The sequence below is a fragment of the Lissotriton helveticus genome, chromosome 10, assembly GCF_964261635.1.
Source record: "Lissotriton helveticus chromosome 10, aLisHel1.1, whole genome shotgun sequence".
NCBI classification, from domain to species: domain Eukaryota; kingdom Metazoa; phylum Chordata; class Amphibia; order Caudata; family Salamandridae; genus Lissotriton; species Lissotriton helveticus.
The window spans coordinates 460337371-460481549 of record NC_136071.1 but is presented as its reverse complement, the minus strand read 5'-3'; positions in this window follow the sequence as shown (position 1 = coordinate 460481549).

The window sequence follows — 144179 nt, the reverse complement described above, 5'->3', positions numbered from 1 at the left end:
TTTGCCAAGTTTCGTGCAAATCCATTCAGCCGTTCGGGCTAAAAGTGAGGCCAACCGCCCTATGGAAAACTCAATGTTAAAAACACGTTTTGGGACCCCCCTTTTTTCTCGGCCCCCCCTTGACGAACCCCCCCCAAATTTTCAAGGGCTGCTTAGAAACAAAATGTGCCATTTTCCTGAAATTTTCAGCCAATTCCGTCCACAAACGCCAAAGTTATTAGACATAGAATTTTCAAAAAACCCATAGAGAAAAAATCCTAACTATATATACCTACTGGCGACCGCCAGTAGGTAATATATATATATATTTTAACAATAGAATATTCATATTAAATTACCAAATACTTATAAATAGACCCCAAAAAAATAAAACTCACTACCATAATTATCAAAATTTGGTTATTTTGGAACACAAATCTGTAAAACTCATATATCACATCCAGCAATTAACTAAATATTATGTTCTCAGGTTAAAAAGAATAAAACTACAAGACAAGAAAGCCCTTCTAACCTTATTTTAGAAGTGTAGCAGAAGTTGCAAAAAAAATGACTAGCTGGTAACAAGTGAAGAACCCAATTTAGAGGATCAGATGGGCCTCTAAGACATTTGGGCACCTACAGATCTTTTTCAACCGCTATTCCTACACAATTACATATTATCCAAACTGTGTGTATAAGTTAAGCCATCTTGATCACTATCACTTCTCTAGTGTCAGATTTCAGGAACCTTAAAGATAGCTAGAGAGACCTAAGGCCCAAGAGTGGACACACAGGTAGGATCCATTTTTTGCGGGGTTCTCTAAGAGCAGGGCACAAGAAAACAAAGTGGAGTGTAGGGTCAAGACCAGACATACATATTGGCCAGTGATTTCTAAGGTTGCCAGAATTCCGCTGTCTCCCTTTAAATTAGTTCCATAGAGAAACGTCAGGCAAAGCTGTCTAGGAGGGAAACGTCCATTACACCGCAGGCATTACATCACAAAGCGTTTACAACGCAACTTTTACAACACAAGTGCCTTTACATCGCATGCCTTTACAACGCATGTCATTACAACACATGTCATTACGACGCATGCAATTATAAGGTTAGTAATGTAGATTTTTTTAGTTTTAGGGTGGGCATAGGTTTTGGGGTAGTTGGGAATAGTAATTTTTACCCCACTCTACCCAACACTTTCCCTTCTTTTGCACTCACTGGAGTGGGAATAGTAATTTTTACCCCTACCCTATCCAACACTTTCCCTACTGTTGCACTAACCGGAAGGGGAATAGTACATTTTACCCCTACACTATCCAACACTTAACCTACTGTTTATAAGTTGTAATGGTGTGCATTGTAATGGTATACAGTGTAACGGAATGCAACATAATGGTAGTTTTAAAAATATGCATTGTAATAGTATGCGTTGTAAAATCATCCAATGTAATGGTAGTTGCGTTGTAAAAACTGATGTAAAAGCAGGTGTTGTAATTGTTTGCCTTGTAACATCATACATTCGTCTAGGTAAGGAGCCTTGTACAGCATCTAGTGAAGGTTTGTAGCATGGAATAATCTTATAGTCCAAAAAAAAACAGATTTCCTGAGAATCACTTCCAGATCTGCTCACTCCAGAGGTAGTCTCTACTATGATCTTAAATTAGCTGCCTTAACGTCTTGGCTTCTTCTTCTGATTTAGCCCACATGACTTTCAGGGCAAGAGCTTTAAACTTTCTTTCTAGGTATGAGCACCAAGGTATTCTCAAGTGCCCAGGATTATTTGGGAGTTCTCTAAGGGAAAGTCTATAGGACTCCAGTTCAGGTGTTGACCATATCCTGTATCAAAACAATAGGGGTCATAGCTGGATTGTAAATGCTATTGAGTACAAGCCCATGTCCTGGAGTACAGGGAGTGTTGATATACCTAGGGGGAGAATGGGAAGTTGCCTGAAAAAACAGATTCTCTGCCACTCATAACCCACAGTTCTGGACCATATAGGGTTGTGCTTTTTGCTTAAACTTTATAGAGTTTGGGTGCAGGCGCTTGGTTCCTAGATTGACCTCAATTCTTGTATATAGGGGCCTCCTAAAATTCATTATCATGTATTTTGTTTTCAATATATTTACCTCGAAATCTTGGTCAACACAGAACAGCAAAAAGTGATTTAAAATTGTTTGTACCCCACTCAGGGTTTTGGAAATAAGCAGAGTAACGTATGCAAAAAAGCAGAGTTGGGGATTCTTGCGTGTCCAAGTTTAGGGGCATCATTATTTTCAAAATTTAGGGCCTCAGCTAAATTTTAACATGCTGGGGGATATGTACTAGGAAGTGGCAGAGCGTGTCGTTAGCCTCCTTGGCTTAACGACACGCTCCCCCACTTCTGAAGCACAAGACTGCACCATATTTACAAGAATGTGATACAGCCTTGTGTTTCCCCCGGCGATGGCACTAAGTTTAGCCACTTAGCGCCAATGCAGACACCCTTGCACCAGAGTGCAAGGGTGTCTGCGTGCAGGGGAGGATTGTTTCTGTGTAGGAAGGTGTCCCTTCGTGCTCATAAACAATCCTAAAATGCCATTCTGTCACTTGCATGCGTGCTGCTTCATGCAGCACATGTGAAAGTGACAAAATGGCATTTTTTGTAAAGGTTTGTTTATGTACAGGAAGGGACACCTTCCTGTACATAAACAAATCATGGCATTTTGCTTTCTCCATGTGTGCTGCACAGGGCAGCACACATGGAAAAAGCATAAACGAGGGAAAAAATGTATTTCTCCTCGTTTTGCCAACGAAAGACCAGGGTTTTCCTGGTCTTAATTTTGGCACTGCCTCCAATGTATGCCACCCTTTGACTCCCAGTACTATCAGCAAGTGAGGGGGACGTCGATGGGTGCTATTTTTGCCCGACCCTGGAGATCCTCTATACGGATTGGCTAGAGTGCAACACCATAATTCTCCCTAGTAACCCCTTCAATATAGGCATTTCAAAGTGGAAACGCTATATTGATGATATTTTTCTCATTTGGGAAGGCCCTGTGGAGAACCTCAACCCCTTTTTACATTGGTTGAATAACAATTGCAGCGGCCTCACCTTTACCATTTTCACAGTAAAATCAGTATACCATTTCTTGACCTTTGCATTCAACATAAAGATGGTCTCTTGTATACCTCTCTTTTCCGTAAACCGACCGAGAGAAATACTTTACTCAGCTACCAAAGCTGTCACCCTAGGGCGCTTAGAGACAGCCTTCCGTATTCACAATTTCTTAGACTTAGAAGGAATTGTTTTCAGAAAAACGATTACTTCGGAGAAGCAAATACTTTGTCAGACAAATTGCAACAAAGGGGCTACCCTCGCCGGTTGGTGAAAAATGCAACGAAGAGGGCTTGGTACTGCCCCCGTGAAACACTGTTAGAACCCAAACCCAAAAAATCTACGGAAAAACTTGTCTGTGTCACCACCTTCTCCAGAATCTCTAATAAAGTACGTAAATCAATTGAAAAGATTTGGCACATTCTGAATTCTGGCCCATTAAATATAGAAACACCCATGTTTGCGTTCAAGAAAAATAAAAGCCTGAGGGACCAACTTGTCAGGGCAGCCTTGCCCATAACTGCAACCCCGAATACCACTCTGAATGACCATTGGTCTCTTCCACCTGTTAAGGGTCACCATAGATGTGTTTCATGTATCGTGTGTGCATCATGCATTGAGGGTAAAGAATTTGTCTTTGAGAATGTAAAGAATGAGCGTAAAACCTTCACTAATTGTAATAGCTGCAATGTGATCTATGCTATTTTGTGCCCCTGTAATAAGATCTATGTGGGGCGGACAACACAGAAGATAAAGCTACGAATTTCACAGCATCATAGATGGATCCGTTGTAAAACAGCAAATGCCCCACTCGTTGAACATTTTACTGAGAAAGGGCACAATGAGAACGATGTCCGCTGGACAGTGATCACCCAGGTCGCCCTTCCACCGAGAGGAGGTGATCTCACAAGACTGCTCAATAAAGACGAGCTTAAATGGATCCTGAGAATGGACAGCTTAAGCACTGGACTTAACCTTCAGGAAGACTGGACAAATCTGGTCTAACCGATGCGTCTACAGAACTGTTTTAATTTCCAAACTTTAGAATATTCATGACTGTGTTGCACCAGTAAGAAAATATATTGATGAGAAACTATATGGATGCTTTATTCGTTGATGTGTTCCTATAAATATCCCTCTTTTCACAGTATTTTAAATACCACAATTCACTTCACGGGCACCACTTTTAACCCCCCCTACCTTGTTTTATTCTAACTCCTCGGCACTTTCCCCATTCCAATACGCCCGCCAAATTCCCTATCTATCCACTCTATCCTTGAGCTCTCCTCTATTTCCATTACGTCCTTCTGGACCAATAATAGCTCGCCCTGCCAATGCCCCAGCACCAGCAAACTGCAGATCGTATTATCGAGCGGGAAGCGATACCGACCGACCCGGTAAGCCACTTCCCACCCATGAGACTCTTTAGTTTCTCTCCCCCGTGCCCTCATGCCCTAATCCCCAACATCTTCTCCTGAACCCACTCCAGGTACCCCTGCAACCTGCATGTGATCGGAACCCCGACTCTGCCTGGCCGGTCCTGATTCGGGTAAGATTCTCCCCACTCCTATCCTTGCCTTCATGCGGTTCATACGCATTTCTCCGCCCCTTCCTCATTGTTTTCCAACCTTAATTTTTATAGGTGACCGTATCCCTCCTGAACACCCAGCCCCGAAAATTCATGGTGAGCCTTCTTTCTCCACTGCGCCGTTTTTATCTCACTGCGCCGTAACTTCACGAATCATTCGCTCGTCGTTTTGCACAGTCTTGAGCCGTTGACCAGCATGCGGCATGATCACCGTGGAAATTGCCCTCATGGCTGCCGCAACTTACAATATCACTACTACTACTTGGGGAGAGGAGTTGGCCTAACGGCTAAGGCGCTCAACCTCGGACCTGGGGATCTGGGTTCGAGTCTCGGTAACGACGCCAAAACCTCCTGTGATTCTGGGCAAATCACTTAATCTCCCCATGCCTAAAAAAAAAAAAAAAAACATAAAAAAGTGTGTGTCCTCATGTAAAAACGTAACTTGTGCAATGTAAAGCGCTCTGATAACTGATTCGGTTCAGTTCTAGTTCGCGCTATATAAAAAAAAAAAAAAAAAAAAAACTACGGGCAGCCCCCTGACTCTGCTATAGTTACAATCACGTTAGTTCCTCGATCATGTGGAATTGGCTACTTTTAATCAACCTCCACCGCAACCATAACACGTGATTCCCACCCACGGGAACCAGTGTTAGTCACTGTAGTCAAATGCCGAGTCACTTTTGACCTTATCACTGTCTCTCGCAACTCGAGCCAATCACTACAGTCTGGCTGCTGATAATTTACACCATTTACCACTTATCACCACGACTTGTATCCTATTCACAGTTGCCCTGATTATAATGTCTTGAAATTCTCCTTTTCCATTTTCCTTTTTAGGTTTTAGAGGCTTACAATTAATAGGCATATATCTAATGTCCTGATGATGATCCCTTTGATCTAAAAAGTGGGATCGAAACGCCGTCGACCAATTGATGTGCCTTATACAGTGTGTATATAGTGTACTAATGTTGATGTAAAGGCGCAATTGAAAATATTTGTTCATATTGTGATTTGTAGAACAACTTGAGCTTTATTGCCTAAAAGCCCTTTCTCCCCTTCTTTTCACTGTGACTGTACTAAAGTGTTTGTGTTTAAATGAGGTACAGGCTTGTGCCCCACAACGTTAGACTGTCGAAGGATATTCTCCCTTTATTTGTTGTTATAAGTAAATACATTCTGACCTCTGTCCGGCTGGTCAAGTCAGCCAAATACAGAATCCATTGTGTCTGTATTCATTTGTGTGCCTTATCCTATATTGCATGGGACCACTGTTGTTTCTATAATAATTGCTCCCTGAGGTCCTGTGCTGACTAAACTTGGGGTCCCTTGTTGTTTTTTTTAAATATACCCTTGTACATAGGGGCAGCGTCAAATACAATGGGTGTTCTGGTGGAACGTCAACACAACACCACTGCACGCCCCTTTCATGCTAACTATAGCATGAAAGAGGACCTTATGTACAAGGCAGATTTAAGCCACGTTAAGTGCCTTAAAGCTGCCTTGTGCATAAGGTGTAGCCCTACAGCCACCACAACGTCCGTAAAAGTTCTGGTGGCCATATGGGCTTTTACATATGCCCACCAATGCAAAGAGTGTCAGAACTAACATCTCCTCTCCATCCCAAACACATTCAGAAACTTCCCAGTTGTCCCATATCTAACTCTTGCCGTGTTATTCACATGTATTCTTACAAGAATACCTAGAATATTAGCAGAGTTTAAATCTATGATAATTACAAAGAGATTACTTGTTCACAGCAGAACTGTTTTCTAATATATAGTCAGAAAATTTTAAAACTTTGTCGAGGGGGCTTGTTTTTGGCCTAAAGCCCACTTGGAGATCATTGAGGATGCCATTTGACTGGACCTCTCTATCACTTTTCCTGGGATTTGCCAGCAAAAGATCTTCTGGAGCCCATCCAAAAGGCTAATGGGCCTGTAGTTCCCTGACTCATCTCACAACTCTTTTTTGCATATTTGCACTAGGATTTAGGTGTGGGACCCCCTTTTAGTGCAACCTTCTTCAGAAGATTTAGGTAAACTCAATACAAGACAACATCAGTAAATTAAATATGTATAATCACTACCTTTATACCACAATTGTGCGTGTTTGTGTGTGTGTATATACATATACGCAAACACGTCCTGTCCGCCATTGCAAGGCGGGACCAAACATGCACGGACCTCTCAAAACTCCTTCAGCAAATTACGGACTCCCACACCTCCGTATTGGGTAAGCAGTGCAGATTTTTATTTCGGCATACAAATGTATGGACCAGTGTCCTCCATGTATATGTATAGATACATATATGTCCTCCTCCATGCGCTCCTTTTTGCTGACTCTCCTGGCGCTCTTCAGTGGTGCGTAACCCTGCAGCTGAGCCTGGCTGTCCAATATTTCAAACACTCCTCTCCAACCGGAAAAAAGAGTGAGTCACACTCCCCGGACGGTTCAATAAAAAGTTTTTACTTTCAAATGAAAACAATTAATAACATAGTAACATCAGAAACCAGCGCATTTTGGTCTCGCCGAGACCTTGATTACGGTAACGCCCGCTTGTGCATTACAACCAATATCTACAATCTCATGCATTACATCATTTCCTGTTGAACACTGCTCAGTGTTATGGGAGTTTCAAAAATAAGTGAGAAAATTAGTGCTAATTAAGGTGAAGTTAAATCATATTCATATCAATGGGAAAATTCATTCATTTAAAACCCAATCTCTAATCAAACTTTTGTTCTTGACACTAAGTGACAAATTTGTAACCATTCATCTCTTTGTACATCCTGAGACAATAAAGACAAAAAAAAACACAATTTTGTACTTATACAAAGATGGCCACTCAAACCCTCTAGTGGGTTCATTTCCAATTCATCCCTGTATTAAATCATGATGTTCCTCCAGACAGAGAATCAGTGTTCCGTGAAACACATAAGATGGACTCCCTCAGTGTGAGCGACAGCCAAGTTATGCTTTTCACAGACTACACCGCTCTCGCGCAGAGTCGTAGGAGCACCTCCACAGCTGTGAAGCGTCAACTCCGGTCCCTGGAGCTACCATATTCGCTGCTGTTCCCGGCCCGACTACGAGTGGTCATGAAAGATGGGACCTGCGTCTTTGACTCTCCTGAGGAGGTATGGGACTGGCTAGAGGAGTCGGGATTGTGGATGGGTGTGCGGCCCTCGGGCCAAGAGGGCAACAGCACATCGAGCAGGAGAACAAGACGACGACGGAGACGGGGACACCTGAAGGCCGGAAACCCAGGGGCTGCTGCTCCAACCCCTGAAAACATGAGAAATTAAAGGCAAGACGAACTGGAAGCAGTCACGACCCTTGGATATTCACACCTCCATAAACGGTCCAACTGTTCCACGCAGGATATGTTGGTGATCAGTGACTCTTCGTCACCATCCACAGAAATCTCGAAAGATCTTGGCCTGCAAGTGATCACCCCGCAAACTGATGATGGCATTATATGGTGGAGCAATGACATGATGTACTGAAACATAAGCAGCTTATGCAAGTAGAAACCTGTTTACTGTAATCTATAGTATTGATGGCTGGGACATGGGGGGTGAAGAACCCTTGGGTTATACATCACACGACCCTCAATCTGAGACGATATCTTAATAGGGTGCCCCTTACCGGGCCAAACAGGGATATACTAGAGGTTACATACACGCCTGTTTGGGTTGCCAAACCCACATACTGTTAGCCCCACGGGACGCTTCCGGAGCTTAGACAGATGGCACACCAAGCACACTGGCAATAAAGGGGAAGGCTATAATATAACATTACTAGCATGCACCCCCCATAGGCAATACACTGTCCTAGTTCAGAATTGTCAGTGTTACAGAAGTTTGGACGGCCATTGCGAAATGACTGCCCCAGATGTTATGATGTTCATAGTTTGTTTTATGTAGTTGTAGCCGATGCAGCATTCCGACACACCCATACAGGGCCCTGGCCTCCAAGCCCTGCGACACGCCTCGTCCCTGGAATCCCTGTCGATCACCACAATCAGAAATTACATGAGCTGACATAATCACATTGAACATACGTGGCATGTACACGCCTGCATGCCATTACTCCATCTTTGCATATCTCCAGAGACACTCAACCGCAATTGCCTTGTTGCAGGAAACACACATGACCCAGCCGGAGCTCGACAGGCTGCGTAGGTGCTGGAGGGGACATATATATGGCACAACATACTTAGCTCATGCGAGGGGCACACTAATCTGGTTGAGAGCGGGCACCCCATTCATTTGTGAGGACATAGTGACAGACCCTGATGGCAGATACACTTTAGTGAAGGGGACACTTAATGGCGAACAGATACTATTAGGCTCCATATATGCCCCAAACACGGATCAATCCTCGTTCCTGGCGTGATTGTCTTTAATGCTGTCTCCTTACGTTGGGCTTCCTTGGGTGCTGGGAGGGGATTTCAATTCGGTACTCGATGTGCACATAGAAAGGTCATTCCCGCCACTCCGAACAATCATTGCAGCTTCAAATGCGTAGGCGCTCGCAGACTGTTGTCACACTGGGCAGTACTGGATATATGGCGTGTCCTGCACCCCACAGACCGAATTTACTCCTATTACTCTGCAGCTCATGACTTACATGTACGGTTGGATCGGGTGGTGGGCTCACATTCATTGGTCACCCTGGTTGAAGTGGCGGAATACCTGGGAAGGACACATTCTGATCATAACCCATGGTTATGGTTAAAACTGAATTGGGAACCTGGCCACCCTCCCATACCCACCTGGCGCCTCCAGCCTTCTGCACTGGAAGACCCAGAATTCCGTGCATCCCTGAGGTCGGCTGTCCTGGAATATTTCGAGCATAACAAGGGGACAGGGAGCTCTGCACTAGTGGAGTGGGAAGCCCACAAAATAACTATTAGGGGGCACTGTCTTGGGGCCACGTGGAATTTGCGCAAACAACTGACTTTGGCGCCTACTTGCCTAGAATCGCAATTACTCCAGTGCGAACGAGCGGGGGGGAAAGTGGGGGTGGACAGTCTGGCCAACCAAAGAACCTACGGCACAGCATGCGGACCTCCTGGAGAGACTGTGTTGCCATAACTACGCTACCCACACAGCTCGCACATACGCCAAAGCAGACAGAGCGGGCCGACTCTTGGCCTGGCTGTCGGAACAAGAAAGTAAACACACACCAATCAGAGCCATACACACACCAGAGGGCTCTCTAGTATACACACAAAGAGAGATACACAAAGTGATGGCAGACCATTATGCACAACTGTATCAATCAAGGGGGCGTTGTTCCGATCCCGACCTAGAGAGATTTCTGTTCAGTTACAAACAGCCTCAAGAGCACATCAAGAGGCACTCAATGGTCCCCTTACTCTAGAGGATATCGGGGATGCAATTGGGTCCATGGCATCCGGTAAAACACCAGGACCGGATGGCCTGCCTGCTGAATATTATAAGGCTTACCGGGAATCTCTGATGCAGCACCTACATACTCTTTACTCCACAGCCCTGACAGACCACACAATACCCCCATCGATGCGAAAGGCCTACCTGGTGTCCTTCCTCAAACCAGACAGAGACCCCGAAAACTTAGGGTCATACAGACCTTTGGCACTCCTGACGCAGATTACAAAATATTTGCTAAGTTATTAGCAGAACGCCTGGCGACGGTGGTCCCCGAATCGGTCCACAATGACCAAAATGGATTTGTACCCAAGCGCAGTACATCATTGAACCTGCGGAGGTTCTTTCGGGTGGCGACAGACAGTGGGAGGGAATGGCCTAGGGCAGGGTTCCTGGTGTTAGACCTCAAGAAGGCTTTCGACTGCTTAGAGTGGATTTATCACACAGCGGTGCTGCTGCGTTATGAGCTGGGTTAGGAGTTTCTCCAAATGGTTGACCTGTTATACAAAAATCCCACAGTCTGGGTGCAGCTAGGGCCATACATCTCCGATGCCAATCCAATACGCTGGGGAACCAGGCAGGGATGCCCACAGTGTCGCCCCTCCTGTTTGCGCTGGCAATCGAACCCCTGGCAGCAGCTCTGCGAGCAACGCTGGGAGATGGGATACCCCTAGGGGATGCAACGCACCAGGTCTCGCTTTACACGGACAACCTTCTAGTCTTTATGAGAGATGTAGGAGCTATTCCAGCTCAGCTAGAGCACATCTTGTGTGACTTTGCTGCCCTCTCTGGACTTCGGGTGAACGGCAATAAATCCTGTCTTTGCTCGTTTCAGGGGGACACTTAAGACCCGGGCTATGTTCTGGCCGGTACCAGGGTGCAGTGGAAGGCTGATACGTTCCGCTAACTTGGAATCCAGATATATCATCAACCGGCTGATCTCTTCGATGGCAACCTGGGACATGTGGTGACAGCCATCAAGTCACAAATGAATTTTTGAAAGACGCTTCCGCTAACAGTCGCAGGAAGCGGCGTTATCTAAGATGGTGATTCTTCCTCGTCTCCTGTATCACTTTGCTAACCTACCACTGAATGTCCCAGCGGCATTCTTTAACAAACTTACTACACTTCTCAGAGACTTCCTCTGGGATAATGTGTGTCATAGGATAGCGCTGGCCAAGTTATACTTGCCTGCAGACCAGGGGGGACTAGCTGCACCCTGTTTTAAACACAACTATTTGGCTGTACAATTGCAGTGGACGGCCCGATGGCTCGCGGACAGAGGTCGAGATGATACGGCGACCACAGCTCCCCCCTCTAGACTGTATCACTAGGTTTTTTTCACCCTGCTGCTAAGATGCCAACACCAGCTCCACTCCTAGTAGAAAAGGCTAATAAATGCTACCGCTGCTGTCTATACATTACCAGAGGACTAGTCCCCTACGCACCGGCCATACCACTAGTGGGCTCCCCCAGCGGCCTTGGGGTGCTTACATCCCTGGAGCTTATGGAGTGGCATGAAGCCGGCATATAGTCCCCGGGAGACCTGTATCGAGAGGGTGCGCTCATACCATATGAATCCCTAACCAAAGAGCTGGGGCTCCCACCGGGATAATTTTTAAGACTAGCTTCTAGGTGAGGAGACATGAAAGAAGAGCCGAGTCAACATCTCACCATACAGTACCTTCACGTTATGGGTCGCGGCTGACACTTAATCCGATGATTTGCGGCATCCCTTCGCACTCATGCAGCGATAAAACTAGACTCACTTCGCTGCAGGTGGGAGGAAGACTTGGAGCAGCAGCTGGAAGACAGGGAGTGGGAAAAGATATTGAAGAGCCCCAAACGCATTCCCAGAAACATGCGGTTTCACCAAATACAATTATTCATAGTTCACAGGGCATACCTCACACCTGAGAAGATCAATAGGTACTTTCACCGGGTGGATGCGACCTGTCCCCTCTGTGCGGAGGTAGGAGCTGGACTGGTGCACATTCTATGGGGCTGCCACACACTACGTACCTATTGGCGAGCTGTCGGTGAGGCGTTGTATGCATGCCCGGGCCGCAACATACGCTTTGAATGGCCTACTTGCTTGTCACATCAATTTCACAGGACCCCGGCCACAAAAGTCGCTTCCTGTTTCCTTCACCTGGGGTTGGTGGTTGCCAATCGACTCTTAACGAAGAGATGGAAAGCACAAAACTCACCACACATAAGGGCATGGAGGTACTCACGACTAGTGTGGGCCAAAGCAGAGGGAATTGCCATAATTCGGGAGGAAACGCTGGGTCTGCGTAAGACACCTATGTCAGGGCAACGGGAAGGATTGCTTCAAGTCCTAATACACACAAAGGGGGACAGCCTCGAGCAGTGACCAGATGACGAGAGGGACACTCCCCAAAAATGAGACGGGCGATCTGTCAAGTGCACCCTTATCACACCACGCAGGCACACAGATGCGAACTAACACTTAGGAAGGACGCCGATGTGTGTGGAGGATGCCGTTGCAGCTCCATGGAGAGCTATGGTACAGGACATAAGGGACGGGGAGACGGGAGGAAGTATTAGGGGAAGGCCAAGGGGGCTAAATGAGGAGCGTACAATCAGAAGTCAGACTCAGCTGCTGTTGTTGGTTTTTGAGTTATTTTTTGTTTTCTCTATAACATCTGTGCGCTCACCCGAGATGAATGGCCTGTTACATTTTGTATACGGTACCCTCAGAATCACATTATGAATGCATAGTGGACTTTATCTTCGTTGACATGACCCACCTGTTGTGGTTCACTAAGGAACTGAGGCAACAATGCCACCAATAAGTACGGTAGAGCAGTCCCAACTCATCTGTGAGGTCTCAGCGATACTGTTAGAAGGTTCTAAATGTTTCCGTAATAATGTAATGGATGTTATCTTTCATGCCTATGTAAACTCCTTGAAAATTATAAAAACAGATTTAAACAAAAAAAAAAAATTAATCTTGATGTTACTCCTTCAGTGGAAATGCCATCATTGCAAATCTCCCAATCTGGCCTCCATGTATTTATTATTATTATTGTATGGCATTCCTATTTTAGACGGATTATTCTGATCTATTTGTGAGCTTGACATATTTAAATATTATCTAAGTGAAAAACATAACCCTATAAACAGGTGAAAAAAGGGCGGAAAAACAGAAACAAAAATAAATAGATTAAAAATGATTTTTGAATTTTAAGTAAGAGGAAGCAAAACCGAGTAATTATTGAATGTGCTGTTCATAAGTGTGCATAAAATTCTTCACTTTGATTCAGACCATGTGGAGCGAAAGATCTTAACTCAAGGATGTGGCAGGATTCTTTCTTTCTTAATCTCCTTTCTCGATCTCCGCCTCTTTCTAGGCGACTGATAGTTTCAATAGTGAAGAATTTGAATTGCTTCCAGTCACCTCCATGGTGTAATTCCATGTGTTTGGCCACCACATTGCTGCTGTCTTTGTCTATTATTGCTCTAACGTGTTCCAAAATAAGTTTTTTTAGTTTGCATATCATGCTCCCAACATATTTCAACGGGCATGGGCATTCAATTATATAAATTACGAACTGGCTCTTACACAAAATCAATTCCTGTAGTTTTCAAATTTTTCCATTAGCCAATTTTATTTCTTGGGTGTTTTTGGCAATTTGGCACACTTTGCAACTACGATATTTCACAAATCCCTTTGTGTTCAGCCATTGAGTTAGTTTGTTTTTCTTTTTGTGGAAGTGACTGTAAATTAATTGATCTTTTAAATTAGTTGCTCTTCTGAATGTTATATTAGGAAGTGCTTCTATGATTTTAGCAGCCATTGGATCAAGTTGGAGTTTTTTAAACATTTGCTTCACTATTTCTTTTATTTATTTTGATTCTTTGGAATGCGTGGTAATGAACTGAATTGTTTCTGGATTTTCATTTTGACCCACACTTATTGCTTTTAGCATTTTCTCTCTTTTTTTTGGTCAGATTTTTTCCAACCTTTTTAAATCAAATTTGCTGGATAGGCTCTTCATTTGAATTTTTGTGCTGTCACTTTACTGTGTTTTTGCCATTCAGAATTTTCAGAACAAATTCTTTGAATCCTTAAGCATTCACCATATGGAATGTTTTGGTATAAATATTGCTGATGAAAACTTTCTACTAGTACCTCTAGATATTTCTTAAGGGTGATGACTTCCCACCATTTCTTTATTTCTTTTTTCAATAATCTCTCCCATAGTTTTAATTTGCTTTCGATATCCAATTTTTTTTTTTGTCCTCATCTTTCACCCTTGGTGATCAACTAGTAGCATGTGGAAATGACCTTACTGTCTCAGATAAACTGGAAGGCGCTCTGAGAGAGGCCGCCCTAATTGCCCCACAGTAATTGGTGTCATAATCCAATTAAGCCACCTTGGAACACCCGTCTGGGACACATGCTGCGTTCATATACCCATTCCTATATCGCTTTCAACTTTATTGGGTATAGTCAAATAAAAGAGAAGATGCCAAGCAGCGTAATCATTGGACCTTGGGGGAAAAAAAAACCCAAGATCAAACCAAGACCCGTTACCAGTTTAGTAGCCTCCAAAAGTTTCTCTTGCTTTGGTTTCCTGATCTTAAGAGGTCTAGCTTTGATGTTTGTAGCACTGACGTTCGCCAGTCAAGCAAGGTAGGAGGTAAAGGGTCTTTCCATTTCTTACATATTTCTCTCCTTGCCAACAAAATACAAAAGAAAAGTAGATCTTTTGCTGGGCCAAGAAACTCTGGAGAAATACCAAAAATAACAAGAGCAGGACATAAAGTTAGTTGGGATCCCAAGGAGGTGGATATTGAAATAGAAACAGAGTTCCAAAATGGTGATAAGAGTGGGCAGTCCAAAAACATGTGTAAGTCCGAAGCCTCTGCCAAGCCACATTTAGCGCATAAGACCGGCGAATTGTCCGAGAACTTCGACAAACGTTGGGGCGAGTAGTAGGCCCTATGTAATGTAAACAAGTGGTTACGGCGTAACCAAGATGGTTTTACAATGTTCCACATGGTCTTAAGAGATTCGTACCACATATTCTCCACACTGATATCAATAATATGTGTGTACCACAACTGATCTGGTAACTGGAACTCACCCTCTGCTTCATTTAGTAAAAGATTATACCAGAATGAAACCTCTTTCTTGAATGGAGGCCTATCTGTTAGGAGAGACACCAATGTGCTGTCCCCTCCCAGCTTAACAGAGGTCCGTGAATGTGCCCAGCTTTGTATTTGAAGGTATTTGAACCTGGAGAACTGAAACCCCACTTTTAATCTTAATACCTCCCACGGCAGTAGGCTTCCCTCAACAAAGATATCCCCCCAGACTACCAATCCTGACTCTCGCAATGGTATTGCAAGACTATCCAGAAGCCAGCTCGGGGAGCCAGGAGAGTTCCATAGTGGGGTCTTACCAGAATAGTAGTCGATTCTAATGATACACATAAGTTTAGCCCATGTTCTACATGAATCTCTAAGCACCTTCAGTTTTATTTTCTTAAAAAACTTAGGGTCCCCAAACTTAAACAAAAATAAACGATCAGCCACCTTTTCTCCTCTGAGTAATGCAGCAAACATATGTCCACAACCCAGATTTATCGGGGATTTTAACAACATCCTAACATGGGACATCTGAAAGGCCCACCCGTAAAACTGTAAATCGGGAGCCGCCAAACCTCCCTCCTCTCTACGTCGCCTGATCTTCTTCCAGGCGATTTCTCAGGTTATGGTTGTTCCAAATAAAAGAGCGAATATCGCTTTGGAGCTTAGCTATCATCACGGGATTAAAAAAAGGGGAATAGTATTAAATAAGAATGTAACCTTAGGTAGGATCGTCATTTTGACTAAGTTAGATCTACCCAATAAAGATAGTGGAAGTGTAGACCATGATTTCATTAGTCTACGACATTCTTTAGCAATAAGCGAGAAATTTGCTGGAACTATCTCGTCTATGTCTTTATATATATTCAGACCTAGATAACGGAGGACTGAACTTATCTGGGCCCCTGCCACGGGCTCGGGGTCATTCCAGACCATTATGTCTGTCTTGGCAGCATTAACTCTTTAGCCTATGTAATTACTACCGGGAACGCCAATCGTAGCTCTGATGTAAAGATGAGAACATCGTCCGCATATAAAGCTACCTTCCTCTCCCATCCCTCAAACACAAAAGACTTGATGTTACTATTGTCTCGGATCTTTTGAGCGAAAGGCTCTATATAGAGATCAAATAAGAGGGGGGAGAGGGGGCAGCCTTGGCGGGTACCCCGAGTGATGTTAAATGGGTCTGATAATTCTCCGTTGACAAGTATAGATGCTGACGGATTCTTATACAAGAGTTTGACTGCACGCCTACATTTTTTGCCAAAATTAAATTTTCCCAAGACCTCCGATAGGTAAACCCAATTAACTCTATCGAAGGCCTTGGTGGCATCCAAGGTCATTACAGCTAGAGGAGGTGATGTCTCCGTCGCCATATCGATAGCACCTATAAGGTCATAGGTCAACTCATACAACTGCCGCCCCCTTACGAACCCCTTTTGGTCTGTATGCAAGATGTTTGTTGCTACTGCCCCCAACCTATTTGCAAGTACAGAAGTAAAGATTTTATAATCTGTATTTAAAATGGAAATTGGTCTGTCAGACCTGCAATTTAAAGCTGATTTTCCTGGTTTTAGGATCAATGTAATTGATGCATTATCCCACTATTTAGTAGGGGGCATCCCTTCGAGGAGGATCTTGTTGAACAGCTCAGTCAAAAAGGGAATATTAGTTGAAATCAAAGCTTTATAGATTTCAGATGGCAATCCGTCAGGGCCTGATGCCCTACCTTCTTTACTGCTAGCTACAGCTAACCTGACTTCCTCTAGTGAGATCGGATCTTCCAGTTTATTGCTTTGTTCTAATGTCAGAACAGGAAGAGAGACGCCCGCCAGCCAATCTTCAGCCTGCTTTGGCTCTACGTTATTATCCTCACAGTAGATATCACTGAAGAAGTCACGTAGTGTTCTCCTGATATCAACATCGGTTGAGAATGTAATTCCGCCAGTCGTAATTGAGTTAATATTGTTACGCACTAGCTCGGTTTTCGTTTTCCATGCCAGCAATTTACTGGCACCTTCGCCATACTCAAAATGTGCCAGTTTACTGGCTTCCCATCTCTCTAGGACCCTAGCATTTAAATACCGAGCTTAGCTCTCCTTTCAAGATGGTCACTCTATTCTGCTTCTCCTGAACTATGGATGCGCAGGCGTCAGGGTACCTAGCAATGTCTGCTTGAAGATTAGCCAACTCCGATTCTAATGAGGTTACTGCTTCTCTGTAAATTTTATTCTTATATGAAGCTTTGTTATTTATCTGACCCCTTAAGAATGCCTTAAGTGTATCCCATATAACACCTGGAGACCTGGACCTCTACCTTAAGGGCATCAATGATATTGGTTGATGACAATAGTGATCGATCAAATGACCAATTACTTGATCGATTTTTTGGAAACCCTTCCAAGTCTAAAAGAATTGCCGCATGGTCTGAAAGATGAAATGGTAAGTGAGATACCGATTTAACCAGATGGACTAGGGATTGACTAATCAGAATAAAATCAATTCGAGACTGATGATGAAATCTATAGTTTTGAAAAGTAATCTCTCTTTGTAATCCATGCATTGTTCTCCAGTTGTCAATATATCCTAGCTGCTTCATGTTATCCTGCAGGTATGCCATAGTTTTGGACAAAACTTTGGCCCTGTTAGAAGGTGATTTATCCACTAAGGGATCTAGAACTATGTTAAAATCACCTGCTAAGATAACTGGATCAGGAAACGAATATAGATGTGAAAAAAGAACCTTCAATGCCGATGGATCGTCCTGATTAGGGCCATAGTATCCCACTATAGTTATAGGGGCCCCATGTATTATGGCTGACACTATTGCCCAACGTCCTCCTGGGTCTACAAGGTTAGAAACCAGTCTCGCTTTAATGGATTTTCTGAATAGAATTGCCACACCTCTAGTGTGTGTTGCTTGTGACATCGTTAAACAAGCATCAATCCATCTGTTCCTCTTAACCAATATCTGTATTTCTGGCTCGGTCAAATGCGTCTCCTGGAGACAGAGATAAAAAGCTCTATACACAATATGCCCATATAAAAAAAGATTTTAACTGAGACATATCTTAACAATGACCACTTCACGCAAAAAAACAAACTAACGCGAAAAAGAGGACTCCTTTTTAGTTTTTTCTCCTGCAACCCCCCCCCCCCCAGTGCCCCTGTCTAACCCACCTTCCCCCCTGGAAAACCCTTGTTTTATCTATCTGGAAAAACCAGAGGATAGCACTCTGTTGTGAACTCCCTTCCTATTTACGGCCGGAAGATAAGGACAAAAAGGATAAGACGAGAAAAAAAGAAACGTCAGGAAATGTAAGTGGGAAGAGGTAAAACTAGCCTACATGACCCATACCCATTACCTAAGCCCTATTATATTAAAGGTGCACTGCTTTTGTTGTACGTTCACTACCTAGCCTCAACCCTTTTTCTTATTTCTTTCCTTCAATTATACTATACCTATAGGTCCCCTTTTTTATATATTTTATTTATTTATTTATTTATTTTTATCTTTTTTTTTTCTTTTTTCCCCCTTCCCCCCTTGTATACTTATATGCCTTCTCTTTTCCTTCTTCTCACCGTTACTTCTTCTAGCTTAACTATCCTAGAACAACTTCATTTAGTTACCTGCTCCTTTTTCTCTGCCTATTGTGAGCAGTAGTTCATCCGCTGCCTGCACTGTTCTTATATTATGCATGGTGTTTTTCTTTTTTTCCCCTTCCCCCCTTGTATACTTATATGCCTTCTCTTTTCCTTCTTCTCACCGTTACTTCTTCTAGCTTAACTATCCTAGAACAACTTCATTTAGTTACCTGCTCCTTTTTCTCTGCCTATTGTGAGCAGTAGTTCATCCGCTGCCTGCACTGTTCTTATATTATGCATGGTGTTATTGTACATAATTCTCAATGCGGCTTTAAAAACCAATTGAGCCACTGCGCCATAGCTTCTGAAAGCCTCAAGCCTTTTCCCAAATTCTCATTGTTTGTCCAGTGTAACCCTGGACAAATCTGATCGAACTTAAAAGTTGAATCCCTTCGCACTGACAGTTTTCTGCTTTAAAGCCAGGTTTAGAATGGTTTCCTTAAGGGAGTATGTGAGAAAGTTGACCAAAACCTTTCTGGGCTTGGTTCTTTGAGGATTCTTCCTAAAAGGCTCTCTGTTGATGCGCTGGATGTCTAGAGCTAATTCTTCCTCAGACTGATCTAATCTCAGCGCCTCTTTCAACAGCGAGATAACGTACTGCTTGATATCTGAGCCTTCCTTATCCTCAGGAATATTCATTATACGAAGATTATTCCTTCGGGCGTTGTTCTCAAGCGTCTCCATCCGTTCTGATAAGATTTGATCTTCCTTCCTAAGTGTGATGATATTTGACTTGGCTTCATCTAGGTGCAGGGACAAACCTGTTACCCTACCCTCAAGCGCCTCTGTTCTCATTGTTAGGTCGCTTAGTTTTTTGTCTAAGATTTCACAAAAACGAATATAGATGTGAAAAAAGAACCTTCAATGCCGATGGATCGTCCTGATTAGGGCCATAGTATCCCACTATAGTTATAGGGGCCCCATGTATTATGGCTGACACTATTGCCCAACGTCCTCCTGGGTCTACAAGGTTAGAAACCAGTCTCGGTTTAATGGATTTTCTGAATAGAATTGCCACACCTCTAGTGTGTGTTGCTTGTGACATCGTTAAACAAGCATCAATCCATCTGTTCCTCTTAACCAATATCTGTATTTCTGGCTCGGTCAAATGCGTCTCCTGGAGACAGAGATAAAAAGCTCTATACACAATATGCCCATATAAAAAAAGATTTTAACTGAGACATATCTTAACAATGACCACTTCACGCAAAAAAACAAACTAACGCGAAAAAGAGGACTCCTTTTTAGTTTTTTCTCCTGCAACCCCCCCCCCCCCAGTGCCTCTGTCTAACCCACCTTCCCCCCTGGAAAACCCTTGTTTTATCTATCTGGAAAAACCAGAGGATAGCACTCTGTTGTGAACTCCCTTCCTATTTACGGCCGGAAGATAAGGACAAAAAGGATAAGACGAGAAAAAAAGAAACGTCAGGAAATGTAAGTGGGAAGAGGTAAAACTAGCCTACATGACCCATACCCATTACCTAAGCCCTATTATATTAAAGGTGCACTGCTTTTGTTGTACGTTCACTACCTAGCCTCAACCCTTTTTCTTATTTCTTTCCTTCAATTATACTATACCTATAGGTCCCCTTTTTTATATATTTTATTTATTTATTTATTTATTTTTATCTTTTTTTTTTCTTTTTTCCCCCTTCCCCCCTTGTATACTTATATGCCTTCTCTTTTCCTTCTTCTCACCGTTACTTCTTCTAGCTTAACTATCCTAGAACAACTTCATTTAGTTACCTGCTCCTTTTTCTCTGCCTATTGTGAGCAGTAGTTCATCCGCTGCCTGCACTGTTCTTATATTATGCATGGTGTTATTGTACATAATTCTCAATGCGGCTTTAAAAACCAATTGAGCCACTGCGCCATAGCTTCTGAAAGCCTCAAGCCTTTTCCCAAATTCCCATTGTTTGTCCAGTGTAACCCTGGACAAATCTGATCGAACTTAAAAGTTGAATCCCTTCGCACTGACAGTTTTCTGCTTTAAAGCCAGGTTTAGAATGGTTTCCTTAAGGGAGTATGTGAGAAAGTTGACCAAAACCTTTCTGGGCTTGGTTCTTTGAGGATTCTTCCTAAAAGGCTCTCTGTTGATGCGCTGGATGTCTAGAGCTAATTCTTCCTCAGACTGATCTAATCTCAGCGCCTCTTTCAACAGCGAGATAACGTACTGCTTGATATCTGAGCCTTCCTTATCCTCAGGAATATTCATTATACGAAGATTATTCCTTCGGGCGTTGTTCTCAAGCGTCTCCATCCGTTCTGATAAGATTTGATCTTCCTTCCTAAGTGTGATGATATTTGACTTGTCTTCATCTAGGTGCAGGGACAAACCTGTTACCCTACCCTCAAGCGCCTCTGTTCTCATTGTTAGGTCGCTTAGTTTTTTGTCTAAGATTTCACAAAAACACCTAATATCCGCTTGATTAGCTGCAGAGGTTTCAAATCCCTTTTTGATATCCGCCGATAAAGAGGAAAACATTCCCTGAAAGGACGCCTGCAAGGTAGTGATCAGGCCTGTATTTGTGTTGATAGGTTTAATAGCACTAGGCAGGGGAGCTGAAGTGTCTGATGTATTTGCTGTAGCTCCTTGCGTAGACCCCTGTAAGCCTAAGCCAGCTGTTATGGCTAATGGAGCCAGCATGAGAGGTGGAACCAATGGGGGTGCTAAAACCAAGGCAAGAGGTGAGAGGTGTCCTGATTCACCAGCCATTGGATTGCTAATCCCTCTCTCTATGTCCCCAAATTGACCATTGCCTACTTCCACACCTGCTCCCAGGTTCGCAGAGCTTTCTGCGCCCCCCGTCACCATCTCTAACGGGGTGTCAGCTTTATCGAGCAGATCCTCGGAGCTCATCGCTCCCTGAAATCCAGTATCCTCTGCTAATGTCTTTTCGAGCCTGTCCGGTAATAATACTACTTGAGGGATCACCTTAAAAAAAGACCTCAGTGATGGGGTTATTTTTGACACTGAGGCAGCGTTTTTACCTTTAGACCCTTTGGCTGATTTGCAAGTATAAGCACGCTTTGCTTTGACCTGGCCGGTCAGACAAGAGGAGGGCTTCTTTTTGCTACTACAGAGGCAATCTGAGGCAGGATTACCACCCCCCTCAAGCACCACAGTTTTTATTACAGTTTCGACCTTACTTACGCAGTCTGCCGTGGGTAAACTTGGGCCGGCATCTAGGCGCAGCCTAATATCTCGGGGCAAAGTTTTATTATTCTTGTCATTACTGGGTTCCATCTTACGAACCTTGTATTTATTGCCTCTCAAATTGTAAGCTGCCTCTTGCCCATTACCGCCGTGATCACAGCCTCCACCTTCTCTTTGCTCACGAACCAGTATCGGCTCTCCCACCTTCGACGTCCTCTCATCAGCAATCCCAATCGCCTCCACCTCCGAAACGGCAACAATTCCTCGGCGTCCAGGAAGAAAGCCTCGGGTGGGGCACCCTCGTCGGAGCTCCATGGCGGCCAGGCACCACAACAAACCACCAGCCAACACCAGGGTACCCCCCCGGCGCACGAGATCCACCTCTTGCCGGCAGCCGAGCTCAGCAGCAGGAACCCTCTCCACCACAGCGGCGTTCGCGGGTAGACACGCCCTCTCCATACCCATCGAGCAACAGCGAGTGAGGAGCAGGTAAAAATAAACGCTGATTATACATACAATTATTTTAATCGTCAAGCATCTGGGCACAGAGTTTTCATCTAACTAGCAGTTTTATTAAGAAACCGCATTACAAACCGACCTAGTTGCGATATATTCACTCCAAACGGGAGCACAGAAGCAGAGCGCCGCAGCAGCTCAAACGGCCGCCGCCAATTTTCACTTATCATTTTGTTTCAGCTCAGAAAGTTTTGAGGTGATCCATCAAGCTGCAAATAGTTCAGTATTCGATATCCAATTTTTTGAATATGGTTTTATGTTCACTACCACTCACTTCAGTTATATCTTGTTCAAAAATTCAAGTAGATGCCATTAATTAGTTCCATTTTGCTTCCTGTTTCTCCATTTCTGTGTTACACAATTCAAATCAAACTTAGGTTTTTTTTAATCCTTTTTTATTTGTGAAAAACCACCCAGTCGGTATTTCAAAAATCCATTGCCACACATTTTGCCCGGGGTCTCTATTAGAACCAGTCCTATTTGGCTATTTGAGGGATTGATAGTCAATACTCCGGGCCAACCAGCGTGTAGCTTGGTCACTCATTTTCAAAATATCAAGTTTTCCCCTCTTACCTCATCCGTGGTGTCATGGTCTCTTCCAACCTCCGGTTTGGAAACTGCATCCGCGTTGGGTAGAGTTCAGCGGTTTCTTCACTCGATTAGGCCGGCAGTTGCCACAGTCAGCATATTTACTCTTCCTCCATGCGGCTCCGTTTTGCTGACTCTGATGGCACTCTTGAGCAGTGCGGAACCCCGTGGCCGAGCCTGACCGTCCAATATTTCGAACACTCCTCTCCAACATGAAAGAAGTATGGGTCACACTCTCGGAACGGTTCAGTTAAAGTTTTTACTTTCAATTCGAACCAATCAATAACATAGGCACATCAAAAACCAACGTATTTTGTTCTTGCTTTCTTTAGGAAGGGGGGCTGCATGGCCTCCTTTTCTGTGCCATTTTGGGCCCTGGGGACCTCACCCCCTTGGCCTGCCCCTTTTTTGTATGTTTTTATTTTAAAAAGGGCCCGGATTTTGTCAATTTTGTTTAATAGTAAAAGGGAAGGGGCCTGCCCCTTTTTTGAATTTACATTCTTTTTAAAAAAGGGAGGGAGGTGAGTGGCCCTCCTCCCGAGGCCGATATTGGCCCCGTAGACCTCATCCCCTGAGACTAGGTCTTTATACTTTTTTTAAAGGGGAGGAAGCCGCGCTGCTCCCATCCCCAGGCCAATTTAGGCCCATGGACCCCATCCCTGTGCCAGGCTTTCACATTTTTTTTTACTTTTATTTAATGGGGAGGGGTTCCGCAAGGCCCTACTCCCACGGCCAACTTTGGCCCTGGGTCCCTATTTCCTGGCGTCTGGCATGCACCCTGGAACATTGCTGTTAATAAATTATTTCTTCCGGATGGGAGGAGAGTTTTGCGTTCCAGCTTATTCCGGCATTTCCTACCCGCCCGGATTGACTTGCCTTCACTACTGGGATACGGCGGCCGCAGCCGCATCCACTGACGCCCGGTTCCTCAAGGCATTCTCTTCGTCTTCTTGCCCTCAGCAGCCGGATCTTGTGGAATCACGGTTCCTTGTTGCGTGCACTCTGTCTTTTTGTCCTCCACAACCACTTCACCTTTGTTGTGGGCCTTGGCTAATCCCTTTCAAACACCAGAATATCGAGCACTATAACCATTGCGGTAATGCGCTTGCGTGTTTGGAAAACGTCTGTATGTATGTGTAGCTTGCATATTCTCCTCTGAGATTAACTTTTGGTTACATTGAGCATCCGCATTTCCTTGAAGGGACATTTTTATGATTGGCAATATACATGGTGGTCAGAAGTGTGTACACTTGATGTAAAGAGGCGCATTACGTCTGATTCTTTCTATCATTAGAGTAGCCGCGTTGTCAGCAGCATTAACTCCTTAACCCCTTCAGTGCTGATGACAAAGCCAGCTCGTCATGGGCGTTACCTGCGCTACGCGCATGATGAGCTGGCTTTGTCACGTAACGCGGGTTTTTTAAATTTTCAGCGCACAGTGGAAAAACCGCTAGCACGCATGCGGTTAAGTAAGGAGTTCTATTATTCTCAATTCTAAACTGCCAGTTTCCTCCCACAGCATCCTACCTCACAAACTCCTGTGCATTTAAATACTGAGATAGATTTTAGCCCACACCTTTTTGGCATAATTTGAATACCTTATCCAGACTGACTCAATTGAATCAGTCTTAGGGCGCAAAATCCGCTCCGCTCGCGAAATTTGCGAATTCGCGAGCGGGCGGATTTTTTTTTTGGCCCACAGGAAGCACAGTTAAGGCAGGTGCTCGAGTTGAAGCTAACTTTGTTACCATTTTAGAATGGCGCCGGCAAGCTGCCAGAGTGCTTGCTGGCGCCATTCTAAAATGGTTACAAAGTTAGCTTCAACTCGGGCACCTGCCTTAACTCTGTGAGTGCTTCCTGTGGGCCAAAAATTAAACCTCAACAGGAAGCACTTACAGATATAAATAAAGCAGGTGCCTCAGTTGAAGCTCAAATTCAGTAACGTTTTAATCAGACCAAAACATTAGTGAGCACGGTTGAGGCTGGGCAAGTGTGCTTTAACCCCATATCTGCCGTCGAAAATTATCTGTAATACCCGAGGGAGGTCTTTGCACCCCTGAGTTTTTCGAGCGCAATCCCTGTGTAGTTCCTGTGACCAGGAGGCTGCTTTCTCCTTACCTGCTGCCCTGCTCGCTCTCTGACCCTTTATACACAAGAGGCATGTTGACAAGCATAGAAGCCCCGCACCACACACTAGCGGTATCAAACGTCTTCCCGCCCTTTCCCAACTATGATGGACAGCTCACTCAAGGCACCTCGGCGCCTTTTGGCGCGGTGGCAAAGTTACAGGCACACATGGTCAGTGGAGACAAATCTTCTGGCCCTACGCAGCTGCAGTGCAGGAAAAGCACTATCATTTACCCAACAAGGTAGCACTTAATGATTAGCCAATATTAAGTACTCCTGTTGAGTAGAGGTATTGCACAAAACAGTGGCATCTTCATGGATAACTATGCAGGGCAGGATTCATTCTGGCACGAGGCTCCTGTCCCAAAAATTAAACCTCAACAGGAAGCACTTACAGATATAAATAAAGCAGGTGCCCGAGTTGTAGCTCAAATTCAGTAACGTTTTAATCAGCCCAAAACTTTAGTGAGTACGGTCGAGGCTGGGCAAGTGTGCTTTAACCCCATATCTGCCGTCGAAAATGATCTGTAATACCCGAGGGAGGTCTTTGCATCCCTGAGTTTCTCGAGCACAATCCCCGTTCCTGTGACCAGGAAGCTGCTTTCTCCTCACCTGCTGCCCTGCTCGCTCTCTGACCCTTTATACACGAGGCATGTTGACACGCATAGAAGGCCCGCACCTCACACTAGTGGTATCAAACGTCTTCCCGCCCTTTCCCAACAATTATGGACAGCTCACTCAAGGTACCTCGCGCCTTTTGGCGCGGTGACAAAGTTACAGGCACACATGGTCAGTGGAAACAAATCTTTTGGCCCTACGCAGCTGCAGTTTAGGAAAATCACTATCATTTACCCAACGAGGTAGCACTTACTGGATTAGCCAGTAGAAAGTACTTCAGTTGAGTAGAGGTATTGCACAAAACGGTGGCATCTTCGTGGATAACTATGCAGGGCAGGATTCATTCTGGCACGAGGCTCCTGTCACAAAAATTAAACCTCAACAGGAAGCACTTACAGATATAAATAAAGCAGGTGGCCGAGTTGAAGCTCAAATTCAGTAACGTTTTAATCAGCCCAAAACATTAGTGAGCACGGTCGAGGCTGGGCAAGTGTGCTTTATTCCCATATCTGCCGTCGAAAATGAACTGTAATACCGAGGAAAGTCTTTGCATCCTTGAGTTTCTCAAGCGCAATCCACGTTCCTGTGACCAGGAAGTGGCTTTCTCCTCACCTGCTGCTCTGCTCGCTCTCTGACCCTTTATACACAAGAGGCATGTGAACACGCATAGAAGCCCCGCACCACACACTAGCGGTATCAAACGTCTTCCCGCCCTTTCCCAACTATGATGGACAGCTCACTCAAGGGAACTCGGCGCCTTTTGGCGCGGTGGCAAAGTTACAGGCACACATGGCAGTGGAGACAAATCTTCTGGCCCTACGCAGTTTCAGTGTAGGAAAAGCACTATCGTTTACCCAACGAGGTAGCACTTACTGGATTAGCCAGTAGAAAGTACTCCAGTTGAGTAGAGGTATTGCACAAAACGGTAGCATCTTCGTGGATAACTATGCAGAGCAGGATTCCTTCTGGCACGAGGCTCCTGTCACAAAAATTAAACCTCAACAGGAAGCACTTACATATATAAATAAAGCAGGTGCCCGAGTTGTAGCTCAAATTCAGTAACGTTTTAATCAGCCCAAAACATTAGTGAGCACGGTCGAGGGTGGGCAAGTGTGCTTTAACCCCATATCTGCAGTCGAAAATTATCTGTAATACCCGAGGGAGGTCTTTGCATCCCTGAGTTTCTCGAGCGCAATCCCCGTGTAGTTCCTGTGACCAGGAGGCTGCTTTCTCCTCACCTGCTGCCCTGTTCGCTCTCTGACCCTTTATACACAAGAGGCATGTTGACACGCATAGAAGCACCGCACCACACACTAGCGGTATCAAACGTCTTCCCGCCCTTTCCCAATTATGATGGACAGCTCACTCAAGGGACCTCGGCGCCTTTTGGCGCTGTGGCAAAGTTACAGGCACACATTGTAAATGGAGACAAATCTTCTGGCCCTACGCAGCTGCAGTGTAGGAAAAGCACTATCATTTACCCAACGAGGTAGCACTTACTGGATTAGCCAGTAGAAAGTACTCCAGTTGAGTAGAGGTATTGCACAAAACGGTGGCATCTTCGTGGATAACTATGCAGGACAGGATTCATTCTGGCACAAGGTTCCTGTCACAAAAATTAAACCTCAACAGGAAGCACTTACAGATATAACTAAAGCAGGTGCCCGAATTGAAGCTCAAATTCAGTAACGTTTTAATCAGCCCAAAACATTAGTGAGGACGGTCGAGGCTGGGCAAGTGTGCTTTAACCCCATATCTGCCGTTGTTGACGGAAGATTCATACTTTTAGTGGGGACACTATGTGGCATGAAAATGATATTGGTGAATGTATATGGCCCTAATGATGATAATCCTGATTTCTACTGTGATCTCTGGCACAAGATTCAGTCACGAGGCCCGGCTGCGATTATGTGGGGGGGGGGGATTACAATGTAGTGCTGTCGGACACCTTGGATAGACAGGGGTCGGCCAGGGAACATCACCCTAGGGCAGCGGAGGCGCTATGCGATATCATTACTGATGCACACTTGGTAGATTCGTGGAGGGTACTACACCCTGGGGCCCGAGAGGGTACCTGCTTAACGCTGCACAGGGCTGCATGGTCCAGATTGGACTATTGGCTCGTATCCAGAAACATCCATGCCTTAACGCTGGAGGTTGCGCACCTGCCAAGATCACTTTCTGATCACGCCCCGGTCTGTCTGACGCTGTCTACCCCATCGCAGTATATTCAGCCATTCAGCTGGAGATTTCCTTCCCGGGCGCTTCGTGATCAGGTTTTTAAGCACGACTTAAGAGAAAAGCTGGAAGAATACTTTGAACACAACGAGGGCTCTGTAGACTCCCCGGGCACACTATGGGAGGCTGAACACCGAGTCACTCCAGAGGGAGCGGTCTAGCGCTCCTCACGCCCTTGGGGAGTCCTATTTAAAGCTCCCACTCTACGCGCAGTGGTCGCGCCTTCCCTGCGCCTGAGTCGTGCCAGAGTCCTGCCCGTCTGCGCTCGTCAGCGTCTCGGAGGCGTACGTGGCGGGACTCTGGTCGATATTACAGGTATAGCAGATTTAACTGTTGGTGCGGGGGATGTGTCGACCTCCACTATCTGGGGTGCTGTCGTACAGCGCAGCTGTCTTGACTTCTTTGCGCACTCATCCATTGGGATGTAAATGTCTTTTCCCCGGAGGGCGTCTTCTGGGGAAAGGCTGTCCCACATGTGGCTGGCGCCCTTTGGCGATGCCTGCTCTTGCTCGTCCTCCTCTTATCCACAATTACCATTGTGCTCTCTTGAACACAAGGTCGCTGGCGTGCCATGCAACGGATATTTGGGGCTTGCTTGCTAACTCTGGTATGTCATGTCTTTTTTTAACGGAGACATGGCTGGGGCCAGGCTCCGAACCAGATGTTGTTTGTGCTCTGCCGCCTAATTATACCATCTGGAGGAAGGACAGAGTAGGGGGTCGTGGAGGTGGAGTGGCCCTGATAGTGGACAAGTCCTTGGGTTGTTCCACCTTCCCTGTGGAGAGCATTGCAGGTTGTGAAGCTTTAGGCTTCACTCTTAACCTCTCGTCCTCCCAGACGTGTACCGGGATTCTGGTATACAGACCTCCTGGCCCGATAGGTTCGTTTTTAGAAGACCTGCAGGCAGCTCTTTCTGTACCCTGTTTGCGCTCTGCGCACTGCATGCTGGTGGGGGATCTAAACCTACATTTGGATTCACCATCGGATGCTAATGCATCAAAATTATTGGAAATAACTGCAGCCTTGGGACTTGAAGCTTTTATAGATAGCCCTACTCATGTCAAAGGACATACGTTGGATGTACTGTTTTCTACGGCGCCGATAGCAGTTTCTCCGCCGCTTCCAGTCCTTTGGTCTGATCATTTTTTATTAAAATTTGTTATGTCTTATGAGACGAGGTCCAGACAAAGATCACAGAAGGAGGGGTTTCGCCAATCCAGAGCCTTCCACTTAGTGACAGCGGATATGTTATCCGATGCTCTTTGTCAATATCCTTGTAAGCTGACGGGGTTTTTAGAAACGGATCTAACCCTGGTTCAGGAATGGCTGCGATTGAGATTTATGGAGCTAGCTCCTGTGAAGCCCGCGAGAATTGTTCCTCGCCACGACTCTGCTCCCTGGTTTACGGCTACACTACACTCCATGCGTCAAGACTGTAAAAAGGCGGAACGTCTTTGGCGCCGTAAATATGATCTACTGGAGAAATCTAAATATCGTGTGGCCATTAAAGGATACCATAAAAAGATTGCGGAAGCCAAAAAGGAATACCTTGAGCGGAGGATCGATCGTGCGGACAATACTAGCAGGGAACTCTTTAGAATTGTTAAGGAGTTTTCAGATCCTGCTGCAGGAGCTTCTCCTCAATCTCACACCGAAGGGTGGATTCGACAGCTTGCGGACTTTTTTGTCACTAAGATTCAAACCATTCAGGACTCCTTTCCCCCTGGGGATGTATCTGGGGTAGCTGATGCTTTTGTCCAGAATGGACTGGTACCAGCCTCAGAGGCCGAAAGTCAACCCACACTATCGGTCTTTCCGCAAATGACCTGCACAACCTCCCTGGAGCTACTGACACGGCTGCAATCGGGCTCACCGCTGGATGTGTGTCCAGCGCGTTGTCTAGGCAGGGTGGCTCCGGCACTTAACAACTTGCTGAACCCCCTGCTTAATCTATCTTTGAGCTCCGGAGCGGTGCCGCGGGAGTGGAAACATGCACTCATTCTGCCGCTTATCAAAAAGCCTCAGTTAGATCCGCTGCAATGGACTAACTATAGACCGATTTCCCTCCTCCCTGCTCTGGCGAAGGTAGTTGAGAAGCATGTACAACTCACTCTTACCACCTTTATTGAGAAGAATAATATTCTGCATGATTCTCAATCTGGTTTCCGTGCGAATTACAGCACGGAGACGGCCCTCGTGGAGGTAACCGACGCCATCAGGGAGACGCTCGATCGGGGAGGGAAGGCTATGTTAGTCCTGTTGGACTTGTCGGCGGCCTTTGACACCGTCCCTCATGCGGGTCTCCTTTTAAGACTCAGGGAGATCGGCTTGCGGGGGACGGTGTTGGACTGGTTTAGGTCTTTCCTATCGGGCCGCCGGCAGGTGATCTGGGCTCCTCCGTTCTCCGCGGAAATGCAAGCGCTAGAGGTTGGGGTTCCTCAAGGTTCCATTCTGAGCCCCACCATATTTAACATCTATATGGCTCCTCTGGCGCTTGTAGCGGAGACTTATGGGGCCCGGGTCATCTCATATGCTGATGACACCCAGCTGTTGTTCACTTGCAGCAAAGGTGAGGCTTTTGATGGCGACAGGATAAAGCGCTGTTTGAGTGCAGTATTCGCGTGGTTTCTGAGGCACAGCCTGAAGTGCAACTCAGATAAGTCTGAGTTGCTTTTCTTCGGCTGTGCTCCTGATCCGGACTGGAAGTCCTGGTGGCCCCAGGACATGTTTCCCCCTGAGCAATCATCTTCCCAAGCAAAAAATCTGGGAGTGCTGCTTGATGATGCGCTCTCGTTTAGTCCCCATGTTATGGGGCTATCGGGGAAATGTTTTGGCATCCTCAAGATGTTGAGGAAATTTCTTCCTCTGTTGTCCGTACAATATCGGAAGACAGTAGTGCAGGCGTTGGTGGGATCTAGACTAGATTACGCCAATGCACTCTTTGCAGGTCTGCCCAAGTATCTTCTGGCCAGACTGCAAGTTGTGCAAAATTCGGCGGCCAGAGCTATCTTCGGCCTGCCAAGGAGAACAAGCGCACAACTGTTTTTGAATAGGCTGCATTGGCTGCCTATTTCGAAAAGAATTAGATTTAAAATTCTGACGCTGGCCTTCAAAGCCCTTCACTCCATCGGTCCTAATTATATTAGGAAGCGGATTGCTTTCTATGTGCCTCGGAGGGTGTTACGATCTGCCGATCTGGCCAAATTGGAGGTGCCTCTGGCTAAGCGTGTTCGGATGGGAGAACGAGCCTTTCAATTTGTGGCAGCCCGATGTTGGAATGAGCTCCCTCTCCCTCTACGCAAAGCTACGAACCTCCTGGCGTTTAGGAAAGAGTTGAAGACTCTCCTCTTTTCTGCGTAATTCTTTTTACAACTGTGCTGCTCCTTTATGTGTCTGTAGATCTCAGGCCTCTTTGCAAAAGCGCCGGGACGCCCCCTTGGGCAGCCGTGCGCTCAAAAAAAATAGGCCTTTAACATAACATAACATGCAAGGTGGTGACGAGAGGGTATTGTATGTCGCTGAAAACTGGGGTACTTAGGTCCATAAGAGACACTTTAAATAAATTAGAAGCTGACCTGGTGGCGCTTGAGGCCCTACTGATTGAGGCGCCATCGGATAGGGTTCGGGCTGACTTTCGAACAAAACTTACTCAATATCAGGAGGAGGCGGAACGTGAGGTGGCTTTTCTGGCCAAGGATAGTCAAGCTAGGCGATATGGAGAGGGTGACCGGGCTGGGCGGACATTAGCGAACATGCTTCGAGCACCGAGAGGGATGGACTATGTATTGGAACTCAAAGTTGAGGGGGGTGATGTTGTCAGGGATCCCCACGACATACTTAAAGTTATGACTGACCACTACAGGGAACTGTACGCCTCCAAGGTGACGCCAGACGACCAGGCACTTACGGACTAATTAGACACGATAGCCTTAGCATGGTTCAACAATGGGGCCAGACAGTACATGGACCTGCCGTTTACACAAGACGACATCAGAGCGATCATAGCCAGCCTGCCTCCGGGCAAAGCGCCAGGCCCTGACGGGCTAACGGCGGACTTCTATAAGGAATATACTGACATCTTAGTGCCTACACGGTACAGAGTCTTTGAGGAAGCGGTAGAATCTGGTATGCTTCCACAGTCAATGCGTGAGGCTTTGATAATCACATTGCTCAAACCCGACAAGGACCCCACTAACCCGGACTCCTATCGCCCACTTTCGCTAATAAATATCGATGCTAAAATCTATGCGAAGCTGCTTGCGGACCGCCTCAAATACATGCTGCCGCAAATCGCACTTTCTGACCAATCAGGCCTTGTCTTGGATAGGTCCACTTCGCACAATTTGAGGGTGCTGTTTGGGCTACTGCACTATCTAGATCCCAAGGTGCAGGCTGCAGCCGCGCTATTGGACGCGCCAAAAGCGTTCGATTCGCTCGAATGGAAGTTTCTGCTTACCCTCTTTACCCGTATGGGTTTTAGCCCATTGTTCGCCAAACGCATAAGCATATTATACAACAACCCGACAGCTAGAGTTCGGGTAAATGGACAGGTCTCGGTTCCTATTCCTATTAGAAGAGGGACTAGACAAGGGTGTCCACTGTCGCCATTGTTGTTCGCTATCGCAACTGAACCACTTGCGGCACGCCTGCGTCAACATCATACTCAGAGAAGTATTGGCTTCACGTCGCGCGGCCTGCTAATATCCATGTATGCTGACGATATAACGATATACATGATGAATCCGGCAGAGAATTTTGACCCGCTCATGAGAGAGGTGATACGGTACAGTGGACTAACTGGTATTAACGTAAACTGGTCAAAATCGACCATGCTATCACTAATGAACACCGAATTCCCGATAGATTGGGTAGTAGATGAAGTCAAATACCTAGGAATCAAGGTTAGCCGCTCTATCCAGGATATTTGGCTCTCGAATTTCGGGGTGGCGATGGATTAGCTTGAGGGAAAAGTTAAGAAGTGGAAGGCTCTCCCGCTCTCACTGACGGGCCGCATAGCTATCGCCAAGATGGTGGTGGTGCCCAAATTTCTTTACCTGTTTATCAACATACCCTTACCCTTGACTATGGCTTTTTTCAGCCGTCTTAGGTCTACCATACTTGAATTGGTCTGGGCGTGCAGGCAACCCAGAGTGGCCTGGAATCTTCTCATGCTTCCATTCAACCAGGGAGGTCTGGCAGCTCCAGATTTTGAGTTATATGCATACAGTGCGCAGGCCCAATACCTGCATTACTGGCATCACCCGATCCCATATCAACCACACGTGGCAATAGAGACGGACGTGGCGGCCCCATGCCCCCTTAAGGCAGCGGTGTAGGAGAAATACAAACGGCCCCAAGAGGACATAGACACTGTAGAAGTGGTGAGATGGGCGTGGACGGGTATTGCAAAAAGAGCAGGTGTCAGCGACCTATATGCCCCGAGCATGCCACTGGAAGGTAACCCTTTGCTGGGTCCGCTTACGGACATGGCAGTAGTACGCAGAGCGTCCGAACGTGGTTTAAAAGTAGCAGGCGACCTATACCCAGATGACACTTTCATAGCACTACAAGACATGACTGAGTCGACTGAACCGACGGCCTCAGAACTACTCCTGTACTACCAACTACGGGCTGCGTGCAAACACAGATACCCGGGATTCCCTGGGGCCCCACCAACGCTAGCGGCCCTGGAGGACGTACTCTTGAATGCTTCCTCACATAAGTTGATAACACGCATACATAGGGCCACACAGAACGCAACGGCTGTTCCGCACGTCGACTCACGGGTGTTATGGGAAATGGAGGCAGGCATCAGTATTACGGAAAAGCAATGGATATTTTGTTGCACACAACTTGAACACCTCTCGCCCAACTATAGATTGCGGCTCATACACTTCAACTATCTACATAGAACGTACCGCACGGCCAAGCAATTGGTTAGAATGGGCCTGCAGGCGGATGCCTCTTGCTGGAGGTGTGGTGCGAAGGAGGCTACTTTCTATCATCTAACATGGGAATGTGGGCCGATCCACAGTTTTTGGGAGACAGTTTTCCGTAGCATAGTGCAGATAGTGGGAACACCCATAGATCCAGATCCGCTGGTGGCGCTCCTGGGGTTTGTTTTGCCCATACCGAGTCCGTCACGTAGGCTGGTAGCCCTACTGTTACTACTGGCCAAGCGGCAAATAGCGATTCACTGGAAGCAGAGGGTTCCGCCGAAGATATCATGTTGGGTAAAATCTGCAATGTACTGTAAAGACCAGCTAGCAGCTTATTGGGAACTGATGCCATTGAGATCTAGACCGGCGGACATTTGGCAGCCGTTCGTGGACTGGCTGGCTAGGGAGGGAGGTGATGACAGTGACTGATAGGTGCGGGAGGGGTTGGAATGTGGTGGGTGCAAGTGGGGTTCGAGATAAATGTCCAGCCATCTTGTTTAGCGGATGAATGGGTGTGTGTCAGGATCTGTTCCTTCGGTGCGCTGTTCGCTGAATTGCAATGCTCGCTTACGTCTGTTTTGTTGTTTAACGAGTTCTGAAAATGTTTTGAACCCTTGCATAAGTGTACGTAATATATAAATATGTAAGTATAATGCAATGCGATTAAGCTGCCTGCCTCCGGGTTGTTGGCTGAATAGCGGTGTATACATTGATGATACCAATAAAGGTTTTTGAAAACTTAAAAAAAAAAAAAAAAATCTGCCGCCGAAAATGCTCTGTAATACCCGAGGCAGGTCTTTGCATCCCTGAGTTTCTCGAGCGCAATCCCCGTGCAGATCCTGTGACCAGGAGGCTGCTTTCTCCTCACCTGCTGCCCTGCTCGCTCTCTGACCGTTCATACACAAGAGGCATGTAAACACGCATAGAAGCCCCGCACCACACACTAGCGGTTTCAAACGTCTTCCCGCCCTTTCCCAAATATGATGGACAGCTCACTCAAGGGACATCGGCGCCTTTTGACGCGGTGGCAAAGTTACAGGCACACATGGCAGTGGAGACAATACTTCTGGCCCTACACAGCTTCAGTGTAGGAAAAGCACTATCATTTACCCAACGAGGTAGCATTTACTGGATTAGCCAGTAGAAAGTACTCCAGTTGAGTAGAGGTATTGCACATAACAGTGGCATCTTCGTGGAAAACTATGCAGAGCAGGATTCATTCTGGCACGGAGGATCCTGTCACAAAAATTAAACCCCAACAGGAAGCACTTACATATATAAATAAAGCAGGTGCCCGATTTGAAGCTCAAATTCAGTAACGTTTTAATCAGCCCAAAACATTAGTGAGCACAGTCGAGGCTGGGCAAGTGTGCTTTAACCCCATATCTGCCGTCGAAAATTATCTGTAATACCCGAGAGAGGTCTTTGCATCCATGAGTTTCTCGAGCGCAATCCCCGTGCAGATCCTTTGACCAGGAGGCTGCTTTTTCTTCACCTGCTTCTCTGCTCGCTCTCTGATCCTTTATACACAAGAGGCATGTTGACACGCATAGAAGCTCCGCACCACACACTAGCGGTATCAAATGTCTTCCCGCCCTTTCCCAACAATGATGGACAGCTCACTCAAGATACCTCGCGCCTTTTGGCGCGGTGACAAAGTTACAGGCACACATGGTCAGTGGAGACACATCTTCTGGCCCTACGTAGCTGCAGTGTAGGAAAATCACTATCATTTAACCAACGAGGTAGTACTTACTGATTAGCCAGTATTAAATACTCCAGTTGAGTAGAGGTATTGCACAAAACGGGCTCCTGTCCCAAAAATGAAACCTTAACAGGAAGCACTTACAGATATAAATAAAGCAGGTGCCTGAGTTGAAGCTCAAATTCAGTAACGTTTTAATCAGCCCAAAACATTAGTGAGCACGGTCGAGGCTGGGCAAGTGTGCTTTAACCCCATATCTGCCGTCGAAAATTAGCTGTAATACCCGAGGGAGGTCTTTGCATCCCTGAGTTTCTCGAGCGCAATCCCCGTTCCTGTGACCAGGAGGCTGCTTTCTCCTCACCTGCTGCCCTGCTCGCTCTCTGACCCTTTATACACAAGAGGCATGTGAACACACAGAGAAGGCCCGCACCACACACTAGTGGTATCAAACGTCTTCCCGCCCTTTCCCAACTATGATGGACAGCTCACTCAAGGGACCTCGGCGCCTTTTGGCGCTGTGGCAAAGTTACAGGCACACATGGTCAGTGGAGACAAATCTTCTGGCCCTTTACGCAGCTGCAGTGTAGGAAAAGCACTATACATTTATCCAACGAAGTAGCACTTACTGATTAGCCAGTAGAAAGTACTCCAGTTAAGTAGATGGAAATCGCAAAACAAATGTTGCTTTTGCTGGAAAATCCACTAATTCGCTGTCTTTTGTGCGATTTGTGAGTGGCTTTGTGAGTAATTGTATGGGTGAGTTAGTGACTGTGTGAGAGATGGTATGGGTGAGTGAGTAGGTGTTTGGTTAACTGATTTACTGTGTCAGTAACTGTATGGGAGAATGAATAGGTATATAAGTGTGTCTATGTCTCTGTAGTTGAATCTGTGACTGACTGTATAGGTAAGGGAGTAGGTGCATGAGTGGCTGTATATGTAAGTTAGTGGTTCCATTAGTGGCTCTTTGGGTGAGTTAATGTGCTTATTGCAGTATGAATGAATGACAAGCTGTATGAGTGTTTGCATTGGTTCTGTGATTGAGTTTGTTTGTGACTGTGTGGGTGTGGAGGTATGACATATTTTATGGGGATATAAGTGGGTATATCAGTGTTTCTCAGGATGATATAATCAGTTATGGTATTTCAGATGTCATCAGTGATGTCATCAGTGATGTCATTTGAGATTTTATCAGTAAAGTCACTGACCATGCTATGAGGGCTATAATATGTGAGGTCATAAGCAGTGCATTGCGAGGGTATGATTTATAATTATCTCAGGTAACTATAACTGCTGAACTTCTCTGGTTTTGCATAACTGAAATGACAGCCTAACCATAGTACATCTGTAACCTCTGGGGTTTTTCAGTGAATATAACCTACTGTCTGTCACCAGTAGGTGGTTACAGTTAGGATCTAGTTTTCATAGGAAAATAGTTTTTTTGATTTGCCAATATCTTTGACGCCGTTTGACGAATATTTGCAACATTTTCAAAACCAATGGGGCGCTTAGGTCAGCTCCTGACTTGAAAGTTTTGGGGTGATTCAACAAGTAGGTGCTGAGACAAAAGGGGTCCCAAAACATGTTTTCTCCATTTTCATTTCAATTGGAAACTTTATACAAGGCTACAGCACGAACTGCTGAAAAGGATTACACCAAATTTGGCAAAAAGGTATAGCTCTTTGTTCAGAAAGTGTTCTTTTTGTTAAACGGTATACATATATTCAGTAGTTTTTGAGTAATTTAAATATTTACAGATGTTAATATATGGACATGAAGGATCCACAAATCCTCCCGATCTCGAGCCTGAATTCTGATTGACTGCCAAGACTTCAAACCAGTAAGTGTTGGCAGCCATCTTGTGACTAGGTTGAACCGAGTCACAAGAAAAAAGGTTAAAAAAAGAAAAGGTGAAAGGGTAGAAATAACCTGACCCCCTATACCTGCTTAATGGGTTTTACCCAAAAAAGCATTTTTTGTCATTTTCAGCAGTATTTGCATAAGGTGTTTTGTCTCTATTAAGACCCCAGGGACCATCACCTCCCCGGGGCTTTGATTTATAAATGAAGTGCGGGGAGGTTCCTACCCCCCCACACTACCCCGGGAACCACCATCTCCCCAGAACTATATGCCTTAAATGTGGGGGTCCATGTGGCCCCCCCACAGCCCCGGGGTCTGCCACCGACATGTGGCTTAATTTAAAAATTAAGTGTGGGGGTGCTTAAGACCCCCTACATTTGCTGCAGGGATGACCACCTCCCTGGGGCACTAATTATTTAAATGCGGGGGTCCGTTGCGGTCCCCCGGGGAACACAACCTACCCATGTCTTTAAACATGACGGGAGAGAGCTGTGCCGCTCCCTCCAGGAGTCCTTAATGGGCCTGGGAACCACCATGCCCCAGGGCATGCAGCAATGTCCTGGGGTGCCCACCCCAGGACATTGCTGTTTGCTATGGCATGGCATGAGTGCTGCTCCAGGCATGCAATAGCAAACATCTGCTTCACTTCATGGAAGTGAGAGCAGGAAAACTGCTCTCTCTTCCATGAAGGGAAGCAGAATTGCTTTTGGGCAAAGGGAGCTGCATGTTTGCAGCTCCCTTTTTCCAAAAGCAATGCCAGCTCACGCAGGAGGCGAGGAGCCTGCAGTGCCCAAGGCAGCCTTGGGGCTCCCCCCTGCAGTCCCCAAAGTGAGGCAAAGCCATGGGGGAGGAGGTCTCCAGGGCCCAAAATGGCCTGGGTCAGAGGGCCATGCAGGCCCCCTTACCCATTTATGTTTAAATAAATAAAGGATGGATTGACCATGCCCCTGGGGATGGGGTTCCCTGGGCTATATTAGCCAAAGGAGGTGAGTCGTGCGCCCCCCTCTTGAATTATTATTTTTGTTAAATAGAGGGCAGGTCGTGAGGAGGGGGTTCCTGGGGCCAAAACGGGTCCAGGAAAGAGGGGCCCCACCCCTCTTCCTTAATTTTTTTTTTTAAAGAGGCAGGGCCCTGGGGTTGTGTCCCTGGGCTGAAATCATCCTGGGGAAGGGAGCCACTCGGTACCCCTCCCCTTTAAAACTAAAAATTAAACAAAGGCCTGCCCCGGGGATGGGTCCCCGGGGAGGTTTCGATTCGATTCAAAATCTTTATTCGGATTACACAAAAATCCATAAAAGTACAATCATAAAATACAGTTCAGCATATTCAGAATTACAGTACCTTAAGTGCAATAGATGTTTATACAGTGCATATGAGAACAAGTAACAAATCATATATTTCATATATTTCCAACTATTAAAAAAAAAAAAGAGATCAATGATCATAAAGAGTACAAAAATAAATTAAGGGCATTCCATACTTCTACGAACATTGAAAATAACTTTTAAGAAACTACTTGTGCGGAATATAAGTTCATCATTTTCTAATTTTAGGAGCATAAGATAGGACTGATTCAGTGAGAGAGGTCTATATTTTTTAAAATATGGGGTTAAAAACCATTTAATATATTTCATATAAAACTTACACATAAAAAAGAAATGTAAATCACTCTGTTTACTTATTCCATCACAAGGACACGGAATATATCCATGTGAGCTGTGTCCCAAAGGAAAGCAGAGGGCAAACTTTATCGTTCCTGCTCTCATTCTAAAAAGTAGCGATCTTTCCCAATTGCACATAGGTAATATCAAATACAATGGTAGTTGATGAGTTGGTAAGTCATTATTAATATAGGACACAACAGTTTGTTTTCGCATCTCTTCTGACAGTCTATTTCCATTATAAATGGCATATAGTTCAAGTTGAACTTCCTTTTTATCAGACCTCTTAATATGGGATGGATTGTCAAAGAGGTCTCCTCTATCTATGCTAGACAAACCTTCTTGTATACCTCGGAGCCATGGGATCTTATTCCATTTGTCACAAGCTAAACACTCACTTAAAATGTCCTGTGTTAGGCTAGCATAATCATTTGCCCAGATAGCCAGCCAAAATAGTGCGGGCCTGGCAGCAATAAAGTCACTAATATAAGGAATGTTCAGCTCTGAGTGGCAAATAAATCCTGATGAAGAAATGGGAACCCCCAATAATTTCCTACATAGCCAATTCTCTTCTTTTTGTATGGCGGGGGTTTTTAAAGAACCCCATATTTCGGCGCCGTAGGTTGCCACTGGTATACATTGGAGCCTATATATCTTTAAAATGGCTTTAGTTGCTCCAATCTTCCTTGGTTTGGGGAGGGATAAAATTGAATTTATAGCCTTTGAGAACTTGCCTGTGGCGTGGGCGATATGCCCACCCCACAGGCCGCTCGCAGCAAAGACTATACCTAAGTAAGGAACATTTTTGGTTGAGAGCAGCTTATCAGCTCCTATCGTAATTGAGTTTAGCTGCCTAGCACCCGGCCCACAGGACATGATGAATGATTTTTTTAAATTTACTTTAAGATCCAAATTCCCCATATAAAATGAAAAGTCCCTAACTAGTGCACGTAGGGCATTTGGAGTCAATCCCATGAGCACAGCGTCGTCCGCATACAGAAGACAAGGTAATAGGCCTCCTTTGATTTTGGGGACATCTGAGGTAACCATCTTAAGAGAATTGCTCAGGCCATTTATATAGATAATGAATAACAGGGGTGCTAAAACGCACCCCTGTCTCACACCTCTTTGTACACTAATTGGCCCAGAAACTGTGCCCTCCATATCAATCCGAACCTGTGCCTTTGTATCTTTATGCAGGTGAGCAAGAAAATGTACCAAAGGGGGGTCCAGGCCGTACGACAAGAGGATCGACCACAATTTTGACCTATTTACTAGGTCAAATGCGGACGATAAGTCCATGAATGTGAGGTAAATGGGAGATGCCTTAGCTATGTTATATTTACTAATTAAAAGATTTAAATTTAGGCATTGTTCAAGGGTCCCAACCCTGCATCTAAAACCCATTTGACAGCGGTCTAGTATCCCCATTTCCTCAGCCCAGTCATTGACTCTATTATACAGTACCCTGCCCATGATCTTCAGTGTATTATCTAAGAGTGAAATAGGCCTATAATTTACAGGATCAGATCGTTCTCCCTTTTTGTGAATCGGCACTATTATACTTGTAGACCAAGATGCGGGTATTGAGACATAAGATAAACTATTAAAAAGGTTCACAAGAATATCCCCCCAAAGTTCTGGTTTATACTTAATTATATCTATTGGGAGGCCATCAGGCCCGGGTGCCTTGTTACCAAGGCTCTGATTAATGGCCGTAATGACTTCCCCCACGGTGATTTCTAGGGGTTCTAGCGTTCCTTGGGCATACTCTTCTGTATCGGCTCCAGGTGTTGTATAGCTCCTATATATCCTTATATCGTGTTAAGTTAGCATAGGTACATTTGAGATTTAAACGCCATTTTTCCTTTCTTGCAACTTCTGCACACGACCCTTAATTGTTGACTTAGCTTTCAACCTAGTGGTTTGCCGTGGTGTATGTGAGAATAATATGTTATTGCTCTGATATCAGTTTTGTTTAATAAACCATGTCTGCACGGAGAGTGCTGAAGTTTCAGGAGCAACACGATATGGAATTGTTATGAGGTCTGATCTCCACGCCTTCATAGTCATAACACAAGTGCAGCCTTTGCCAACTTGGGCTTGAGGCGGGATTGATATTGCTTTGCACGAGAATAGTTAACACACTTGATGCGGTGCACATGGAGAGAGAGCTGGTGTATGCTGATGTGATTCCTTCATGCTAGGACACTAAGGTATGGGCCCGCCCTAAAACAACCCAAAGAGACCTTCTTAGCTAATAATATAATATATGTGTTAGGGAGGGTGAGATATAAGTGTTGTTAACTCTTATTCATTACAGCATGTTAACATGCTGTCACCATTCGCTTTTTATGTCTTAGTAACTATGCTGATAATTTTGCTACTGATAATAAGTATACTTGTATTATCTAAGATACTGCGCCTGAGAAGACGGCATTAGTAAATAAACATTTCAAATGCACATGTGTCTTCTTTACTCCATGTTCTGGTTTGTAATGATAATATAACGAAAGAGTGTTCATGAGTCCCACGTACCCTGAGGTACTGTAAGTTCATGTTCTGGTTTGTCTAAACATTGGGAGTTTTGATATGTCCAATGAGACACTGTAGCTAGCTCGGTAAGGGGTGAGTTGGTTGCTAAGGTAAGTTTTGGGACACCCTAATTTGCCGAGGTTCCACTCCTCTGTGCACAGTTCTGTGTGAGTACAGAAACCCTGCAACATGGCGCCCAACGGTTTCGGTGGTCTTATATCATGACACTCGAGTAGTTTATCGTTCATGCCTTAACCCCTTCACATCCGTTTCCGGAAAACGGGGTGTCGGTGAAACCTACCTATTTTTTGAAATAGGTCTTTATTCAAGCTTGATTCTTTCTCAAACGGTTTCTTTGAATTACTACCCAGTTGTGCTACAAAGTATTCTTTGTGTGTTCTTGTTTCCAGTGTTGACATGGCGGCGGTGGCTATTGCGCAGCATAGTCGCGTAGCGGTACGCAATCATCTTCAGACGTACCAAGTCCCAGTAGATGGGATGGCTGTGATTTTCGTGGTATGTGCAGATCCGGCGTTTCCTTACGAGTTGTTTTACTCTTGGGTTACGTTTCCGGCTGTGGACGCTAATTCTGGTTTGTTCCACTCCTACACCGCCTCGGATGTCCCGGCTGAATATACGCCGTACAGGGCATTGGAAATACCTATTGATCATTGGCAGCATCGAGTTTGGTTTGATGGCGCCCTCCCCCACTCTTTGTCAGCTGCGAGGTTAGGTCCACTCTCAATTCCAGGTACAAATTGGCCTGCGTTGGGTGGCTTTACCCCGCACCCGAATCACGGGGCTTGTACCCTGGCAGAAATTCGCAGGCTACATGTTGTTTCCATTTCCGTGATTCGTGCTTTAGTGCAATACATCGGTCGACATCTTCCTGGTGGTCCCCAGGGGGGTGCGGCCGCTCCCATGGAACGAGGCGGAATGCGTCTCAATCCAGTGATGGTTAATTCGGTTTTTGGTGCGCGTCCTGTTGACAACGATGACTTCCCATTCTGGCTAGCAGAGAAGTTTGATCAACTGGAGGCGGTTTTTCCGAATTCTACTCCTGCTGATAAACATAGAATGTTAACGATTACTCTACCGAAGGATATAACTCCTGAACTTGCTGACTGTGAAAGCTGGGGAAAAACGTTTGCGGCAGTTTATACGAGGTGCTTCGGCACCCCGTCTATGAATGCTCTGCCTGAAATCATTAGACGTGTTCAGAATGATCACGGTCCAGAGGCAGCGGTTGAATTGGGTATGCGCCTGTGTGGTTCTTTTGAGATTGTAAGTGATCTCATTCTCTCCAATGTTAAAGGAGATGCAGTTAACTTTCAGGTGTCGAATGCTTTGGCTGCTCTGCCCGATGCCGACAAACCCCGCCAGTTAGCAAAGATTGTGGTGGCCGCTTATAAGACAATTGGCCGCACAAGTAGAGGTCTGAAATATTTTCCAGTGAAGGATAAAAAACAACCTCAGGGACAATCTGCAGTGACAGATGTCCAGCCCAAGTCCAAAAAACAGAATTGGCCTAAAAAACAGACACAGGGGAAGCAGACTAGGCAAACTCAGGATTCTGTTCCTGCAATACAAGCTCCTGCGCCGGCAGACAGAGTTTATGATTTGCGCGATCGCGCGATGATTAAATCACCTGATCGTTTTCAGGGTTCTGATCAACGCTCTCCTCGTTCCTTTCAGGAAACATCGGCCCAGAAGACCGGTGGTGGAGGAGGGGTTGGACGTGGACGTGGTGGCCAGCAAGGACGTGGTCAGTCCCGCCAGACAGACGGCGCAGTGAAGCAGGAGGATTCTACGCCTAAGCGTCCGCAGTTTGCGAAGAAGAAAGTCGCGGCCTTAACAGCGCATAGATATGCCACAGATAGTGAGAACGCGGCTTCGGAATCTGACGTGGGCTCTGACCTTGCTGGACAGCGCGGCGGAGATTACCATAGTCAGAGAGGCGCTCCGTCCACTACTGAGGGTGACAGCGACTGAAGTTTTTGTTGTAATAGAAACAGCCGATACGAGATTAGCTCCCCCTGAAAGACTTTTTGAAATTGTCCTGTTAATTGAAGGTGACATACAGCGTACTGTCAGAGGGGTATTTTGGGAGAACCTTTCGTCTACGTACGACATTTTGCTTTCCGAGGCTGACTGGCCCCCACCTTTTGTGCTCGCAGCGCCGCGAGGGGAGGAGGTAATCCTTCCCAGTTTCGCGCACACTGTCTCGACTGAGCATGCGCAGCTTTTTGCAGAAGAGTGGGCTCGGGCTCTTGCACCGGCTCTCTACCGCAACCAATGTAGTTGGGACAAATTGTCCCCATGCCACGAAATTCCTTTGCGGTCTGAGCCGCAGCCTCAGCCTCAATATCCCATACGGCGTGAAGCTAAAGCGGCCGTCGCAGAAATCCTTGAACAATTGGAATATCAGGGAGTTATTGAAACGTGTGTGTCACCAATGAATAATCCCCTTTTTACTGTGACCAAACCTGACGGATCATATCGTTTGGTATTGGATTACCGGCATTTGAACTCGCATTGCCGTAACTGTGCAGTACAGAATACTCACGGCTCTGCCCTAGTGGATAGTCTAGTGCGTAAGCGTTTCAAGACAACGCTTGACATTTCCAATGGTTTTTATGCCCACAGACTGGATGGCTTTAGCTCCCAATGGACAAGTTTTACGTCCGCTGGTGTGCAAAAATGCTTCCGGCGACTCCCAATGGGCTACAAAAATAGTCCTGGGGTCTTCACCTCCAGAATAGTCACACTATTGGAGGGAATCGATCCGGATGCATGTTCTTATGTGGATGATATTTATCTCACAGACGACGAAATTTGGATGCATCTGTGTCGAGTGAATTCCATAATTTGTACCTTTGCAGACATGGGTTACAAATTTAATTTTGCAAAATCGCACATTGCAGAACACACAGTGTTGTTTTTGGGCTATGAGCTCAACAATGAAGGTAGAGGTTTGGCTCCTCACTTCTTAGAGAAGTGCGCACAATTGCGCGCTCCAACAACACTGAAAAAATTACAATCTTTACTGGGCTTTTTGAATTTCGGCAGAACTTACATTCCGGAATATGCCCAGCGTATCAAGCCTTTGTATGCTTTGATACAACCAACTTTCTCAAAATCATGCTGGCTGCCTGAGCATTCAGCCATTTTGCAATCCTTGCAGGCTGATCTGCTCGCTTCTAAATATTTACTGACTCGTGATAACCACACCAACCTGGTAATAAGAATAATTCCTGGGACGGTGGGTTTCACATACCTCACTTTTAATGAAGGTGACACAGTACCTATTGCTTACAAGTCACACTTGTACACTTCGGCTGAGATGCGGTTTCCCACAGTGGAAAAGGTTTTAACTGCTGTACAGATGGCTATTCTAAAGGAACGAGCATTGTCTCAGGGGAAACGCATGCTAGTGGTAACACCCTGTCCTCACTTGGAGGCAGTCACAAAAGCCAGTGTACCGAATTCAAAGGCTTTGCACCCTCGGTGGATTCAGTGGGCTGCGTCATTGTCATCCACGGATGTCATGTTTATTTTTGACGCTTCCTTACGGTCGCAGGAGTACTTGCAGTATGAATTCGTTCATCCTGCTCCTCTGGCTATGCGACCTTTGGAGGACTTCCATTGCATCATTTACACTGATGGGTCGGCGCAGGTTGTGCATGGCTCTAAACATGCCTACGTTTCCGCATGCGCCATTGTGGTCGGTGCTATGTTGAATGATGAGTTCGTTTCCAGGGAAGTACACACGTTGCCCCTGGGCGATTGCACCGCACAATTGGCGGAGCTTCGTGCTCTCTTACTAGCTTTGGAGTACGCAGATCCAAGTGTTACTACTCTAATTGTAAGTGATTCTTACTACTGTGTCCAGTCTTACAATGAAAACTTGTTCTTTTGGATTCAAAATGATTTTCATGATTCCAAGGGTAGCACAATAAAACATAAAATGATCTGGGTTCGAGTGGCAGAGCTTAAGGCTATGTTGCCACTCGTTTATGTGATTCATACTCTCGGTCATCAGCGCGTAGGAGTTCACGTTGTTGGCAACTCGCTTGCTGATGAAGCGGCGAAATCTGCAGTATCTACATACTTAGTTGCAGCAGTTACTAGGTCTAAAACCAAGATTGATAGCGACATCTTGGCAGCGATTGCTGCCTCTGAGAAGGGAAGTAAACATCCTGCGGGATTCCCTTCGAAGTATAAATACCACTTAAGTCCCGAAAAGGTTCCTTTTGTAACAATTCCTGAGGTTGGGGAACGGCTGATTCCCAACTCGGATCGCAGAGCAGACTTGATTACAGCGGCTCATGAAGGTGTGGCGTCTGCGCATGCGGGCGTCTCGGCCACTGTAACTCAATTACAACTACGTTTCTGGTGGCGGGGACTGTACAAACAGACGCGTGATTATGTCCTTCTTTGTGACATATGCCAGCAGATTAAACCTTCAACTGCTACGCGTCCGCCACAGACTCAGTTGTACATTTCTAATAAACCACTAGGCTGTGTTTATTTAGATCACTGCGGTCCTTTTTCATCTGATACTGCGTATAAGTACATCTTAGTAGCAGTTGACTCATGCACACGCTTTGTGTGGGTATGGCCACATCGCAGCGCTGATTCACGGACTGTCATTAGAGATTTGCGTATCTTTATAGGGATTTTTGCCTGTGGTACCTTCCATTCGGATCAGGGTCCGGCTTTCGCCTCTAAGGCGTATAAGGATGCCATGACTTCGATGGGGGTCCAAGTCAAATTTTCGTCACCCTACAGACCTGAGGGTAATAGTGTAGTTGAACGAATGAACCGTGATTTAAAGCAATCTTTGACAGCCCGAGTTATAGGCACTGGCAGAAACTGGCTGGCTCACCTCTATGGCGTGCAGCGTGCTCTTAATAATCTCCCTAGAAGGTCTCTGGGTGGGCGGACCCCATACGAAATGCTCTTTGGCATCAAGATGTACGTCCCTGACCTTGACGGTCTAGACTCTGTGGTTCGCGCCACTTCCTTTGACGCAGATGAACATTGCAATGTTTTACAGAATCTACAAAAGACCAGAGACAGTCTTGCAAAGGAACATTTGCCCTCCACATCGGATGATGCGTTGCAGATCCCGGTAGTTGGCTGGCTACCCCAAGTTGGAGAACTGGTTCGAGAGAAGATCGACAACAAGAAAGAGTTTGGTCCCTCCTTTCGAGCTCCGGTCCCAGTGCTTGGAGTGAAGGGCACGAGAACAGTCATTTTACCACCACTTCCAGGTCGTAAGGAAAACAGGTTTATTTCTATTGACAATGTCAAGATACACAGAGTGGCCGATTCTTCTTAGCATGACACCAGCTGTTTCCTGTCCTTCCATTGTGAGAAATTCAATTATGCCCACTGCTTCTAATAATGAACCTGAGGTGGCCATCGAATTACCTGCTGTTTCCAGTCCATTATTAAATAATTTACCCGGAACTAACATTGATGAGACAGACTATACATACCCCACTGATTTGTCCATGCCTGACCTGCAAGCTCGTTTAGCCACGGAATCCAGATTTTCATTTGACTCTGCTTCCCTTGCCTCGAAAAAACCCTCTCAAATTGCGGTATATGCTAGCCTGTTTAAAAAACATTTTTTGATTCCTCCTTGGATATACATTTGGCTGGTCCTTTTTTCGGTTTACCTTTTTATGTCAATTGGTTTTGTGTTTTATTTTTTTCGGATTATGAATGGACACTATGTCGAGGAGAGAACTTACATTACTCATTTAAATGGAACATTGGCCCCACTTTCCTCTTCACATTCTACACACAGATTAAAAAGAGACTTGACTTTGGTTAACATCACAGCATGGCCTGTTCTGGATGGAATCGCGTGGGATGCAGTTCGTTTTCAGATTCATGGCCCAACGGAAGTCGTTAATGTTCCTAATGTACTAAGAGTTAATATGGGGGATGTGGTGAAACAAAACATTCGTTCTGATGATTGGGATGTTAATGCTGTGGAAAGTTTGTTTTCTGATTTGAAATACTATGCTGCTTTTGATGCTGAGGATTTATATTTAGAATCTGCTAATTATGGTGAATTGTTCTGTTACCAACATTATGGCAATCACTTCTTACACAAAACATCTTCCCGAAGGGATGCTGTTAATTTTACTCAGTGGGAACATTGCCCAGCTCCTACACAAGGGAGTTCAGAAACGTTTCTTAAAAAGTATACTTATTTCACTGACTTTAACCAGTCCAATCCCGAGTCCTTTTATTTTAAATTTCACAAACAGCCACTGTCCAAGGTTAGACTTACCGATACAAAATTGTTGTATTCGAAGGCCTTCCTAGATCAATTAGTTACTGGGGGCTATGAGTTATGGAAGGAAACAATAGACCTTAAATCGGTTTGGGGTTCAAGGACCTGGCAGGTACGAGGCACTGAGGCTTTGCACCGTGCATGTCTCATCCCGAATCATATGTTGTTTTTAAATGAAACAATTTCCCAGACCACATGCTTTGGATTGGCTACATCTAAAAGGTTAAACACCCCGTCTTTCCCGGAGTTGGAGGAATATGAGGATTGGAGTAATTTTACTCGATTGTCCATTAAAGATATACAGGCTCTGCTTCTTAATTCCTCCTTTAACATTTCCAGTATGAATCCCAAGGGTTGGCTGCTTTGGCACCGTAGTGCTGATTCTTGCCAAAAAAGATTTTTAAATATAACTGACGGTTTTAAGACTGTTAGATCTGATCCCCGGTTTGATTTGAGTCATACTGTCACCTCTTACTCTGTGGGCAAGTTGTGTCAAGCTTGGCTGAAACATTCAACTTTACCTGCGGTTAAGTATCACCTTTCCAAACTGAATGCAGACGTGGATTTGAATGATTTCATTAAGGGCCCAGCTAGTGGCAGGTCGAAACGGTGGTTATATGGGGTTTACAATGAAATTTGGAAGCTCTCACAGATTGAGGCTGCTTCACGCCTTAGGGCTATTGATCAGGCGAATCTTGAGAAAGTGCTTGCAGTTGTTGACAATAGCATTAACGTGCTTTCCTCTAGAATTTACACATTAGATAATATTGTGTCGTCTGTTGTTGATATTGTGCATGATGAAGTGTCAGTATTATACCATGGTCAAAATCAATTGCGGTCAATCATGCAGTTTGCATGGACACTTCAGACTCTGAAAATGGGTAAAGTTCCCTGGGGATACATGAACGTTTCCTCTTTATTTTCACCGTTTAATTTGACAGATAAACAACGCTTGCTTTCAATGCGTGATGCTTCCTTTTCTATGCTCCATATTGAAAGGTTGGAATCTTTACCTTTTTCTGTGGCAGAAGCCACTACTGCTACGTGGCTTATCCACGGTTTAATAACACTGCCTTTTGCTTTATATAAGTTTTCGAATTGTATGAAATATGTGCCAATAGGTCGTTTTGAACCCTTAGGTAGCGGTTTTCTTCATGAGGTCTGGTCGCTCCCATACACATACAGATGTTTCAAGGATGAACAAGAAGTTTATCTAACGGGGGATGAGTGTACTGAGACGCCAGATCATTCTTTAATGTGCAGACACATACAGTTACACGGTTCATGTAACAAGGACCGACCGAATATGGCTTGCGTTTTACAGGGCACGCCAGTTCCTGCTATCATCCCCACGTTTAAATTGTTAGAGAATGGTAGTTATTTGATGCTCAATAATGAAAACTGTTGTGGTTTAATTAAAGGTATAGCTTTCATAGTAACAGTTAGTGAGCGAGTTATTTGCTGCAGAAATGTTCTTTATCCTCCCACACGTGAACATAGGGAGTCTTCCATTTGGCCACAGATACCGACCTTGGGAGCAGAATTCAGCGGCATGGCTAGAATAAGAGCTCTATTGTCCCAGAAAGAGGTGGCCTTGAGCTCGGCCCGTGAAACTTTCGTGCTTCACATTGCTAACACCCGTACGGAGGTTCAGGCTCTTTTAAACACTGATTTGCCTTTGCATTTCGGAGCCATGGTCCGTTCTATCTTTAACGCATCCTCCACAACGGGCCTAGCGCATTTTTTTAAAGTTGTTAGCGGTGGTCTCGTGACTTCCTTTGAGAAGATTTTTGGAGTCATCCCTGCCTTCTTCCATTCTATTTTTTCATCCTTATTTGGAGGGTTCCCGTTTTTACTTGCATTAGCGGCTGGCGCATTGGTGGTTTTCTGCCTTTTTAAATATGGATGCCCTTCCTGTGGAAGACCACGCTCAGCTGCTACTGACGCGGTTTCGCAACCGCATGCTTGATTATTATGGCACACTGCCGTTGGCGACTCTAAGCACGGCGTTTGGATTATCTTTTCGGTTCTCCTATTTCACCTGTGTCCAGCCTGTATTTCGCTGCCTGACCTGTGATTTCCTTTGGGCCATTGATTTGTGTCTCTGCGGACCAATATCTTCTGACGTCGATTTTGATCAACTGATGAGTCCTATCATTGCTCACGAGTTGGTTTGTTCTGACGAAAGGATTATGGCCTTGGCGGTGGCACATGGACTAATGGGTCCCTGGGATGTGTTGTCGGCAGCGCAAAATTTCTTGGAACAAAGTTTTCTTGAACTCCCACCGAGCTGTCCTCTGATGGTTATAGAGGATCCGGTGCTGGAAGATCACGTATGTTCCTTTCATCTTTTAAATTGGATGGCTGAACTGTTTTCGGATGAGGACAGTGACTTCCTCCTGGAGGCTGTTGCAGCTTACTTTTCATATACAGTCTTATCATAGACACTGCCTCAAATGGACATGCTGATTGATAGCATTTTCTTGATTTTATTGACTTTTGGTCAAAAATTTTTATTTTTGCTTGCCTATTGGCTTGAGCCACATTATACTTGTGGGCTATTTTTTAGCATTAATTTTTATAATTGAATTTTTATTCATGCTCGTTTATTGTTGGATTCTGCTCTCATGTGATGGCACTTCTGTTATCTTATTTAGTCCGTTCTCGGATCATGGGGGGGTGTTGTATAGCTCCTATATATCCTTATATCGTGTTAAGTTAGCATAGGTACATTTGAGATTTAAACGCCATTTTTCCTTTCTTGCAACTTCTGCACACGACCCTTAATTGTTGACTTAGCTTTCAACCTAGTGGTTTGCCGTGGTGTATGTGAGAATAATATGTTATTGCTCTGATATCAGTTTTGTTTAATAAACCATGTCTGCACGGAGAGTGCTGAAGTTTCAGGAGCAACACGATATGGAATTGTTATGAGGTCTGATCTCCACGCCTTCATAGTCATAACACAAGTGCAGCCTTTGCCAACTTGGGCTTGAGGCGGGATTGATATTGCTTTGCACGAGAATAGTTAACACACTTGATGCGGTGCACATGGAGAGAGAGCTGGTGTATGCTGATGTGATTCCTTCATGCTAGGACACTAAGGTATGGGCCCGCCCTAAAACAACCCAAAGAGACCTTCTTAGCTAATAATATAATATATGTGTTAGGGAGGGTGAGATATAAGTGTTGTTAACTCTTATTCATTACAGCATGTTAACATGCTGTCACCATTCGCTTTTTATGTCTTAGTAACTATGCTGATAATTTTGCTACTGATAATAAGTATACTTGTATTATCTAAGATACTGCGCCTGAGAAGACGGCATTAGTAAATAAACATTTCAAATGCACATGTGTCTTCTTTACTCCATGTTCTGGTTTGTAATGATAATATAACGAAAGAGTGTTCATGAGTCCCACGTACCCTGAGGTACTGTAAGTTCATGTTCTGGTTTGTCTAAACATTGGGAGTTTTGATATGTCCAATGAGACACTGTAGCTAGCTCGGTAAGGGGTGAGTTGGTTGCTAAGGTAAGTTTTGGGACACCCTAATTTGCCGAGGTTCCACTCCTCTGTGCACAGTTCTGTGTGAGTACAGAAACCCTGCAACACAGGACTAGCATATATTTTGGAAAAATGCAATTCCCATTGTTCACTCGCTATAACACAGCTAGTTGGCATTAATTGCTTGCCCATTTCACGCATCTTTTTAACAGCAGGCCAGAAGGTCGTGCTGCTCCCTAGTGCAGCAGCAGTTGTTAATGCCTCCCATTGCTCAACTAACAGACCAGCCTTCCTTGAACCTATGGCTATTTTATAGTTTTGTCTAGCGGCCCTCACATCCCTTATGCTTCTGGGTTTGCAATTTAAAGCTCTGCGAAGAGCTTTATTAGCTGCCGAGCAATGGCGGTCAAACCACCGTGGCTCAGGGGTAGTCAATTTAATAGGCACGCTTAAAAGGGATTTTATAATATTACATAATTTGATGAAATCTTTTGCTATTCTTTGGTGGTTCTCATCATTCAGGGAGCAAGATTCAATTAACAGACCATGGGTACTTATAATTGTATTTGTTACTTGGCCACTATCTATTCCTCGCCATTTTAATCTTAAATTATTAGTTGAGGCCACAATGTCCCTTGCTCCCAGGAAGCGAGCGAAGGCACTGGGGGGACCTAAGCCAATATTAACCTCCAGGGCAATGTGGTCCCCAAAGGCAGTTTCAAGGACGCCAGCCTTCTTAACTCTATCTATTAGGTCGGATGACATAAAGATATAGTCCACTGTACTAGAGAATTCTTGTCCTCTGAAGGTTGGAATATAGGTAGACGGCTCATTTTTATTAACATCCATTATGTCTGTTAGGATGTGTTCATTAAGAAAGTGTTCTAATTCTTTACCCCGTTTATAAGCCCTATCTGTTTGTGCATTATCCCTTTCGGATGTTTTAAACTTTGCATTAAAATCTCCTGCTAAAATTGTCCTAGTGCTCACCTGGTTATTAGATTTTTCCGCTATTTTTGATAATTCCCCAAAAAGATCTATATAATTCTTATTCGGGGTTGAGCTAAAATCATGGTTATAGAAATTAATTATATAGTATGGAAGACTATCAGTATACTCGATTATCTGAATATTTGGGTTTTTACAGGGGATCAATTTTATGGTCCCCCCTATATTTATCTTGAACCCTATTAATAATCCTCCCATCGGGCGGCCAAAAATAGGCGTTTTGGCCTTAATACAATAACAGTGGAATCCTTCTATGTGTACTGTTGACAGCGCCCAGGTTTCCTGCAATAATATGATATCTTTATCTAAGATAACCTTTAACCATTCTGAATCAGTGACCCTATGCTTGAGTCCTGCGACATTCCAGCTTATAATCTTAAGTTCCTTATTTTGCACCCTTAAATTTCCCCTGCCACTCTTTAACCTAGCATCCCCGGGGAGGTAATCGTCCTCAGGAAGGGGCCGTGTAGCCCTTCATTTTCAGTTTATTCTTAAAAAAATGCCTAAGGCCCCAGGAGATCGGGTCCCTGGGGCCCAAAAGTGTTAAGGGAAGGGGGGCCACATAGCCCCCTTCCAAAAAAAAACTCTCTGGAGGCCCGGCCCACACCCTGCACGACTCTGCAAACACAACTCCTGGCATGCCAGGAATTCCTGGCAGCCCAGGGAATGTAGTCCCCTTCACTAGTGAGCGTCCTTAGGGGCCAAGCAGCCCACCAAGTACCTCCAGTAAGCCCCACACAGTGGGATTGCTGAAAGGTGGTCCGAGCCATGACCCTTTTTACAACACTCTGCAAACACACCTCTTGGCGCACTGCTGGCGGGGAGATGAGTTCCCCTTGTGCCCTGAGGACTTTAGGAATAAAGTGGACTTCATCCCCCAAGCAGCAGTGCACCAGGAGGTGCATTTGCAGAGTGGTGTACAAAGGGGGCGTGTCTTCTGAAAATCTCTCAGCAATCAAGCTGTGTGGGGCTTACTGGAGGTACCATGAGGGCTAGTTGGCCCCTAGGGACCCCCAGCAGTGAATGGGACTTTATTTCCTAACCAAGAGTGCCAGGAAGCACGTTTGTGGAGTGGTGTGCAAATTGGGTGTAGCCTGCTATCAGAATTTAGCAGTCCTGCTTTGTGAAACTTACTGGAGGTAATAGGATGGGTAGTTGGCCCCCAAGGATTTCCTTGGGGACCAACTACCCCATCTGTTACCTTCAGTAAGTACCACATAGTGGGATTTCTAAGAGGTCTTCAGAGGCCATGCCTCCCTTTGTCCACCACTCTGCAAAAGCACCTACTAGTACACTACTGGTAGGGGGATGATGTCCACTTCACTCCTGATGGACTTTGGGGGCCAAGAAGCCCTCCTGATGCCTCCTGTAAGTCCTACACAGTGAAATTCCTGAGCACTTGTCACAGGCCCAGCCCCTTTATCCACCACTCTGCAAACTGGACTACTAGTTAAAGAATAATTTGCAATGCAATAGGTCCTGCATTTGTGAGAGTTGGAGCGATTGGCATTGTAAATATGTTTTGGTTTGTGGAGTGGATGTACATTGTGTGTAGTGGAATTATGTGGTATGTTGTGCAGAGAAATTATGTGGATAGAAAGTATGTGGAATTTAGGGGCTCATTAGGATGGCGGACGGACTTGCGTCCGTCCGCCACCCTAGAGGAGGAGGGACTGTCCGCAGGGGCTGCGGCGGTCCCTCCAGTGCAAATAGGATGTGACCGCCAGGGTGGCGGTCACATCCTTTATCTTTAACATTGCGGCGGGTGCAGCTTCAAGCTGCACCCGCCGCAATGTTAAAAGTGCATGCACTGCATTTGCGTGCACACAGCGGCAGGCACCGCACGGTGCCTGCTGCTTTGTTCACGCAGATGCAGGGGGTTACCATAGGTACCCCCCATGTGCACCCCCCAAGTGCACCCCACAACCCCCCTTCACCCAGGGGGCCCGCAACGGGCCCCCGAAGTGAAGGTCTGTATGCTTTTCCACGGCGGAAAAGCCGCCGCGGAAAAGCATACATTTTACGCCATCCTAATATGGCTGGCGGTGTCTGATAGACACCGCCAGCCATGTTACAGCTTTTCCGCCGCGGTTGTAAGCCAACCGCGGCGGAAAAGCGGCGGACGGAAACCAGGACCCACCAGCCATCCTAATGTGGCGGTGGGTCTTTGGTGGGTCCGCAGAGGATTTTCCGCATCCTCCGGGCCGGCGGTGGCTTCCGCCGGCCCGGAGGATGCGGAAAATCCTCCATAATAATGAGCCCCTTAGTGTATAGGAATTATGTAGAGTTGGATTATGTGTTATGGAGAGTAATTATTTCATATGGTAGTCTTTGTTGTAGAGTGGTAAGCTTAGGTTTAGTCTTCTTCGTTTCAATAGAAGCTAACCTATAACTATAAACTCAATGATACCCAGATAAAGAAGGAACCACCGAGGAGCACTTCTGGACGTAGTCAGAGGTATGAGCAGGACCACTGGAATTATGTGACGGTTCGGCTGCAATGATTTTTGATTTCGCATAATTATACATTTTCAACATTTGCCACAGAATCCATCATCTGATGCAGAATCTGCACTCCTCTTCCCTCTTTCTGCACCTCTCATGCCTCTTTCTGTACCTCTTGCCTATTTCTGCACCATTCTTCCTCTTTCAGTGCTTTTCTTCCTATTTTTGTACCCCTCTTTCCCCTTTCTGTACCTCAATTGCCTCTTTCTGCACTTCTCTTGCTTATTTCTGACCTTCTCTTAATTCTTTCTGTGCCTTTCTCACTCTTTCTGCACCTTTCTTCCTCTTTCTGCACTTCTCTTCCTTCTTTTTGCACTTCTCTTGCCTCTTTCAGCACCTCTCGTGCCTCTTTCAGCACTTCTCTTGCTTTTTTCCGTGCCTTTCTTCCTCTTTTTGAAACCTCCATTGCTTCTTTCTGTACCTCTCTAACCTCAATCTGTACCTTTCTTCCTCTTTCTGCTGTTTTCTTGCTTCTTTTTTGTACCGCTCTTGCCTCTTTCTGTACCTCTCTTACTTCTTTCTACCTTTCTCTTCCCTATTTCTGCACCCCTCTTGCCTTTCCGTACCTCTGTTGGTTATTTTTGCACTTCTCTTGCTTTTTCTGTATCTCTTTAGCTTTTTTCTGCGCCCCTCTGGCCTTCTTCTGCACTTCTCTTGCTTCTTTTTGCACCTCTCTTGCCTCTGTCTGTACTTCTCTTGCCTCTGTCTGTACTTCTCTTGCCTCTCTCTGCAACTCTGGGCGTGAGGTTTTGGCATTAGGACTACTGGACTAACCCAAGGGCTATCTGAAGGTTTAATCAGTCTCTTCTGACTATCAAGGGGATAATCTTACCTGGCAACGCTGATTACGCCAAAACCTATAACTCTCTGCCCGAGTATTGGTCTCCCTCTCGCCGCCGCTGTAGTCCATCTCGCGGCCGCCGAGTGGAGGGAGACTACACCTCCCAGCCTGCCCTGCGACCCGGAAGCCATCACCGGGGTCACCGCGCCCGGAGGCCCTTCAAATTGACGGCGCCCTCCGCGTCGCGGGACGCGAGCGGGACGCCCGGACTAAGCCCGGACAAAGGGCGGACAGTCTAAGACAGTCCAAGACTGGCCATGACTGGACTGGACCAAGACCATTGACATATTTAACTGTGAGGTACTTACTTGTGGCTGAAGTCCTTAAGGCTTAATTACTGTTTGCTTGCTGTGAAGGCAGATTAACTTTGTGATTGCAAGTGGGTCATTAGACTTGTATACATTTTGCATGCTGTACGTAGCTCTTCGATTATGTCTAAGCAAAAGCCACTTATCGCTCCTTCTAACACCCTGGACAACTATCTAGTCCAGGTAGTGGCAAAAATAAATAATGAGCGAAGGTCCTCCCTGGGTCTTAGTGCTTCACCAATATTGACCCAATTGGAGTCCACAATGGGGGATTTGGTGGATATGGATCCAACAAATGCTATTGTAACATCGTCCCATACAAATACGGATAGCCCTCTGCTAAATGTTTCAATAAATTCCAATATAGACATAATAGTAGAGGATAATTTAGTTGACTCACATCAAGACTTAGTTTTAGTAGAGGAAGATTCTCCCCAACCAGTACCTGTCCCCGCGCCGAGAGCAGTAAAAGGGGCCACTAGGCTCCAATCCAAACGAGGGGGACTGCGCTCAAGCAAGAAAAGGCCAGCATCCCCCCCGAGTAAAAGTACCACAGAAGATAAAGGGGGTGATGAAAATGGCAGTACGGGGTGGGATGAGGCCAATATTTAAAAACTTATGGGTATGTTGGACTCAAAACTAAGTCGCATAATCAAACCACTGCTATCTAAGATTGATCATCTCACAGACAAAGTCAATAAATTGGAGAGCCTATTGGAAAGTACTTATGACAATGTGGGGGATATACCCAACCAGGTGGCAAACAAGATTGAGCAAAAACAAATTTTGGGAAAAACATCAGGGGAAGGAGGAGAGATAACGGCCCGACCCATCTACTCCCACCACAAGTAGAAGCAGTTGTAAACATTCCTTTAGCTGATGATCCCAGGGCAGTGCCACCACTGACTGCTGAACCAGCTTGGGGTTTAGAAGCAGGACCAGTGGAATTAATTGTGGAAGCTTCCCCTCTAATACTGGTTTTAGCTAATGTCCCAACCTTGAAAGAAGGCCAGATTGAATCTCCCCAATCTCTATCACATAAAGCACTGCTTTGGTTGAGTAACAACACGCACATTTCTCCCTGGGGTAAACAAAAGTTGTCAGAAGACCTGTCAACAGCAAGAAGAGTAAAGTGGATAGGAAGTAGTCCTAAAAAATTTGAGGGCGACTGTGTGATATTGAATTTCAAATCTCCTGAAGTCTTACCTGAATTACTACCTAACCTATTCCCCCCGCAACGTAGAACAGCAGAAATAATCCCTCTTACGCTGGACTTCTTTTACAGTAGAAGAGGATTGGTAGCAAAATCAAGTGTGCTAAGGACCAAGTGGTCAGTGGTGGGTAGTAGAAAGATAAGGGGGGCCAAACATGTGATTGGGGGCTAACCACGGAAAATAGATATTCTGCCCTTTCCAATTTAAATGAGTGTGATTGACTCATAGGGCCAACGAATGAGCCAGGAAACTCACAGGAGATGTCAACATTTTTATCTACTTTAAATATGGTCTGTAAACTGACTAATACCCAGGCAGGAAGATGTAGGGAATCCATAGATTCTAATGTAAGGAGGGTGGAAAATGTAAAACAGGATAGAAATAACATCCTTAAGCATGAAAGGATCGGTGGCCGAGTGTCTAAACAGGAGTTATCTGCCCCTCCAGATATTCCTGCGGCAACCCCAAAAGCTAGTCTACCCCTAACATCTGAACAAATAGTAAATGGCAGGGGCCCGCGTCTGACAGGACTAAACCAGGATAAATTTACCCTGACTTTTATGTCATGGAACGTCGCGGGTGTAGCAAATAAAATGGCAACCCCAGAATGGTGCGAGTTCATCAATCCTTTTGACATCATTATGTTACAAGAAACGTGGTCACTGAATCCAGTATTCCGACAGGGGTATATAACATTTTGTATCCCTGCAATAAAAAAAACGAATTGGCCCACCTTCGGGAGGCCTATTAATATGGATACGTCAGTCGTTGAACTGCACAATAAAACAAAGATCTCTACCAACTAATGATATCTTAGGACTTGACATTAGATGGGACAATGGTCAGGAGCTTGCCCTTTTCAATATATATGCCAGGGGGGTTGGTCGTGGGAAATCTTCTGATGTGGTGTCTGCCTTAGAACGGGAACTAGAGCTGTTACCCCTGAAACCACATATTATAGTAGGCGGAGACATTAACTCTACCTTTGAGCTCTTGGGGGAGGAGGATAGGGAATTATGTCAAGAAGAAGATAGCAAATGGGAAATTCCCCAGCTAGAGGTGCCTACAATTAAAAGTTGGAGTACTGTAGCCATCCAAGTGAAGAGCCTTTGCCTGACAAGAGGTCTAAGAGCGGCTAATGGGCGTACGCCCTCTGATCGAAATGGGAATAACACATTTGATAATGGTTGGGCAGCTAGTAGAATAGACTACTTTTTATTAGACATAAGGGAATGGAGTAAATTGATAGATATGGTCGTGGAACCAAGAATGGAAAGCGATCACAATCCTTTGTGGATGACTCTCCACACATACCAGGGGAGTACGGTGCAAAGTAGCAGGGATAAACTGGTGACCAAGGATTTAGTATGCTCAAATAACCAGTGAAACCTGAAATGGGGAAGGCTCTTAGAAGATGTAGGGAAGCTGGATGACCTGAAGAGAACAGTGGTTAGTGAAATAAATAGCATCAAACCCCACACTGGGAACCCTGACTTCCAGGCCTACATGGTAGAGGCCCATAAAAACTTTTTCAGCAAATTGCAAGGCTTCTTTTTAAAAACGGTAGATCGAAGCATGAGTAAAAAACATCCATTAAAACAGGGCTGGTATGATAAGAGTTGCAGATTGGCAAGACAAAATTTGAGTAGCGAATTAAGAAAGGGAAAGGCTGATGCAGTTAGGAAAGCGAGGGACCTATATAGACTATCCCAAAAACAAGCTAAGAGACGATGGGACGAAGAACACTGGCGTGAGTTGAAGCATGCCTGCGCAGCTAAAGATTCTAAGTTGTTTTGGTCCACGGTAAAATGGGATAGGGGAGGGGCAGCTCCTCAACCCCAAAATCATGTAGAAAAAAACAAATGGATTGAGTTTTTCGAGCCACAGTATGCCCGCAGCAAAACAGAAGTCATTGAGACTCCCCCCCAACTGTTTATTATACACAAAAAGTATTTAACGAAAATGATGTTAGTATTGCCTTGGATTGTATAACGGGGGGAAGAGCACCGGGAATGGACGGTATTCCGGCAGATGTTTTTTTAACAGATAGGAAATCATGGTGTTTGTATTTTTCATGGTTGGCGAATGCAGTGGCTATGGGAGGAGAAGTCCCTCCCATCTGGAAGGGAGCTGAAATTATCCCCGTCTTTAAAAAAGGCGACAAATCCCTTCCAAAAAATTATAGACCCATCAGCTTGATAGATACAGCACAGAAGCTGATGGGCCGACTAGTGCAGAATAAACTCCAGTCATGGATTGAGGAAAATACCATCTTGTCGCCATACCAAGCGGGGTTTCACCCCCTGACTAGTTCAATAGACCAGGTATTCTACTTCATCGCTATCTACTGGAGAAATGTAACCCTGAAAAACATCACTTTATACGCCGTATTCGTGGACTTAAAAGCAGCCTTTGACCTAGTGCCACGAGAAAAGCTGTGGAAAACTTTGGCTGAAGCAGGTTTAAGTCCGGAACTGCTCACTCTTCTTGTGCGCCTGCATGAAAATAATTACGCCAAAATCCGGTGGGGAGCACAGGGAGAAGTGACTGAGTCATTTCCAGTAGAACGAGGGGTGCGGCAAGGGTGCGTCCTGGCCCCTACATTATTTTCCATTTATATTAATGGTATTGTGGAATACTTGAAAAAATCGCCTAGCGATGCCCCAATCATAGCTGGCTCACATGTCCCCGTCCTTATGTTTGCGGATGATACGCTTATACTTTCCCGCACACCGAGTGGCCTCCAAAAGGCTGTTAACGCATTTGGTGATTACTGTGATAGTCGGGGCCTTGAGCTGAACACAACTAAGACAAAATGTATGTGTTTGAACCGACAGTCTACATTTAAAGGCGTAATCAAGTATAAGGGTACTCCCCTTGAGGAAGTGGAAGCTTTTTCCTATCTAGGAATAATACTTCAGAACAATATGAAATGAAAATCGCACATTAATACCGCAATACTAAAGTTTAGCCAGTTATCAGGTGCGGTGGCCATGAAACACAAAGCCTCCTTGACAAAGCCCATAAATTGCGCTCTTGAAATTTATAATATGAAGGTCTTGAGCGCATGTTTGTACGGCTCTGAACTTTGGGGCTTATCAAACCTGGTGGACTTGGTTGTAGCGGAAAATAAGTTTTTGCGAGGGTTAATAATGGTACCGCAAAGTACACCTATAATTCCATTGAAGTTGGACCTGGGTAGGAAAAGCATTGATGATATTGCCCGATTACGGCCATTGTTGTATTGGGGGCGACTGATGGTGACCCCTGAGCTGGCTCACTACGCCGATGCATTGTTAGATGTTGTTAAGTTTGATCGGTTCCACTGTATTGTTTGGCTGAAAGATCTGCGGGGCCTACTGGTAAAACTAAATTTGGACCACCTTTGGGGCAACAGGGATGTGGGTTGTTTTCCGACAAAAGAAAAATTGAAAGAAATATACTGGGAGATGGTGTATTCCACAATTTATTGCACTGGGAAAATAGCTAAACTGTCAGCTCGGTTTCTGGATATTAAAATGGTACCAGCATGTGAAACCTATTGGGACATAATTGAAAGCCCACGTGACAGGAAGCTATATTTTCAATTCCGAGCAGGAACATTGCCAGTAAATGCTTTTAAGAAACATTGGATCCCACCGCGGGACGGGCACTGCTACTTCTGTAAAGATCAAACAGAGCATATTTCCCACTTGTTGTTTTGTTGCCCCTTATATGCCAACCCACGCCGGAAATGGCTACGCCCAGTTTGTCTAAACATTGGCACTCACAGCCAATCGACTGCACATAGAATACTAGAATCAGACTGTTCCCCGCTCTTTGCAACTGCTGTAGCAAAATTTCTTGGTTGGGCATGGGTAATTCGCACTCGCACTTTGGTAGCTAATGAGATAAACTGAAATTGTTTTAACAGAATTTTATGAAACAAGCAAGTTTTTTATCTGTATAGTGTCTTCGACTGTCAAATGTTTAATAATGTATTTTAATATAACTTTTTAGATGTAGTATTTATTTGTATAGTGATTAGGGAGGAAATGCTTTTATGACAAATGTCGAATAAAGCTTTGAAATTGTATTGAACAATCCCAATTCCAATATTTTCTGGACTTCTGTAGGAGGGTGGATACCTGACTATGGTTACCCCAGATTTTTTGCCTAGTGTTTAGCTGCTTTTTTACTTAGTTGGCCTGGGATCCTGCTAATCAGGGTCCCAGGCTATCTGCTCTCTCTTTAAATGGACTCCATGTACCCTAGGTACATCACCAATTTGGTACTGGACACCTTATCAGCCCCTGTACAGTGCACTGTAGGTGTCCAGGGCATAGGTGCATCCAAGGCCTACCAGGGGCTGCAGCATAGCTTTTGCCACCCCTGGCTGGCTATCTAAAATTTACACAACTGGCTGATCACTCAGCTGGGGCAAGGTGGTGTAATCACCCCTTGCTTAGATATAGTATACCTATATCTAAACCTATATCTGGACACATATATACCTATAAGTCACTCCTATGGCAGGCCTTAACAATCCTGGAGGCAGAGTGCTTGGTTTTATGTGAGGTGGAGCTCTGTCTGCAGTGGTTGAAACCATTTCCGTACTGCTGTTCCAGTGATACTGCCATACCATATACTCTTAAGTGCATTATAATCCTCGCGGTTATTGCTAACTTTGGTTTGGCTTTATCAAAACATGTCATGTTTGGTGGCATACGCTTTGGAATACTACCCCCTCGCTAGTCCTGGTGACGGGGGTAGCATTCCACCCTTCTAGAGGGAGAAGACATGTTACTTTGCTTTAAACGCGGTTAATCCTAACCAGAGAATCAGCATCACAAAATGGATGCTGCTGCCCCGACACAAGTCTGACCTCCTGCTGCCGACCGAAACTTGGCAGGGGAGGCCTGGACAAAGGGTTTCCTGTCACAGGGAGGTGTTACACCACCCCAGACAGGAGATAGTGGATTGGAGCAGGGAGGGTTGAAAGAAACTAGACACTGCCTGGGGCGCACAAGGTGTCCCAGGCAAAATCCAGTCAAATCAGTTCTGGGGCACTCCAGCCCCAGTCCTGGCACGAAACTGGACAAAGGGAAAGGGGTGTAACCAACCCCTTCCTGGGTCCCGCCCATAGGAGGGACCTAGCAGGTAATCCAGCCCCTTGATTTGGAATAAAGGTAGAAGCTGTGCAGATGCACATCAGATTATCCTGACTGAAACTTATGAAACAAAACTCTGGACCCTTCAACATCCCACTCGACGTGGAAGACTGAAGAATCTCCCTTGTGGTCAAGGAGTGACCACCCTGTGCAAACAGGCACCATCCAGCACCTCACCATTTTCTTTGTTGCAGTTCCTGCCGGAACTCTAGCAACAGAGATTGACAAGACCCAGCGTGCCTGCTTTCTAACAGCCCGATCCACAGTCCCTGCAAAGCTGAGACCCGTGGAGGCGACCTGAAGCGTGGGGCTGGCCATCTTGGAAAAACTACGAAGCGCTGACCGTGCAGCTCCCGAGGTTCCCTCGAAGTTGTGCATTGGACTTTAAAAAGCTCCCGCCCGAGCAGCTTTTGCACCGAAGCTCACACCTCCACACTAATTAAGTGCTGCGTGGGGCCTTTTTGCATTTTCCTGTTTGACGCATTGGTCCGGTTGCTTGCCCGTTGGCTAGCGGCCCCAGTACTGACAAACCTTTGAATTTGCTCTGCTAGTCTGGTTGCTCCAGACTGGCCCTTGCTCCCCTGAAAAGGAGCACCCGCTCAGACCTTGCTGGTCCGAGTAAGAAGCGATCTTTGAATCCTGTGTGGGTTGCACTTGCCAAGGCTTGTTAACTCCGATCCGGAAGCTGACACAGCCGACAGCGAGAGCCTTCGTGGGACAACTCGTGATCCACTCCTGGACATCCTCAGTGCCCCAGAGTCCACGTGGCAGCGGAGACAAGCTTCACAACAACCACCTGATTGCGCCCGACATCGCCTGGTTCCTTCCTGGTTCCTTCCTGGTCACTGGCTAGTGACTCAGACTCTGTCCCCTCTGCTTTCAGGTTCCCTACATCTTTGATCCACCCTTGGATCGCACCGGACACTTCTCTTCTGGACGCCTGCAGCATCTTCATCTCCAGGCACCCTAGATCTTCGTGACGAAACCCGACACGATTTTGCACCTGTGCACCCGCTTCCTGTGGGTGAGGTAACTCTTGAACGCCGGTGCTCCTGTAGTGGTTTACACCTCTAGTGTCTAAGTCTAAAGTTGTGTCCTTCTAGTCCAGTCGGAAGACTCTTAAAACTGTAACTCGATAACTTTTACGCACCATTGACTTTGCATTTGTGCATGCGTGCGCTTTTAGCGCTGCACCCGAATCCCGCGGACTACTCCCGTCCTAACTGCTGTTAGTCCAGTGTAGTCCCAGCGATTCCCAAGGCCCTAGGCCTTACCACTGATCGATTAGTGATTCTTATACCACTTTTTTGATATATGGTTTCAGTGGCCACCGGCCTCATCCATAAACGTGCCACTTTCATATGTTATATTGTGCTTTTGTTTAAACGCTTGTGCTTCTTTACTCATAAAGAGTATAGGGGGTTATTCTGAGAATAAATACATATATTTTTATAATATATAACTTGTGTGGTGTCCTTTCATTTGATATTACAGGATTGCATATGGTAAAACAGCTGGCTTCACATGCCCTCTTGAGTTGAGCCTTTAAGGCTGCTTAGTCCATGCTACCCTAGGATAGCTTGTCTTTTCAAGGTTGACTTACAACCATCACCATAAGGGATTGTTTGGACTGATACAAGGTGCCCACAGAATTGTGGACATCATACATCAGGCCAACTTCTCACAACTTCAGTCTTGATACAGTCCCTGACATGATCAGGTTGCCTGTGAATCTTGTTTTTAACAGGCAGACTGTCCCCAGTGTCCATTTCATGAGTGCACCAGGCAATATGACTTGGAGTCAGTAAAATATATGTCTTTATTGTTGCAGAACTTGTCTGCAGTCAGTTTGCTGCTGGTCAGTGAGGCTGCCTGCAAAGGCTACACCATCACCTGACCCATCATCAGGGTTCTGAGAGAGCAGGTTTGGGAGAGGGTTACTCTCTTCCTCCTGTCCTTCATCAGTAGCCATGAACAAGCCCATGTCTGCCCTGTCAACATATTGTTTCAGTATGTTGACATGAAGCACCCTATGGGGGCTCCTGGGAGTTCCAAGATCTATCAAATAGGTAACATCTCCCTTCTGTTCAACAATAGTGTGGGGTCCACTCCACTTGTCCTGGAGAGCTGCTGGTGCCACAGGCTTCAACACCCACACTTTCTACCCTGGCTGGTAAACAGTCAGCACAGCCTTTTGGTCATGCCAGGCTTTCTGTAATTCCTGGCTAGCCTCAAGGTTTTTGGTTCCTTTTTCATGTACTCTGCCATCCAGGAGTGGAGACCAAGTACATAGTCCACAATTTTCTGTTTAGGGGGTTTGAGAGGTAACTCCCATCCCTCCTTCACCAAACAAAGTGGTCCTCTTACAGGATGTCTAAACAAAAGTTCAAATGGGCTGTAGCCAACCCCCTTCTGTGGAACCTCCCTGTATGCACACAAAAGGCAGGGTAGCAGGATATCTCATCTCCGCCTAAACTTTTCTGGGAGACCCTTGATCATACCCTTTAAGATCTTGTTAAATCTTTCAACTAGACCATTGCACTGTGGATGATAGGGTTCGGTGAACTTGTAGTTCACTCCACACTCCTTCCACATTGCAGTTAAGTAACTTGACATAAAGTTTGCACCTCTGTCAGAAACTAAGTCCTTAGGGAAACCCACTCTTGAGAAAACTCCCAAGAGGGCTCTTGCTACAACAGGTGCTGTAGTGGCCCTAAGTGGGATTGCCTCTGGGTACCTGATGGGGTGATCCACTATGACCAGGATAAACCTGTGCCCAGATGCAGTTTGGGGATCCATTGGTCCAGCAATGTCAATCACTACACGTTCAAAGGGAACACACACCATAGGTAGTGGTATAAGGGGGACCTTTGTGGTGCCACCTGATTTGCCACTGGTTTGGCAGGCGACACAGGAGCGACAAAACTTCTTTGTGTCTTCAGCAGTGAGGGACAATTCTGTCCCAAGTCTTGTTCTGGCCCAGGTGTCCTGCTAGGGGAATATCATGGGCTAGTGACAAAAGGAAGCCCCTGAATGCCAAAGGTATGACCAACCTCCTGGAAGCACCAGGCTTGAGGTCTCTACTCTCTGAATACAGGAGCCCTTCATCCCAATAGATTCTATGGGTGCCACTAACATTCCCAGCAGCCTCAGCAGCAGCTTGCTGTGTGAGGGGTTCAAGAAAAGGGCAGTCCAACTGCGCCTAACTCAGATCTGCCCATGGAAGGGCCCTCTGTCCCTAAGAACTCAACCTGATCAGGTTCAAGCTCCTCTGCGACAGTTCCTTCTTCCGGCTCACAATCAGCTTCCTCAGAAGGCTGATCCTCTCTCTGAGTCAGGGGGGAAGGAACAGCCTTAACCCTACTGCTCCTTTTCCTGGTAGGCAACTGGTCCATTATTCCAGAATCCAGTGCCTGTTCAGTGTTGCATTTTTTGACCTGTGACCTAGTCACTGTAAGAACATGTGCTGAGATTCCTAACATTTCTTCATGTGTCCTAAACTTCACTTCAGACGAGGCTGAAGTCTCTAGGTCATTGCCAAGCAGGTCTGAACTAACAACAACCTTCTTAAGGCCAGTTACCCCTCCCCAGGAGCAATTAACAACTGCCATACTATGTGTGGTAGTGACATTGCTAGCATTGGTCACTTGGTACATCTCACCAAGTATCATTTGTCCAGGGTCAACAAAGTTAGCCATAACCATTGTGACACTGGCTCCTGTGTCCCTATAGGCCTGAGCCTTTTTCTAATTGATTAAAGGAGTTTGTCTGTACTTGCCCAGATTACTGGGACTCACAGAGGGGGTCGTCACATCAATGCCCCCATCACAGATCAAAACAGCTTGAGTTGGTACCCTGACTAGGCCAGAGTCCATCTCAGTTCCCAGGGTTAATCCTACCACACCCTTCTGTTGAGAACAACCACTTGGAGCTGAACTAGGGGGAAGAGTTGCCTTAGGGGCAATGGTGGGTGGAGCCGTCTCCTTCTTGGTGCACTCACTAGTCCAGTGAGTATTATTTTTACAAACTTTGCACCATGGTTTTCTTGGATCTTCTTTCTTTTTGGATTGGGGATCCCCAGCTTTAGAAGCTTTTTGGGGACCTTGTGAAGACTTCTGGTCTTTAGCTTTCTCCCCACTCTTTTGGTGTTGCTTCTTCTGGTCACCACCTGTCAGGCTTAGTCGATCCAGGTCTTCGGAATTGTGCTGAAGATAAAAGGGTTCCACCTCCCGACGTCCCCGGTGTCAGGCTGTAAGCATACCGATCACCAAGGCAGTCGAGCGAGGGAGGGAAAGGAAGGGGACAGCGGGGAGGGAGAGCTGTAACAACAATAGAGGTACACTAAGTATACACACCATGGACTCTATATCTATACACCATAGAATTCCTTCCTTTACCCCCAACTATAGTTTGCCTTAGATCATACCTGGAATGGGAAAAGTAGATGGCCTCAAATACCAGAAGAGATAAGGGAAATACCAGGGACCAAACCTACCATAAGGAAGCAAAGAACAGGTTGAGAACACTGAAGCATAAATTATATAACATGTAACAACATTCCCCGCATCCTACCAGCGTTAATTCAGGTATGTTCTTTGGTCCGAGGATTCCCTGTATCCCCTGTGATCTCTCTTCTGAAGTGAGACGAAATAAAAGGTTGTGGAGACAAAACGAAGAAGTGGGCAACAGGACGTATTAATACTTCTTAATGCGCAATAGTACCCTAGGATTGAGTACCCAGCATTTGTACACACACAATGTTTATGTGGCTGAAACCATAGAGCCAATGAATATTAATGTCTCCACACGAATAACAGTACTTTATAGGAGCTATCTCCCAGTCTCTTTCTGTAGGTTAAAGGAAACTCCCAAAAGGAAACGAAATCAATGATTGCAGTACATAACCCTTGATGATCCAAGATGAATTTCTACGAGAGCGGAAATCTCAAGCCCTGGAGATTCCGAAAGTAAGTCTTGCCACCACACGAAAAACAACACGAGCAGAAAGTGTCTCACAGCCTGAGACGGCGGAAAGACCAAATCTCTGTACAAGGCTCCCCAAGCGCTGCTCCGCTGCAACAGAAGAGTTGTACCCAACCCAACACGGGGTACACACGAAAAACGAGTGATGAAATGAAGTTCAACCACTTACTTCATCAGTAGCAGAAGGTTCGCCACCATACCTGATTCACGGAGTGAATAATCGGCAGCGTCTGTCTCCCTCGCTGCCTGTTTATTTCCTGGTTGTGCGGGTCGACACACGCCACGCCCCTTACGTCACGGGCATGCCCGTAATTGTAGTTTCCTGGTCTCTCGCACTAGGGGAAATCACAGAAAAGCAAAGACAGCGGCACACATACCATACCGATTATGACACCACCTTGGTTCTGTACCTTCTGCTTCACCCTGGTTCTGACCCATTTGTCTGCCTTCTTTCCCAACTCTTGGGGAGAGGTCAAATCAGAGTCAACCAAGTGCTGATGCAACAACTGGTTCTGACAATTATTAAGAATCTGTTCTGTCATGATTAGATTATACAATCCTGTATAGTAACACACTTTACTGCCCAGTAACGAGCCCCCCAGAGCCTTAGTAGCACAATCTACAAAGTCAGTACTGAGTCTGTGTCTTCTGGGTATCTCTGAACTGCAACCTATACTGTTTAGTTGTTAGGCCAAACCCATCTATTAGAGCATTCTTCAGGACTTTGTAATCATTAGCATCCTCCTCCCTGACAGTGAGGAGCGTGTCTCTACCTTTGTCTGCAAAGGAGAGCCACAAAATTGCTGCCCACTGCTCCTGGGGTACCTTCTGTACTTTGCAGGCCCTTTCCAGTGCAGTGATCCATTTGTGGATGTCATCCCCAGTCTGATAGGGAGGGACAATCTTGTTTAGGTTTCTATGTTAATAGGACCTATCACTACCATTAGGGATATTGTTACCACCAGGGGATTCTATCCCCATCTTCTATTTCTCTCTTTCAAGAGCTAGGTTCTCCTTTTCTAAGGCAATTTCTTGCCTCTTGATCCTGAGCTTGCTTCTATCATTCTAGCTCCATGTTCCCTCTTCTCAGGAGAAGTTCTTCTCCTATGAGATGAGGCAGAGGACCTTATTGATGACCCAGAATGGTTAGATTCCACTGAATGTGATCTTGGCCTTCTAGGTTCACCACCAGGTCTACGTGGGGGGATGGAGGGAGGCCCATTTTGGACCACTTCATCTCCAGGTAGCCCTGTTTCTCCCAGGTTGGGTCCATTGACACCATCCTGGTCTGCATCCTCATCCTCCTCAGAGTCCTGGTGGGGTGCCCCACTGGGATCCTCTTCAGTTGATGGTTGCACCCCATCCCCATTACCTAGTCTATCTGGGTCTGATGCTTTTTCCAAGTCATCTGCCACTAAGATATCTATCAGGTGCTGGGTGGTCTGTGGCAAATTTGGGGCTGGGGTCTGGGGTTATGTAAATTGCGGATCACCCCAAATAATGGAGCATAAGTTTCCGAGAAGACTTCTCTCAGTACCCCAGAGTTCCTCTGTTTCCTTTTGTCATGAGGAAGATGGCCTGAATTATTTGAAAGATTATATTGCGATTCAACCGCTGCTGCTCTGGCAAAACACCTATAAGAATCCAGAGGCTGTCCTCTGTTGAACAAAACTGTCAGACTGCATGAAGTTGGATAACAATTTAGACATACCTTGGCTTAGGTATGTCAAAATGTGTTTCTCTAAAACGGGTGTCTTAGAATATTATACAAATTCCGACACATTACACAATCTATTGTTTGCCACCATAAACTCACTAATTTTTCAAAGTTATGTTCAGGTTGGCCCTATATGCAGTGAGACAAATCAGTCAGAGCCCCTTCCTTAACCACAAAGAGAACCTGCCCTGTACCTCCAAATTGATCTAAATGAAAGAAGAACATTTCTGTTGACAAGGCTGCGGTTAAAAACAATACACTTCTTAGTTGCCTACCCTATCCAAGGCTCGTGATTTGCCTCACTCCCAGTTTGACTATTTGATAGTTACTTATCGCAAAACACTATGCACTTTATTTTTTTTTGTAGACTTTATTAACCTCAGAGGAAGCAGTTTATCTGTTCATTATTACTTGCTACAGGGATTACAAATTATAATATGGCAATGGAGATTTTTAAATGATCTTTTTAATCTTTTTAAGATTTGAAGCAAATACTGATTATTTAAAAATGTGTGATTGTTGTCTGTGCTGATTTATTGTTCTTTTGCTAAATGAAAATATGTTGAAATAAAGAATTTTTGACTGACTGAACGATTAAAATTATGTACCTGCCTTGATCATCAGTGATAGTGTGTTCTACACTGAATTGTACTCCCTTTTTAATCAGGATTATGATTCCCCTAGAGTAAGAGGAATAGGAATCAGCCATTGTTACTTGTGCCCATCATTTCCCTACTCCATTTTTGGTGTGTTTAGTTAGGTGAGTTTCTTGCAAAATGGCTAATGCTACCTGGTGTCTGTCCAGGTATGCCAGTACCTGCCGAATTTTTCTCTGGTCATAGGGGGTCTAGGTGCCAGGGAGCAGTGTGGTCTTGTTACTATTAACACTGACGACAAGGCTTCTGTACCAAAGATGTCTTTAAACAAGTTTTCAACATATGTCTCCATATTTCCAGTGTTTGTCACTTCTGGGACGCCAGTTGTGCATATATTATTTCATCTTGATCTTGTCTCCATCTCTTTGTTTTCTGCCTGGATAACTTTTTTCATATTCAAACTCTTGGCATTGAGTGTTTGTGTAGAGTCTTCAGTGGCAGAGGTCCTATGCTCCTCTACAGTTAGTCTGCTCAGGTGATATTCCATTTTGGCTGTCAGATTAATCATTCCGAGATTCTGGTGGTCAATGTTACCATCTATTGAGTGCAGACTTGCTGCATAGCCGCCAGTGTGGCCTCGAGAGCATTTGAGGGTTGGCTTTGTCCTTCCATGTCTGCCGCCACTTCACCAGTCATCCTCGTGGCCTTTCTCGGTTCAAATGTTAGTTTGGGTTGGACTTTGTAGGCTTTCCCCATTTGGGTTAGGGGCTCTAGTTGAGTTTCACACTACTGGATGTCTGATATTAGTCTATTTCATACTTGTGCTGTGTTTTTCTGCTGTTGCGCCTTAGCTGTTTTTTATTAATCACCTCTGTTCTTCAATGATTTTTTGGTCACCCTTTGCTGTGATTTCCAGGTACAGATAGGATTCTTCAGCTATATTACATTCCTTACACTACTTCTATTTGTTGTTACGCATGCGATTACGTTAAAGCTTATTTAACTGCTTTTTCAGCTTCTCCGCATTACATTGGAGAACTCCTCAATCGGGTGTGTGCCCAGCAATTGGTGAACTCAATCTGGTGTGTGCTCAGCAATTGGTCCCTCTCTACGTATTTTTAGCTGCTTTAGCTGCTTGGTGTTCATCGTGGCCAGCTTCTTAGTACAGAGTCATCCCGCACCCTGCTTTTCCCACCGTTTCCAGCACTGCAATGCAGAAATTTCGAGTTAACAATGTCCAGTCAGTAATGTTGGTCCCTTCCGAGGGCCGTCAACCCCTACTCCAGATGCACCTGGTGGGCTAGGAGGCCCCCGCTCCGACAACGATCTCTGATAACGCAGGAATCAGGCTCAGTTCCCAACCCTATGCCCACCTTCAGTTCCAGCGGAGGGCGCTGCGCAGGTGTATGGCAGTCCATTCCACCATTGCTGTGTCACTTACGTCTTCTCCTGCAATCTTTAGCCTGCTGGCACTGCCATTTTGCCTGGCGCCACATGCCTCAGTCAAGAACATGGCCTTCTCTTGAGCCCCCCGGCCCTTCCTTTATTCACAGTCTGTATGGTCTATGATGCACGCTCCACTGACGATCTCCGGCGTCACAGGGACTTCCCACAGATATTTAAGCTCCCACGATCATCCACAGCTACAGCATCGGAATCTGCAGGTACTTAGGTTGGTGTCACCGCTGCCGCTGTATCTCACCTGTTACTATTTCAGCCTCTAGTTGGTCGACGCCGCTATTTTGGCTTGCTCAGCCTACCACGATTTCCAGTCTCCAGGTCTCAAAGCGTCAGCATTTGTAGCAACGTGTCACTTATGTTCAACCCCAGCACCTTCCACCAGCATTGCTCAGTGTTTTCAGCCCTTGTTTGTCAGCTGATATCAGGATACTGTCTAATTATTGCCTCATTGCCCGCTGAGCTGCATTAGGGTGTGCCCATCTTGCCGTGGGCTCTCTAGCGCCCCCAGAATGATACTTAATGGTTGATTACAAATATTTGTTTGGTTTTTAAGGCAGCTCAAGGAGATTATCTTAGTAAATAAGCAGCCTTCTATGACACAACTTACCTTCAGGTACAAATAAACACCCAAATATTCAAATTCATTAATGCATTCTAACAATTGGTCATCAACAGCAATAGATTTTTTTTAATTTGAGAGTGCACTTCAATAGCACAAACTTTGGTTTTAGATGCATTGATGTCAAATTCTTCACTCTACAATACTATATGAAGTCACTAAAAACATTGTGCATGAATTATTCTGTTAGAGAGACATGTTTGGTTTTTAAAACATAAATAAAAGGCATTGTAATTTGTAATGCCAATAGCTTAAACTCGCGTAAATGCAAGACCTATTGCATTGCAAATGCTTGTTATAAAAGGGGTGTTGCTCCCTGAACTCTATTAGATGTTTCTTCTGCTTCTTGCTCAGGCTCATTACTTTCTTGTCGTTCCATCTCTTGTCCATAGCGACTTTCACAGTGACAGACCCAGATTCTCCAAGGTGCACAGCTTCTGATTTAGAAAGGCAGCATATTAAACATGAACTTCCACAAACACACAACACTAGGATGCGGCCGTGATACACTGGGGAATCAGTCGAATTGAGCATTGGTCTCCAACACTAGCACTTAACTAGGAACACGTGACTTGTATGTATCCAACTGTAGGATGGCAGCAATATTGTCATTGCATGTCCCTATTGTGAAGCAGTAATACAGAAGTGTGCCTTCTAGGACTAGGGGAATATATTGCGGGTGTCACTGCCTGTGGCCACTCTAAAGTCCAACTTTATGGTACAATGAGTGAACAGAACATTGTCAATGTTGTGCTTATTAAGCTGGAAGAATTATTTCTAAAAACGCGACTATTTACATGAGAAATTGTAATAAACCCTAATTGCTGCAAATGCGAACATTGTGGCGTTTTCTTTTCTAAATAATGGACACCCATAGTGGTATTGTTTCTGGTGCATTTTACATCCTGAAAATCACCACCTTTATTTATTTACACAAGAGAAAAATGTTCTTGGTCTGCACCTACTTCTACAACTAGTGACAGCAGATACAAAACACCACTTGCAAATATTCATAATTCCTACTTCAGCTAAAGAAAGAGGCCAGTTGAACGTTTTTGAAAGGTGCCATGGCAACAGTGTTAATTAAGCTTATAAAGTCTGCACTCTAGGGGGCATATTGTCAAGGATATATCGCCGAGTTATCAGCACTTTAGAACTGCAAAGGTGGCGAAATAGTTATTGCCCCATTCTCAAGCTGGTGCAAACTGCCGAAATCGCCAATTTTCCAGCGATAGCTTCCGCAAAAAACATTGCCACGGATGAGAGCGAAAACTAATGCTAATGATATGCAGAGTAGGCGTTCCTGTGCAAAAACACATGAAAAAAACACTTTGTGATATTCTGAACGATCAACCAGATCAGCAAAGCGATCCAAAACAACCTTTACAACGCAGTCATTAGATCGCACTAGACTTACAATGCAGTCATCACATCGCAACATCCTTTACAACGCATGTCACTACAACGCAGGCATAACAACACATACCATTACAAGGCATGACACTACATCGCATGTCACTACAACGCAGGCATTACAACGCATACCATTACAACACATAGTACCCCTACACTATCCAACACTTACCCTACTGTTGCACCCGCTGGAGTTAGAATAGTAATTTTTAACCCCTATACTATCCAACACTTACCCTACTGTTGCACCCCCTGGAGTTAGAATAGTAATTTTTACCCCTACACTATCCAACACTTACTGTACTGTTGCACCTACTGGAGTTAGAATAGTAATTCTTACCCCTATACTATCCAATACTTGCCTTAAATGCAATGTAATGGTGTGCGTTGTAATGGTATGCTTTGTAAAGGTAGTATGCGATGAAATGGAATGTGTTGTAAAGGTAGTTTTTTAAAATGCAATGAAGTGTCATGCGATGTAATGGAATGCGTTGTAGAGGATGTTGCAATGTAAAAACTGCATTGTAAGTGCATGCGTTGAAAATGTATGCGTTGTAACATCATACATTTTTCAAAAACAGGCGATAAGGCTCGTTAGCAGCAGGAAATGAACACCTGCCTTTTACTGGTGTTAAGCAGGACGGCAATCTGCAGTATAAAAGGGAGCCCAGCCCAGAGCCACATCGGCAGACCAACACAAGTCATGAAGGTACTGATCATGCAGCTCGGAGACCCAAGAGGCCTGCAACACCCACCGCCACCACCCCCAGCCCCACCCGGACAACCCCCCCGGACTACCACCGAGGCAGCGCAGAATAAGACAGCGGTCCTTTTGAAAATGCACCGGCCTCACAGACTTAATGCCAGAGGAAGTCATTGCCCACTACAGGCTCAAAAGTGCAACCATCCTCCACATTCTGACCCTCATTGCCCACAGGCTGACGGTACCAACACAGGGGACAACCAACATCCCTCCGCAGACAAAGCTGCTGGCTGTGCTGCACCTGTTGGCCTCTGGTACCTTCCAACCAACAACCGTAAGAGTCGGAGGAGTCTCAGAGCCAGCCCTATCAAAGTTCATCACAACTGTCTTGGATGCCATCATCAGCTTGGTACACTAGCACCTTCACTTCCCCCACACTATGCAGGAGCAGCTGGAGACCAAGCAAGGCTTCTATGCCAAAGCTGGCTTCCCGCACGTGTTGGGGCAATTGACTGCACCCGTCCTACTTGTGCCCCCTGCCGATACTGCACGCAATTACTGCAACAGAAAGCACACGCATTCCATCAATGTGCAGGCAATAGTGGACCACCAGGGACTCTTCATCAACGTCATCGCCAAACATCCCAGGCAGTGTACATGATTCCTACATCTTCCGACAGTCCATCATCAACCAGTACTTCGAGGATGGCACATACAGAAATGCACTGCTCATTGGTAAGTACCAAATGAACACACCACACACCTCAACTCCACAATCATGCAACTCTCAACTGTGGGAATGCACATGTTACAACATCACATACAACATGCCAACCAACTTGCCCACATACAAGACATGACAACACAAGGAACTGTGGTAACAAGGGCCAGCCATGTAGATAAACCATCCACGTCATGGCACCTCTGCCAGACAATAGCAGGATGTGGTGAGAGGTGAGAACCAAGTATGTGCAAAGGAGGCAAGTGACCCATGAATCAGAATGAACACAATGCCAAGTGAGGCGGTGATGTGCTGGAAAGACTCAAGTATGCAGAGCACAGACATGTCTATGCAGACATATATTGCTGGTGTATTTAGTGTCTTAGACAGTGGACGCAACCATGTTACCTCAGACAGTGGGGTAGTCCTTGGACATGTAACTATCTCGTCCCCCCTGTAAGTGTAAGTGGAGTGGGCTGGGCCAGCATAGGATTGGATATCAATAGCCCGTGGCTCAGGGCGTGGTTCACTTCCGGGATGGCCACCAAAGCAACTACTGCGTGTGTCCACCATATCCTCAACATAGGCCTACGCACACGTGGTTGACCACCTTCAACGGACAATATCACAATGTTGTTGTCAGGCTTGTGGTGATGCGCAGATAGTCATGACAATGGTGTTTCTTCGAAGTGCAAGTGATGCAACTGCGCAGTGCACACAAATAAATAGGCTCGGGGGAGTGAGGTGCAGCTGGGAGGCGTGATAATGCACATGGATGCCGCTCATTCGCCACAAGCAAGACATTTCAAATATGAATCCCAAAGTCACACACATTACACACCAATATACTGATAACTGCCAACACAGAATGCAGAACCACAGACTGACACATATCTCTCCCCTGTCACAGGTTTCAAGGATATGCACTCTGCCTGTGGATGATGACACCCCTCTGAGCCCCACACACCCAGGCCAAGAGGCAGTACAATGCGGCCCAAAAACACACCAGGGGCATTGTGGAGCGCTCATTTGGTGTGTTGAAGGTATGTTTAAGGTGTCTGGACATCACAGGTGGAAGACTCCTGTACAGCCCGCAAATAGTGTGCAAGATGCCCCATGGATCCATGTGGAAGATGCACCTGACGATGATGAAGCGGATGAGGCAGGTGAACCACACCCCAGCGCAGCAGCAGCAGAAATAGTCCGAAGGGACACTGTCATTAACAATTTCTTCACATGAGCACCTCACAATGGGACTGTCCTTAGCTATCATGGGCCGATACAAAATGACCACAGGCACAGCATGTGCAAATAAATTCATTCCAAGACACATTCCCTGTGTGCATGTCATTCCTCTGAATTAGCACATCACTCTGACAAGTGTAAGTGCAACATTTAGTGCTGACAATTTCACCAATGGCAATTAGATGGTGGCAGTGTCACCTCAGTTATCGGGATCCTGTTTTCCTGCGGACTGAACCACGTCTTCCACTTCTTCTTCTCCTTGCCCTTCTCTGACCCCAGGGCCCCAGGCATGCCCTCCGTGGGGATTGTGGAGTTCTTGTTATCCTCTGTGCTTGTTCCGGCTACCTCCATGGTGCTTCGCAGTTATTTGTGTTTTTTGTTGCCCCCTTTTTTACTGATTTTTACAGCCTGACTTGTGGGTTTTGCCGTTCTGGTGCTGCTTATCACTAACTTTTTATCGCAGTTGGGCCCAAATCTATTTATTCCGCGTTCGTGTTTGGATTTTTATCGCCATCCCGGTAATGTTCTTGTGGACATTTGACGCCATATGGGGGAGCTATCGCATGTTACCGCCATGTTGTGAATGTGACATTGACACAGTTATTTTCCTGCGATAGGCGGCGATATGTGACAGTGCGTTAACCTATTTTGGCGAAGAATATCGCACGTTATTGAGAATATACCTCTAGTTCTTTTCATAACCCTTCTTTGGTGTCCTTCATTCATGTTCTTGAACCAGCTGATTTAGTACATGTTTCCTGTCTTTGGTAAACATATGGTATTTAAGTGTTCGCCCTTTCCGATTGAATCTCGGAGATCTAACAATGAATTACTATTTTTACTAGATAGCAGTGGACAGTGTATGACTCCGGGGACTCCTACCTGGCAGCAGGTGCGAGTGCAGTAATTAGTAATTATTTAACATTACATAACTCATTGGTGCGTAGTGCGCCAAGGAGAGGGTCTGAGACAATGGGGATATACTACCCTTGCCATCAGGAAATGGAAATGGACTACCGTACTACATGGCACACTTCATGAGATTTGCAGCAGCTGCGAACTCAGCGTCATGGAGGTCATGATCAAGCATGGGCGTAATATCCGTTCCGTTTGCAGAATTTGCGGATTTTCTGCAATTTCGCGGTCGCGAATCTCGCGAAATCGCAGAAAAATCCGCAAAATCGCGTGCCGGACGGATTTTCAAAAACTGAAGTACATGAGGCACTTACAGGGTTACAGCAGGTGCCCAAGTTGAAGCTAATTAACTTCAACTTGGGCACCTGCTGTAACCCTGTAAGTGCTTCCTGAGCGGCGCCTCCAGAGTTGTTGCCTACTTGCAACTATTCTCTGACCCTGCTCTGACCCTCTAAGCAGGGTCAGAGAATAGTTACAAGTATGGCACAATGCTCCAGGCTGTCACAAAAATTAAACCACAACAGGAAGCACTTACAGATAAGGAAGCAGGTGCCGGACTTGAACCTCAAATTCAGTAACACATTAACCAGCCCCCGGTTGAGGCTGGGCAGGTGTGCCTTCTCCCCATAATCTACAGTGGTGAACCAGAGGGTGCTGTGATGAACCAGAAGGTGCAGTTGTGATCCAGAGGGTGCTGTGATGAACCAGAGGGTGGCAGTGGTGAACCAGAGGGTGGCAGTGGTGAACCAGAGGGTGCTGTGATGAACCAGAGGGTGGCAGTGATGAACCAGATGGTGGCAGTGATGAACCAGAGGGTGACAGTGATGAACCAGAGGGTAGCATTGATGAACCAGAGGGTGGCAGTGGTGAACCAGAGGGTAACAGAGATGAACCAGAGGGTGGCAGTGGTGAACCAGAGGGTGGCAGTGATGAACCATATGGTGGCAGGGGTGAACCAGAGGGTGGCAGTGGTGAACCAGAGGGTGCTGTGATGAACCAGAGGGTGGCAGTGGTGAACCAGAGGGTGACAGTGATGAACCAGAGGGTGGCAGTGGTAAACCAGAGGGTGGAAGTGATGAACCAGAGGGTGGCAGTGGTGAACCAGAGGGTGGCAGTGATGAACCAGAGGGTGGCAGTGATGAACCAGAGGGTGGCAGTGGTGAACCAGAGGGTGGCAGTGGTGAACCAGAGGGTGGCAGTGATGAACCAGAGGGTATCAGTGATGAACCAGAGGGTGGCAGTGGTGAAATGTAAAGTCATAACTTGCTACATAGCACCAATAAACATGTGTCCCCCCTGGCACCGGTATGCGCATGTACCAGGCATGAAGCAGCCCGCATGCCACTGCACCCTACTGCCCAGCGCCAGCATATGCCTGTACGGGGCAGTTTAGTATGAGATGGGACATTGTCCAGCAGCAGCAGCTGCATGCGCCTGAACCCACTGAGCAGGATCAGAATGGCTTTGTACCAACAGGCGGAGCAGAGCTATCTTGGATATCTGAAGGATTCTGGGGTCCTGTGTCAAACATATTTTTACATCCATGAGTTTCCTAAGCGCCATCCCCGTGTAGCTCCTGTGACTAGGAGGCTGCTTTCTCCTCATCTGCTGCTCTGCTCGGTCTCTGACCCTTTATAAACAAGATGCATGTGAACTCGCATAGAAGCCCCGCCCGTTTGGCCTCGTCCACCACACATTAGCGGTATCAAACGTCTTCCCGCCCGTCCCCACTATAATGGCCAGCTCACTCAAGGGACCTCGGAGCCTTTTGGCGCGCTGGCAAAGTTACAGGCACACATGGTCACATATTTGTGCAAATGGCACAAAAATCTGTGAGTTTGCGAGAAAATTCGCGAACTCGCTGATTTTTTTTGCCATTTCGCACTAATTTGCAGATCGTGAATTTGCACATTTCGCCCATACTTAGTCAGGATAGGAAGTGATAAAGGCAGACATCCGGTGCATGAGGACCTGTCTTGGCAGTAGCTTTGAGAACAGAGTATGTGCATGTCTGTTATGCTGGTCTATTTATGTGCCTGAAAATACATTTATGATGACTGAGAGCTTCATAAATGGTGATATTGATGCAATGCTGATCGCCTTTCATTACCTGCAGTGTTGGACGCATGTCCAGATTTAAAAATAAAAGATAACTCATTTAGTTAAGCACCTGCACAGAGATGTGCGTGCAACTTGCAGGACTCCGCTTTTCATCCCGCACAAGTTAATAACTAGAGCAATTCTATAAAAGCACAAGGCATTGAAGTGTCAAGGGTGGCACGCGTGGTAGCTGTGTAAATAGCACATTGTGTGAGGGTTATGTTTGATTTAGACACCAGCAGACAGATCGTCTGAGAATCAAAGCGTGTCTCTTTCGGGGACTCTAGCCTGCCCTGCCACAAGCGCCTCCTTTCCTCTGCTCTTCTTGAAGTACTGTCCCTGATTCTCTGCCCACAACCCCTTGCTGGATTTCAATTAGAATACCAAGTACATGGTATTTAATGCCAATACCACTAACTGTCCCCATCCTATGATGGAAGGAAGACCACTAGAAAGAGTCCCAACCGTTGAGTATTTAGGCCTAACTCTTAACGACAGAATGGGGTGAGGCGCCCAAATGGCCAAGGCCAACTTAAAATTAATTCAGACTACTGGGGGGATCTTAAAGGTCCAAAAAAATTGCGCTTACAAAATAGTTTGTGCCCCACTTGAAATTTTTAATGTTCAAGCAAGGTCATCCTCCCTTTACGGGGCGGAACTTTGGGGGCACGTCCCCTCACCCGAATTAACCACTACAGAAAACAATTTTATTAGGCAAATTTTATCCCTGCCCAGGAACACCCCCCTTGTTCCACTTAGGTTGGATTTGAATATCATCCCTATTGCTGATGCCATTGCCTCCCGCCCACTCCTTTATTGGAGGTGGTTATGGAGCACTCCTGAGTTGGAATGTTACAAGGAAGAATTAAAGGTGGTGCTGGCTTCCTTAGGAGCTGGCAGGATTCCATGGCTGTGTTTTGTAAGGCAGTCCTTCGCTCTGATCGGACTTGAAATTTTATGGTCAAACCCCGAGGCATCTTGTTCAGCTATTTCTAAAAAATGTTGTCAAACACTATAAAGGACTATAATCTCAGGAGGACATTCTGTTCAGCTGCTCCAACGAGCTTGACTGGTGCCTTCCTGAATTATAAATGCATTGGGTGAAAATAGATTATCTTTGGAGGAACACTTATGCTACATTCCAGGCTCTAGGATAAGGCAAAATGTGCATGCCTACAGCATTTAAGGATATAATGTACTCATAAGAGTGTACCATGTGACTGGATAACAAGTTTGAACTGCAGAAAAAATTAATACAAGTTGGAATAAAACTTTTGATTAAATGGATTAACTTTGGCATCAACGCTATGTGTGAATTAATGCTGTGCAGCCGGTTTGGGGCGTTACTTCGCCCCATTGTTTTCAGTGTTTCACAAGCACGTGCCAGGGCAGTGCACGATACCGGGTTTGCACGCAAGCAGATGAATGATGAACTATGGATGAATTATTGGACAAATAGGTGTGCACTCTGTCACTCTTTTTTGATGAATTTTCCTGAATTATAAGTCATTCTATAGCTTTGAACATGAAATCGATGTAATTCAACCCACCCTAGCGAAGAAGCTGTACCTACAGTTTTGATATGGAACACTGCCCCTTTATTCTATGACCGATAGGTGGAAGGGGGGTTCTGTACATCCTTGCCCAGGCTGTAGAACAGAAGTCGAAACGATTCTTCACGTTACTCTTTTCTGTCCGGCCTACTCACCTATACGGAAAAAATGAATAATACAGCTATGTAATAACTTGGGCATTAGGAACTATCTAGCTTTCTTCAGAATTCTTAAGTCTGATTCAAATCCAGTGATAGTGTCCGTTGTAACTAAGTTTTTGTTCTCTATGTGGATTATTCGAAGGAAATTGCTTAGCTAAGGATGGCACATATGTAACATCTGTAGAGACTAGGGAACCAAGTGGATCAACAAATGTTATTCTTACATTTTTTAAATATTTGGAAATTATTTAAAGTTTTATGGTTTTAATATATTGTCTCCTCCCCTCTGATATTTTAGATGATGTATTTTTATACATATAGATACCAATGAATTCCTCAACAACTGTACATGTATTTCTATGTGCTTTTATGGTTAAAACTAACCGAAATAACGTTTTTGTATTGAATTGAATTCAATAAATATTAGGACATCTGCTGTCAGCATAGGAGCCGCCACACTCAGTAGGGAGTAGTAAGCGCCGGTGAAAAGCTCAGACAGTCATAAACGCACTGCGCTCGCTCAGAAGCGGGCACCATGGGGAATCACAAGCAGGAAATAAAGTAAGTGGTCCCTAAGGGAAGACCTAACCAGCTACAGCATAAGTAAGCTGTAGTTGGTCGGTGCTGCTTGGCAAAAAACAGAAATTACGTATCTGGACCAATAACCACTAATGAGCCAGGAAAGAAGAGCAGCGGAGGAGTGAACCAATCGCAAGCAGCGGGAGGGATTACACTCAGTACATTGTTTACACCATGTCTTGGGACAGAGCATGCACACTGCCTAGCTCAACCTAAAAAGGAGATGTTAGATAGAAAGAAAATAGGGAAAATTAAGAATGATAAAGAGAAAAGCAAGAATGGAGATCACAATATGAGAAAACAAAAAAATAGTCAAAATGGAGACATGACAGTGGAGAGATAATAGATGGGGGAAATAGGATACAAGAGAAAAATGAATAAACAAGGAGGGAAATAAAATAATGAGAGAAAAAAATATGGAACACTAAAAAAAAGAATCCAGAAACAAGGAAAGGAAACGGATGAAAAAGCAGATAGAAAACGTGAAGCATAATGAATACATATATGAAAGGTGGCAAAGTATGAACTAATATCTTATTAGGAAAAGGAGAGAGGAGTAGGTGAAGACTGGTTAATTACACGAGCAGTGTGGTGAAAGACATTGTAAGGTTATCTGATAAGCGTATGAAAGACAGATGAAATATTCTTCCTAGTATGCTTCCAGTAGAAAACACTTAAGCTTTCACTCCTCAACTGCCCACATTTTCCGGGGGCCTCCACTCTCGTTGGCTATCTACAATGGTTGGTCTACCTGTCAGCTCTAAAGCCGAGCTGTCTCTTTCCACCTTCTGTACTTCCCTGTAAAGGTGTGCTGTGCGTCCTTGGATCCATGAAACGAGAGCAACATTCCGCCTCGCAGTATGTGGATCATACAAACATGGGACACCACTTTTCTTGCTGCTTGGCTTGCTGGAACCTGACTTCTCTTATGCTGGCCTCCTTTGGGTGGACACTAAATGCATCCCCATCTTCAACCAAAACATTGTATCTTCAAACGAAGCGGGCAATCCTTTGCAATGACATGGTGACTTCCCCAAAACTGGTTGCACAGGCCATCACAGTTTCTTAATATCTCACAATGAGGTCTCTATTGGAGGAATTATAACCATCCACGGTCCCTTTAGCCTCCATTTACGGACAATTCAGTTGGTTCCCACAAAATAGATAGAGGACCTGTTAAAGGTAGAGGCGTACAACCAATCGGCAGCTGCAAACAGACCAGACTGAAGTTGGTCATGAGGACAGCCATATAAATAAGTATGTTTTTTGTTTATCACAACGTTAGCAGATTGACAAGACATTGTTCCTGAAGAATGCCACAAACCTCTGGTCACCTGGCAGAAACATGTTGACCTATTCAGATAGGGAACATCCTTACCCCTATCGTTACACTGTTTTTTAACTCCACCCATTGGGGATGGATGTACATTGTTACAACGCATGCTTTTAGCACGCATGCTGTAACAACGTGGTTTTTATAACGCATTCTTTTACAACGCATAACAGAAAGGGGTGTTGGATAGTGAATATTTTAATTTACTATTCCAACACCAGTCCCCGTTGACACTAGGGAAGGTGTTGGATAGTAAATTAAAAGTATTCCCTATCCTTGAGCGCCCCCCAGAGTCAAGCGTTGTAATAGAATGCGATTTAAATACCGCGTTGTAATAGCACTGCGTGCTAAAAGTTGCGTCGTAAACGACGTTGCCCATTGGGGGATACTCGTTAAAAAAATGTCCCCGTATGAGATGGTTTTAATGCACTTTTGATATTATTTAGCACTCTGTTCCTCACTCACATATAACATTGGAGTGGAAAACACCTCTCACTCCTCTCCTGAAGGAGAGTTGTAGCCCACACAATGCACCTTGCGGGCACTGTGTGCAAGAGGGAACCTAATGATGAAGCATGTCATCCAAAGGGTGGGTGAGGGTTCTTATCTTTAAAAAGCAAATGCCAATTTTCTTGATTTTTTCTTAGTTTTGTTTGTACACACCCATATTCACATTCTAGTTAAGAAACCATCGGGTTACCTTTTGTGTGTATTATCATCACAGTTTCTTCACATCATGCAGTCTTTTAGGCAGGAGGAGGGTCATGGTGCTTGCAATCTCTTCGCCGGCTAGCACCTTGGCAGGATTGGTGTTGGGGTACTGATGCAGCCTCTTCTGCTGCTTTCAAGAGGGTGACTCCTGTTCTATGTCCTTGTCCTCCACATCCAATGTTGTACAAGAATGAGACATTTTGGGTAATTGTTTCTCCATTGTACTTTGCCTTGATCACTGTGCCTTGATGTCAAGTGGTGACCCATGAGTGGCATTCAAAGGGGAGTCATAACTTGCTGCCAGGATAGTCATTCACTAAAACTCTGTTCCAGCATAGATCAGATGTCCTGGCCCCTCATCGGACACAAACTCACGGGTTTATTTGTCTTAACCTTAGTCGTGTTAGAGCTATATCAATAGGGGGTGGCCTCAATTTCAGGTGGTGTCGAATGGTGTCAGGTACCACCTAACCCATTCTAGCATGTCCCATGGCCTGCCCGGTGGTCGAGTGTGCCATCTGGCGATATTCCCATAAAAAGGCATATATCTTCAACACTAGGTGCTGCTGGTTGACATGCACTATGCAAATTACCTTGTTAAGGGGGCGCATAAAACGTTCGGCCTCCGCATTGGCTTGAGTCCACTGTGGTGTAGTCCGTTTGTGTCTGATGCCCCATGATGGCAGATATGCTGCCAACTCCTTACCTTTATATGGCGAGCTGCTGTCTGTTCATAGCTCTTTCAATAGTCTGTGGATGGACATCATTTTCTCAAGTTTGGGGATGATCTCTGTGGCTGACTGAGAGGTCACCAGCTCCACTTTGGGATATTCTGTCTAATCATGATCAAGATGAGTGTGTATCGTCCATCAGGGAGGCATTCAAACTCTAGACTGGCACATGCCCAGGGTTGTTGGTGGCCACATTCTGTAATCACAGGGAGCAGTCCGTCAGTGGAACACAAAACTTGGCACCATTTGCAGGTTCATATTGTATTCTCCACTAGTTCATCCATGAGGGGAACCCAGACTTTGCTTTGGAAGTGTCCTTAGTTTTCATCATCATTTGGTGTTCACAGTGTGCTAGTTGTACCAATTGCATATTGAGGCTAGTAGGAATCACTAGTTGTGGTCCTCACAGGAAACACCCATCGGCATCAGTCTCTAGTTTGTGAATCATGCCAAGATGCCTCCAGGTATTTGTGCACTTTATAAGTTGTATCATTCGTTCATTCACAAGGTATAGTGAGCCTAAGTTTCTACTGACTTCTGGTGTTTTGTGTACCTAATACTGCTTGAGGGCTTCTCATTTCCCAGATTGTACTGCCGCCAAGGTTAACAGTAGACATGTGTCTAGTGCCGTTTCACCACAAATCTTGTCCATGGATAGGGTTATTGGTGTAGATCACTCTACCACAAGTCTCTTGTATGCTTTGGTGTCTTCAACATCTACCGCTTATATAGGTGTCACTTCGCATGGGTGGTGGGAGAGGTATTCTGCCAAATTGTGAGCAATAGGCCTGTTCTCCACTTGACAGCTATAGTCTTGTAACCTGAGCATTCACCTCTAGACACATGGTAGAGATTTGGAAGATGTGCCTTGGAACAGTGAGATAAGTGGCCAGTGGTTACCATGAATGGATGGCCGTGGATGTACAAGTGAAAGTGCCTACATGCCCAGTGGATAGCAATAGCTTTACTCTTGATCTGCAAATATTGTTGTTCTATGGGGGTCAGTGATCGACTAGCTTATACAACTGGTGCGAATCTGCATGGGCCTAGGTGAGGACTGCTCCTAGTTCTTTTGGGCTGGCGTCAACCACTGTTGTGGTGGGTTGGGAAGGATCAAAGTATGCCAGTGTGGTGTCAGCTGAGAGGTCTTCCTTGATCGCTGGGAAAGCTTTGGATTATTTGTCAATCCAGGATCGTAAGGTGGTAGAATTCATGAGGTCTTGAAGCGCCTGGGTGAGGATGGACTGGAATAAACCAGCTACAGTAATTTACCATCCCTAGAAAGCTCCTCACCTTGGACATGTTGGTTGGGGCTTGTCCTTCTCTCATGTCTCTTACCTTTTCTGGATCTGGAGCTATCCCGGTCTCTGACAATGTGTATCCAAAGAATCTGATCTGCTGCCTCATGAATTTGCACTTTTCCCTGTGAAGGGTGAGTCCAGTGTCTTGGATTCTTTGTAGCACCGTTTGAAGTCAGTCATGATGTTCTGCAATAGAGTTTGCAAAAATGACAATGTGGTCGCTGACATTGACAACACTGGGCAACCCTGCTAATTCAATATCCTGAAATTCAACGAGCAGTGTCATCATAATCTGATGTGTGTGGAGAATGTAGTAATATAACTAGATTCAGTACGTAGGGGCAGTTGATGGTACCCCGATCGCAGGTTCACATTGGAGAACCATGTGGTTCCTTCTAATTCTCTGATGTGGTCATCAGTGGTGGGAGTGAGGTAGCATTCTTGCCGTAGTGCAATGTTGGGCAGCCTTATGCCCACACAGACTCAGACTTCCCTGGGCTGTTTTTGTTTCTTTGCAACCACAATGGCTGATACCCATGGGGTGGGGACAGTGAGATTTTGTTATGATTTTGGACTTCTCTAGTTTGACTAGTTCCTACTTGACTTTGGACCGTAGGTGGAAGGCTATCTGAAGATGTCATACTGATACTGGCTGTATCAGCTTGTCGATGTGTAGTTGTCCTTTATGCATCCAATACCTTCGAACAGGCTCTCAAATTCTGTGAAAATATGGGGGTATTTCTCAGTTTCCACTCCCAGTGCAGTTTATCAGTCCCAACTATTCTGCTGGGTTGCAGCTGACCAGCATCCATTGGCCTCCTTTTGCTACATATACAGTTGTGTTGAGGCACATGGTCCCATGTGAAACTTGCGATTCAAAGCTCCCTAGCATGAGTTGGGGTTGAGTATCGCTGTTTATGAAAACCCTCACTTGTGGATTGGCCAGCGTCTGAGGTTTCGTCATATGTTGATACATGTCTGTCAAAATTATGTCTATAAACGCTGTGGTGTCTGTGGACACAGGGCAGTGGCTGATGTGTATTTAGCATTGGAGAAGCGGCTTACGAGTGGAGTCCATGTGTTCAATAGTGAACAGTCAACAGTAAACGAGTGAAGTCTGTGTGTTCAACCGTGAACACTGAGTGTACTGTGTATTTACATCATCATCCAATGTCCTATGCCTCCCTCTCAGTCTTGGGTTGGGCATTGATAGATTCTTTCAGCTTCTTCTGTCTCGATGAGAGGCTTATTTTTGCGAAGAGATTGCATTTGTTGAAGGTGGTGCATCTCTGGCCTTCGCAGGGCAGCCAGCTGGCTGATGAGGTGGCCCCCTACATTACCCACACCCTCGCCTCGGTTCACACCCGTTTTGCTTTGTCCTGTGCTTGTCATGGTTGAACAGCGTTTATTGGATCCATTTTGACTGTTCAGTGTAATGCCACTTCCATGTGGGAAACTGTCACCTTGGACAGCTGCTTTGACCTGATTAGTGTTCGGATGTCTTGGAGGGGTTAACTTTGACGAGGTGCACCCTTGAATAATTTGGTCTCCTATTTCTTCTTGCTCGTTAATTACACAAGTACTAGCAAATCCTTCAGTCTGCCATAGAAACTGTCAATTGATTCTTCAGGGTTTTGGCGTGCTTGACGAAATACAAATCTTTTGTAGTCTTTGTTTGCCATGGGCTTGAAGTGCGCATTCAGGCTGTGACTAGTGTGTCGTAGGATTTGGGCGTTGCTTCAGTTATGGTTTTGTATATTTTCTGTATTGCTTTATCCCAACTAGTAGAGTAGGAGAGCTCTACATCTCTCATTAGGAACCTCAGTGGTTTCAAAGTACACTTCTAAATATTTCACCCAGTCTCTCCGTCTGGGGGTTTGCATGGAGGTTGCGCCATAAATCAAGAATGGTTGAGTGGCTAGTACTATCATGCACTCAGTGGTGGGCAAATGGTGGACCTGGATAGGCCAGGATTGTAGGGTTGGTGCCTGAGTGTCTCAACCCATGTTCTGGGGCTTAGTTTACCTCGTAACATGAGCACTACGGTGCTTTGGAGCAAGGTTGGGCAGCTACCAGCGAGGGAGGAGAAGTAAGCCTCTGGACGACTGCAGGCGAAAACACTGCTGCTGGTAAGGATGTCAGTGAGGCAGCCATCATGTAAGAAAAGGATATATCTCACACAGTTAAAAAAGAGTTGTTGCTCCTCCACCCTTTTCAACTTTCTGTGGTTGTTGTACAGTTTTTTTGGGTGTTTTTTTTGTTTTGGCTGGCCTCATGATGTACACCCACCTTGTGACACACGAACAGCAGGCAAGAGAATGCTTCAGGTGGCAGCTCTCAAGGGAGTCCTGGGCTTGGACACAATCAGTGGCACATCATGCAGCTGTCCAGACTGTCTTTAGGGCCAGTGGTGTAGCTAGCCCTTTTGGCACATGTGGCTGCCCCTGCAGTCACACCCCTGCCGCAGCTGCATGTAGGGGAGTTGGTGTTGGCGATTCCTGCATCATTACCAACCACCGGGGCAGTCCAACAAACCTGAACCCGGGACAGTCAGTATATACACCTAACAAATGGTTAAAGAGACTAATTGCTTCAATTATGCAATACAACACAAAAATCTAAACAATTATGCAAAAGTATAAGAAAAGTCAAGAAAGAGAGAATTAAGAAAGAAGAAGAAGCCCCTCATACAAAAAATCATATATCCCCAAAAATTATTTATGACATATAATAAAAACAGTTAAGACAGTTACGCTCAAGACAAATTGCTGGTATACAACCAATACATATCACAAACCAGACAGGTGGCAAACATAGAAATACATGTTACAATAAAGGAACAACATATACAAAAATAATGTGTCCTCCTAAAATGTTTGGCCACAATAGCGTCTACGGCATTTCGACCGCTCTAAAATTACACGGGCATCATCAGGACTCTGATTTCCCTTGAGCGTCACAAGCAATTCTGTTTAAAAACAATCCAACTGCCTATCATTTAGGTTGGTCCACGAGAAATTTAAAGATTAAAACAGTGACGAGTGTTGCTTAGATCGTCTCAGTCTAGTGTTAGCAATTAGTTACGTCTATCCATTACATCAAGGGATAGATTCAGTAGTATGGTGCACAAATCACCAAAATTCTTCCGCCAAGCAGTCGGCGTATCTTTACGTCGTACTGCTAGCACAGTCAAAGAAATTCCTACATGGCTGCCCCCAACGGCCGCATGTAAGAGTGATAACTCATGCTGCCCAGGGCGAACTACCCCACTGCCTCATTGCCCCCACTTGCTAAGCCACGGTTTAGGGCTCCACCTTGTCACCACCGGGCCTGGCAGCGGGTAGAACAAACAAACAGGGGATACCACTTTAAACAGTGCTCATTTGGCCAGAAACTGACTTTTCTTCCGGCGGCTGCATTTTCTTATACCCGCCCTTGCTGTGTGTGGACTGAACCATTAAACCCTACACTTGCCCTCCTTTCTTTGCATTCCTCCTTTACCCCTAAGCTTGCCCATCTCCTTATTCTTCTCTTTTTGCCTCTATTTCACCCATTTCTATTCTAATGTGAGCTTAGTAGATGCACTAGCTGCATTGCTACACCACCTCACACCTTCTTTATTCCTGTGCAATTCTTCCCTTTGGCTACTCACCCACCCTGATTTATCAATCTGCTTGTTTAATAATAAGTCTGACTGAAGGGTCGGCGGTGCTTCCCTAGTGCTGCCAGAGCACAGCTAAAGTTTGAAAGCCTTCGGGGATATGCAAATCTTGCACAGATAAAGTGACCTTCGACATCCTGGACCTGAAGAATAACATGAAGCCAGCAACACAGATTCTGTCCATGGTAATTGGTGGTCAAAAATGATGTGTAGGAAGCTGGCTCTGTATATACTATACCAAAGTGAGCTATAGTGTGCACAGATAATGGGAATGCTTTGTACCTGGGGGCCCCTCAATCCACTACTCATAGGCTTCAGATTATTCAAAACTGCGCTGCCCGAACTCTGCTTCAAATTCCTCGCCGGAATTCTTCTAGGCCGAGCCTGAGGGAATAACATTGGCTTCCAGTCAAGGAGCGAATCCAATTCAAGGCCCTATGTATCGCCCACAGAGCTCCCTGGAAAACTGGCCCGAACATCTGTCACTCCCTGATCTCTCCCTATCAGCCCCCCAGACAGCTTCGATCAGCTAGAGCCCATCTTGCCCTTGTTCCTAAAGTTCTGAGATCAAGATGTGGCGGACGCTCCTTCTCCTTCAACGCGGCCAAGCTATGGAATGCTCTTCCCCTCCCTCTGCAGGCGGAACCCAACCTACTCGCTTTCCGCAAATGTCTAAAAACCTTTCTTTTTAACTTAATTTTCAGCTTCCAACACCCTCTGTTCTTGCTCGTGTCCGTAGCGCTAGGACGCCTCAGGGTAGCTACCGCACTATACAAAAAAAAAGAGTCCAGTGGATCCCAAAAGGAAGGCAGAGGTAACGTAATTAGCATCTCACTTTCTATTTGTAGTAGTGTGGTCGAGCAATAAGGCTTTAGCAGAGGACAGTGTTAAGCATTTGTTGTACACACTAGTCAACAAATGAATTCACACACTAAAAGACTGAGCTTCAGACCAATTGTTTTTGTATAAAAATATTCTTTTAGTTATTTTATTTCCTCGAACCAAGCAAGCCTGGCACAGGTAAGTGATAAATACTTTGTAGTAAATATACAGTTGTGACACAGTTTGGATTGTAATTGTATATTCACTTTGTTTTGATGTACAGTACTGTTACTGAGAAATGAAATCCTTTGAAAACACAGTACATATACTTTGAATGGGCTTTTTAGTAAAATGACCAGTACATTACTTTCGGGTTACTTTGGGACATTTCCTGTAAACAGGTAAGTAAATGCATTTTTGTTATTTAGTACAGTTGTAAAAAGATTTCTTAGATTTTCCAACTCCACACAAAAACAGTCAGTTATCCTATGGAGGAAAACAGTGTTATCGGTTCAAAGGTAAGTACTTTGTTGTGGAAGTTGGTATTCTGGGGTTAAACTCAGGGGTCCCCCGGGTCAATGATGCACTCCTGTTACACCCTCAGCGGCACTAGGGCGACCAGGTGCAGAGTGCTGAGGCCCAATGTTATTCAATGGGGGATAGGGGGCTAATGTTGGTGGCTGCTGACGAGCAGGCTACTGGGTTGTGGGAGCAAAGCTCCTGGACTTAAGCTCAGGGCACATGGGGGTTTAGGCCAGCACAAAAGATGCAACCTCAGCAGCATGGGGCAGTCGGGTGCAGAGTGCTGTTTTGCCATCAGCGACCCTGTAGCTTTCAATGGGGAGCCTCCAGTTTGCAAAAGCACTGCAGGTTTGGGGACTAAGTGCTTCTGGGTGCGACCATCACTTGGAGAGGTAAATTGGGATGTTGGGGGTTGGTTAGGGCCCATTGGTTGGGCCACCCAAGGCCATTGGGCATCGGGTGCAATGGTGCCTTTTAGGATCGGATCTTCTTACCAGCTTCAGGTCGCGGTTGGGGTAACCTACCGGTTTGAGGCTGCAGGCATCAGCTGGAGGCTTGAGGCAAGTAAGGGGTCACCGGATCTTGGGTCAGGATCGCCGGGGAGACCTCCTCTTGGTTTTGTGCCACTCAAACTCGGGCCATGGGTGTCAGGTGCAGAGTGGTGCAAACTCGCTGATCCTTGCGGATCTGGAGTCTGTTGTTTGAACAAATCAGGTGTTCACGGGAGACAGAGTCTTTGGGATTGAAGGCAGGCAGGACATCCGGGTTTCTTGAGGTTGATTGCTGCAGGACACACAGGGATTTTGATGGAGAAGATTCGAGGTGGGGACAGGCCGGTAGGGCTGGGTCCAAGTCAGTGGGGGTCCTCCTCTTTTTAGGTGAACCCATCTGAATGGGTCCCTTCCCTGGGGTGGGTACACCCCTTAGTATGCCACCCCCCACTGGGAGGGGGGCATAAGCCTGATTGGCTGGGTCCCCATCTGCAAGATAGTGGGGACTGAGAGTTGTGCTTCACCTAGCCTCCCCCACCTGAAGGGGTGGAGTTGACAGAGGTGGGCACACCTCTCTTCCTCACTTGATTTTCCGGATGGATCTTCTGCCAAAAGTGGGGGTCAGAACCAGTGGGGACCAGATGCTGAAAGCAGCAAGGGGTCTGGGGAAGCTCACCAAGGTGGCAAGCCTGTGAAGCTTCCCCTTCTTGGACCCTGCCCATCCTAAGGGTGGAGGCTTGACACCTCGTCCCAGGATGTGCAGTTTTTCAGGCCCCCGAGAGCAGCAGTCTCTCAACCCAGGGTTCCAGAAACCTGCCTGGTGGTGGCAGCTAAAAGCAGCCACTCAGCCTGGACAATAATGGTAGGTAGTTTTACAGGGGCATCTCTAAGATGCCCTCTCTGTGCATTTCTCATCAACTCCCACACTGGCATCAGTGAGGGTTTGATGTGCTGAGAAGTTTGATACCAAACTTCCCAGTTTTCAGTGCAGCCATTATGGTGCTGTGGAGTTCGTAATGACAAAATCCCAGCACCATATACTCTTAATGGCAGCACTGCACTTACAATGTCTACGAATGGACTTAGACTCTGTAGGGGTACAGGGTTTATTCACCTGTACCCTCACCACTAGTCTAGGGCACCCAGCTAGTGATGTGACTGATCTATGCCAGGGCAGTGGGTTGTAGGCATGGCACACAGGGATGTGTGCCATGACGACTTTTCACTATGCTACTATCAAAAAATGAGGGAAGAGGATATACTGTCCATTCAGTTCCCCTGGTGAGATCCGGAGGTAATCACAAATAGGGAATGGACACTAGTATCTACTGAACCATTGGTCCAAAATTGACAACCCTCATAGGCAGCCTGATTGGTGCGATGCGGTATATCTTTTATCCGCCCCCTCAGGTGTCATGGCATATTCATAGGGAAGTCAAAAGGGTTTCTGTATGCCTGCCTCACCCGAGGCTACCTCTGGTTCTGGTTGAAGTGTCCAGAAATGATAGGGAGGGTGAAAAGTAGTAAAAGCAGTGTATCTCCAAGAAAAAGTTTAATAAAAAAGGGGATACCACTGTCGATTAAAAATGGTCGATATATATGTAATCGAGTAACTAGATTACCATATAGCTATGTATATATGGGCGCGTCAACATGTTTCAGCTCTTTGGGCCCAGCCGGGTCTATAGAGCTTTCGTCAGGACATAGGACAAACACAAACACATACATGAGGTACTCACACCATTAGTGTAGTTTCCTTTCGCTATATGTAGCGTTTCTTATTTTTGTCACCTGAAATATAGGACCACAAACACATACAATCCAAGGCAATGTGGCATTGTAGTTACGGTGATTAGACATACAAATGTTTTCAACAAAACACATATGCTAGTATTACTAGTCGCTTTTTATGCAGCTAATTCTTAGTCACATAAAGTTTCTGTAGCATAGGAAAGTAGCAGGGGAACAGGTGGTGACATAGTTTGCACAGGGCGTACAGTGAATGCATAAGATCAATGAAGCGCATTCTTGGAGAAATAACATATAGGCACATTAGTGAGTCAATACATTGATGGGTTTTGTTTCTAAGTAAGAAAAAATGAAAGCGCAATTACTAGTGGCAGGTGTGCCAAAGCGGGTTCATTTCAACATTGGTATATTCTGAGGGAAAATGTTACCAACGTTTTGTTTTCAAAAAGCGAAAATATGTTTTTAAAATGCATGATAGCGATAAAGCGCGTCTAGCATAGGTCACGAGGAAATGCATAAGCGCGTTCTGGGAGGTGGTTACTAGTACCTTAATAGGTTCTTTTCTGTACTTCAGCAGGGGTGGCAGGATCGCTTAGCGTGGTCGCTGCTAAGGAGATACAGTGAGAAATTAGGGGGTTATCAAGGTTAACAGTCTTACCCGTATCACTGCGTTTCTTGCCACTGATTCTTACCGCGTAGACCGCGTTCTGGGTCCTGTGCTGACACTGCCCCTGGTTACGGGCGGGGCTCTGTTCATGGCCTTTTCTTAGTTAGATCAAGGAAACTAAAAGCGGACTATAGTAAATCCTCTAAAGATGGAACTCGCCTTCAAGTGTAAAACTTAACATGTAGGGTATTGAGCATATTGTGAAATGGTTGGAAATGTAAACAAAGGAATACGTTTTTTATTTTTGTTTTAAGGTGGAGCTATCCTTTAGGTGTGGTACTTGTGATGTCCGTTGTTACACCTATTTCACATTTATAATCAGGAGTTCATTTTTGAAAGAGCACTGTCCATCTGTATAGGTTTGAGGTTGGTCTTGATTAGTTATTAACCTCATCTCGAGTTCATATAAAAAAGAAGCAGGGAAGTGCATTTTTTCAATGGTGTATCTGCATGTAGAGTTGGATTATCATTCATGCTTGGTTCTGTGCTATGTTATGCACAACGTTGTTTTTAAATAAATTGACTCCATGGAATATTGTCGTTCATTCCGGAAATGTGGGTACCCAGACGGTCCACCCACCTTTGCTCCTTCTCAAAGAGGACTCGTTCCGCATTATTGTTTTTGTCATACAAGGTCTCCAGAACCGTCCAAATCAGGTCGTCACAAGTGTGTCCAGCTTCCACAAAATGTGTGCAGAGTTTCGTGTTATTCTTCTTCGTTCTCACATTACTCCTGTGTTCCCCGATTCTAAGTTTCACTTTTCTACATGTCATGCCTATGTATTGGCGTTTGCAAGGACACGTGATCATGTAGATGAGATGGGACGAATTACAATTTGTATGGTGTTTTTGGGTCCATTTGAACGTGTCTGTGAGTTGTAAAGTTTTGGTTGGTCTTGTGAACTTACACACACCGCAGGTACCACACGGGTAATGTCCAGTAACAGGTTGCATCCTGACATCTCTTATGGTTACAGGTGTTATTTTTGTCCTAGGTCTCGTGTGGACAAGGACATCTTTTATGTTCTTTGTTCTTTTATTTGCAAAACGTGGTTTAGGCCATGCAAGTTGTCCAGAATTTATGATCTGCCAGTTTTTTCTGATCAGTTTTTGCACTTCATAAGTGGCGGGACAAAAAGTGGTCACACACGTTGTTAAATCTTTAACTGGTTCCTTCACGTTAGTTTGTAATAGGCAATCGCGTGGCTGGTGTTTTGCCCTTTTCATGCACTTTTTGATTACTGCTGGTGTGTAGTTCCTTTGTATCAATTTTTGGCTTAGTTCCTTAGCTTGTGATTGATAATCACTGTCCTTACTGCAGTTTCTTTTATGGCGTAAATATTGACTGAATGGGAGATTATCCCTCAGGGGCCTTGGGTGGTAACTGTAGTACGACAGCAAGCTGTTTTTTGCCGTAGGTTTTGTAAAAGTCTTTGTCTCGAGTTTACCACTCTCATGGAAGATTGTCAGATCCAGGAAGGCTATGCTCTGGTTACTCGTGGTAAATGTGAAGTTAAGCCACCGGTCTCTTGCATTTAGCCACTCGATGAATTTGATCAGGTCTTTACTAATGTCCCAAATTAAGAGGACATCATCGATGTAACGTTTCCAGTATAAAATACTGGAAACGTAAGGATTGGTTGTGTTGAGTACACAGTTTTCTTCTAGTTGGCTTACATAGAGTCCAGCCACTGAGGATTGAGGAAGACCCTACTGACCGACTGACTACCATCATCGCCATCATGGTCCATGAGGCAGAGGTGAGTGGATGGATTTCTAAAAAAGAGGCAGATTTTTTAACACCGAAGAGTCCCAAAACGCCTTTCTTTTATTCATTACCAAAAACCCACAAGAACAGGTCTCCCCCCCCAGGACGCCCCATTGTTTCGGGGATCGAGGCATTATATACAAGCCTGCCCCAAGAGGACACCCTACAAATGCTGGAAGACCTCCTGTTTAACCAAGACTGGCCACACAGGACCCCACGTCACTTCATTATGGAGTGCTGCCGTCTAGTTTTAAAAGAAAACTATTTCGAGTACGATGGACAGCTCTTCTTACAATGCCATGGGACCTCCATGGGAAGTGCCTGTGCTCCCTCAGTGGCTGGACTCTATGTAAGCCAACTAGAAGAAAACTGTGTACTCAACACAACCAATCCTTACGTTTCCAGTATTTTAGACTGGAAACGTTACATCGATGATGTCCTCTTAATTTGGGACATTAGTAAAGACCTGATCAAATTCATCGAATGGCTAAATGCAAGAGACCGGTGGCTTAACTTCACATTTACCGCGAGTAACCAGAGCATAGCCTTCCTGGATCTGACAATCTTCCATGAGAGTGGTAAACTCGAGACAAAGACTTTTACAAAACCTACGCCAAAAAACAGCTTGCTGTCGTACTACAGTTACCACCCAAGGCCCCTGAGGGATAATCTCCCATTCAGTCAATATTTACGCCATAAAAGAAACTGCAGTAAGGACAGTGATTATCAATCACAAGCTAAGGAACTAAGCCAAAAATTGATACAAAGGAACTACACACCAGCAGTAATCAAAAAGTGCATGAAAAGGGCAAAACACCAGCCACGCGATTGCCTATTACAAACTAACGTGAAGGAACCAGTTAAAGATTTAACAACGTGTGTGACCACTTTTTGTCCCGCCACTTATGAAGTGCAAAAACTGATCAGAAAAAACAGGCAGATCATAAATTCTGGACAACTTGCATGGCCTAAACCACGTTTTGCAAATAAAAGAACAAAGAACATAAAAGATGTCCTTGTCCATACGAGACCTAGGACAAAAATAACACCTGTAACCATAAGAGATGTCAGGATGCAACCTGTTACTGGACATTACCCGTGTGGTACCTGCGGTGTGTGTAAGTTCACAAGACCAACCAAAACTTTACAACTCACAGACACGTTCAAATGGACCCAAAAACACCATACAAATTGTAATTCGTCCCATCTCATCAACATGATCACGTGTCCTTGCAAACGCCAATACATAGGCATGACATGTAGAAAAGTGAAACTTAGAATCGGGGAACACAGGAGTAATGTGAGAACGAAGAAGAATAACACGAAACTCTGCACACATTTTGTGGAAGCTGGACACACTTGTGACGACCTGATTTGGACGGTTCTGGAGACCTTGTATGACAAAAACAATAATGCGGAACGAGTCCTCTTTGAGAAGGAGCAAAGGTGGGTGGACCGTCTGGGTACCCACATTTCCGGAATGAACGACAATATTCCATGGAGTCAATTTATTTAAAAACAACGTTGTGCATAACATAGCACAGAACCAAGCATGAATGATAATCCCACTCTACATGCAGATACACCATTGAAAAAATGCACTTCCCTGCTTCTTTTTTATATGAACTCGAGATGAGGTTAATAACTAATCAAGACCAACCTCAAACCTATACAGATGGACAGTGCTCTTTCAAAAATGAACTCCTGATTATAAATGTGAAATAGGTGTAACAACGGACATCACAAGTACCACACCTAAAGGATAGCTCCACCTTAAAACAAAAATAAAAAACGTATTCCTTTGTTTACATTTCCAACCATTTCACAATATGCTCAATACCCTACATGTTAAGTTTTACACTTGAAGGCGAGTTCCATCTTTAGAGGATTTACTATAGTCCGCTTTTAGTTTCCTTGATCTAACTAAGAAAAGGCCATGAACAGAGCCCCGCCCGTAACCAGGGGCAGTGTCAGCACAGGACCCAGAACGCGGTCTACGCGGTAAGAATCAGTGGCAAGAAACGCAGTGATACGGGTAAGACTGTTAACCTTGATAACCCCCTAATTTCTCACTGTATCTCCTGCCACCCCTGCTGAAGTACAGAAAAGAACCTATTAAGGTACTAGTAACCACCTCCCAGAACGCGCTCATGCATTTCCTCGTGACCTATGCTAGACGCGCTTTATCGCTATCATGCATTTTAAAAACATATTTTCGCTTTTTGAAAACAAAACGTTGGTAACATTTTCCCTCAGAATATACCAATGTTGAAATGAACCCGCTTTGGCACACCTGCCACTAGTAATTGCGCTTTCATTTTTTCTTACTTAGAAACAAAACCCATCAATGTATTGACTCACTAATGTGCCTATATGTTATTTCTCCAAGAATGCGCTTCATTGATCTTATGCATTCACTGTACGCCCTGTGCAAACTATGTCACCACCTGTTCCCCTGCTACTTTCCTATGCTACAGAAACTTTATGTGACTAAGAATTAGCTGCATAAAAAGCGACTAGTAATACTAGCATATGTGTTTTGTTGAAAACATTTGTATGTCTAATCACCGTAACTACAATGCCACATTGCCTTGGATTGTATGTGTTTGTGCTCCTATATTTCAGGTGACAAAAATAAGAAACGCTACATATAGCGAAAGGAAACTACACTAATGGTGTGAGTACCTCATGTATGTGTTTGTGTTTGTCCTATGTCCTGACGAAAGCTCTATAGACCCGGCTGGGCCCAAAGAGCTGAAACATGTTGACGCGCCCATATATACATAGCTATATGGTAATCTAGTTACTCGATTACATATATATCGACCATTTTTAATCGACAGTGGTATCCCCTTTTTTATAAAAAATTTTCTTGGAGATACACTGCTTTTACTACTTTTCACCCTCCCTATCATTTCTGGACACTTCTACCAGAACCAGAGGTAGCCTCGGGTGAGGCAGGCATACAAAAACCCTTTTGACTTACCTATGAATATGCCATGACACCTGAGGGGGCGTATAAAAGATATACCGCATCGCACCAATCAGGCTGCCTATGAGGGTTGTCAATTTTGGACCAATGGTTCAGTAGATACTAGTGTCCATTCCCTATTTTTGATTACCTCCGACTTTTCACTATGTTCTGCAAAGGCAGTGTGTGAGTGTAATGGTAAAGGGTCTCTAAGGGTGGCACAAGAAGTGCTGCAGCCCTTAAAGATCTTCCCTGGTCATAGTTCCCTGGGTACCTGTGGTACCATTTACCAGGGGCTGAAATGTGGCCAGAGATGCCATTTGGGTATTGTTTTTAAGGCAGGTTCAGGGAAAGAACATAGGCCCTGGGCACCTGATTGGCAGGAGACCAGGGCACACTCAGTCAAAGCACATCAGCAGATCGGCAAAAAGTGGGGGCTGACACGCAGAAAGAGAGCACTTTCTCACAGGAAGCTCCTGGCTAAATGCAGAGCTCTTTTCTTCAGTTACTACAATAAAAGTTTAATCTTAGCTCGATTAAACTCCTGCTCTTGCGCATGAGTGGGTGAAAAATTGTCAAGGGCGGATGGCACCTGCTCTTTGTGGTGAGTTGGGAAATATCATAAATGACTCCCAAGGACAGTAAGACAATCAATCCTTCCCAGGTAGTGCTCCCATGGTTTGTGGCACCAGCCCCGGATATGAGAACACTTTCAATGACAAAGAAGCTTAATACACATAGAGCTACCTACCTGTACTGGGTGTTTCACCTTGATATGCTCCGATGACCAATCAGTGCAAATTGACACTTTTGCTCTGTTTAGTCGGTGCAAAAGCTATATTTACACAGCTTGGTTGGTGCAGTGACGGTGAAAAATTGCACTGCACTAGAGATAAATGCTGTTTTCTGTATATTAACACACTCTTTTCCACTTTTGAAAGGGGGCAGATAGATGTAAAGGACATAAGTATGAGTGATCCAATACATTCTTGTATTTGTGTTCACTTCTGTCGGTTGTACGGCTTTACAACGCGTCCTTTTACACCGCGTGCCGTTACAACGCGGTTTTTTCAACGCAAGTCGTTACCACGACTTGCGTTGGAGGGGTGCGGACTTAGGAATTTTTTAATTTACTATTCTAACACCAGCCTACGTACAGTAGGGAAGGTGTTGGATAGTAAATTTTAAAATTCCTTGTCCTGCAGCGCCCTCCAGCGCAAGTCGTGGTAACGACTTGCGTTGAAAAAAACGCGTTGTAACGGCATGCGGTGTAACAGCCGCGTCGTAAAGGCTGTTCCCCCATCTGTCATTGCACATATCGAAATAATGAGTATTACAGCAAGCACTGCATCTCCACATTTTTCGCAGATACATTTCATCACGTTAAAATAGTCATTACTTACTGGGGCAAATTGCCGATGAATAGGGACATGAGGAGTTTGGTGCGGTAAACACAAAAATCCGCATGTTAGGACCTATCTTTGCAGGCAAGTTCCAAACAGGCGATAATTATGACATTTGCCTCAGTGGCGATTCACATCTGGCATCTGCCACCGGGCTCCCGTAATTGAGCCCTAACGGTTTGACTCATTTCACCAGTTTATAGCCATCTATTTTTAATTTGAAGTCCCAGTCCGAAGTTGCAATAATGCTCGTCAATTTGAGACAAGTACATTTTGCACAAACATCCACTGCCAACTGAACAGCAATCTGCCAATTATTTTCCGGAAGAAAGAAATCCCAGTGGCCCTCTGAAATATAACACCACAAACATTAGTTTTGCCCTTAATAACGATACTTCAAAATGCAAACGAGAGAAATCGCTCATGCAACGCACCCCTATATGGAGATGCCTAGACAGTGCAATAAATATTCTGAATAGTGTGTGGACTTTATCCCCTTTGCAGTGATAAGTTGAAGAATAGCTTCCGAAAATGTACACATTATTTATGGTAAAAAGATAGGATAAAAGCAGCTGCTAATGGAAAACTGAGCTGACAGTCAGAGAATCTACAAGGATGGTCAGTGGTGCAATACAACTCTGTTCTGTGCAAGCCTTTCATAACTCACAGGAAGCTGCTCTTCTTATAAATTATGAGGCATTCCTTTACGAGTGTTCCACCACTGCCCGAGATTATATATTCTCTTTCTAGCGCGGAGGCTGTACAGTATATTGATTGGCTGCTGATGCCAGCTGCCATAGCGAGATGAGCCATCTCGATAGTAAAACCTATCCCCTCTGTAGAGATAAAGAAAAAAGGCACATCAACAATGCAGTCTGAACTAGGAGACATGCCTGGCAGTTTATTTTTTCATCAGAATTGCAAAAGTCGCGCTTTATGTAAGTGCAGTGCAAAAAACTGGAGTTGAAGATGTTATCATATTTATACATCCCTTTTGGGTGTTTACGAGTGTCTTGGGAAACTTTTGCTTCCATAGCATCCAGATCGCAGTTTGCCCATGTTATCCATTGGAAAGTATTTTTCGGTGTGATTGCTTTCATCTGAGTCATTTTGTGGCATGGCTCAGGCTTTTAAAAGCGTGGAATTGTGATGTGTACTCAGTGGGCGCACATAGGGCTTGATTTAGGGTTTTGAAGACACAATACTCTATCGGATACGTGATGGAGTACCCTGTCTGCCCAACTCTTGGTCTTCTCGTCTCATTTACAGATGGGCGAACCTTATGCTTTCCATCGACGGTGCCTCCTGTAGCCTTATTGACAGAAAACTTCCTCAGACATCTCGATAAAATAAGGATCATCAGTTGAAGAGAATACAGGCTCTGTCCTAATTATGGTCGACGGTGTAATGGTGGCTTTTTTTCCTGTCTGCCACAGACAGGTAAAACATGACATTAAAGGAAACAAATAATGACAACCACACCCTTGGTGTCATTACTTTTCTTTTTTTTTTTTGAGACACAAACTCCCACTTTTAGAGTGTGGGGCATATTTACAACTGCCGCTAAAGCAGCGATAATGGGCTTGATAATAGGCTCTTGAGAATTCCAGAGAATTCTAATCGTAGCCCAGGTTTACACCAGAACATGGACTTCTATTGGAATTCTCTGGAATTCTCAAGAGCCAATTATCAAACCCATTATCGCTTCTTTAGCGGCAGTTTCCTGCCGCTAAAGCAGCAATAATGTTAACGCCGTCCTTGTAAATATGCCTCTTTGTTTCTTAAAAATAAAAAAGATTTCAAGTACATGGATGGTCATCAAAACTGCTGGCGGGTGTCCACCAAATCTTTTGTACCTGGCCATTATGGAGGTTCCCTTGAAATACAGAGATGACCTCTTGACTAGATATCACCTCTAAATGTGTCAGACTGAGTAACACAAGGATGGCAGAGATGGAGTCCTCTGCCATCCTGACAGTCACTGACAGTCTTTACGTCTTAAACTAAACTCTACATCAAGCCCATAGTATTTAACCTTGAAGACTGACTGCAACTGATCATTACCCACGTGACAGAATTTTAATGTAAATGGTAATGTGCCTAAATATAATATGTTCAGAGGCCTCACAGATAGAAATTCTCAGCTGGCAAATTATACCACATTCATACCCAGAAGTGAAGTCACTTTGACAAAATATTTGTGGTATCAAAATACGTTTTTGCAGTTTATGAGTGGATAATTCCATTTAGGGGGACATGTATGGTTATGAACCTATCTTCGACTCTCTTCCAATATGGCTATGGCCAGACCTCTCCTGGGATGTATGGAGATGAGTACCGTCAGCAATGCAGGGAAGGAGCTGTAAAAGTGAGCAGACTGCTCTGCTGAATTCCCACTATCAAAACTGGCAGAGTGAGTGGAGGAGAAACTGACTCCAGGTCTGTGCTGGTGTACATTTACAGTAATGTTGGGTCCTCTTTGGCTGAAGCTACTTTAGAAATGCAGTTTGTGAATAGCAATGGACTCAAGGCCAGATGTACGACCCGTTTTTGCATGCACAAACAGCTTTGTACAAAGCCTACTTAGAGAGTCGCAAATTATTTGCGACTCGTTAAATAGGTTTTGCAACTTGCTATTAGGTAGGGGTGTTCCCGTCTGAAAAGCGACCACAAAGCCATTACCAATGTTTTGTGATCGCAATTGCGGTCGCAAAACACTCGCAAATTACCACCCTCTTGAAGAGTCGCAAATGGGAAGGGATTCCTTAGGCGAGCCCTTCCCCTTTGTGACAGGCTAAAAAATATATTTTAAGGGTAGGCGGTGGTCCCAGGTACCACTACCTGCCCTTAAAAAATTCAACGAAAACGTTTCATTTAAAAAAATAATAATAATAATGTATCCCTTTTTCCTTTAAGGAAATCGGGCTGCATTTAAGAAAAAGCTGCTTTATTTAAAAGCAGTCCCAGACATGGTGGTCTGCTGAGCCCAGCAGACCACCATCCCTGGGAGGGCCTATCATTTCCAATAGGCTCGCAAATAGCAAGAGGCTCATTAATATTCATGAGCCTCACAATATGCAACCCCATTGGGAATGAAACAGTGTCTCTGACACTGTTGTACATGCTGTCATGTATTCCTATAGGTTCTGAATCGATCCCCCTATTCCTGACCCTATTCTGGTTAAACTAACTATAAAGTTAACTAACAGTCAGCCCATGAGGCAAGAAAAGCCCCCATGATGCAGATACCGTTATCTGACGCAGTCACACTACGGCACAGGAACGTGTTATCTGATTAGGTCATAACGCTTGAGATCTAATTAGACAAGCGACATTCCTCCAGCCCCTGATAAGGCATACGACGTTCTCATAACAAATCAAACCTATGACAACCTGGAAAATCCGTTCGGCCATTGTTTTGATTTCACAGAGAACTTCAGTAAAAGAATGTGCTAACAAGCAAGTCGTATGACATCTTTATTGACGTATCTATGTCCATCCTTACGTCAATCTCGGCACCTTTAAGGTATAAATATTGCCGATCTTGCCCTATGCAAACACACGCGTGGTGACGAGACGGAGCAGCCATACTTGCCGAAGCCAAGAGCAGAGCAGACCCCGCTGGCAGCAGCCCCGCCTTCCTGACGCGCTGAGAGACGCGGTGCTATCTCCTGCCGAGAGACCCAGCACCGGCGCTTTCGGGCAGCCCTCGCAGGCGGCCTGGAATATCGAGAGCAGAGAAAGAGATACCATTCCTCATTTCATCCTAACTTACAGGTACAGAACTGAATAACCCCTCACAGAGAATTCTTTAGTTACTCACTTGGCAAAAACAAACTTAACTTAAACTGTAACTTTCTATTCCCGCCCACGCATTAGACTTAGGTCAGGTACACGGGGTAGGCGTATTTAGAAACACCAGTTGAGTACGTTTAGTCAAATGTATATGTGTATGTAATATATTTTAATCATTTTAAACATCATATGGCTCAGAAACCATATCAATGTTTTTACAGTATTATTTTATACTATTGCTTTTAATGTATGCACTTTACTTAACTATAAGTATTGCAATAATATCGATCCATTTCTCTTGTACGAGAAAAGAGACTGATCAATAAATAACACCTTTTTATTGAACACGCCCGTCTCTTCCTTTTCTCTACAATCTGATGAGACTAAGAATGCACGTACTGACTGAGTAAAATAATTGCCTTGTGCTCACACGACTCTGGAGATACACTCTTGATTAGGGGAGAGCAAAGTTGTCATGTTCTATGGTTGTCAGAAACTAAATCCCTTCTTGTCTAATCAGGGGAGTTAATTCTTTCCTGAACATTCGAGAAAGTTTCTAGCGAACTCTGAGCTACGCTGGCAAACCCAAAACTTAAGTCTAGTATCGACAGTAGTAGACCTAGTTAACGTCTGGCCTAGGCCTTTACTGCTGTAGGTATTATTCCAATGCGCAGAGCCTATTGGGAAGATAGGAACTACACTACAATGCCATTTTGCGACTTGAAAAATACTTCCCCTTACACCCCTCTCATTTAGTATTAAGTATTCCCAGTTTTCTAGTCACTTCCTCACATTTTCTGCTAAGTAGTCAACTTACGTGTATGAAGATCTTCCTATTGAAAAGCTAGAAGAGGTGGAGGATTCCATTAGTAGATTAACATGTTTTCCTGCTATATAAAATTAGCACCCTTTATGTAATCTGGCATAATCAATGTTTATGGTGCAGTGTTTTTATAATAAATATGAGACACGTGGTTCTTTATGAAAAGTATAGAAACTACAGTCATTTTAAATCAATTAGATACTTTTAAATTTAATTGTCTGTTTACTCTAGGTAATGTGGCTAGCTAAGTAGATTAAAAAAAGAGAGAACACTGGACATCCTCTGGTCAGATCCTATTCTAAGATTTGGTAACAAAGTGACCAGTTGAACAGTCCTGTTGATTTGCAGGATTTAAAGTCTACAACGCCCTTGCCTCCATGATTTCTATGACTACTATCTGAAAGCTACTCATCATCACCAGCAGTAAAGTCAAATGGCCAAAAAGTGTGAAAAGATCTGCCAGACGACCGTGCCCAATTAAACTCGAACATCCCAGCTTACACAGTCAGATTTATTTTATTTTAGCAAATCTTCTCCATGTCAAACTCTCATACAACTTCTCTGGAAGTGAAGTAGTTTTCTTGTCACTTATAGACTACATACATACACTTCTGTAGGGGAGATAGATCTGGTGAACACCTGTATATTAAAAAAGGTAATTATGCTAAATCAGCAAGACCCCTAATAACTGTCCAACTATGTTTATTTCATAATACCACTAGAGAAGAGCTAGATTTAGCAGCTACTGCAATTTGGAAATGAGAGCAGGTTGTGCTCAGTGGTAAATAGACACGAATGCAATCAGGAAACCATACTATTTGCACCGTTGCTTGCTCAGGTTTCAATGTCTAAATGAACAAAGTTAGCCCATGTTACCTGTACATGAGATATAGCCTGTGTGCTCCTTTGGAGCATTTCATCCATATGATTGCATTAGTAACAGAAATATATCTTCACAGAGAGGCCATAAGTAGAAAAAATTACAGGGAAATACCTTTGCTGAGAAACTAATGCAGAAAAAATCAGCCAAAGGTTGTCTCAATTAACACTAAAATGCATGTATTTTGACAGGTTTGGGGGCAGGACTACACACCCCAGGATTCCTTGCTACAAAGAGTTGGAGGAAGCATTCCCTGAGCCGACCAGATGCAAAAAAAAATAAAAACAACGGGTACTCACTGCTGTGTCGGACGTTAATTTTGCCAGGATTGAGTAGCAGGACTACATGCCCCAAAATTGCCTCCCACAGGGAGTCAGAACCAGCTTTCCCGGCACTCACCTGCCACATATAATCAGTAGATATTCACTGCAGCATGGGATATGCATTTTGCCAGGATTTGGGATGGAACTAAAAACCCCAGGATTCCTTGCCTCCAGGAGGCAGAGCCATCATTCCCTGCACTGATGAGCCGAATGTAATCAGTGGGTGTTCACCGTGGTGCATGACATGTGCGGGACACACCTGGGCATGAGCCCAGGCAAAACATGGATCAAGAGTGGGTCCATCTGGGCCCAACTGCATAACAACTGAGACCTAGCTGGGCTATGCCTCTGATACTTGGCTTTTACAATGTTAAACACTGTTTACGATTGGCAAGAGGAAAAGTATTCAGAGGACCTCTCGTAAGTTGGCCATTACTTCTAATTCAATCACCAATTCCTTTTCTGGGTTCATGGGCTTTGTTGCATCTGGAACTTTCTAGTTGACAAAGGTGGTGCCAAGGCCAGGCAGAATCTACTACTCCAGTCAGGGTTTGGTGTTTACACTCACTGTATAACCTGCACTCTCCCTTGGGTAGCCTGGCACTGAGCAGCCAGGCTTATCACAGAGGCAGTGTGAGCACTCTCACACAATAAATACACTGAGCATCACAAAAGAGACTTCACTTGAGGTGTATGTAAATAAAGATTGTATTCAACACACACATTAATTAGCACAACATGAACATCATGAATGTATGGGCATAAATCCCACTTTAATTATTACTCGCAGTGCTAGACCTAACAGTGTACAAATGACATTGGTAATAAGCACACTTGGGAAAATCCTATTTAACCCCAGCACCCTTAGGCGGTGCGATACATTGTCAGAACTGGGCCCATCCTGGCAAATAACACAATTTAAATCCACACATTTCTAGGGTTCATCCAAGGTCCCAATGATATCAGGAATGTATAGCCATAGGAATCTATGACACTTTCAGCAGCACCATGGGCTAGTGCTCCATGGGTAAAACCAATGTCAAAGTGGAGTATTCAATAGGTAATAAAACAACACGTAAAACAACACCGCTGCGTGGTGCAACTATTAGCAGGCTGTTTTCATGCAGCACACTCTCCCAAACTCAAACAGCAAAGTAATGTGATGCAAAGGATATCGTCAAGTCCGTATGAATTAAACTCGCACACACACACACACACACACACACACACACGCACACCCACACACACACACACGCACACATAAACTCAGCACAATAACACAGTGTAAATGATATATAGCAGGTCAGTTGATTATATGAGTGCAGACCCCTTAGGCCAATCCCTCCCATACCTCTCAGCTACCCCCCACTACTCTGCCCACAGGTTAGAGTCAAACCATCCCACCCCTTACTATACCGATTTAAGACCGGAGTCACACTTAGTCAGGGGCCCAGGGGAGAAGGTTGGAGTAACTATTGGGGTAATCAGACAGCAGTCAACACATAGGGGGTCGGACACCACTCAGGAAGTTTACCCTTTTTATGCAGAGCAGAAACGGGTTAGAGGCTGTCCCAGTTTGGTCAAGAGTTCCAAAAATGTACTTTCCGGCACCAGCCCAGTTCTTCAAAGCACAGAGGGTTCACACAGTCTCTTAAACCGCTTCTGATTGCTCTCAGAAGAAGGACTCCACCCAGTCACTTACTCTCACAATCCAGGCCTAATCCAGGCAATACTTCCTGGCATCACAAAGTCATTAGGCCGGTTGAGGATTTAGCACTTGATTCCCTGCACTGAGGGCAATGTGGAACACTCAGTGAATGGGGGGGTGCAGCTGTCCCAGCATCCCATGGTAATTGATACACAGCAATTGATGCACGTTGATTTGAGTTGCCCAAGACAATCTGGTCACAATGAACCACGAGCCAGGTTTTCTGTACCTCCCCGTAAATGAGGCACAATGTCTGGTCAATGATGATATGAGTCATATCAGACAGTCCAGTCACAATGAACCAAAAGTTGAGTTCACTTTACCTCCTTGAAAATTAAGCACAACGTCAGGGGTGTGATGATACGAGTCGAACCAGATAATCTGCTTACAACCAATCCACTGTCAGGTTCACTGTACCTCCCTGGAATGAGGCACAATGGGGGATGCAGGATTATACTAGTCGCAGTAGATAATCGAGTTACAATCAACCTACAGTTGGGTTTTCTGTACATCTCTGAAATGAGGCACAACGTCTGGTGCGTGATGATATGAGTCTCACCAGACAATCCGGTTCCACACACAGTTGCAAGTTAAGTGGTGCCACATGAGGTAGAATGAGATACCACTATGGATGCACTCGATCTCCAATGGTCACAACCTGTGAATCGGACACTGCATGCAATGATCATGCAGTCAGCGTGTCACATGAGAGAAAACCCAGTAACGCATTGAAGTGTGGAACGCGTCGACAAAGAAACACACGCCGAAGCGACTATAACAAAGAGGGCCGAAAAATCAAGTAGGATTAGGAGCACGCAGAAATAATTTGGACCAAAAAACGCTGCAAGCCAGCCCGAACGGGCAGAAGGACTATCAAGGAAACAACTTGCACACCGCGAACACGCGTGTGGAGGAAAATAGGTATAGAGATGTCTTACCACTACTACAGTGGTCAGCCCTGAAGAAGACCTTACTGAAAAATATCTCTTGTCCTAACTGGAAAAGGTTGAAACGCGTTGGCATCAATAGTGGTTTGGAATATAATAGCCAATAAAGGACAAACTTTTAGGTTTTTGGCTATTGACACAGTGGAACAGACTATCGGTTTTCCACTAAACCAATAATTGTAAATAGTTATTCAACCCTATAGGACTCTACAAACAGTAGACTACACTAAGGAAAAAAGAACTGTCTTGCCCTAGTGTTTGTGTAAATATTGGTAGGACCAATTCGATACTAAATGTGTAAATATGATATGTATATGTTTTGATCAATCCATTTAGAGCCTAATCATTTGCAAAATGTATGTACAGATGATGTAGTTGTGTATATGTTGTACAAATCAATGTTTTGTGTATATATATTTGTTTCTAAAAAAAAGGGAGAGGAGAATATAAATTTCTGAAACGAAGGACAATCCCAAATATGTTAAAAAATTCAAATAGTAAAAAAAGATACACTGAAAGCCCAGAGTCAATAAAAGGGACTATTGAGGCAACACAAAAGACTGTGATTAATGGTGTCAGAGGTACCTTTGTTTATAAAACATGAGAGAGATGCGGCAAGGATGACGAAGATGGCCACACTGAGTCCCGCAACTGGTGAATCTGATCACCACTAATGAGACACTTGTGTGTTGTGTGGGCCTCTTGATGCAGGGGCCACACTCCTTAGATGTGGGCACAGTTTAGGTTTCCGCACAATTCTATCCGGTCTCCAGACATAATACTTAGTTCCACACTTACACCATGCTGCAGTCAGGATCCAGAAGAAAAAATAGTCGCTTGAGAGTGCACCGCTCTCCAGGGAGCAAGCCAACAAACCCTTGGAGAGCACACTTCAGGGTGCCACAGAGCAGCAGTTAGTCAGCCCAGCCACAATTAAGGCAGGGGGCTTGGTCCCTTACAATGGCAGTCTCCTCGTTGTGCATAACAGTTCCTCTAGCAGTGTACACCATGCAGTCCAGGATGTCCCACATCCCCACAAGTGTATCTCTGCCCTGCTAAAGAATGGCAACAGTAGTAATGCTGTAGTGGGCCTTTGAAGTTTGGGTGGTTCAGAGAGCTCCTCTTTGAATCAAAGACATGTCCCTTAGATTTCATCCCTGTCTGCCATGAGGCCATGGAATGCAGATCTTAATCTTGAGTGGGGCCATGATCTAGCTTCCCAGAAACTAAGTGTCAAAACCGCTCCCCCAATCTATCCAGCCAAGTACCCAAATGTCTGACGTCTGTTATTCCAGTTGCACGCCCAATTTTTATGACTGTCTTCAGGAAATGCACAGATGTGCTGCCCCAGCCTCCAGGGTGTATTGGACTCTAACTAAAAGGCACACAAAAGAGTTTATTGCCGAGAAATGCTGAAGTGGCATTTCTAAGCTATTAATGACAAATCAACCCTTACAATAAGGGAGAATATTTAATTGTGAATCCAATGATGGTGAACAAAAAGAGGCTGCTCCACTGCAAGCCACATGGAATCTTAAAAAAATCTCAGCTATTCCTCCATGTCAACCTATGAGGAGAGCAAACATCATAGGTAGGGAAAACATACATGAGGGTTCTTCACTACCTGTGCAGGGAATACACATGTGTACTTGCTCTGCCATATATCACTTGCTCCTCCTCCTAGGGTTGACCCCAGGGGTGCTCTAATGTTAGTGAAAGGCAAACTGATTATTGGACAATAATTTAGGAAAGCCAACCTGAGCATAAGTGCAAATGTGCACATCCAGGTCTGCAATGGCATGCTTCAGATATGTTTGGAAACACCATGAGCCTACTCTCTACGGTAAGCTCAAACTGTAGTTTAAAAGTTATTCAGCAATTCCTCCATGTTGACCCAGTGGGAAAGCAGGCCTTCTAGATAGGAAAAATCCACATGAGGAGTATTCACTACCTGGGCAGGGAACACACATTTGTACTTGCCCTGTCTTTCCCCTAACACTTAATCACTTAATCCACCTCTCAGGGCCTACCATAGGGGTGTTCTAGCGGTAGTAAATGACCCATTCAGCATTGGTTAATGGTTTAGAAATGTCAGCCTGAGCATAAGTGCACCTGTGCACACACAGGCCTACAATGGCAGGTTTGAGACATGTTTGAAAGGCTATTCTCGTTGGTGGCACAATTAGTTCTGTGACCCACTAGTAGCCAGTGCAATACCTGTTCTGGGTATGTGGTATATCTCTTTGCGGGGTACTCACGGGTACAGAAAACAGACAAAATATAGCCACATTTTGAGTTTTTAGGGATTAATATGAGCAATGCGCTCTGGATAAAAGTGTTGTCAACAAACAGTTTGCTGTACTAAAGTCATCATCTTCCCAGCTTTCAGGAACATGCAGAGCTGAATCACAAAAAGTATTCTTTTACCACAGTTGTGGTATTTTTCAGAGGTAGCCAATTTTTCCTATTTTCTGTGCTTTCAACCTACTTGCGATTTGCCATACAAACCAGTGTTAAAACCATGGGTGATTCAGGAAAGCTATATATTTCTGAAAAGTATCCAAAATTCAGCAAGTGCTCATATGTGTAGATCCTTTAATATTTTCCCAAAGAAACTAATTGTTGAAATAAAGAAATAATAAAAACAGGTAGGAAAAGATAAGCATTTGTTACAATGTTTTCATCTGTATTCTTTTATCACGATGGCCAATTTACAAAAGCAGTTTACCATTACATTTGCTATATCCTGTTGGTTGGGAGGAGATATAGAGTTTGTAGGTTCTCCAAGAATCCTAGGTACCCTGAGTCTACAACTGAGCTGCAATATGCAATGAGTATTCATTGTGTACTGAGTATAGACAAATGTATATGGTGAAATGTATAGAGTGAACAATATGTATCAAGGCGACCTGTGTATTTCTGAAATGGGCACCAGATAGGGAGTTTAGGAGCCATGGTAATTTGTTCATCTCGGAATTTGTGGGTATCCGTATGAGCATATGATTTAGAAAGTATTTTTCAAAAGGTCTTCTTTATTTCTCCCTAGCTTACATTTGGAAGGCACAAATGGAGCAAAATCAAATTGCAATAAGAAATACTCTACAATTCTATGCTCCACCTAGTCTTCCGATAAAAATGACACCTCACTTGTGAGGATAAACATAGTGTCTGTGACAGAAAACAACCAAAAACGCTACATGGACACATCACATTTTTCCACTCTAAACTGACCCGCTTGATTTTAGGATGTAACTCAGATGGCACCTATGAAAACCTAGCAACTATGGAAATACAGGAGGGGTGACTTGCATAGCTTGTACCATGTTGTTCTACCTAGGCTAGAATCCCTTGCAAAACTAAAACTTTCACTAAAAAACACATGTTCCTCACATTTCTGTGATGGAAATTCTGCAATCTGCAAGGAGCTACAAACTTTCCCCCACCCAGAAATCCTCTAAGTCTTCCGATAAAAATAGTACCTCACTTATGTGGGTAGGCCTAGTGCCCCAGACAGGACACGGCCTAAAACACAACATGGGTTCATCACATTTTTCAACTCAAAACTGACACTTTTTTTGGAAGTGTGTAGCTGTGGATTTTGAGTCCTGACTTATGGGGCATCTGGGGAAACCTAGCAAACCTTTCCATTTTTAGAAACTAGACACCAGGCGGAATCCAGTGTGGAGTGACTTGCTTGTCTCTCACCATGGCATTTTAATCGGAATCTCCAGTAAACCTCAAGCTTTGACTTTGTTGGAAAGTACTAGAATCTACAGGGAATCACAAACCTCCTTTCACCCAGCACTCCCCTACATCTTCCAATAAAAATGAAATCTCAATTGTGTGATAGGCCCAGTGTCTGCGACAGGAAATGGCCCCAAACACAACATGGATACATCGCAATTTTCTACCAAAAGCTGACCCATTGTTTGCAAAGTGGGTAGCTGTGAACTTTGGGACAAACTTAGACGGAACCTTCGGGAAACCTAGTAAACATGCACATTTTTGAAAAGTAGACAAAAAGGAGAGTGCAGGGTGGTGTGCCTTGTGTGGATCCCAATACGTTTATATACCCACAATTTCATGCAAGCCTCAAACGTTGCCTAAAATCATGCATTTTCCTCACGTTTCTGTGATGGAAATTTCTGGAATCTGCAGGAATCCCAAAAATTCCTACCACCCAGCCTTACTCGGCTTGTGCCAATAAAAATGCTGTGCAATTTGTGTGGATTGGGACTAGTACCTTTGACAGTAATGGAACACCCAAGGTCAATAGGAGTCCCCAAGCCATGCCTGCGGATTCTGGAAATTTCCATCACCGAAATGTTGGTAAAATGCGTGATTTAGGCAAAGTTTAAAGTTTGCAGGGCATTGTTGGTATGAAAACCTCATGGGATTCATAGAAGGCACACCACCCTGGAATCCCCTGTTTGTCTACTTTTCAAAAATGTCTGTGGTTGGTAGGTTTCCATGGATGATGACTGAGCACGGCCCCAAATCCCTCAGCTACCTCTATTGCTAATCTCTCCACGTAGCACTGTAGGACCTTTTCTGTGAAGGTCACTTGGCCCAACCACACAAGTTAAGTTTTATTGGGACACTTTGGGGAATGCTGTGTGGTGGAAATGTGTGACTCCTCAAAGATTCCAGACGTTTGCCTCACAGAAACATGAGAAATAACTCCCAAAGCAAGAGTTTAGTCTTGGAAAGGAATCAATAACTCCAATGTGCAGGGAGAGGAACAACACGCAATTGCTCTGTCTGAGATCGTCATGGCCAATATGGTGGAACTAGGCATGGAAAACTAGTGACTATTGCCCTACTCTAAATTGCCAGTTGATGCTCTCCTGCCAAAAACCCAGCTTTTCCTCTGACTCTAATTAGAACAGCGAACCACTGTGTGGGAACACTTCTCATTTACACTGTTGATCCAACTCCTCAAACTCTGGATGATTCCCTTAATCTTTTACATAGAATTTGAATAGGTAGATGGATACCTTCCCAGTGTAAATACAGGCTAGATCACAAATAAATTGCCCTCTACATTTGCAACTTCACCCTTACGTCTCTCTTATGTTGATTGGTGACCAAGGATAATTCCCTATTTTGGTACTGCACAATTTGAGCGTGATATTTCTTTTAGCAATATTTGTCCTCAGAATAGTTGTCACAGACTGTGTGAAACCTCCTTATATAAAGAACACAGTATGCCATCTAATTCCAAATCCTTATCCATAGTAAAAACGTATCAAAATGTTTACAGGTCTATGCACCTCACACAAGGGTGAACTTCATTAGGATATTCCTTCTTTCCCTGTGTACATACACCAAATACATTTTTTTACCACAGGTTGTAAGCCCAGGTTATCAAGCTTCTGCTTTTAAGGTGTACTGTGTTTAAATTAGTTAAGTATGAAATGTCTGGTCTCTATCTGCAGCAACATCATTGTGATAGCCTCTGAGGTGGTGAAAATGTTTCTTCTTACAAAAGCAGAGAATCAAAGGAAGTTGCAGTTTGATCATGTTTAAGGCCCTTTGACATTTTCACAAACCTAAAATAATTAAGGTTTAAGGAAAGCCTTCAATGAAAAAAGGAAGATTGTAGATTGACTCTGCTGCAGTGAACGCATATCCTGAACCGCCCCAGCACCACCACACCACCAGATTACTGTGATAAACTTCACGGGCTAGCAGCTTGTGTCTTCACACACTTCTCCAGTTTCCATCTGCTTTTGATGTGCTGGTGCCACATCAGAACTTCCTACCTCCACCTCCAGCTGATTAGGGAGGTGAGGTGGTTTACCGGGTCAAGCCACACTGCCTGGGGCTGTCAAATCTCAACACTGGTTCCTGGCATGGCCCCACAGTGCCCTAGCACCCAACAAGACATACAGGGTCGTTCAGCTGTGAATTCAATGTATTTAAATACAGAAAACCCTTCAGTAGCAATGGCAGATAAAGCAGGACCATCAGCGGCAGCGCTATTTGGCAGCCGAAACCCTGCCTATGGTCCTGGACCATGGGTTAGAAGCTGACCCTGAAGCCATTCCAGTCAGGAAAGGCGCGTGTCTGCTCCAATCCTGTGGGTCAGAAAAATCCTCTCCTGATTCAGAAAAGGTGGATACACTGACCAGCACTGTCGAAGGGATGTGCATTTGCACTACATCCTCACAGGTTCCAGGGATTGCGGAGTGGCCAATCCTCACTGAAGCTGACAGCCTGAACGAGGTACCTGCAATGGATGACTTAGCTACAGTGCCCGATCAAGACCTCCAGGAACATATGGGATAGCTGCTGCTGACTGTCAAGACGTTTTAGGGGCACAAGGATACTTTCACTTTCACCTTAACAATTGGGTACTTCCCAAGATGCCTCACAGGTGGAGAGCAGTGGTGCTGAAACGTTTCCTATGGGGGGGACCTAGTTTGCAAGAAGGTCTGGAAGGCTCAAGGCTGGGAGGCACAGTGCCAGCTAGAGAGAAGAACTCTGCCCCAACGGCTTTAAAATCAGTGTTAAATTAATCATCAGTAATGGTACATGCTGGGATACCCAGGGGCACAACAGATTATGTGGCAGACAATAGTGAGGTCTTTCTAGGGACAGCAGAAAATCTGGAGGCCATAGCTGCTAAACCAAGTATTGCCCTGGGTAACAAGCTGCCTAAAATCAGAGTGGGAAAAGGTAGAGGAGGAATTAAATATTCTGATAGGGAATCTGAGGGGTGATATCATAATGACTCTGTGATGACACACTTAAAGGGGAGTTCTAAGGCCAGCTCACTGCGCAAATGGGTTACCTCCAAAGGCGAAGTCAAAGTCATGGTGTCCAGGCTATCCAACACTGGCCCTCAATCACCATCTGCAAGACTATCAGGGGAGGGTCTGTCTTCAGTTACATGCCAAGACTTTCAGTTTAACACAGTCTCCAGCCCAGAACTACAGACCAGCTCAATAAAGGGTCTCTGATCTGCCAGGATGCTCTCATTTACTCATTGATAGCTTCCCGCCTACAGTGGCGTCAGAAACTAAGACTGGTAGGTCTACTGAGATGGAGGAGCCCTCACTTTCTACAATCCTGACATTTCTGTATACCCAAAGAGTTGAGGCACAAGAGGACTATGCACAAGTTAATGCAGACAGGCTGCAAATAAAGCAGGCATTAATGGAAGTTAACAGCAAAGTAGTACTGCTTTCCTCAGAGGTTGCAGACCTGCAACAGCGGGTAGCAGGGGCAGAGGAGGCTAGCTCTGCAGTGGTCAAGTCAATAAACACCCATGAGAACCATGTTGTATTTCTGCAGGGCAAAGTTGAAGATCTCGAGAACTGGCAACGCCGAAGCAACTTAAGGGTCTTTGACATACCTGAGTGCAAGGAAGGTGTGGACCCTAGAGCATATTTGGTCAAAGTAGTCTAGACAGCATTTCCTGATCTCGCGGACTGGGATATGGATTTTCAGGTCCCGAGGGCAGATTTCTGATCTTTGTAACCTAAGGAGCTCATGCAAAAGCACCTCACTCCTGTCCATTTTTGGGTGTATATCAGTAAGTTCCTATTCCGTCAGGCAATCTCTATTAAAGTATGACCCCGTACTTCTATAATGGTAGACTCTATGTCTTTTTTTGTAAGGCCAGATTTGTGCAAAGCTACAGTGGACAGGATATGGAGGTCACACCAGCTGATAGTTCCTCTAAAGGCAGTAGGTGCACAGGTATTCCTGCAGGATCCAGGGCATCTTAAAGTTATCAAAAATAGTCGCTTACATTTTTCCCATAAAGAACTGGAAGCTAAACAAGCACTGACCAGCTGAAAACCAGATGCTTTTTAATGGCTGGGGGGCTTATACCCCCTTCATGTCAGTTAACATTGCCGGAGGGGTAAAGCAGGTCACTATAATGGGTATAAATGCAGGTTGTATATTAAGTTTCTCTACGGTCATTGGAAGCTCATGTTAGAATGCCAAAAGTATGGAAATTCTGGTTATTTATATTACAAATATAGCTAAGATTTAATATATGTGCTTTAAGGTGTCAGCGATTAATGCTCAATGTAAAGGACAATTGGTTCGCAAAGAAATTGGGCAAAATAAACCTCATTTAGTGGCTTTAACCAAGACCCACTTGGCATATAAAAATAGGACTTTACTTAAGTAGCTGGGTTATAATGTAGTCGTCTGTACATCTCAAACTTTATCGATTTGATGGTTGACGGTGCTTTCCTCTAAGAAATTTCCAGACCAAGTGCTAAAAACTGTGTATGACCCCAGGGGTATGTGGGTACTGGAACTGGCATTGTATTCACTTAAGGTCCTGCTATGTGTTGTCTACAGGCCAAACACTGATGATCCAGTGACACTTGATACATTATCACTATAACAATTGGATTGGGCAGGAGAACTGATTTTAATGGGTGATGTCAATTGTGTAATGAACTACAATATTTATTCAGCCAGAGATGGGGGTTGAAGGAGCCATTATCACACTACTCACCAGGCTTCACAGTCAAACATCAGTAAGAGTCCGCTTTAACAGGACTTGCGACCTAACTGCAGCATTTCCCTCCACTGTTGGGGTTAGATCGGGGTACGTATCTTGGCACCATTCCTCTTCTTGCTTTATATTAATGGGCTGCGTGAATATTTATGTAAGAAGGTGAAGGACACCCCGAGGGTGTTTGCATGCCAAATACAGGTTCTCTTATGTGCGGATGACACTGTTCTAATGGTGAGAACAACAACTGGGCTCCAATCCCTCCTAGATGCTTTTAATGTATTTATGATTGATTTGAGGCTCAAAACTAATCGCACTAAAAAAATCATAATAAAGTGTGGCCCAAAAAAAGCTAGATGAAGTAAATTTATGTAAGGAGGGGAAGAAATCTGGATTAAAAAAAAATTCGTACTTGGGAGTGCCTTTTGATACTGATCATAATTGGAAGTTTGTAATGGGAGTTAGGGCAATGCAATTTCAACGGTCCATAGAAGCTGTTTTTAGATTCTCTAAAAGAAATGAGCACAAGCCAATTTGGAATTGCTTTATTTGTTTAAAAGTACATGTCTGTCTGTCGTTTCTTTTGCTGCCAGCATCTGGGGATATATACATTGTAAAACATTTCAAAAAATTGAAAAAAATGTATCAGCTGATTGTTGGCTGTACCACAATATACATCTGTATTGTTGTGTCACAAGGAAATTTGGCTGAGATATTTAAAAGAATATCTAAATTTGCAACCAATGTTTCTATGAGCAAACATTTTGAAAAATCCGGAAGCCCGACTCTGCAGAGAGATACTGAGAGATTGCATAGATCTAGACAACTGCCTAGTGATCCCATGGCTAAGGTATATCAAATGCACCTTATTAAAGATGGGCCCCCCTGTGTACTTTTCTAATTCAGATACCCCACTAACTCTTCCCTCAAAATAATTATTAATCCCTTTTACCACCATCAGATGCACTCCTCGGATGATATGCTCTCTGATCGAGTGGAGTTATATCACCAACCCGAAGCACAGCCTGCACTTTATTTATAGCTAAGTTTAAATGAAAGGCAAAACATTCCTGCTGACTAGGGACACCTCAAAACAGTACACCTTTTGGCAGCTTTTCCTATCCAAGTTATGTAATTTTCTTCACTCCCGCTTAGTCCTTGTGATGGCTTAACATACCAAAGCACCAGGCACCTTATTCTGTTTCGCACATTTTTATACTCCTCAGAGAAAGCAATTCCTTTGGCCACTACTATTAGCAGAGAAAATCAGGAATCATGAGACATTATCCCTAGTTAACACTGATATCATATATACCATTTTAAACTATGTTTTAACTGTACTAAAGATACATGGCGAATAACAAACATGTATCATGCTCCTTTTCCTTCTTTAATGAATGTAATATTTATTTGTGGATTTTATATGGAAATGGAAGTAAATGAACTAGCTTGTGTACACTTTTATGGCTCAAATAGAGAGTGTTTTTTATGTTAATGATGATGATTCGACCAATCACAATGCCATCTCTCAGAAACCTAGAACTAGGGCATCTCTCTATGTTCTGATTAAGCTATTTGGGATTTATGATGCTTGGTGGACTCTCTATACCAACAGAGCCCGGCTACACTTATTATTCCTCTCAACATAAGCATTATTCAAAGATATATTTGGTTCTTATAAAGCGTCTTCTGCTGGATAATATGGAAATTAGTGTCTGTCCAAGGTTCGCCTCAGATCAAAATCTGATCTATTTTTCTTTTTCTCTTTATGCGAAGGGGGATAAGCTGAATAGTTCTAAGTTTACCTTTCCTCTCCCCCTACTAACTAATAGCGAATATAAAAAATATGCCTTAGGCTTAGTTAAGTATTTTTGTTTCTATTAACAAAGGCTCAGCCTCAATATGGGACACAATGAAAGTATATGTCCATGGTATAACACTGCAACATGTGATCATGCAAAAAAGAGCCATATCTGAAGAATCCCATTTTTTATGTCAAGCCACTAGCCAACTCGAAATATTACAAGCCCTTAAAATTACCCAAGGATTGGTTGATGAGCGTGAGGTGTTTTTCCAACTTTTAGAAATACGATCTCATTTATGGTGCAGATTGAAGGAACAGGTGCCAGCCAGATATTTCAAATACAGGAAGTGGCAATATGAATATGAAGAAAGGGTGGGTCAAGTTCTAGCCCATCAGATCACAGAGCAGCAATCTAAGGGTATAATCCTGGCATTTAGGCGAATAGATGGTAAGCGCTATACAAATACCTCACATATTTTGGAACAAATCTCTCCATTTTATAAGGAGCTGTATGGCCAGTCACAAGCATTGGATCAGAGTTAGTCCATCGAATACATTCAGCAGTGTCATCTACCCTTCTTAGTGAGAATCAGGCTTATGAATTTCAGGCAGACATTTCTATGCCGGAAATTGTGGGAGCATTAATGGCCTTACCACTGGCAAGGCGGGCGGTGAGGACTCCCTACCTATTGAGTTTTATAAGACATTTAAAGAGCTACTGATTGTAGAATTCTATACCATCGTCCAATTCATTCAGGCAGGGGGAATATTCCAGAAACTTGGAATACAACTAACGTTGTCGTCCTTTTAAAAAAGGACGATCCAGCAGATGGTCTGGGATCAAATAGGCCTATCTCGTTGATGAATACTGATGCAAACTAATACACTACATTTTTGGCCAGCCATCTCGCTCTGATAATTTTGGTCTCGACAACAACTCGATTTGTCACAGGTAGAGGTACCTCTGGGCATACCAACACGGCAATCACAGCATTTGATGTTGCTGGAATGTGCAACACTAATGTGGGTATGATTCTACTTGCAGAGAAGGTGTGCAACTGTGTTGCTTGAGGCTGCTAATGGGTCACCCTGTTTGCCTTTAGTATAAGGCACAATTTAATCAAAATGAAAAAGGCATTATAAGACCCCATGTGCTTGGGTTGCCCATGGAGCGAGCTACTCAAATTTTTTTCGAATCCACCATGGGACACGACAGGAATGCCCACTTTCCCCCTTATTATTTGCCCTATATAGAGAGTCATACTTACAGTCTTACCTTATGGCACACATCAATTCAACCTCAGGACCTCCGTGGTCAACAACTGAAATTGACTGCATACGCCGATGATGCGGCATTTTTTTCCTCAAATCCAGTAACAGCATTTAGCCAGATCACCCATGAGGTTTCCATTTTTGGAAAATGTTCTGTCTATAAGCTGACTTTATTTAAAACTCAGGCTTTTGAAAATGTTAAGATTGACTCTCCTACCCCAGGGGTTACTACCTCAGCAGTCTACCTAGGTGTTAGGCTATGTACAAGGTTTTTAATATAGTTAAACTGAACTATCAACCACTGCTATCTAGAATAATCCTTGAATCAAAATCATGGAATAAGTTACCACTCACCATTGTTGGACAAGTAAATATTATTAAAATGAATATTCTTCCTGAAATTCTTTACTTGTTCATGGCAATTCCATTGAGGGTCCCGCTTCTTTCTTTAGACACCTGGAGGGCACTATTAGATGTTTTTTTCAGGGCTGCAGGCATGCAAGGCAAGCCATTTGATTTCTGAAACTCCCCTACAAGAAAGAAGGGCTCTCACTCCCTGATTTTGAGCTTTATTTTTGGCCTGCTCTCACAGGGCGTTTGCGCAGTTAATTAACCGTAGACGAGCCAGACCCAACATCATTTTGCTATCAGCTTGCTCTTGGAGCAGAGGTCAGGCTTTTTTTCTATCGGCTAGTCAGCTCCAATTATTGCAAAAGGGTACAATTTAAGGTGCTAAAAGACATTATCTGCATCTGGAGGGAAATTTGTTAAAAATATACTATCAGCCTTCTTGATAATGATACCCCGATATGGGACAATCCTGCATTCCCCCCTTTCTTCCGGGATCCAACCTGTAGGGTTAGGGCACACGGGGGGTTCGTAACAATGGGCCAACTATTCGATCGTAACAGCCTTTGGTCTTTCCCTGAGCTGCAAGATACCCATGGCCTTACTGTCTATTCTTTCTTTAAATACTTGTAAGTTAGGGACTATATGCAAACTGGCTGTGATAATATGCATGGCATTAAATGTGTAGCACCTTCTTCACACTATTTTAAATCCAGTATCAAACCATCCATTAGTATGATAGATCAGGAGCTCTCACAGTCTGCTGCAGAAGACGTCCTGCTATTTGCAGCAAAGAGGAGCAGGCTTCTCTCATCTGAGGTTGGGGCTGAAGAGATTCAGACGTCCTTTGATCTGTTAGATCGCTCCGTACACTCTGTTAACCTTAAGTTACAACAATTGCGTATGATAAGTCTTTTAAGTTATATCCCAGATATCATTTCAAAATGGGGAGCAACTGCTTCCATAGATAGAATTAAATGTCCTAAGGGCATATTTTTGCTGCAGTCTTTTTGCTTATGTTTGCACTCTGTCCGTGTTTACAACGATTTTGGGAAGGGGTGACAAAGTATATGTCCTTACGTCTGGGATACCCAGTACATCTATCTATTAAAGAGACATGGAACTCCCTCCCCACTCACCTACGGCTGACCCTGGACCATCTCTCCTTCAGGAAGAAACTCAAGACCTGGCTGTTCGAGCAGTAGCAACCCCACCCCCCCCTCAGCGCCTTGAGACTTTAACGGGTGAGTAGCGCGTTATACAAATTCTGCTGATTGATTGAATATTAAATATAATCTTGAGACAGTCATTCAGAGAGTATTAATAATTATTCTGGTATCTGGCCGGTTCTGCATTGCTAGGGCATGGGTCTCGGCAAACCCCCCCTAAGGTTACGAATGGTGTACCCTTATAGATCAGAGATATGAACCAGAGCTCACTCTGGCCAAAGCAAGGGGCCTCTCTTCCATGCGAATGTTCGAGAAGATATGGAATAATTCTTGATGGGATTTTATTAACGTCAAGCATACGAAATTATATGTGGAAATGTAGCATGAATCCTTAAATGTACTTAGAGAGAGGGGAGTGACGCTCACCTTGTATGATTTGTTTATATATATATCTGTGAAGTTCTGTGACCTGAAAAACTAAATTATAATTAAAGGGGGAAAAAAAGTAAAGCCCTTAACACGTTCCTATTTTGAACATCTCATTCTCACCCTAGCATCTGTCTTCCTATAGGGCCTTTTCTGTTGGCTTTAGCACCAAGATTTCACTGTATAGCTACCACTGTACTTTAAAAATAAAAAAATAAATCAAATCATATTCGCAAATAGCTTTTCATATAATATATTGGGGTGTCCTGTAGCAGGATGTTTTCATAGCTGATACATGTTACATTCAAGACAGGCCTTATAGTATGCCATGAGGGAAGCACTAACTCTTTAGCTTGTGCATGTGACAGGCCTAGGGCCTAGAAAACTAATATATTAAATAGAAATGCTAGCAGTGTGTCCTAGATCACTGTATTATTTTCACAGCACTACGTTGGATTTAGTTGTGCTAACTACTGAAACCCTACAGTCTCTGAAAGCTGTAGAGCAACATACAGTGAGTAGAGATACAAGGCAATTCTGCCTCTTACTAAACAGACTTGGAAGAATATAGAAATGCAAAATTTGTTTAGATTCCATTTGCTTCTGGCATTGTTAGTGTTTGGTGAGAGATGGTATGAGAAACTGAACAGTCCACCTCTCCTCTCCCTGGAGAATAATTGAAGGAGAAAGTATGAAGAGAAGTGGTTTTTTTAAATTATTTTTTTTATTTAAAAAAAGTTTTATATAGCGCTAGCTTGACCCCTGGGTATCAAAGTGCTTTACATACACAAAGGAAAGAAAATTGCATTACATAGCAGGACATAGGACGCATAAAGATATAAGAAAAACATAACAATTGGGGATACAGTGAAAGGGGAGAAAAACGCAGGTGGTTGAAACAGTCAAATAACCACCTGTCCTTGATGGCCAGGTGAGAGGCGAGTCAACTAGTTTATTGAAGTCTAGGTTAGTTGACTTGATCTGTGAAGTATTTGTTGAGGAGAAGGAATTCCGGGCCCTTTTGAAGCCGGAAAAGGAAGGGTTGCATCTGAGTTATTCTGGCAGGGTTGCCTGCCTGACTCCTAACACTCCTTTTCTGAATGAGAAAAATATGCTGTAGAGAGAAGTAAAAGATGCCTCCCAGTCTTCTTTTTCCGAAGAGGGTATGCTCTGCAGTATTCATAGTGGTGCTTAAGAGATCAACCTAGGTATTCTCTCCCCGAGAATGAGAGGTTCACAACAGGGGTGTGAATGAAGCCGGACAATGTGCATGTAGGGTGTAGGTATCTATCTATCTATCTATCTATCTATCTATCTATCTATCTATCTATCTATCTATCTATCTATCTATCTATCTATCTATCTATCTATCTATCTATCTATCTATCTATCTATCTAAATTTCTATCTATTATGCTATTTCTATATTTTTGACTCAATTGAAAAAATAGAATTACATTAGTAACTGAGATAGGAGTGTTGATACTTATTAAGCACTCGTGGCTGACAACAGACAGACTATTTTTTATCTAAACTAATCTTATTTTTTCTCCGATATAGGGAAATTGAAGAACGTGTGGCTATTTACCGACACCATGATGGATGGATTCTATAGCATCATGACATGAAATATATAACAAGATGAAAATGACTAGCTCTTCATGCAGGGGCTGGGGTGCAAGGTGGTGCCCCTATTCATCTGTCACCCTTCTTCTACTTTGAAAAGCTTAATCAAAATAATTAATCAAAAGCGTAAAAGATAGTGCTGCTACCACTATTGGCATATTGATCATAACTTAACACCATTTACCTTCAGTCGTCAGTCTTACTTTCCATGCTATGAATTACGAATAGAAGGCAACTCCCTGTTAAGGTAACTTTCCCCTGCACTGTTACATTCAATTAATGGTCTTTCAGAAGCTGTGATAGATGACTACGTGTTATATAGCTCAGCAGGCACATATCTACAATGCATTAAGATTTAAATTGCACCTAGTGGGAAATAATTCAGTAAAATTATCTGCACCTCATTTTTTTATTAAGTTGTCATGAGGTCTCAAACCTTAAGGGTTTCTCGGATGCCTGCTGGGAAAACTTTACAATAGGAGACCATTCCTCATTGGGATTAGCATATCTAGTTTGCATAATTTTCTTTGGTGTTTCATCCATCAAATCTGACCTTTCATTTTCTCTCCTTGAGCACGTTCTTTCTTTCCAAGGGCACGCACTGTTACAGTATTTCACGCCTCTAGCGAACGCTTGCTACTGTGGGCAAGGACGCATTAAAGATATGGCACCCCATAGTAAATGAAATAGGATTACCGTACCTGTAAATCCTCCTTCTGTAGATTCGCCCAGAGTCACTTTACGTTTCAATGCTCTACATAAGTAAAAAAAAAACACGTTTCTATCTCTTCTTTCAAAATGTATTTCGAATCTTTAGTAAAACTCTTTTTACTGCAAAGCTTGTTTTAAAGTGGCAAACTGAGTTATAATCGCGATTGCAAATTTGTGGAGGCTAGCATATGGTAATCGGTATTTCCACGCCACCAGCCGTCATGGCTTTCTTTCAGTGTTTCACAGTGAGATTTTGACTATCTTTCATCAGCTGAAAACGACCTGTGAAACACACCAAATCATAGTTCCGGTTGACTCAGTATGTCCCATTACTGGGACGATTGAAATGAAAGTGCCACTTGCATTCAAGGCCAAAGAAATACCTCTCGGGCATATTTACAATATTTTGGCGTGGGGCAGTACTGCAAACCTACATCAAAAGAAAAGGACACGATACTGGGCATTCCTATCCTTTCTGCCAGTGCCTGCACACAAACTGAAGCAAACTGCACAAACTGCAGCCAAGGCAGGCAGCCTTGCACCATGGTACAAGGGTGTCTGTGTTGACGGCATGACAGTTTTTGTGCAGGAAGGTACACCTTTCTGCAAAAAAACAATAAAAGGAGGCGTTTTCCTCATTCTTTGTGTGCTGCAGAAAAACGTGAGAAGAGGAAGAAATGAGAAGAAATATAAAATTTCTCTTCATTACGCCTGCTTTGGATTAATTTTGGCACTGCCCAAGTTTTACGCTATGTTGTAAATCTAAGGCAGTGTCAAAAATCACGGGTGTTGTGTGGCAACACCCACAGCAACACCTATGGAACCCCACTTCCACACAGAGTGAGGCATTGCCTTACTTCATATTTACAAGGCCATCAAAAGTCACACAGGGCTGCTTTGTATGGCCTTGTAAATATGGGCCCGCACAATGGGCCTCTGGAGCATCACAAAATTGCTACAGGGGTATTGTAAATATGCCCCTCTGTATCTGTAACAAAGTGCCACAACAGCTACTCAAGCCAACTATGGGATCGATTGTGGGTGCCTCATACATTCCTGTCACACATGCTAACCAATGTTTTTACAAGTGTTGGAATTATAAATTTGTTCGATTACATCAACAGTCAAAATTTTTCCCCTCACAAATATCAGCAGAAATCCCGATTTCCCCCCAGCGGTGAAGAAAGGCTCTTACTTTAAATGGCAGAAGGTGAATTGTAAGAGAGTGGGAGATCTTTTAGATGTAAATGGTATGATGGACTTTCCCCACCTTTGCTCTAACTACGATCTACCTCCAAATGCTTATTGGCAATATCTGGCTCTCCCACACTGGATTCTACAACCTTGTATTCACCTATTTGTTATTCGTCCCCGTACCAATTGTGAGAAATGAATTATTAGGCGTTCATCTGATAATTGCATCCTCTTAGACATCTACCCATTCCTTCTTACTCCCAGGTGGCAGGTAGAGTGCGAGCAGGAATTCACACCTAAGGACTGGCACAACATGGTACATAGGGCTAGGGCGTTAGCTTGCAGGACAGCGGGCAAGGAGATGTTCTTTGAGATAGCCCACTACTGGTACTATTTTTAGAATACCCAAATAGAAACCCGGGGGATGGGGACCATCCTGCTGGAGACAATGCGGCCAGGTGGACACTCTTAGGCATCTACTATGGAAATGTACAAAAATGCATCCCATTTGGACTGTAGTCCTGGTAACTATTGACTAAAACACTGAACTGCATAGGTTTCACAGTTACATACTGCTAGGAGTCCCAAATGCATTGACTTATCCCTTGAAATCTCACCGTGGACAGGCCATCACATTAACGATTGGAGAGCCAAACAAGCACTGTTGTCCCTTTTGTGGTACTGATGCTCTCCTGCCAAAAATGGATTGGCTTCATAAATTATGGGAACTCCTGAGTAAGGAGAAGAATACGGCAACATCACACATATCCTCTCCCAGTTTGATAAAGTTTGGGGTAATAGTATTCGATTTTTAGCAAATGAATATATGGAGCTGACTTGCCCTGTGTTTTTGTATCTATTACATCTTACACAATCAACGACTTCAGATGAGTGACCTCCCCTATATCTATTCCATACCCAACATATGTGTGGTTCCTAGTATCCTTTTTGAAGGGTGTTAGTTGAATTGGTCGAGTGCATACATATTTTCCTTTTGTCATATAGCTGCTGTTCAATCTGATAACTGTGTTAAGTTAGCATAAGATCTTTAAATGTTTAAACGCCATTTTTTCCTTTTGCTGCTTTTGCACACGATACATAATTGTTGCTTTAGCTTTCACCCTAGTAGTTTGCTTGAGAATAATATGTTATTGCTCTCAAATCAGCTTTTGTTTAATAAACTATGTCTGTACAGTGAGTGCCGAAGCTACAAGGATAACACAACACAGATTGTTGTGAGAACTGATCTCCGCACCTTCATAGACATAACATAAGTGCAGCCCCTGCCAACTTCTGGCTTTAGGCGCGTTTTATATTGCAATGCTCGGAGCACACATACACACTTGATGCTGTTCGCATGCAGAGAGCTGGTGGGAGCAGATGTGATCTCTTCATACTAAGATCTTGAGGTATGGGCCCGCCCTGCTAAAACCCAAAGAGACCTTCTAATATATTAATATAATATAACAGATAGGGAGGGTGAGAATTATGTGTGGTTAGCACTTATTCATTTCAGCATAATAGCATGCTGTCACCGTTCGCTTTCTATGGACTAGTAACTATGCTGATAACTTTGCTTATGATAATATGTTTCCTTGTATTATCTAAGATACTGCGCTTGAGAAAACGACATTAGTAAATAAATATTTCAAATGTGCACGTGTCCTCTTTTACTCCACGTTCTGGGTTGAAATGATTGTATAATGAAAGAGTGTTCATGCGTTCCACGTAACCTGAGGTATTGCAAGTTCATGTTCTGGTTTGTCTAAACATTGGGAGTGTTGCTATGACCAATGAGACACTGTAGCTAGCTCGGTAAGGGTTTTTTGGGTACTGAGGTGAGTTTTGGGTCACCCTAATTCGCCGAGGTTCTAATCCTCTGTGCACAGTTCTGTGGGAGAACGGAAACCCTGTTACATGGCGCCCATACGTTGGTGGTCTTATATCATGACACTTGAGTAGTATATCATTCAATCCTTAACCCCTTCACTGTCGTTTCCGGAAAACGCTGGTGTCGGAAAAGCCTACCTATTTTTTCTATAGATCTTTTCAAGCTTGAATCTATCTAAACAGTTTCTTTGAATTACTACCCAGTTGTGCTACAAAGTTTACTTTGTTTTTCTGTAGTTCAGGTGTAATCATGGCACAGGCTGTGGACATCCCACAGCATAGTCGCATCGCGGTGCGCAACCATTTACAGACTTTCCAAGTCCCGGTGGATGGTTTGGCTGTGATTTTGGTGGTGTGTGCGGATCCGGCGTACCCTTATGAACTATTCTATTCGTGGGTGACGTTTCCGGCTGTGGACGCGAATTCTGGTGTGTTCCACACCTACACCCCCTCGCCTGTACTGGCTGAATATACACCGTACAGGGCACTGGAAATACCTATTGATCAAAAGGCAGCATCGCGTTTGGTTTGGTGGCGCCCTACCCCATTCTTTATCCGCTGCGAGGTTAGGTCCTTTGTCCATTCCAGGCACAAATTGTCCTGTGTTGGCTGGATTTACCCCGCACCAAAATCACGGCGCGTGTCCCCTAGCGGATATTCGTAGATTACATGTTGTTTCGATTGCCGTGATTCGTGCATTAGTGCAATACACTGGTCGTCATCTCCCGGGTGGTCCTCCGGGGGGTCCGGCTGTTCAAACGGAACATGGCGGTTTAAAACTCAATCCGGTTATGGTCAATTCGGTTTTTGGTAAGCGCCCCGATGACAAAGATGAGTTCCCTTTCTGGCTTGCCGAGAAGTTTGACCAACTGGAAGCTGTGTTTCCGAATTCTACTCCTGCTGATAAACATAGAATGTTGACGATTACTTTGCCTAAAATTTAACTCCCAAACTCGTTGACTGTGAAAGTTGGGGGAAAACTTTTGCGGCTGTTTATGTGAGGTGTTTCGGCACCCCATCTATGTCTGTACTGCCTACGATCGTTAAACGTGTTCAGGATGATCACGGACCGGGAGCAGCGGTTGAATTGGGTATGCGCCTGTGTGGTTCTTTTGAGATTGTTAGCGATCTCATACTCTCTAATATAAAAGGGGATGCGGTGAACTTTCAGGTGTCAAATGCTTTGGCAGCTCTACCCGATGCCGAAAGACCCCGACAGTTAGCGAAGATTGTTGTGGCCGCATATAAAACTATTGGTCGCACAAGTAAGGGTCTGAAGTATTTTGCAGTTAAGGAGAAAAAACAACCACAAGGGCAGTCTGCGGAGGCAGATGTACAGCCCAAGTCCAAAAAACAAAAATGGCCTAAAAAACAGAAACAGGGGAAGCAACAACAGCAGACTCAGGAATCTTATCCTGCCCCACAAGTTCCTGCGCCGGCAGAGAGAGTTTATGACTTGCGCGATCGCGCGATGATTAAATCACCTGATCGATTTCAGGTTTCTGATCAACGCTCTCCTCGTTCCTTTCAGGACTCATCGGCCCCGAAGACCGGTGGAGGAGGAGGCGGAAGGGGACGTGGTGGCCAGCAAGGGCGTGGCCAGCCCCGCCAGACAGGCGGCGCAGGAAAGCAGGAGGACTCGACGCCGAAACGGCCGCAGTTTGCGAAAAAGAAAGTCGCGGCTTTAACTGCGCATCGATATGCCACAGATAGTGAGAACGCGGCTGCGGAATCTGACGTGGGCTCTGACCCTGCTGGACAGCGCGGCGGAAATTACCATAGTGAGAGAGGCCCTGCGTCCACTACTGAAGGTGACAGCGACTGACGTTTATGTTGTAATAGAAACAGCAGACACGAGAGTAGCTCCCCCTGATAGACTTTTTGAAATTGTCCTGTTAATTGAAGGAGACATACAACGCACTATTAAAGGGGTGTTTTGGGAAAACCTTTCGTCTACGTATGACATTTTGCTTTCGGAGGCTGACTGGCCCCCACCTTTTGTGCTCGCAGTGCCGCGAGGGGAGGATTTAATCCTCCCCAGTTTCGCGAACACTGTCTCGAAAGAGCATGCGCAACATTTTGCAGAAGAGTGGGCTCTGGCACTCGCACCGGCTCTGTACCGCAACCAATGTGGTTGGGATAAATTGACCCCAAGCCACGTAATTCCTTTACGGTCTCAGCCACAGCCTCAACCTCAATATCCCATCCGGCGAGAAGCCAAGGCTTCCGTCGCAGCAATCCTTGAACAATTGGAATATCAGGGTGTAATTGAAACGTGTGTGTCTCCGATGAATAACCCCCTTTTTACTGTGACAAAACCGGACGAAACATATAGTTTGGTTTTGGATTACAGGCATTTAAACTCGCATTGCCGTAACTGTGCAGTACAGAATACTCACGGCTCTGCACTCGTGGATAGTCTTGTGCGTAAGCGTTTTAAAACGACGCTTGACATTTCCAACGGTTTTTATGCCCACAAGTTGGACGGTCTTAGTTCCCAATGGACCAGTTTTACTTCAGCCGGGGTCCAAAAACAATTCCGGCGTCTTCCAATGGGCTATAAGAATAGTCTTGGAATTTTCACTGCCTGCATAGTCTCTCTTTTGGAGAGAATCGATCCGGATGCTTGTTCGTATGTGGATGACATTTATCTCACAGACGACAAAATTTGGGAGCATCTGTGTCGCGTCAACAGCATAATTTGTACCTTTGCAGACATGGGTTACAAATTTAACTTTGCGAAGTCGCACATTGCAGAGTAAACAGTGTTGTTCCTGGGCTATGAGCTCAACAATGAAGGTAGAGGTTTGGCTCCTCACTTCCTGGAGAAATGCGCACAATTGCGCGCTCCAACAACACTGAAAAAATTACAGTCTTTACTGGGTTTTTTGAATTTCGGAAGGACATACATTCCGGAATATGCCCAGCGTATCAAGCCCTTGTATGCTTTGATACAACCAACTTTTTCCAAATCATGCTGGCTGCCTGAGCACTCAGCCATTTTGCATCTTTGCAGGCTGATCTGCTGGCTTCTAAATTTCTACTGACTCGTGATAACCACACTAACCTGGTGATAAGAATTATTCCTGGGACGGTGGGTTTCACGTACCTGACTTTTAATGACGGAGATACAGTACCTATTGCTTACAAGTCACACTTGTACACTTCGGCTGAAATGCGTTTTTCCACTGTGGAAAAGGTTTTAACGGCTGTGCAGATGGCGATTCTTAAGGAACGTGCGCTGTCACAGGGAAAACGCATGTTGGTTGTTTCACCATGCCCTCACTTGGAGGCGGTTATGAAAGCCAGTGTACCAAATTCAAAAGCTTTGCACCCTCGGTTGATTCAATGGGCTGCTTCCTTGACATCCACGGATGGCACGTTTATTTTTGACGCCTCATTGCGGTCGCAGGAGTACTTGCAATATGAATTCGTTCATCCGGCTCCTCTAGCGATGCGACCTTTGGAGGATTTCCATTGCATCATTTACACTGATGGTTCGGCGCAGGTTGCGCATGGCTCTAAACACGCCTACGTTTCCGCATGCGCTATTGTGGTCGGTGCCATGGTGAACGATGAGTTCAAGTCCAGAGTAGTGCATTCGCAGACTCTAGGGGACTGCACTGCACAATTGGCAGAGCTTCGTGCTCTTTTACTGGCGTTGGAGTACGCAGATCCGAGTGTGACGACTCTGATTGTGAGTGAATCTTACTACTGTGTCCAGTCTTACAATGAAAACTTGTTCTTTTGGATTCAGAATGACTTTCCTAATTCCAAGGGTAGCACAATAAAACACAAGATGATCTGGTTTCGAGTGGCTGAGCTTAAGGCTCAACTGCCGCTTGTTTTTGTAATTCATACTCTCGACCACCAGCGTGTGGGAGTTCACGCTGTCGGTAACTCGCTCGCTGATAAAGCAGCGAAATCAGCGGTATCTAAGTATTTAGTTGCAGCAGTTACACGGTCCAAAAGTAAGATCGATAATGACATCTTGGCGGCAGTAGCTGCCACTGAGAAGGGAGGTAAACATCCTGCGGGGTTCCCTTCGAAATACACATACCACTTAAGTCCCGATAAGGTTCCTTTTGTGAAAATACCTGACGTTGGCGAACGCTTGATTCCCAACTCGGATCGCAGGGCTAACTTGGTTACAGCGGCTCATGAAGGTGTGGCATCTGCAAATGCGGGCGTCTCGGCCACTGTAACTCAATTACAACAGCGTTTCTGGTGGCAAGGACTGTACAAACAGACGCGCGACTATGTCCTTCAATGTGACATTTGCCAGCAGATTAAACCTTCTACTGCTACACGTCCGCCACAGACACAGTTGTACATCTCAAATAAACCCCTTGGTTGTGTTTATTTGGATCACTGCGGTCCATTTTCGTCTGATACTGCATATAAGTACATCTTAGTAGCAGTTGATTCATGCACACGCTTTGTATGGGTTTGGCCCTATCGCAGCGCTGATTCACGGACTGTCATTAGAGATTTGCGTGTCTTTGTGGGAATTTTTGCCTGTGGTACCTTCCATTCGGATCAGGGTCCGGCTTTCACCTCTAAGGCGTACAAGGATGCCATGAGTTCGATGGTGGGGTCCAAGTCAAGTTTTCGTCTCCCTACAGACCTGAGGGTAATAGTGTAGTAGAACGAATGAACCGCGACTTAAAGCAATCTTTGACAGCCTGAGTTATAGGCACTGGCAGAAACTGGCTGGCCCACCTCAATGGCGTGCAGCGTGCTCTTAATAATCTCCCTAGAAGGTCTCTGGGTGGGCGGACCCCATGCAAAATGCTCTTTGGCATCAAGATGTACGTCCCTGACCTTGACGGTCTAGACTGTGTGGTTCACGCCACAACCTTTGACGCAGATGAACATGCGGAGTTCAACGGCATGAGCAGAATAAGGGCTCTATTGTCCCAAAAAGAAGTGGCCTTGAGTTTGGCTCGTGAAACTTTCATGCTTCACATAGCTAACACCAGTACAGAGGTTCAGGCCCTTTTAAATACTGGTTTACCGTTGCATTTCAGCGAGATGGTTCATTCTATCTTTAACGCGTCCTCCACAACTGGCCTGGCGCATTTTTTTAAAATAGTTAGCAGCGGTCTCGTGACTTCATTTGAAACAATATTTGGAGTCATTCCTGCTTTCTTTCATTCCATTTTTTCAAGTTTGTTTGGTGGATTCCCGGTGTTACTGGCACTAGCGGCTGGCGTTCTGGTGATTTTCTGTTTCTTTCAATATGGATGCCCTTCCTGTGCAAGAAGCCGCCCAGCCCCTTCTGGCGCTGTTTCGCAACCGGATGCTTGAATATTATGGCACACTGCCGCGTGCGACTTTAAGCACAGGATATGGATTATCGTTTCGATTTTCCTACTTCACCTGTGTCCAGCCTGTATTTCACTGCCTGAGCTGTGACTTCGATTGGGCCATTGATTTGTGTCTCTGCCGACCTGTTTCTCCTGACGTCGATTTTAATCAGCTGATGGGTCCCGTCATTACTCACGAGTTGGTTTGTACTGGCGAAAGGATTATGGCCTTAGCAGCGATGCATGGACTAATGGGTCCTTGGAATATACTCGCAGCAGCGCAAGATTTCTTGACGTTAAGCTTTCTTGAAAACCCACCGAGTTGTTCTCTGATGGTAATAGAGGCTCCGGTACATGAGGAACACGTATGTTCTTTTCCACTCTTAAATTGGATGGCTGAACTGTTTTCGGATGAAGACGGTGATTTCATGTTGGAGGCTGTTGCTGCTTATTTTGCATACACGGTCATGTCCTAGATACTTTTTAGTACCTGCTACATGGATGCTACATAGTATGATGACAACTTCCTTTTGGTTGACATTAATTTTTGCAAGTTATGCTACGCCTTTTTACCTTCCCAGGCCTATTGACTTGAGCAAATATAAACTTTTGTTTTTTTTTCTTCTCTCAATTTGTTTAAATATGCCACAGTTTCACCAACCTTTTTGAGTCACGCTCCGAGCTCATTAGTTCTGGAACTCTGCTCTCATATGATGACCCTTATGTTATGTTATCTTATCCGTGCTCGGATCATGGGGGGGTGTCATATAGCTGCTGTTTAATCTGATAACTGTGTTAAGTTAGGATAAGCTCTTTAAATGTTTAAACACCATTTTTTCCTTTTGCTGCTTTTGCACACAATACATAATTGTTGCTTTAGCTTTCACCCTAGTAGTTTGCTTGAGAATAATATGTTATTGCTCTCAAATCAGCTTTTTTTTAATAAACTATGTCTGTACAGTGAGTGCTGAAGCTACAAGGATAACACGACACAGATTGTTGTGAGAACTGATCTCCGCACCTTCATAGACATAACATAAGTGCAGCCCCTGCCAACTTCTGGCTTTAGGCGCGTTTTATATTGCAATGCTCGGAGCACACATACACACTTGATGCGGTTTGCATGCAGAGAGCTGGTGGGAGCAGATGTGATCTCTTCCTACTAAGATCTTGAGGTATGGGCCAGCCCTGCTAAAACCCAAAGAGACCTTCTAATATATTAATATAATATAACAGATAGGGAGGGTGAGAATTATGTGTGGTTAGCACTTATTCATTTCTCGCATAATAGCATGCTGTCACCGTTCGCTTTCTATGGACTAGTAACTATGCTGATAACTTTGCTTATGATAATATGTTTTCTTGTATTATCTAAGATACTGCGCTTGAGAAAACGGCATTAGTAAATAAATATTTCAAATGTGCACGTGTCCTCTTTTACTCCACGTTCTGGGTTGAAATGATTGTCTAATGAAAGAGTGTTCATGTGTTCCACGTAACCTGAGGTATTGCAAGTTCATGTTCTGGTTTGTCTAAACATTGGGAGTGTTGCTATGACCAATGAGACACTGTAGCTAGCTCGGTAAGGGGTTGTTGGGTACTGAGGTGAGTTTTGGGTCACCCTAATTCGCCGAGGTTCCAATCCTCTGTGCACAGTTCTGTGGGAGAACGGAAACCCTGCTACACTTTCCTTTGCCCTATTCTCCTATTTTAGTCTATTTTTTTTTCTTTTGCTGATGATTGATATTTTTTTTTTACCCACCGACCTGCAGATGTAGGTGGGTTGAGTTTGTATTATTCTATTTAAAATAATAAACAAAACTAAACCATAAGTGTCAGGAGGTTAAACCTGCTGAATGTATTGGTTGAAAAACGCCAAGTAAAAAGCGGGATATTCAGATTTTGCTGTTGGACTTATGAAAACTCCTACATAAGGGCTGGGCTAGCAAGCCAAAGCACCTCTAGCAATGTTCCCCGCCCATGGGCAAACAAAATGCTGCCATTATTTATAGAATTGGATAAATAATGAGCCACAGGATATTGTTATTTATTTTATGTAATAAGTCGGTGTTGTTTATTAAAGTAAAAATATTTTATGAGGGCCGGCTCTCGCTATACTGCGGTGCCTACTGGCATCAAAGGTAGGCCAGAATTTTTTTTAATTTGTATTTCAAGAATGTAAACTCAAGTAAGACCCATTTTTTTGCTTATGCTCATTTCTTATATGTTTTGCACTCGGTTGATAATACTTTCATTATCTAGTATTTGCCCCGAAAATTCGTGTTTGATGAGAAACTGTTGAGGAACTGTAAAAAAGAATCTGAGTTGCGGGCAAATTGTAATTGTTCCATTGTCTAGGTAAACCAGTATTACACAGATATCAAGGTATGTCTTTGAATACCGTTATCATGCAAATCAGTGGAACAATACATTGTATTATACTAGAAAAAAACTTCTGCTCCCTTTTGCCCTCCTGTAATCACAATGAGCAGACAGCGGTCTGCCAGAGACAAAGCATTCTTTACTCGATGTTCTTTTTGCTATGTGCCATTTTATGGACTTGCTTGACAGCGCAGTTGTTGCCAGACAATTATGTGAGAATTACTAGAGAGTGGGTTTGGCTTTGTCCATTTGTTGGGAGCCTGGAGCACATGCCATGAATGGGAAGAAGATGTGTGCATCTACAAAAAAGTACTTGCCATCAACGCAGCTGTCATAGTTTTATTTATTTATTCAGCTGCATAAACCTGAACTTTAAGGGACACACACATGTCATTGTAGCGGTATTAAAGTGTTTTAGATAACTAGATAATGTATGCTGTTTTTCCCTGGAAACAGTACAGATGGAAGGAAGGTAGTTATTAATCTATGTGTAGTTTTAGGTCTGGCTTGACAGTACAAGTGTTTGAAAAAGACATAATCAAATTAACAAAATATTTAAATTGGGACACCTTGGCACAGATTGGATACAGTTCTTCTGGGGAGGTGCACTTCTACTTTCGAGGTCACTAAGGGAGTGAGGCAGGGGTGCATTTCGGACCCTTTTCTATTTCTTTTTTACATGAATTCCATGGAGAGTCAGGCTAGTGCCAGTATTATTGTATGAGGAAGATGCTGTATTGTTGTCCTGTACTGCTAACGGGTTATATTGTCTACTGGATGCCTTTAGTGCCTTTATGATAAATTTATGTTTGAAGGTTTGAAGGTTAATCTTGACCTGTGAACCTAGGAACACTCTATCATGTAGTTTTAAAATGGATAACATTCCAATTGTACAAGTCTCACAATTTATTTACCTTGGGTTTCTAATGAATGCAAACTTTAAATGGGTTAAGTTATTGCCCCAACAAGAGCTCAAAAAGGGAAATGTGTCTAATGCAATTTTTCTGTTTTCCAGAAAATTTAAACTAAAACCCATAAGGGATTTAATTACCTTATATAAAGCCAAGTGTGTTATTGTGGGCACCTATGAGCGGACGTGTAATTATAATTGTCATTTGTGAAGCGCATAATCACCATCAGTACGTTTGCATCCTTACTGTGCTGTCCTTGTAATGGATTCAGCTAGCAATCATACTTACATTTCATGATCTTGTGTAGCTTTTATTTTGTTCCTAGACAAAAAAATATGTCCTATTTTATGCTCTTCTGACTGTCAATCTGTGTTAAACAGAGTCTTACATTTCTACAGTGTTTATTATCTGAAATTGTTTGTCATGCAATCATACGTTTTAATCTTGCCTCCATTAAGATCAGGAAAGATGTGTGCTAATTAATCCATGATTTATAGGAATTTTTCTCCTGTATCGTTCATTTTAATATACCTTGATAGACTAATGAGTTGTGTATTTTTTTAGCTTTTATTTCTTAGCAGTTTTAATCCTTTTAAATGTGGTATTCTGTAATGTACTGCGTTTTCCCCCCTGAAAACTGCTTCTGTATGGAGATGCTTAGTGTGTTCTTTCATTCTAATGTACCCTGATGAAATCTGGTTTTAATCACATACATTCATTTGTATTGTAACATACAATTATGTGTTTTTACAGATGTCTGCACATTGTTTGTACTTTACTTTTGAAGTCTTGTTATTGTGTACGTTTTATGTTTTTTTGTAAACCGAAATAAAGTTGTACTTGACTTGACATCAGGAACAGCACACAAAATAGCATACTGCGCATTGAAGATATCGTGTAAATCTAACTCTGCAAAATGAACCAAACAGTGCTTCTGACCACCTCTGACTGTGTGCCAAAAGGAGGATGATTTTTAGCTGGCATTCTAGAACGTGTTAGATAATTGAATGTCAGTTCTTGCGGCATTTGGCAGCAGTGCAAAGTGGTCTGAAATATATTTTCACTACAAGTGGGTACTTATCTATTCATAATTTTGGTACAAGTTAGAAAGATTTATGTTCATGAATTTTACAAAGCCACTTAATCAAAAACCTTCATTTTGTATTAAACACATCTCAATCACTTTTTGTCTAAGATCGAAGGCCAAAACTGCATATTAATGGGAAAAAAATGTAGGTTCGGTTAAAAAGGCTGGACAGCAGCAAAGTACATGTGAAATGTTTTCAAGTTTTTATCCTCAAAAGCAGCTCTTAACCCCCTAACTGCTGCCCCCACCACCAGTGCTGAGCCCTTTTCTTGCTGTTTGGAGTAGTTCACAATTCAGGCTTCCAAACCTTTTTACCACATAAGGTACCCAAACCAAATTTGTGTAATTTTTATCAATATTCTCGGGATTCTGAAAGTACCCAGGGTGAGTGGATTTCCTTGGAGGGGACTGTGAAAAATAGGCAAACTATAGCCCTAGCTTTGAGTTTTTTTGAGAAAAATCAGCAAAAAGTGCTTTGGATAAAAGCGTTTTCTTACCACGGTTTTGGCATTTGTCAAAGAGGTAGACCATTTTCCCTATTTTTTATGCGTTCAACCTACTTTCAGTTTGTGATAGAAACCAATGTAAAACCCATGAATGATGAGTGCTCCGGCAAAGCAATACATTTCCAAAATGTAGACACAAGTTTGAAATCAGCAAGTGGTCATGTGTGTAGATTTTGAAAACTTTTTCATCCGTGACATTTTGTCACAATGGCTGATTTACAAAACCAATATACTGTTAAGTCGACTAGACGCTTCTGGTTGTGGGGATATATAGGGTTTGAAGTTTCTACAAAAATCCAAGGTACCCAGAACCAACAACTGAGTTGCATTGTACAATAATTTATCATTGTACACAGAGTTTAAGCCAATTCATATGGTAAAATATGTAAAGCAAAAAATGAGCATCAAGGAAACCTGCGTATTCCTGTAATGGCCACATGACATGGAGTTCATGAGCAGTGGTTATTTGTACACCTCTGAATTTGTAGGTACCCACACTAGCATCCGATGTAGAGGGTATTTTTAAAAATGTCTTCTTTATTACATAATGGATTACATTTGGAAGGCACTACTGCAGCAAAATCCAATTGGTAATACTAAATGTCCTACTATTATGTGCTCTAATATGTCTGCTGATCAAAATGATACCTTACAAGTGTGAGTAGGACTAGTGCTTGCAAAAGGAAATTACCCAAAATGAAACATGGATACATCACATTTTCCACTCAAAATTGACCTTTTTTTGCAATGTGGATAGCTGTGGATTTTGGGTCCTAGCTCAGCGGACACCTAGGAAAACTTAGCAAACTTGCCCATTTCTTTAAACTAGACACCTGTTTAAATCTAGGGTTGGGTGACTTGTTTGGCTTTCACATGGTTGTTTTTACCTAGACTCTCTTGCAAACCTCAAACTTTGACTAACAAAGGTCATTTTCCTCATATTCTTGTGATGGAAAGTTATTGAACCTGTGGGTAGCCACAAACCTCCTTCTACCCAGCATTCCCCAAGTCTTTCGATCATAATGGTACCTCACTTGTGTGGGTTGGCCTAGTGCCCACGGCAGGAAATGGCCCAATACACAGTATGGATACCTCACATTTTTTTACTCAAAACTGACACTTGTTTTCTAAAGTGGGTAGCAGTGGGTTTTGGGACCTAGCTCACCCGATACCTATGGAAAACTAGCAAATGGGCACATTTTTGAAAACTAGACACCTGGGGGAATCCAGAGTGGGGTGACTTGTGTGGCTTTCTCACAGTTTGCTCACCCAGAATCTCGTGCAAACCTCAGACTTTGACTAAAAAGCACAGATTTCTCATATTTCTGTGATGTAAAGTTCTGGAATCTGTGGGGAGCCACACACTTGCTTAAAACTAGCATTTCCCTGAGTCTCCCAATAAAAATGTACTTCACTTGTATGGGTAAGCTTAGTGCCTGTAATAGAAACAGCCCAAAACGCAACATGAATACATCTCAATTTTCCACTCAAAACAGACTCTTTTTAAAAAAAAAGTGGATAGCTGTGGATTTTGGGCCATAGGTCAGCTGGCACCTAGGGAAACACAACAAACCTACACATTTTTAAAACTAGATACCCAGATGAACCCACGGTGGGTGACTTGTGTGACTCTCACCAGGTATGTTTTAACCCCAAATCCTTTGCAAACCTCAACTTTGACTAAAAAACACATTTTCCTCACATTTCTGTCAAGCAAATCACTGGAATCTGTGGTGAGGCATAAACTTCCTTCCACCAAGCATTCCCCTAGGCTCCCAATAAAAATGGCATCTCACTTGTGTGGGTAGGCCGAATGCCTGCAACAGGAAACAGCCCAAACACAGCATGGATATATCACATTTTTCAAATCCAAATTGGCCTTTATTTTCCAAATTGTATAGCTGTGGATTTTGGACTTTAAGTCAGTCAGCACCTAGGGGAACCTAGAAAATCTGCACATTTTTAAAACATAGATACCTCATGGAATTGGGGGTGGGATGACTTAAGTGGCTTTCACTTGGTCATTTTATAAAGACACTCTTGCAAACCTTAAACTTAGCTGTAAACCCCACATTTTTCATATATATATGTGACAGTAAGATCTAGAATCTGTGGGGAGACACACATTTCCTACAACTCTGTGCTACCCAATAATCCCCATGATGTCAGTGTAGTTGCAGTCTTTTCTGGGCCCTTCGCACGCTATCTGTGTTGCCATTAATCTGTGAGTCCCACTTTAATAGAGGCCTTCTTGTCAAAAGTATGACCACTGACCTTTTTGAGTATTTTAACTATACGTCCTGTTACCAAATGCCCCTCACTTGTGGCCCCAAACTGTTTAAAGGCTCAGTTGTGGAAGAGTCTAAAAATTGCAAAGTGCTAGCTGCTGTGGCATCATTGATGTTGTGTGCAGGCATGTTGCCGAGCACAACTACAAATTGCAGAATGGGAAATGATGCTAAAACTATGCCCTAGTAGCTGCTGCAGGGTAGCCATTTTGCAACGTCTGGGTTAAAGCCACGTATTTTCTAAACTTTGTCATGTCTGTCAAAGTTTCCAGATGGTAAAGTAGCTCTTTGGCTGAGCTGCAGGTATATGCCCACATGCTAGGAAAACTCATTTTAAGAAAGTGTGTTGTGTATTAAGAAGAGCCGAGCAAATACATGTCAGGAGTTCCAGGTTTTCCTCTCTTGAGTGACATATTCTGCACTGGCCCAGCTTAAATGATGACTTCCAGCTTCCATGTCACTCTTTGATGGAGAGAGCCATTAGTCTTGCATACAGAATGTGCTTTGGTGTTCTCGTCCTCAATTCACCATTGCAAAGAAGGCTGTAAGGGCTTCCCTCTGTATGAGATTATAATTGCCTTGATGCTTGATTTGGACTCTTCTATGTTATTGATGTCTTCTTTTTATCACAAATGCAGAGATTGTAAGACCAGTTCAATGGCACACAAAAAAAACGACTGGAATTTTTCAATGAGATGAACCAAAAAAAATAGATACTACTAACAAGAGGAGTGTCCTTCCTTATGCCTCTTGAGTATTCTAAAATATTGGATTAGACAATTTACTCACTTTATCGTGACATGCTTCATCATCCGTACCAATTCACACCCTGGTAGGATGGTACCACCCGGCTGGACTCAACTAAAGATAAAAATGGATAAGAAGGGATTCAGAAGAGAGGTGTATAGTGAGAAATACCTACAGGTATTCCCAAAGATTTATTTTATTCATAGGGTACCTGAGGTATGGATAAAACATTTTTGAGGTTTAATATTGAATGTAATTGTTCAATTAAACCTGCTATGTTTGTACCAACATGTTTTGGCCCCGCTAGGAGCCCGTTCTAGTCTGGGGCCTTTGTCAGGGCTTGTTGATTGTATCCCTGATTTTCTACGCATTCACACCATCCACTTCATGAGGCCTAAGGCTCTCACCTGTCTCGGTCTTCTGTCCTTGAGAATTTCCTATGAGACAAAGGTGTTAGTGAGGTTAAAGGTGGACCTGACACATCTTCTATGGAAATTAGAAATTAAAATTACATTAACATGATCCCAAGCTAAAAAAGCAATTATTGTATTTTAATGACCCTGTTTGTCTACTTATGTAAAGGGAGGTAGGGGAAAGGAAAAAAGAGAGGTAACCTCCCTAGAGTATAAACATTTAAATTGATGCTACTGTGTGACTTCAGTGTAGGTACATTATTCCAATTTGAAGAATCTACAAAGAAGTTATTTTTCAAAAATATTGATGAATGTAGTGTTCTTGGACACAGTCCTATATTTTACTACATTTCTACATACAACACTTTCAAAAAACAAGTTAAGTGACAAAGTGTATCAAAACAATTCACCCATGCTGATATGCTTACCCTATATTGTGATTTTTCAAGGGTCATGCAGCTTTGGAGAGTGGTGGCGTGTTTTAGTCACATTCTTAGCAGGGAAAAACACTTGTTAGGTTAGTAAAACTGAGGAACATTTATTTCACATAGCATACCTATAGTGACGGTACCTGTTTATTATGTTTTTTGGCCTGTGAGTGATTTTTTCTATTTTAAGGATAGCCAGAGGCCATACTCAATGCCAGATCGGTAATCATAAATTGTAACAATGTTGGTATGAAGCCTAAGGCTGCATTCATATGTCTAAAAACCGTGTACGTGGAGTTCTAGTACAGCCTAATTTTCTGTTCTGAAATAACTCTTTTCATTTAAAGAAACATATTAAAAGCTGTCACTATTTAAATGTTCTGTGGGTATAATGCTCTCACTGACCCACTGTTCATTGTGGAAAACATATTGATTACATGAGTTTTAAGAATTGCACGTTTACGCACTCTGGTATTTGGTATTGTATAACTGTAAGCGGTAAGTGTTACAGGTAAGTGGGGGAAGGGCTGTTGTTTGTCATGGTTTGTATCTCATACATATTTTACAAATCATGATGTGTGTTCTGGGGCTGAACCACTGTAACTCTCGATGCATCAGTTATATACCAATGTTGTCGTGCAGACTTGCATACCTGTGTCAATCACCCTTGTTAAAAACACTTACTTCGTCAAAGCATGAGCACTGTGGAAAAGCCTAAGTGTCTCGCAGCCCTCCACTGAGCAAAAGGCTATACCCGGGAAGCGGTACTTGTGTAGGCTGCGATTTCCTGCAGGCGCCTGTGGTGAAATCGTAACCGCAACATTGTCAGGATGCTGGGAATTGAAGTCCCACTTGCTTTCCGTGTGTCCCTATTGCTATAAACTGGTTTTGGAATAAAGGAATGTGGAGTAACATTTCTTTTTATATGGACCTTATTGTTATGGTACATTTTTGAATCATGCAGTAATTGCTTAGGTTCTGAGGGTTGTAGGATCCTGGTTATTGGTCCGGCCTGCTTTATTGAGGATATATTAGTTGTCACTTGTCCTAGGAAAAGGGAAAACCCCTCATCCATTAAGTTCATGAACATTTAAAAAGAGCCAGGACAAGTACAAAATAATTATAATTAATTGGAAGGCTCCATTTGATGAGATGTGGTAATCCATTTATTTAGCCAAAAATCAAGTTTTCAATCGAATCATAAATTCCACGCGGGAAATCCAAGTTTTAATTGTAAATTCTCTGTAGCCCTTTGCTAAGTGGCGAACAGCGAGACACTTAGGTGTTTCCGTTGTGCTAGTGCTTTGACGAAGTAAGTATATTTTACAAGACTGATTGACACTGTAATGCGAGTCTACATGACAACATCGGTATGTAGCTGACGTATCAATAGTTATGATGGTTTAGCCCCAGATCACACCTCATGGTTTGTAATATATGCATGAGACACGAGCCTTGACAAACAACAACCTTTCCCCCTCATTCCTGTAAAACTCTCCATTCACAGTTATACGATACCAAATACCAGAGCACGAAAATGCCCATGGTCAGTGACAGCTACCGCCCCCTCCCACTGGACCCACACCAACCCCGAACACAGACATGAAACATAATTGTCTTTGGAAGGCGGGGGATCCGAAGACCCCCCCGGCCGTATTTATTAAGATATAAAAACAATAAAATCGTAATATAAAATATCAACATTTCCTATGCAAAATTAACAAGATATTAGATGAAGTATTGTCAACAGGTATGAGAGGCTAACCTTAACAACATTTTAATACAGATTGTTTCCTAACCGAATCTAAAATCCTCATCTTAATTTTGCATACTAACATTTCTGGCCATATGGCAAGGTCGCTAACCGGTGTCAGGTCCCACTAGCTGCGCCTCCCCGTAGGTGCGCATGCGCAGCCAAGCCCGTTAATTACTCGGTCCACGGCGTGAACTCCATTTACCCACTAAAGGAGGGCCCTTACTCTGCGCCATTCGCTGACGTCATGAGTACGCGCGGGGTGGCTACCGGCCTAAGGGAAGCGTGACTCACCTACCCGTGCCCCTTTGAAGCACCAGTTGACCCTGCCCCTGAAGTTCTAGGAGGGGCCATTGGCCCCTCCCCCCACCGGGCGGGCACCTCCGAGGATGATGCAGCCCCCCAGACCTTAAAATAGTTGCTCACCGGTCATGACCTTACCGCATGTCCAAACCTAATAATTACGACGACCTGTGGAAAAAGACTAAAGGACAACTACACTAACTAAATCACCCTGTCATGCCAACATTGCCGAACTACTAAGGGAAAAAAGGCCTAAACAAAATTGTAACCAGACATTATACATCAACACCACTTTGTAAACTGGGAAAAAAGGCCTAAAGAAAACTTACACAAGATATTTACATAATAAACCGGTATCAAACAATGCAAAACAAGTAATAGTTCCAGATTTGGTGGGTGGGGAAAAATCAGGCAGCCCCGAGCGCGGGGCACGACCAGTGTGGGGGAGCGTCCGGGCAACAAGGGCCATCCGAGCGCTCCCCCGCCTTTATTCCAGGGACGCAGGGAGGGGGCAACACACCCCTCCACCCGCCCCTTCAGCAGCCCACCCCCCTGACCCGGAAGTCTTCCTTCGCCTTCCGGGTCACGGTCGGGTGCCAGCCAATCGGTGGTGAGGCGCACACCCCCGCGTCATCACTGGACGCCGGGAGGTCACGCCCCACCACCGGGAGGCAGGAGGAGAGGGGGGCCGCCGCACCGCCATGCGGGCGGGGGGGCCAATGGCCCCCACTTTTCACATGGTCAGTGACAGCTACCGCCCCCTCCCACTGGACCCACACCAACCCTGAACACAGACATGAAACATAATTGTCTTTGGAAGGCGGGGAATCCGAAGACCCCCCCGGCCGTATTTATTAAGATATAAAAACAATAAACCTTAACAAAATTCTAATACAGATTGTTTCCTAACCGAATCTAACATCCTCATCTTAATTTTGCATACTAACATTTCTGGCCATATGGCAAGGTCGATAACCGGTGTCAGGTCCCACTAGCTGCGCCTCCCCGTAGGTGCGCATGCGCAGCCGAGCCCGTTAATTACTCGGGCCACGCTGTGAACTCCATTTACCCACTAAAGGAGGGCCCTTACTCTGCGCCATTCGCTGACGTCATGAGTACGCGCGGGGTG